We start from the raw sequence: 114,271 nt of genomic DNA on the forward strand, positions 1-114,271 counted from the left end.
TTTGTTCTCACCCTAGTCGTCCAACGTTTAGGGTTAAAATGTGATAATTTGTCACATCTGACTTAATGTTGCTGCTGTTGATGCTGCTGCTGCCATGCTTCTGACGTCCCTGTTCGACGATGTTAATAAAGCATTAGAGGGACTTATGTGACAGATACTCGTGTTAATACTCCAGGACTTGTTTTCTTGTTCCTGTGGCGTTGTGACAATTGTTGTTGTGAAAATTGTGAAATTATAGACTCCTTGAATGGCGTGCTTATCATAGTTGTCATCATTATCAATGTCATGGTGTGGACAGTGGGTTAGAGGAGAAGAATAGGTAGTATTTTTTTCTATCAACTAAGAAGATATGTTCATATAGAAGAACACAAGATATTTCTTGCAGAAAACCAGAATGTCACGTGTTATAGAAAAAAGAAGGATTGTACTCATAGAATAGAATAATGCATCTTCCCATATGAGTGCAGTTCTTACAGAAGCTCATGGCAGAAGGTGTAATTCGTATGCACTATCATATATCAGAGATACTCTTCTCGTAGCAGAGACAAGTAATACTCTGGTATCATTAGTGAAAATATTGTTTAAATAAATAACAAAATTCTTTAGAAAACTTATAGCTCGAATAGGCCTTAAGTGTTTCTTGTCAGAATATGCCTTAAGAAGTAGTCTTTAGAAATTCAGACTTATAGCCGAATAAGTCATAAGTTTTTATATTCAGAATAGGCCGTCTAAAACCCTAATAGGCCTAAGGAATATTCTATGAAAACCGCCGTCTAAACCTCTGATTGACTTTATAAAAATTCGTTAAAAAACTTGATGGATCCTGAAAAAAAATCTATAAAAACTGCCGCATTTTAAAAAAAGTTCCTAAAATTTTTCTAAAAACCCCTCATTAGAAAATCTTTAAAAATCCCAAAATTCCGCAAAAAACACATACCTATTTTCCTGATGGACCCCGAGAAAATTCTATAAAAACTGACGACTAGAGCTCTGATAAGTTTAAAAAAAGTCCCTACAATTTTTCTAAAAACCCCGCATTAGAAAATCCTCTAAAAATCCCACGTCTAAGATCAGATCTTAGGAAATCATCTAAAAATCCCACGTCTAAGACCTGATATGCCTTAGGAAATCATCTAAAAACCCAGGACTAAATCCCAGATAAATCCTGAGAAAAGTCTACAAAAACTGACGCTTAGGGCCCGCCTTACAAAATTCTCTAAAAACCCCTCATCTAACATCCTGATATCCCTTAGGAAAATTCTTTAAAAACCCCTCATCTAACATCCTGATATGCCTTAGGAAAATTCTCTAAAAACCCATGCCTAATTCACTGATAGGCCTTTGGAAAATTCTCTTCACCCATTCCTGATATACATTGAGAAAATTCTGTAGATCCCTGATAGGCCTTTAGAAAAAAAAATCTGTACTCCTGATGTTCTGACTGGCCTTAGAGGTTTTTGTTTAAAATATATATTGCAAAATCCCTGACAGACCATGGGAAAATTCCTACAAAGTTTGAATAGGCTTTGGGAAAAAGTACTTAGAATTCTATAAAAACTCACGCATAGATTCCTGATAGGCCTCTAAAAGAAAATCGTACACCTTTTGTTCTGACAGGCCTTGGAGATATTGTTTAACATATTTACTCCAAAATTCCTGATAGACCATGAACAATTCTTTACAAAATCTGCTCCTAACGCCCAAATAGGCCTTGGGAAATATTCCTTAAAAATCCCATTAAAAAACTGAGCCTCAATTAGTTTTTTTTTTTAACCGCAACTAAAGCTTCAATTAGTTATCGTTTATTGTTAACAAGATTCCTACCACGCTAATAGCCTGAATAGATCTATGGACCTGAAAAGGTCTAAGAGAATAGTGAATATAACTTCGAATATTCTTCAAAATTGCACACTTAAATTGGATTAGGTATTGGTAAATATTTTTATAAGCAGTTAAATCCATTGTTCAAATATATCGTTTCGAAAAAATTTTTTTTTGAATTGGTGGTCATTGGGAAAATATCCTTAGAAAATCCACGCTTTTGGACCGTTGGTAATTGGAAAAATATTTATTAAAAGAACACGCTTGTAGATCTGGTGGCTCTTGAGAAAATATCCATCAAAACCCCACGCTTATAGGAATGGTCCTTGAGAAATTATTCATTGAAAAATCAAGGCTTGTAGAACTTAGCTGTGATAGTCCCTAGGAAAAAATAACAAGATTGTTCTAAAAAATCAGTAAAAAATGCACGCTTCTAAATGCAGACTTAATCTTGTGATAGTCCTTGCAATAATCCCCTTGAAAAATATTCACTTTTACCCACTGTGCATCCACGTAATTAATCATCATCAAAATTACTACGAAACTTCATCACTCTACCTCTAGTCAAGAGGAACGAGAAACAGCACACGAAAAAAAACATCCCGTGAATAACAACAAAAGCGAATCAGATTATCAATGTAATTGATCTAATTTAAATGCAACAACGGTGGTTGGCCGGCTTGATTACCGGCAATACTTACCCACTCCATCATGCGTAGTGTCTCAGGACATATCCATATCCCTTGTTTCATATTGTTTTCACTTTCAAAATGAATGACATATACGTATAAATAAACATACACGAACATACCCAAAGGATATATAAACAAAAATATATATCTCATCAGTTGAATCTCTCTTGCATTCAAGAGGAAGAGAGCATTTTTAGAAATCCATGCAATCACATAAACGCTGAACTTTTGTAGTTGTATGTGTGTAGGTTAAGGCAAATGCGAGTAATTGTCGGTGAAATAGTTTGTAATCCCTAATAATTTATGCGAACGAATTATGTTCGATGATGTTTGAAGACATAAATACGCAATTCAATATTCCGATCAAGTATTTTTTTGGGACGAATAATAATTTAGGATGATTGTTTTTAAAATTATTGCGGTGTATATTTGTAAGTATCCTGTAAGGGAACTCTGTAACCGGGGATTTTCAAAAAATTCACAATTATAGGTCTATTGGTCCCAAAAAATATTCCTTAAAACCCACACTTTTAAAAATGTTGGTCTTCTGGTAATCTTTAAAGAAATATTCATTAAAAGTCTCGCTAGCGCACATATGCTTTAAATACCCATGATATTTAATCTTGTGGTTTTTGAGATAATATTTAATAAAATCAACGGTCATAGATCTGGTGGTCCTTGAGAAATTATTCCTTAAAAATCCACCATTTTAGGTGTGGTGGTCCTTGAGATAATATTTATTATAAAATCCTCCTTATAGATCTAGTGGTCTAAGGATATTTCTTCCCTTAGAAAATCCACTCTTGTGAATTCGTGATCATTAAGAAAATATTCATTAAAGGAATATGCTTGCAGCTATGGTGGTCTTTGAGAAAGTATTAAACATAAACCACGCTTATGGATCTGATGGTCCTTGAGAAATTATTAATTGAAAAATCCAGGCTTGTAGAACTTGGAAAAGTCTTGCGAAAATATTCATTAAAATAACCACGCTTGTAAATCTGGTGATCCTTGAGAAAATATTAATTAAAAAATCCGAACTTGTAGATCTGGTCGTCCTTGGGAAAATATCCTTATAAAATCGACGCTTGAGGACCTATGAGGAAATATCACTAGAAAATCCATGTTTTTGAATTGATGGTCCTTAGAAAAATATTAATTAAAAAATCATACTTGCAGATCTGGTGGTCCTTGAGAAGATGTTAACAAAAAAACCTACGCTTGTAGATCTGGTGATCCTTGAAAAAATTCATTAAAATAAATTAAAAAATATTAATTAAAAAACACACTTGTACATCTGGTGGTCCTTGAGAAACAATTAATTAAAAATCTACGTATATAGATCTGCTGTCTTAGAAAATATATTCAATTCAAAATCCACGTCAGTGCACATGTTACAAAATATGCTTAGGAAATCCGGTCATTGAGAAAATATTGATTAAAAATCTAGGCTTGTATATCTGGTGGTCCTTGGGATAATATCCTTAGAGAATCTACGCTTGTAGACTGGTGATCTTTGGAAAAATATTCATTAAAAAACACGCTTGTAAATCTGATGTTCCTTAAGAAAATATTAATTAAAAAATCCAGTCTTGTAGATATGACGGTCATTGGGCAAACATCTTTAGAAAATCGACGCATGTGGACTGTTGAGAAAATATCTCTAGAAAATTTATTCATTAAAAAATCCAGGCTTGTAGATCTGGTGGTCCTTGAAATAATATTCATTAAAAATGCAGTCTTGTATATCTGGTGTTGGGCTAAGTGTCCTTGGGAAAATATCCCTAGAAAATCCATGCTTGTAGACTGGTGATCCTTGGAAAACTATTTGTGAAAAACACGCTTGCAGTTATGGTGTCCTGGGAAAATATCCTTAGATATTTTGGAAAAAATATTTATTAAAAAAACACGCCTTTGGATCTGGTAGTCCTTGTAAAAATATTCATTAAATCCAAGCATATTGATTTGGTAGTCCTTAAGAAAATATCACTTAAAAAATGCTCGCTTGTAAATCAGTAGGCCTATTCTGTAACTTTTTAACAACATTCGACATTGTTTATTTTACAACAATTTCATTTGTTTGTTTTGTTGTTTTTACAATAACAAAAGAAAATTAAACAATATCGAATGTTGTTAAAAGTTATAGAATAGGCCTACAGGTAGTCCTTGTGAAAACATTAATAAAAAGTCTAGCTTTTATTTATTAAAAAATCCCTTCGAAAACCTTTTATATACATCCTATAAACATTAAAGTCAATCCATACGAATAAGTTTCATCCGGTCAAAAATATTTCTCAAGTACCCATATAAATTTCAACTGACCATTGCCAAGAACTATGAATTAAAACAAAAAGTTCATATATCCAAATACGTCTCAATTAAAATTTCTTAATAGTCATAAAAATGCAGTTATTGTCTAAAATTCTTCATTCGTGTAGTAAAATAACAACCACAATAGTTGTCCTCATATTCGGTCCTGTGATAAGTTGACCAAATCCTCTTAACAAAAAACGAAACTACATATGAAAAACTAAAATTTCCATTAGAATGGTCAACAGCATACTGTCGTCCATGGACATAGCAATCACCTGAAGATATTCATGTTATATTCTTATGGCACCACACACACACACGCTCATACGAGAAAAACACTTGAGGCAATTTAACCCTCAACAAGCAAACAGGAACACACAAGCATTCAGTCCACCAACCAAGCAATCATTGTGGCTCCCCAAACACACATCTTGCATATGTATGGGATCGCATCATCACTTCCATGCTCTTGATGCTGCTGATGATGGACTACATCTTGAATTTGTAGCCTGTGAGTGGAGTGGGTGGGTGGAAGAATACTGCGCCTGTGCCAGCCAACATTCAAATGCAAACAATAGAGAAAGGAGGAGCTAGCCAGCTGGCATTATAACAATGGTACAAATCATTTAAGACATTGGAAAGCTTTTTAATAAGCTTTTATCTTTTTGCAAAAGTTTAATTAAAAGCCAGAAAGCTTTAATTGGGCATCTGCAAGCTTTGAAAGATTAGAAGTTCCTGCAGTATGTAAAGATAAGGCAAATTTGCATTGAAATTTATCTGACTTTGGTGTTTGTGTTATAAATCTTTTGAAATAGCTTCAGAGGATATTTTTTAGGAATTACACTTTATTATTATGTGTATTAGTTTTTTATTGCAAGACTTAATAAAAAAATAAATATTGTCATAATCCTCTCATCCTTCACATGTGTTTCGTTTTTTTTTTTGTTATTTGAATTCTTCTTTATGGAAAAAATAACCCATCTGCCTATATGTAAGGTCAACAAGTGCAGTGTGCCTCGAAAGAAACTGCATTGGCCATAAATGTCGATTACAAGTAAGCGCGTGCTTTAAATACCCGTATCATATTTCCCATATACTACAGTGCACAGTGGGGAAAAATAACAACAAATTAGAAAATTTATTGTAAACATGAAATAGATATTTTAGAGATCTAGTTGTCCTTGAGAAAATATTCTTTAAAAATCCACGATTAGAGATCTAGTGGTCCTTGAGAAAATATTCTTTGAAAATCCACGCCTAGAGATCTAGTGGTCCTTGAGAATATATTCATTAAAAATCTACTCTTATATATCAGGTTGAAGAGATATTAATTTAAACTCCATGCTAGTGGCCCCTGAGAAAATATGCATTAAACATCCTCGCCTAGAGGATGTTTAAATCAGGTGATTTTTGAGAAAATATTCATTTTAGAAACCGCGCTAAGAGGTCTAGTGGTTGTTGAGAAAATATTCATATGAAATCCACGCTTAGAGATCTAGTGGTCTTTAAGAAAAAAAAAATCATTAAGAATTATACTCTTAAAGAAATATTGAATAAAAATCGACGCTTAACAATCTAGTGGTCCTTAAAGAGATATTTATTAAAAAATACGCTTGAGAAATATTCTTATAATAATCCACGGCTATAAATCCTCTAATGCTTGTTGAAATATTTATTAAAAATTCCACTCGTATGGTTCTCTAGATCCTTAAAAATATTTATAAAAAAGTCTCTTAATTTTATGGTTCTGTTAGTCCATCAAGATATTTAAATTTGCTATGCTTGTTCTGAAAAGAAAAAAATATTTTTGACTAAAGGCAACGTTGCCTGAGGAGCTCTTTAACATCGTCAACTATGATGGAAGCGTCTAGAAGGCCGAAAATCACGCCAACATTGGTCAAATTTCATGATTCGAGCTTTATAGGTTCACCCAAAACCTTATTTTACCAAGTTTAGTAACATTTAGTACACATTCATAAAAATCATATTTCCCAATTTCATGATTGCAAACTGATTGCTTCACCCAATATAATTGTACCAAATTTATAACCATTTAGAACACATTTGTACGAATTTTCAAAACTTCCTATATACCCCAACACTGACTTTCCATACACAAAATGATCCTAACTCAAAATTTCTGGATTCCAGCTCTATCGGTTCACTCAAAATTAAAATTGTACCAATTTGTTTAGTACACATAAGTGCTTAATTCTACAAAGCAGTTGTAATCTTATTTCCTAATTTCAGTGTTCCAGCTCTCCAGATTCAAATTGTATCAAATGTAGTACAATTTATGACCCACAAGTACGTATTTCCAATCCTACTCTTCAACAGTAATTTTAATTCCAAATTTTAGGATTCCAGCACTATCGGATCACATAGATCCAAATTGTATCACATTTAGTACCACTTATTACACATAAGTACAAATTTCATTACTACCTACATCAACAATCCAATAGAAATCTTGTTTCCCAATTTCAGGATTCCAAACTTATCGGTTTAACCTAAATTCAAATTGTACCAAATTTGGTACAATTTGGTACACATACGTACGAATTTCCAAAAATATTTACATACCTCAGTTCTGCACTCCAACAGCAATATTAATTTCAAATATTTATTATTCCAGCTCTATTGGTTCATCTAAATCCAAATTGTGTCAAATTTAGTACGTTTCGTACACATTTCTACCGATAGTGTTCCAGCTCTACCGGATCACTCAAATCCAAATTGTATCATATATAATAGGATTTAGTACTTTTAGTACACACAGGTAATTTTTTTTAGTACATCCAACTAAATTGTTCCAAATTTAGTACTTTTCGGAAACTTATAGTTCGAATTTCCAAAAAAAAAAATCTTTAGTACATCTATCCTACACTCCATCAGTGATCCTAATTCCAAATTTAAGAGTCCTAGCGCCACCGGTTCGCCAACTACAAATGTTATCACGTTTAGTACTTTTCGTGCCGGTTTTGTACGACTTTCCAAAAACCCAGCCTTATCAGACATCTTCGGACTATGAGTGACTCTCACCTAATATTTCAAGATTCTATCTTCCGTTAAGTTAAGTCAGTCAATCACTTTACCCTTTTATTAGTATATATCCGTGAAATTTTTGACATGGCATAAACCCCATAAAAATATCAGACTTAAAAAGATCAGACTTTGATTGAAATGAAAATCGTTCAATATGATTCCTCTTGTCACTTCTTCGGATCCATTTTTAGATTTTCAATAATTCAAATAATGTTTATTTTTTTATAAAGTTGAGAGCATACCCCCACTGTATTCGTATATGTTGATTTTTTTGTTTGCTTTACTCCTTTTGCATGAAAAAGACATTTCCATATGGAGAAATACACAAATTGAGGCTACACGCTGTGTCTACGGCGTTCTACGCATGCGCGTGAGATTTTATCCAAAAACCAAAGAAAGGATTCAAATGGAATGATTTTATTAAACGTTTACATAATTCATTGACTTTAGCTGGACGTTGGGGGTCAACTGCAACAAAAACACACAGTCGTCCTGCACATGCCTACATATGTTCGATGCTATGTCTCTATAGGGACGGACAAAATATTATGGATTGATGGTCACTTCATTTAAGACCTTCATTTGGGACGTAATGAAAAACCCTTTGGTCATAATTTATGTGAATTATCGTCTGTGGTCATCGTCGTTGTTGTTGTTTTAGTTGCTGATATTTTAATGTTGTCGTTATGTTATTGGCGTTGTTGTTATTGTTTGTGGTCGGTCCACAATGATGATGGTGTTGTTGTTGGTGGTGTTGTCTGTAATAAAATTAGGTGCAGACAATGCGAACAATGATGCTATAATAACCCGTATTTAAAGAACTTAATGTGATGTTAAATGTCTTTAAGACTATAAATAGAAATGATATAGCGATCAAATTCGTTTGCAAAGGGATTTATATTACGTTTTAATTTTTTTTTGTATGAGAAATGAAACTTCTATATTGGTGAATGGAGGTGGCAATACGAAAAAGGTTTTCCCTTTCAGTCGCACTAATTGGTACTTTATTATGGATGTAAAATATTACAATATTTTAATTTATTAGTTGGCAACTCTGTCTCTCTCGCTCATAATGATTTACAAAAGAAAATCGAAAAATTGCGATATATTAATTGTTTCTAACACACAATAGAAATCATTCATTTGTGCCAAGTTTAATTTTTCCATTGATTTACTGCTGATGGAACTGTTGATGCTGCAGATGATGTGGATTTAAACAAATGATGTTGTTTTTGTTGTCCGCACTTGAAATTCCGCCTAACACTCTGACCATCCAGAGTCTGTTGGTCAGTGTGGATTGATGCTCAGCAGGGGTTTCCACGTTTTTTGATGTACGATCTGTTTTGATTTGAAAACACAAAAAAAAAACGGGCAAATGGTTTCTTACTGAAAATACCCTACATCAATATGCGCGAAAAATTAAAAAGCTTTCATTATGTGCATATATTTTTAAAGCGATCTTAAATAAAAACATAATTTGAAATTTGGCATTGCTCCATGGTTATTTCCCTGACAAAATGTCCTTTCATGATAGGAAGATTTCGTTGAAGAAAATTCAGGTTTTCGATTATTAACTTTTTAATTGTAATTTCTAGATTTCATAGGGGACAAAGTGAACCAACATAATTTTTTTTTTGCTGTAAGGTATTGTATCTTCAGAAAACTGAAATGTAAAATTAAAGCCACTTTGTTTGGAGATGCTGGCTTCCATATACTTAAAATTGGCGGGGCTGTTGTATGGGGCTAATTCCAAATAAAGACCTAGATAAAGGTCTACAAGACCTGTATAGCTAAATTAAAACCACATATGCTGGATAATGAGCTTAGATCTTTTAAAATGCCTAAAACCTGGCCGATATCAGTATATAACTTATATGATAAGACAAAAACGATATGTTCTGTGTGGAACATTATTGAAACGAGGAATGTTATTTTGCTCCCACTAAATCGGTCAATAGATATTTATACTCTGAAAATCGTAAACGCCTTTTTGCAGCTACCAGTAGATCACACGTATTAGGATGAGATTCTTGCATGGGACGGAGTCCATATAAAAGTCCTGTCTGAACCCCCATTCTATATCCCAGGACCTAGGGGCCCCTGACATCAAATTAATACGCATGCTTCAGATCTCCATAAGACCAGCCTAAGTACTGCTAGAGAAACACTCTCAATGAAAATTCTCAAAATTCTAATGCCATAGATAGAGATTACATGAGAATCTAACCTTCAAAGCCTGAAAAAATGCGTGTATTAGACCCCTTTCTTTAGTGTTATGCTATTTTCGACATTACCTCTTACTACTTATCTGGCTCAAGATAGAACATTTGTTGCATAAGCCGAGCATAAAAAGGTTTCCAAGCTCGTGCGTGAAAAATCAGTTGGCCCGCCTTTATATGGTTTTTGAGCTGCAGCATCCTCATCTATGCTCACAATATGATCTAGCCAACGAATTCTTTGGCGAGGGGTGGCCCTTTTTCTTGAGTTCCTTCCTCAGGCCAAATACCATCAACTTTTGATCTCCTCGCCATTTACTGACAGTTCTTTCCGATTTTAACTGATGATCTTACGCCAGTTAAATTTAATTTTGCAGGAATGACGAACGTGGTTTTAATAACCTCTGAGCGGATTGGGCTTTGGAATGCGTCTTCTCATGGGTCTTTTCGGGATTTGGCGAGGTGTGAATATCTGGTGTATAGTGGATTTGCCAGGTCTAAACCCACATTGGCGATTGGAAGGAGACTTATTCCTCTATAGTTGGTACATATCGTCTTTTACATATCTCCTTTTTTGTGCACGGGACACAGGATGCCGTGGTTCCAATCATTGGGAATCTAGCCAAATTGTACTAATCAGGTGGTGCATGCTCCCTTCCAGCATCTGACCACTAGTATTCGGCATATAATTCATCGGTACTTGCTGCTTTATTATTCTTCAACCGATTGATTGCAATTCTGACCTCATCTTGGCTAGGTGGTATTAGTGTGTATACCACCTAGCCAAGATGAGGTCAGAATAGCAATCACACTATACCGTCATATGGTTCTGGGGTACTTCTTCAACGCCACTATTTGATACTAGAAGCTTTGCAAAATGCTCCTTCCAGATACTCAACCAGGTTCCCTTCTTCATCTCTACAGGACGATGTGCCTGCACCAATGCCTTCGGTTTGGTGTTTTACTCGTTGGTAAAATTTTCGGACTTCATTCTAACTCCTGTACATCTCGATTTGCTCACGTTTTCCTTCTTTTTTCTCTTTGTTTCTGAAAATATGTTTCTTCTTTTCTTCTATTCTCCCGATAATTCCCGAACGTATTACGTGTTGCTACTGTCTGCAGGGAGTGAGCAATTCTCTGCCATTGTTCTTCAATATTATTATCGGGACAAGGAGTGCATTCGGCGATCATATGCTGTTTCTAGGCGCTCGTAAAATATGTCTTTGGTCTTTTCATCTATATCTTCGGTCGGAGCATAGGCGAAAATGAGAGTGAAGTATAAGAACTGCTCTTTATACATATTATAGCAACTCATCTGCTGTAGTGAATCTGGAGACGAACTCTTTTATTCTCCTGTTAACCATAAATCCGCAGCCAAATTCATGTCTCGTTTCATGGCAGCTATAATACAGGGCGTAATCGTCTGATTTACTGACGTACATATACATGGAAAATAATCCCAAAGATCATTGTTTAGACATAGCCCCCACATAACGGTTCTGCCCCCTTGCCAATAATTTGAAGAAGTTTGGCCGTAGTTTCAATTGAAGGGTCTATATTTTGGCATTCTGAGATATCAGAGGGTAAAACACATATTTTGATATAGCACCCATATAAAATGTTTAATGCAAAGAACGTGGAGGAGGACATAAAAATGTTTCACACATAAAACACTTGGTGAACATTGTTATACTTGTACTACGATATTATTTTAATAAAACATAGTGGGATCGAGTCTGATTATTTTGAAATGACAACAATAATTTACTATAAATAAAATTCATCAGACTATAATCGATTTTATATCATGTAGGGTATCGGCCTCACCAACTCAAACCTTCCACTATTTCCCCTTTATGTGTATTCCTGAACCTTTTTGAATTTCAACATACGACTTAGGGTGTTATTCGAACACATCATATTGTAATAAACGTCAACACCTTTTGACGAACACTTCAGCCTATACAAATTCGGACAAGAGCAAGCGTAACATTAAGAAATCAAACAAACAGACAACAACAACAAAAAACGTAAATATCTACAAAACCATGGAATCAAATGGAAATCCAACCAATAAAGGCTATTTAGAATCAAACAACAACAGCAACAATTTAATAACGAAACAAAAAATCAACACCACGATGGCAGTCGACAACATTCTTTGTTGCAAACAAATCAAATCAAAGCAAAACTGTTGCAAATCAAATCTGCAGTTTTTGTTTTTTTTTCTCCTGCTATGGCCCTACATTTATGATATGCCACCTCGATTGGTGCACAGATGAAGTCCAAGCTGAGGGGAAAAAGGAAAAAAAATGAAAATAAAATGAAGGTGTCCATAATAAAGATATGTCGGTTGGTGGTAGTGTTTGTTATTATGAACAGGATACCACACACGTTGTGTTGGGATTTAACCCATTGGAAACAAGGTTTTATACTCCGTATGGAAAATGGAAATTTATTTGATTATACCAAATTTCATAAGTAGTATAGGAACAAATAAGATCGCTGAAATTGAAATAAGTTTGGAAATCCTTGATATACCTTCGAAAAATACGGAATTCCAAACTACAGGCGATTATGTTCTGAGATGTGGTTAAAATCTCTAAAGTTCTTGACAAATTGGCTACAATATATGAAAGAAATCTATCATAATGGGTTAATTTTGCCCGAAAAGAAATTATACATCATATAAATGAAGAAAACCAAAAACGAAAAAATCGAAATGTTTCAAAATCTTCCCTGCAGCCACCACCACCACCAGCATGGCATCTCAAGATATGCAATAACATTCCGCAACATTTATTGGATAAACCTTTCGAAGCATCTCGTGAAATTATAAAGGAATGAATTTATGATCAAAGGTTAAGCCATTAGAACGCTTTTAAAGATTAAGTTATTAATTTTAGTGCGGCTGTCCATTTCAACACAGCGGGTGTTGGAGCTTAACTGAAAATTTCACCATTATTCTTTCCCAATGAAGTTGAAACCAAAATAAAAGAATTAACTGTATTCGAAAGATATTTCGCGAGAGATATTTAATTTGGTTTTAAGGCTTAATGCCTTAGGTGGCTATAAGGCACCTGGATAAATGTGAATGTTTCCGTGTATAGTTTTTGCTTCTTTTGGAGGGGTCAATGTATTTCAAATTCGTGTTTTTATTTTTCATATAAATGAAATTTTGCCACCTTGAAGAAATGTAATACAGTTCGTATGTTCTACATAAAAATGTTGTGAGGTTCTAGGCAATAGGACTAACAACTTTATTTTTGTTTCTGTAGACGCCCTGGAGGACATTTTTGTGACTCGAACGCCGAGAGATTTTGCACTAAAAAGGGTATATGACCGAAGAATACATATGGCTGGTTTGATGATGACTTAATCAGGTAAATGGAGCACCAAAGTCTCTGAAAATCATTCGATTTGCACGATATTTGGCATAGCGTACTAAATTAAGTTTAGAATGATGTGTGTTAAGTTTCGCGAAAATCGGTTCAGACTTAGATATAGCTCCCATATATTTCTTCCTCCGATTTTAGGTAAATAGAGGATCAATGTCCCTTTATATCCTTCGATTTGGAATAGCGTACTGCATTGAGTCTAAAATGATGAGTAGCAAGTTTCGGGAAATTCGATCCAAATTTAGATATAGCTCTCATATATATTTTCGTCCGATTTTATGTAAATGGTGCACCAAAGTCCCTTTATATCCTTCGATTTTCACGAAATTTGGCATATCGTATGGAATTGAGTCTAGAATGATGTGTGGTAAGTCTCGGAAAAATCGGTTCAGATTTCGATGTAGCTCCCACATATACATATATATTTGTCCGATTTTACCTAAATGGTTCACCAAACTTCTAAAGTTTGTTCGATCAACACGAAATTTTGCACAACGTATTCAATTGAGACTTGAATGTTTTTTTTTTGCATTTTTGTAATAAATCGTTTTCCACAATTTTGACCCATGGTACGCAGACGACTCTAAATCTTCCCGAATGAAATTAAATTTATCATAGGTTGCAGAAAGACATGAGTATGTTCCTTCGAGGGAACATTGACATACATTGTAAGGATACATATATGTACAATATACCCAAAGAGCTGAAGGGTATCTTATAGTCGGCCCAGTCCGACTTTACTACTTTCCTTAGTGGTTCTTAAATATTTTAGGCTCGAAATGTTTTTTTAAAGAGCCTTTTTAAGGCTACTTATGTATCTTTATAAACTCTTGAATATAGGATTTTCTAGGTTGTAAAAGTTCAACATAATGGTACCAGTATACGTTCCATATTTTTAACGTCTTAACAGCATTTTTTTGGGAGAGAGACATTTATGTAGAAAAATATTTTTTCAAGACTTCCATAGGCCTGGATTTAACAAAGTGTCTAGTCTTCAGTGGGCGTGAATTCTTTAAAAATATTTTTTAGTCAACTATGTTGACTAACGCCGCGAAATATTGGTCCTAGACCCATCTTTAAGTGTACCGATCGTCATATCTTGACTAGCTGAGTCGATCTAGACATGTGTATCCGTACGTCTGTCAGCCTGTCCATTATAATTTGTAAACACGATACAGGCCACAGTTATGGACCAATCTTCAATTGGGTTATGGACCAATCTTCAATTGGGTTATGGACCAATCTTCAATTGGGTTATGGACCAATCTTCAATTGGGTTCTGGCCAATTGTTTTTGGTAAAGATCGGTTAATATTTAGGGGATGAAATGGACCAAGAACATAGACCCGTGAAGTTGATATTATATCCAAGAGGGGTGACTGGCCTTTAAATTTATACCAATTCTATTGTTGTATGTACTCGGATGCGGGAGTTACACTTAAACATTTACAGGTGCTAACGTATTCATATATTATCCACTACCACACTCGAGAGCGAAAATATAGCGCTGATCGCTTTGAAATTTTCCATGAGGATCTAGGTATAATCAATGATAATAATAATTTTGGGATGTGGTACACCGAAAATTTATATTTTTGTGAAGGGAATGACCTCTAGTCGGTCAAGAGGGTGCAACTATCGCGAAATATTGCCCAGGCTCGGAATAAAAATCGGCAGAAAGTTCGAGTTCCGTGGTAGTTGTGTAGGGTATCGTATGGTCGGCCCCGTTCGACTGCATTACTCCGCTCACTGGATTAAAAAAATATTTTTTTCCAAGTTCCATTTAAGGCGTGGAGTTTGTAAAAAAATATTTTCTTCCAAGGTCCATTTAAGGCGTGGATTTTTTAAAGTCGATGTATGTACTAGGCCAATATTCAATTTCATCAAAGTGTATATATTCCATAATAAGAAATATTCATTTATAGAAAATTTTGAAATTATTTTATCTTCCAGACATTTAATCCAGAGAAGAGAACAGACGTAATTTCTGTGAGGAATATAATCGATAAGTCTGTTATTTATCTTAAAAAAATTACCAACAACAAAAAATTTCCCTGATGCATAGTCAGTTTTCATCAGGTTCTCTAAGAGATTGCTGGCTCTTGGCTGGCTTGGCAATCTTCCAGTGTAATCTTTTAATGATTTAAGCCAATTCAACACAGCACCGTTAAAAATATGAAAAAAATTAACGTCAGCAAAAGTATTAGCCACAGTAATAATACCTGATGAATGTATGGCACAGTGTTGCGAAAAGGTGCTCATAAATTATTAAATAAAAAGATACGAAATCTTATGAAAGGTATTTCCATTTTCTTACACTGTGCTAAATAAATCACAAGGAAAAAAATCGAAACACCATGACCAACAATTATTACCAAAAAAAGAAATACCAAACGAAAGGATCAAATGAACTCACAGGCAGATACATGCTCCCTCGGCCTTTCTTCCATCCGCTCTCAACCTCAGATCATGCCAGCTCAGGTCATACCAGCCAAGGGTGAGTAGAAGGCGTTACCACTTTAGTCGCTGATATCCATCTAAAATCTCACCTCAACGAAAGAAATGATTTTCATCCAAGCATATAAACATTTGCCAAAGATATGAACCTGACTTGACTGCTGGCATTTCGCCAGGCAGGCAGTCAGTCTTTGTGCGTGTGTCTGTGCCTGTTTGTGTAGCAGTTTTGGTGAAAAAAGGAATTATGTTGAGTTGTGTTAATATTTGTTCAGGCTCTGGGAATTCATTTTTTCGGACATCTTCAATGGCCTTTTGCATTTCGCCGCAAAAAAAATATTTCGTTTGCAAGAATACTGGACCGGTCGGTCGGCCGACAGATCGTTGGATACCATGCAGTCAAATGGTGCTAATTCTAAAAGTCCCTAATTACAGCATTAAAGTGTCAAAAATGATGACTTCCATAGATACAAACACACACAAAAGAAAGGAGAGGATGTGGAGAAAATGATGAAGATATTCATAACTTTTACCATCATACCCTTATTCCCAACCCAACCATTCCCATAATGAAACTATTAGTCGGAACCAACGTCTTATGAACTCCTTCCATTTCTGCCACGTCATGTTGATGTTTTGTGGCTCATTGTTGATAAGATAGACTTTTATTTTCGGGTTTCATATTTGGTATCGAAATTATTAAAGATTTGAGAGGATAACACACACAGAAATGGAATTTAAATTGTAGAGCAATTATTTGCAGAGGATTGAAACTTGTAAAAATGAAAATGTTGTGATAAGTAAATGGTTTATTTGTTTTTTGTCCTGATGCGACAGTTGTTTGTTAAAGATAAGGGTAATAATATAATGGAGGACTTGTTCTGTATGTGGTTAAATGTGGCAATTTTAATTTTCAATTTCTCAAGGACCGTCGGAGCAATAAGGGTCGTTAGGCGTAGGCGTGCAGTTTGTTAAAAATGAGTTTTTTTAAAGAGTATTTTTAAGCAAGGACTGTAGTGTGGATTTGTTGTAACAGGGAGGATTTTTTCAGGATCAATAAAATTGTGTGGATACTTGGACTTTTAAGGGAACTGGATTTCTGTAAATGGGTAGCGTAGGGGATAATAGATACCAAGCAACGGCTCCGATTGGCTTTAACATGGCGAAGACCAGGCTTATCTGGACCTCCCCTCGGTGCCACATGGGGAGCTATCACCCGATGAAATGAACCCACGCTACCATGAAAAAGCAAAGAAAAAGAAAACCAAACCCTCCCTAATGTTGACGACCCCCGCAAACCACAATTGCGAATCTGTACTTGGAAGGTGCGCACGTGGTACAGAACAGGCTCAGTTTTCGCGTTAGGGGATGTACTCAAAAAGTACAAAGCCGATATTATTGCCTTACAGGAAATCAAACGATTAAGCACTGTATTATAGCTGCCATGGAACGAGAATAAAAGACCTATTCTCCAGATTCACTACAGTTGATGAGCGAATTGCTATAATCCGTATAAAAGAGAAGTCCTTCTACATCAGTCTCATTTGCGCCCATGCTTCCACCGAAGGCAAAGATGAACAAGTACATATTTTACGAGCGCCTAGAAAAAGTATATGACAGTTACCCTGGCCATGACATTAAAATTCTGCTGGGATATTTTTATGCAAAAATCGGAAGGGAATATATCTTTGGCACCACCATCGGAAAATTCAGCCTTCATGAAGAAACATCCGACAACGGCATGAGGTTGATTGACTTCGCGTCAGCAAAAAACATGGTAGTTAGCAGCACCAGATTCAAGCATCTCGATATACACAAGGCCACCTGGATCTCTCCTGATTTGTCTCGATAATAGTATAGAAGCACAATGGCAAAGAATTGCTCACTCCCTACAAACTGCAGCAAAAGCAACACTTAGGTACAAAAAACCGCCACCAAGAAACCCATGGTACGATCAGGAGTGTCGTAATGCTACTGATGTGAAAAACGCAGTCTATAGGGCAACCCTGTAGACAGTAGCAACACGTAACGTGATGGAGAGTTATCGGGAGAAAAGGAGAGAGGAAAAACGTGTTTTCAGAAAAAAGAACAAGAAAAACGTGAGCGTGAGCAAATCGAGGATCTGGAAGGAGCATTTTGAAAAGATGAAGAATATACCCCAGATGACGGTATAGAGTGTATACCACCTAGCCAAGATAAGGTCAGAATAGCAATCAATCGGCTAAAGAATAATAAAGCAGCAGGTGCCGATGGCTTACAAGCCGAACTATTCAAGTCTGGTTGTCAGATGCTGGTAAGGAGCATGCACCAGCTGATCAGTACAATTTGCCTAGGGGAATGCATGCCCAATGATTGGAACCTCAGCATCCTGTGTCCCGTGCACAAAAAAAGATATAAGATGAAATGTGCCAACTATAGAGGAATAAAACTCCTACCCATCGCATATAAAGTGGTATCCTGTGTGCTGTGTGAACCATTGAAGTCAATGGTCGATGACATTATTGGACCATACCAATGTAGCTTCAGACCTGGCAAATCCACCATGAACCAGATTTTCACTCTGCGCCAAATCCTGGAAAAGACTTACGAAAAAAACATCGACACATACCACTTATTCGTCGACTATAAAGCCGCATTCGACAGCCCTATCCGTTCAGAGGTGTTTAAAGCCATGTTCGGGATTCCTGCAAAATTAATATAATAACTTTAAGTGGCACAAGGTCAGCAGTTAAAGTCGGAAAGGACCTATTGGAGCACTTCAATACCGAACGAGGATTCAGACAAGGTGACAGTTTGTCGTGTGATTTTTTTAACATCCTGCTGGAAAAGGTGTACAGAAATGACGCTCTGTACTCCAAACAACACATATTACTCGCCTACGCCGATGACATCGATATAAAGAGTCGAACATTGCGAGAGAAGGAGTCTGCCAAAGTAGGTAAACGGCGAGTGAGCCTACTGGTGGTTCCCGCAGAAGGGTAAGGCCATGAATTAGACCAAGTAGAAGACAGCATCTTGAAACGTGGTCTTTCAAATTGGAGGAGATGCACACAAGACCGACGCGCTTGGAAATCTTTTTAAAGCTCCGCTTATGGAACAACCGTTCTGTAACAAGCCAGCTAAGTAAGTTTTTATGAACCATCTAAGCGTGCATTTATTAAAAACCAGTTTTTATGAATATTGAAGCAGCAGAAATTTTCAATGAAAAATTCAGGGATTTAGAAACCAGGAAACCAGAGCATTTTGAAACAATATTTAATTTTCTTTAATTCATTCACCTGTTACCAATCTGTCACACTGCATCTATTCACAACGAAATCATTTGTTCCCACACCTTTTTTTTAATACAACATATGACAAAGTGCAAATCATTTTATTTGTAATCTTAATTTTGCATTTTTCAATCAATACAGCAACTAATTAACAACCAACCCTCGTATCAGAGGTACCACCACTTCGGACATTGTCCAGATAATAAAAAGTGTCATGATTTCATGTCCGCTAATCATGTGTTTAAGATCGAAAATAACGACAAAAATAACTGACTTAATTCACCGTCTAGAAATTTATGACCAAATAAAAAGTTAAATTAAAAACAGAGAAAAAAAGCAGATTCGAATCTAATACTCAAATTCAATACAAATGTCAAATTGTAAATTATTTGCAACGGCAATAAGTAATCGAAAACAAGTCTTGAACGTCAACGATAACAAAACGCACCGTAATGAGCTATGAGTGAATGTAGGAAATGTAGGAGAAATATAGGACTCAATTGTAGTGACCGATTCTTGGACGGAATATATCTCTATTTTATTGTAAAAGAGCAAAGCTCCATTCTTCAGATTTGGGAAAAGAGAAAAAGGTGTGCCATTTTGTTTGTCTCCAATACCATATTAGTAGAAGCTCCTCCTAGTTGTAATGTAGGGTATAACAATTTATACTTACAAGCAATGGATAGCTGGGGGAAACATAAAAATCCAATGACAACCATTGACAACGTTATAAAATATAAAATTAACCAATAAAATTAATTAAAATTCTCAGGCTGTGTGTGTATGCATGCGTGTAAGCAGGGCATGTTGTCAGGTGGCAAAGGGGAAAACTTAATTTAATTTTATTAACAAATCATTGACAATTTCATTTGCTAGATAAACATATTTGGAGAGCAAGATGATGATGAAGATGATCACCATCCCCTTTGTTATTGAAATATAAACAGTTTTTAATGTTTTAATTTATTTTCTTTATAGTAAAAATTAACAACTGATTATCAGCTGCTGCTACTCTCAATTCCCATCATTAAACAGATTTGTAGCATATACAAATTTACAATTTTGTCGTTGAAGTTGACTGTATCGTCTATTCATAGTTTTTGATTCATTCATTAATTTCTTTGGAAAATTCAATATTCAACGACGGTTAGACATTCAGACATGTAGTTTGTTTGTTAACCGCCATTCAACGGTTCGTTAGTTCATTCAACTGGTTTCATTTTCAATTTATTAATGAATTGATACAACAAATTATCATTAATGTTGTTGTTGTGTTGAGTAATCACAAACTACGGCCACCGGTAGACATATTTCATGTGTTCATTTTACTCATTAAAATTGCATAAATGTTTTTTAATTTGTATAAATATTAGATTAGGTTATGATCTTTGAGTCACAGAGTGAATAAGTCGGAAGCGTCATTTGTATATATTGTACAAAAAAACTGATGATTCCGGAAAAAATAAAATAAGAAATTCTTTTCGTAACGGCCTCAGGTCGTATTTTGTTTACCCTTCACCATGTGAATGGCAATCAAAATATCTAAAATTAATGGGCAGTCCTAGAAGAAAACTCATTTATGTTAGGACTTTGAACATATCGAAAAAAGATGATTGAAATTCTCAAAATATCTAATAGTGAGGCTACCGTTATATGGGGCTATAATAAAACGGATATCAATTTTAACATTTTTTGGTAATGAGATTTAGCAGTCAATGAGAATACAAAATACTAAATTAAAGCCAATTCGGTTTAAAAACGTGTCCAAAATCCCTAGAACTTCGCATACTGGGTTGTACCGTTATATGGGGGATACCCTGAAACTTGGATCAACATTATATGGGGGCTAACCTGAAACTTGGGTCAATAATATATATATATATATATATTTTTTTTTTTTTTGGTACGGAAATGTGTTATAAAATCAGAACCCAAAATACCAAATTACAGGCAATTCGGTTGGAAAATGAGTCCAAAATCCACAACGCACCGAATATTGGGATGTACCGTTATATGGGGGCTACCCTGAATCTTGGGTCAATAATAATAATTTCTGGTACGGATATGTGTTATTCAATGAGAACCCAAAATTCAAAATTACAGGCAACTCAGTTGGAAAACGTGTCCAAAATCCCCAAAATTGGGAATATTGTGGGGTACCATTTCCAGTTCCAAACATCCTAGGATTACTACCAAAGTCTGTGCAAAATTTCACAGACGGACATGCAATTAACGGACATGAGGAAATCAACATTGAATTTTATTCTGGTCAAGAATATACATAATTTAGGGTCTCCGATGAATATTTCGAGTTCTTGCAAGCGGAATGACAAATTTAATATACACCCCATCTTTTGGTGGAGGATATGAATATATTTGTTAAAAAATACAGGTGTTGATGGTCTTGAAAAATATATTCTTTAGAATATCATAAAAAATATATATTCTTTAAAATATCCTCGCCTTGATGGTCTCTAAGAAATATATTCTTAAAAAAAATACTTGCCATGATGGGCCATGAAAAATATAATCTTTAAGAGTTCTTGCCTTTAACAATCCTCGCCGTGATTGTCCCTGAACAATATATTTCTTAAATCCTCGCATTTTTGGTCGTTTGAAAATTTTTCCTCAAAATACCCTCGCTGACGGTCCCCGAAAAATATATTCCTGAAGAAATCCGCGCCTTAATAGTTTCTTTAAAATATGTACCCTTTAAAAGTCCTTGCCTTTATGATCCCTTAAAAACATATTCTTTAACAAATCTTCGCCCTAAAAATATATTGTGTAGAAATTTTCACCCTGAGAGATCCTAAAAAATCCTCACCTTGAGGGAATATTAAAAAATTTCTTTTTAAAAAATCTTTACGTTGATGGCCCCTGAAAGATATAATTTTAAAATTTATCCATATTATGATCCTTGAAAAATATTATATTCAAAATACCCCTGCCTTGTTGGTCCTTAATAAATATATATAATCACATTGATAGTCCCCTAAAAATATATTCTTTAAAAGTCTGTATGGTCCTTTCACAATATATCCTCACCTTTAGGGACGCTGGAAAAAAATATATTTCAAAAAATCCACCTCTTGATGGTCCCCGAAAAATTAATTCGTCAATAAATTCTCGCCTGAAGGGTCCTGAAAAATATATTCTTTAACTTTGGTGAAAAATAAACGTAACCTTGATGTGCCATATTTAAAAAATATTCATTAAAAAGTTGCTTTTGTACTTGAAATTGGAAAGCGGACCCTTAAAAATTACTTCTTTAAAATGCATTGTCTTTATAGTCCATTAAAAATATATTCTTAAAAAAAATCTCTGAAAATTATTCTTTAAAAAATCTTCGCCTAAACGGTCCCCCAAAAATATACTCTTAAAAAATCTTCCCGTTAATGGCCCTGAAAAATATAGTCTTTAAAAAATCCTCACCATGGACCCTAAAAAATGTATACTTTAAAAAATCTTCTCCTTTATGGTCCTTCAAAAATATATTATTTAAAAAATCCTCGCCTTGATGGGCCCGGAAAAAATCCTTCCTTGATGCCTCTAAGAAATAAATTCGTCAAAAAATTCTCGCCTTGGTGGACCTTGAAAATATATTATTTAAGAGTCCTTGGCTTTATATTCCCTTAGAATTATATTCTTGAAACAAACCTCGGCTTGGTGATTCTTGAAAAAGATATACTCTTAAAGATTCTCACCTTTAGGGACCCTGAAAATATATTCGATAAAAAAAATCTCGCCTTGATGTGGCATGAGAAATATATTGCTTAAGAGTCCTTGCATTTATGGTACCTTAGAAATATATTATTTAAACCCTCCCTGAAAAATATATTTTTTGAAAAGTATCACCTTAAAGGCCACTGAAAAATATATTCTTCAAGAAATCCTCTCTTGGTGGTCTTTGATGGTCCGTGAACCTTAAACAAATTCTAACCTTAAGGTCCCTGAAAAACATATTCTTAAAAAAATCCTCACCTTGTTACATTAAAAAATACTCATCTTAATGATCTGGGAAAAATATTCAAAAAACTTTTTAGTGGTCCATGTAAATAATGTTCCTTAGAAAATCCGCTCTTTGATAGTCCTTGACAAATATTCTTTAACAAATTGTAATTCTTACAGAAATAACGTTAATCAAATGCATGCTGAGACATTCTAAAAAAATCTGTACAAAATCCTTAGAAAAATAATATATAAAAAAAAATATTATCTATAAAATTCGATATCTGGCGGCCCCTGAAAAATATTCTTAAAAAATCCGCAAATTGATTGTCCATAAAAATATTCTTTTTTTTAAATATATATGCTTTGATCCCCCTAAAAATGTATTTACAGAATCTGGTCCTTAGAAGACACATATAAAATACACGAATATTTTTAATACTCTCAAAAATCCCCGATTTGACCCTGAAAATGTTTCTTTAAAAACCTTGGAAAATTAATTCATTAAAAAGGTTTAAAAACCCAAGATTTGATGATGATTAAAAAAACATTGCATTGATAGTCACCGGAAAAATTTTTTTGAAAAAATACGATTTGCTGCCTTTAAAAAATATAAATTAAAAAAATCCTCCCGTTGATCATTCCTGAAAAATTATGTTTACAAAATACTCGCTTTGAAAATCTCTAGTATTTTATTTTATATAAACTTAAACCTGTATAGATATAAATTTAAATAATTTCATTTCCCACCTTCTCATGGCGCTCATCTCTGCTCCTCATCCAAATAATAAAAAACTCCATTACCCCTTTTGCCCCCCAAAAACCAACAACGTTCTGCTTTTATCAAAAAATAAAAATCAAATGTCCAAAACAAATGTCACAACAAATTTTTATCTCTTTACTTTTAATGAGATTTGCTTGTATCTGAAGTCATTGGAAAGATTCGTATCATTTACTTTCAATTAATGGTGTGGAGTTCAGATATTAGTCATCAATCTACAACAACAGCGGCCGACGAACGGTTGACCGGTTAACCAAAAACAGAAAAATACTTAGCCTTGCCTTGACCATTTCCACAATTATTTTTTTGTTTCATTGATATGCTGATGAAGAAGATGATGATGTTGGAACATTCGGCAGTCCAATCTCAGAGACGGAGGGGGGGTAGGGAGCGCTGATGAAGAAGCCGTTGACCCAACAATACCTTAATCAACCTTGATGTTGAAAATTGATACGATTTTTGAATTAATTTTGGTGGCATAGCGCCACAATGCTCCCAAAAAACGAAACCAAAATAAAAAAAAAATATTATCGAAATGACAAAAGTGATGCTATGCGCCCAGCGAATTGCTTGGGATAACCTAAAATGCACTCGAGCATGCTTTCTCAACGGCAAGCTAAATAAATGAATTGGATTTGTTTTATGCACCAGCAATTTGGAGGAGAGGTGGACAGTGTTTCCTTTTTCAATAATAAATGTTTGGATCCGATTTTTTATGCCCTTTAATTTTTTGAATGTATATTCTGTGTGCGGAATATTTTGAAAATATTTTCCAAGGGCTATTAATGCTCTAAGTGTGAAGTATATAATATTACAAAAACTTATTAATACCCTACTTGTTGATATTTTGTAAAAATTTTGTCAATTTTAAGGGCGAATTTTTTGGGATCGTAGATAAAAAGATCTAATATAGGCGTGAATTTTTAAAAAATATATTTTTTCGGTTCTTAAATAGGCGTGGATTTTTTTAAAAAAAAAAAATATTTTTTCGGGATTTAAAATAGGCGTGGATTTAAAAAATATATATTTTTTCGGGATTTAAAAAAGGGGCGGATTTTTTAAAAAAATATTTTTGTCAAAAAGCCACAGCCGAATTCTTGGTTTTACAAGTATATTTTTTCAAGAAGCCACAGCCGAAGGCGTGGATTTTTTAAAAAAATATATTTTTTCGGGATTTAAAATAGGCGTGAATTTTTTAAAAAATATATTTTTTCGGGATTTAAAATAATTAATATAAAAATATTTTTAATTTAAACATTCCCCAAAATAGCTTTGCACCACTGTTCCACCAAAAAAATTACCCTGCACAATCCAACAGTCATCCATTTCATTGGTGATAAAATTCCGATTTTTATGGTTCATTTCATTGAGAGAATTTTAGATTTGGCGCTAAAAATGGCGCCTATAAGATTATCCGAAAATTTAATGCAGGCCAGAGATAAATGTTACAGATTTGTAACATGATTTTACAATTTTCCTTTTCAGAATCAACAGTTATTTAATTAAGCATTAAAAAGAAGGGGGCAGGTGATATGTGGGGACACACGGCGGCGAACACACATTCAATTTTTGAACCAATAAAACCAAAGCGGTAGAATATCAAAGATAATGACTTTATTGTGTGGATCAATTTTCCCATTCTATCAACAATGCCATAACTTACATATATTATTTACATTGTGATAAGATTTTTCTTTTGGTAGAGAAGTTTTACTTTGGGGCCCCCATAATAAAAGTAAAGCGTTCTTTGTTGCATTAGCCAAAGGTGATGATCGCCATATCCATTATGGCTTAATACTCACTAATGATCATTATCAAATAATGTGATGGTCCAAAATGATAACTTATTGAAAACTCACACACACCACCATCCACAACATACATACATTTGTGTACTCACATGTGTGTGTTTGTTTGTTGGGGTCAATAATAAACAGCATCATTACCACCATCAGGAAAAAAACAACAACATCATATTTTTTGTTATTTCAAACCAAATTGCATGTTTTAAACATCCAACAACGATCTGTCCAGTCTTCCTTTTTTTCTTTAGTCCTCTGACCACCATCCGTCCGTCCGTCCGTCCGTCCATCTATCCTTCCATTCACCATTCTATCATTTATCCATGTTTGGCATTTGAGTTAATGGAATGAACGAGGAACAATTTCATAGTTGATTTTTTTGTCTGCTGTGTTGGTTCAATATTTATTCTTTATTTCTTCTCTCCATTTTATTTTTTTTTGTGTTTTGACCAACTTCATCTCATCTTGGCCATCATCATCTGTGCCTCTTTTTTTGCTTTTTTTTTTTTGAGGGTCTAAAAGAACATGAAGAAAACATGAAATTCCTTAGTAATTTGTATGGAAAGGCGTGAAGAACACCAACGAAGGCAACACCTTAATTAATGTTATAAAAAAAATGGAATGGAAAGGCACCAACAAAAAACGTTATGCTGCGGTGTAGGTCCACCACATAACACCAAATGAACGTACGTACAGATGAACCAAGGAACAATGAATGAAGTTGCTGCACCAGCCCCTTATAAAACAAAAAAGGTACTACAATAACAACAGCAACAATATGGCGAGAATTGGAATTATTTTATTATTTTTTTTATTATTATTATTCTATTTTTATTATTATTAGCTGCTTGTGTCTGCCGTATATACTAACATCTGAAAACGGATATTTTTTTAAAAACAATGTCTTATTCAATTCTGAATCGCCATCGTCATCTTCAAATTAGTCTATTTAGAATATCTGCAAACACTTAGATTGCGTTATAATTTCACATTCACACTTCAATAGGAGAATTATTTCTTTTTGTGTGGCATCATTTTGCCATTATAGAAAATTCCTTGAGGAGAAACTAAAAAGAAATATTTATTACTAATAAAGAAAAAATGCTTTGTTTATTGGACTTATAGATTTTGGGACACAAACCATTCTGAGCTATTAGCTTGCATTTTTCAAAAATGTTTTGAAAGTTAATCTGAGCTATGATCTCGGATGTGGGAGTTATACATAAACATTTAAATGTGTATATGTTGTTACCCCATTAGAGGGCGTATCGCTTTGAAATTTTACATGAAGTTTCGGTTATATTCAAGGAAGACGTCTATAATTTTTTCGTGATGTTCAGAGGCCACTATTACAAGCCAAATAATTAGAATGACTGTTTTGATTTAAATATCAAAATGTAAATGGGGTCAAAATGTATTATGGGTTTAGTGGGTTGTTTATACAAATGCTGATCAATATATTTGTTTAAAAATATTTTCACTTATTTCTGATTAATAACATAAAAAGCCGTCTGAAGGGTCAGTGCACACTTGTAAAATATTTTCCGTGATCAAGGGTACATTGCTTAAGAATATTTTTACAGGCTTATTGAAGATCCTTTTATCAGTGTACATATTCCCTCAAGGACGTTGGGTCTGTTAAGAAGTCTAAATTCAGACAATTTTACATCCTTTGAGTTGCCGCCAAAAGCAACAACTACAACAAATTTAGGTGCAAAGAAATAATGTTTAAAATTAATTTTTAAAGAAGCTGTCAGGCGACAGATATGTTTATTATTTTGGGGTTTAGTGGGTTATTTATACAAATGTCGATCAAGAAGTTCGTTTTAGTTCACTTGTCTTTGCGGACAAGCCGTCTGGAGGGTCATGTCGGAATATATCGGGTTCATTTTCTCCAGCTGGTTTCACCATGGGTACTTACCGCGTATTGTATTACTTAAGTCGCCTGATCGGTTGAGAAGTGATCCTCGTTCGTATTGGGCATAAGTCTTCTGTAGGTTCTTGGAAAAGTGCTGGAGAGGATTATGTAGTGGCACGGTCTGTAGGGATGTTCAGAGAAGGAAGACGTGTTGCATTTGACTTCCTTTTATGGGATAGGTTGGCTCATAAGGTCGTCAGAGGTCGTTCTTTGGGCAAGTGATTTCCGAGATAGGAAGGCTTGTGTTGTGGGAGCACGTGCTTCGGTCTTTATGCATGTGCAGCGCAAAGAAGGTGCAAATTCTGCTGAAAGGCAGGTTGGCACACAGCCGTACTCACTTCATTCGAGAAGGTGACAATGGTTGTTGGGACCATAAATTTGCGGATCGATTGGGGCTTGACCAGGCGTTCTGTGTGTGTATATGGTACAGAACTGCCTTATCTGACTTAGGACAGAAGAAGCTACTTTTGTGTCAGCGGGTCGTCGATAGCATGATTGCCAGAGTGTCGCTCTGTTTCCACAGAGGCGTTGCAAGAGCTGCGCAGTTGGATGAGGATGATTGGCACAGGCCTTCTGATCTGCTAGATGGGGATAGTAGGTGGTACAGCACTATCCTTCGGGAGTGTGTTCTACTTGGTACTTCGCTTCCGCTTAAGTACTGATTCTTACTGACGGAGCATGGTTATCTCAATGCGCTTCCGCATAAAAGAGGCCAGTCCCAAACAGATTTATATGGGTGCGGGATGACTGAGGTCTGGAAGCATATACTGACGGTAAGCTGTTACTATGAATTAGAGATTTAGTAAATATGGGTACAGTAGATATCGGATATAAGCACATCTCATATAAGAAAAAATCGCATATAAGAAAGATTATCAAAAATTAGAGATACTTTCTTATATCCTATAATTCCATATAAAAAGAAATCTCCGGTTTGTTTTGAGTTTCTTATATCCGATATCTACTGTATATCGAATGGAGGGGCCGGATTTCAGTAGGTTTCTTGAAGACGAGCGGACCCTTAGCTGTTTAAGTAGTTTTCCTCGTGAAGCATTTAGAAGAAAGACAGTATTTAGAGCAGCTCGGTCGGCTGCTTGTGGGTGGGCTCGGTCGGCTGCGGTGGGTGGCGGTGGGTATTGGTGCCTTGGTTGACGAGGAGCTGGCTGTCTGCCTCATGTGGATGTCATAAAGGCTGTCCGTGAGGGCGGTTTCGTGGCCCGCGGTCTTTTGACCGCATGGTACAGTCCGTGAGGACAGCATGTTAATTGTTTGTGTTCTGTGTTCTTGTACATCGTCGTTGCTACCAATGACAGTGTTCTGCTTGCCACTAGCGGTGTTGCTGCTGCGGAAACGTGGTAAGTGTATTGAGTCGTCCGTTTTTGTATTGGGATACCAGCCCGGACTTGTGTCAAACTGGAAGAAACTTATGTCTCTAGCCTGATTGGAGGTTATCTGTCGTTTCAGCCTGACAGTTGGTGTGGCCCCCTGGTGAGCTTCGCGGGGGTTGTGGTTTCGCCCCTCACCAAGAGGTAGAGTGTGCCTTCTGCATGCTCACAACTGGTACAGCACTTAGACGCTGGTGCACTGTTGAGCGTAATTCTAAGAGTAGATTTTAAAGCTCTAATTATTTTTTACGGGACTATAAGACCCCTAGGTATAGATTTGTATGATTTAATTTTTTCCGAACTTTAAGATTCTTTATAAATTTTTTTAAGAATCTATGATTATGATGGTTGTAAGCATTGATATTTTAGGAAATATTTCTATTAATTACGGCTTTTGTTACCAGGAAAAACAGAGCTCGTAAATGTATTTTTTATAATATTCTGATTAGCTGACAACATAAAAACTAATATGAGCCTTGCTTGTCAGAAAGTTCGGTCAAGTAATAACTTCAAAAATCACAAAATTATTATTTACGATTCCTTCTTTAATATTTTTAGGCTTCTATATCCCCCTCTAGAAATATTCGTCATATAATTAATTCATGTTGAACAAAGTAATACCCTACGTTCATTTAGCTACGCCCGTCGGTCTCTTGATTTTAAATTGGGATATATCGATCCCATATAAGCTAAACCTCCCATATTTTGTAATCTCGGGCTGTAATCTGACATTTCTAGTTTTTAACAAACTCTCCAATTAAGACCTCGTCCCATTTTTGGCTTTCTCAGAATATAAATAACCAAATAACAGTTACAATGTATGTCCATGTTTCGTCTTAGCCCCCAAATAAGCGTCCTGAGCGATTTTAGGTAGTTTTGTGGAGAGTATATAAACGTTCGGGCTTGCCGAAAATATCCCTGTATTGGCATTTTTATAATCATTAATTTTTCATTTTCGTTCCAGGTACACCAATCCTTGGTAAATATGGAACTACTGCCACAATCAATGTAAGTACTTACCTCCACACATTATTTCAAATGAGTGTAACATATACTTCTATTTTTTAAAGTGGTTATTTTAGTTATCTTTTTTTTGTTTTGTTAAATATTTATAAAATTATTTACATTTCAAGTGATGATGACTAAAATACAGCTAAACACATATAGAGAAATTATTCGTAAATTATATTATGTTTAAGTCTAAAAATACATTAAGTGTTATGAATTAAGTCAAAAACTTAAAAACTAGCATTGAAATTCGTCTATAGTTATTATCACGTTAATACATTCACAAATTGTTGTTGATACAATTATTTTATCTAATGTTAGGCCCCTACTTAAACTAGATTTTTATGAATCCATCCTAATGGGAATTTTTCAAAACGAATCAATTCTTGCGGCCAAAATTAAGTGTATATTTAAAAATATGTAAATTTAAATTCGAATTTTACAATGTAAAGATTTTTACCGCTAACGGAAAAAAGGAAAAAAGTTACAATGGTTCACTTTTGAGGTTATACGAATTTATATATTTTGAATTTCCCCCTTAACACTTACTTAAAAACTAAATACTAGATCTGCAATTTGTCCTTACCGAAAAAAAATGTTAAAATCTATTTTTAATTAATAATAAATTAAATTCACAATTATCACACGCAATGGAAAGCTTTGCGTTTTATCATCTCGAATAAAAAAAGAATACTACTAACATATAGAGGTGTACTTATGTGGGAGGAGGGTGGATTTTCATGTTGAGTACTGTGTTTTAAGATATTAAGTCATGGATGGAAAAGTTTTCGAAGCTAAACCCTACAGACACGTATTAATTTCCCGTTTTTCAAGACATTTTTCACACGTCACCTCGCAGCACCATTTGAAGACACACTTACAATTAACCCATTCGGAGACAATGTGATGTCGATGTCCACGATTACAGCATAACAGATCACAGCTATCAGGTCCCAGTGATGTGGCATTACATTCACGATTTTGTGTACCCAATGAACCGGTTCGAATATTCGGTGCACAAAAGTCGGCCGAGTCATCGGAATAGACCAAATCATATTTCGAGGGTGGTTTGACGTATTCACTTTCTGGCATAAAACTGTTGCCATCATTTCGCAGCACCACCTTATAGGCTGAATCGAATTTTTCCCGCAGCCGATTGCCTACCTCACGAAATGAGGGCATTTTCAGCCAACAGGTTTTTACGGTACATGATCCGGACAGGCCGTGACATTTGCACTCTAGTCGAACTGAATCGCGTATGGCCTGGAATATAGAATAAATATTAGTTAAATAATGTTGTACAAAATATGTATTTGTTAATTTTATAGAACAAATCAGGAAGCATCAGTCCTTAGCCTTTAATATTTATATATACTGACAAAAATGATGAAAAAAATGCCGTAATGTTCAACCGAGCCACGAAGTAGAATTTGAGGGGTATATTAAAACCTCTTTAAATCTATCGGGTCATGGATGACATGGATTTTAAATTATTTATCAGGAGATATTTGAACCTCTAATAAAAGAAAGATATCAGGCTAGATGGATATGGGGGACACTGTAAAAGCATGGAACTCTATTGAATATTTTTTACGAAGTCGTATTTTATTCATTGGGACCCGGAATCCTAATTTGGAACAACAAATGCGGCTAAATATTTTGGCTCCACCGTCAGAAAATTCAGCCTCCATGAAGACACATCCGACAACGGCATGAGGTTGATTGACTTCGCGGCAGCACCAGATTCAAGCATCTCGATATACACAAGGCCACCTGGATTTCTCCTGATCAAGCAACGAGAAATCAAATTGAACATGTTGTGATAGACGGAAGGCATTCATTCAGTGTATTAGACTTTCGGTCGATTGGAGAAGCGAATATCGATTCGGACCCGTCCTCATGTAGATTAAATGTAACACGGAATCTTGACGTCGAAAAGCTGCAAACACAACAGATAGCAGACGCCTACGCCGCTCAACGTATCCACTCCTTGTCAAGATATGAATATAGAAGCACAAAAGCAGAAAGAACAAGAAAAGCGTGAGCTAATCGAGATGCACAAGAGTCAGAACGAAGTCCGGAAATTTTACCAGCTAGTAAAACACCGAACCGAAGGTGGTGTAGACATCCTGTAGATATGAAGGAGGAAACCTGGTGGCAGATACAGACAGAGTGTTGAGGATCTGGAAAGAGCATTCAGCAAAGCTTCTGGTATCAAATAGTGGCGGTGAAGAAGATATCCCAGAACCAATAAGAGATGACGTATATAGAGTATACCACCTAACCAAGATGAGATCAGAAAAGCAATCAAACGGCGGAAGAGTAATAAAGCAGCAGGAGCCGATGGATTACCAGCCGAAATATTCAATAATGGTGGTCAGATGCTGGTCAGGAGCATGCATCAGCAGTTTAGTACACGTTGGCTAGAGGAATGCGTGTCCAATGATTGGAACATCAGCATCCTGTATCCCCTGAACAAAAAACTGTAGAGGAATTAGTCTCCTTTCAATCGCATATAAAGTGCTATCCGGCGTGCTGTGTGAACGATTGATGCCAATGGTCAATGATATTATTGGACCAAACCAATGCGGCTTCAGGCCTGGCAAATCCACCATTGACCAGATTTTCAATCTGCGCCAGATCTAAAACCACCAAACAAACAGCATATGTTACTAGCCGACCAAATCGACATAAGCGGTAACATCCACCTTTGAACTCTCAATTCGTTCGAGTCTGGCAAAGTGGGTCAATAAATGGCGTGTAGACCAAGCTGATGGTATCAACGCGCAAGACGTCCAGTAGTCTCGTACCAACTGTGAAACTTGAAAACTACAGCTTCGAGGTAGTGAACGATTTTATATATCTCCGGAAGGTCTACCGAGCCAGATATACAAAACTGGAAAGCTTTGAAATCATGCGCACAGGTCCGACGCGCTTGGCTTATGAAAGAACCGTGCTGTCACAAGCCAGCTAAGTAAGTAAATGCGGCTAATATATTTTAAATCTCGAACATTTAGTTTTGAGGCTCTCTCATGTATTCATATCGAAAATTTACAGCAAAGTTATATTTCTCACCCCAAGAACCCTGGGAAGGATTTATTACAGACAAGGTAATAATGCTCCTAAATACTTCAAGATACCGAAAATGCGACGGATATTCAGATAATAAAACCGGTTCAATTATTTTCATTATCTGAATATCCGGTTCAAAAATTTAGAAAACCGGTTCTTGACATGCCACATCCGGTTCAACAATCAGAAAACCGGTTCTTCACATGAAGTTAGTACAAATCGAGATATGAAGCTATATCTTCAAGTATAATATGACCGCCAGCAAAGAAATGATCATGCCGTATCTCCCAACTTTGACCTATGGCGAATTCTTCAAGCCGAATAGGTCTTTGGAAACCCCCAAAATCTTGTTGCATTGTGAAAAAAAGTATTGTGTTTTTATTTAAAAACTTCTACTCACCAATCGTCCTGCCATATTATTGTGCAGCTTGACCAGAGTACGAAAATCACTTCTCCGACGATATTTCGAATCCAAGAATACTCTCGAATGACGAAATCCGAAATTCACGTTATCACTGCAACCACCCCATTCCCATTCACCTTCGGGAAATTTTAAATTTTTCAACAGCCTCCGTCGTCGATTACCATTCCCCTTTCGCAGAGGATTTCGTGTGGAATTTCTTTCAAAAACGGCCTGTTGTTTTTCCAATGCGGCTACAGCTGTCGCAGCATTAACCATCTGAGGTTGACCACCATTTCGACGTGAATGACTCTTATCGCAGGAACATTCCACCAGATTGCCCAAGGTACAGGCTTTCGTTACAGCATAGGTGACACCGGCCGCTGTAATGGCATTAACAAAGCCCGTTTCGCGGGTATCTGTAATGAGAAAGAAGAAGGAACGAATATAGAATGAGTTTCGAGTTTTTAGAAATATATATCGCTGTCTTAACGTAAAAAGACAATAAGTACACTTTTTCTATTAATTGAGATTTTGATACAGACATGTTCAATAAGTAAAAATATATCGATAAAGTTATCTCAGATCTTGTTTTGTGGTGATGAATATCGGCGCTAAGTCTATCTTTTTAGTATGTGGACTTATTGCCTTTACATGCTAAACCAGAGATATCCTTCTCCATGAAATTTTAGGAATACAATTTGCTATACCCCATCAGGAAGAATAAATCAGTATTGTGAATGCACCTCAACATCGATGCACCATAATTATGGTCTAACTGTCCACTCGTATCCCCTCTTTAGGGAATAGAACGAGATTCCTATCATGCTAACATGATATACCTAGACACATAGTTCGCCAGGCGTAAAAAAGAAGAGAATAAGCGCCTCGACGATCTTCAGTGTTACCATATTACGATTTATTTTTCCTACGACCTTCTCAAGGTAACCGATCAATCAATCATGGTTATTTGTTATTATGATTCCTTTGGCAATATTAATTCAAGACAATGGGCCACCTGTCAGTGTCATTTAACATTGTGCCTTGTTATGTGTCTTGTTTTATTTCTTCAGCTTTGTGTTGTCTTCGATAAGTGTGGGGGCTTATTTGTGTTAATAAACACTATTAAGTGACAGTTGTTTGACATTTGTCACGTTCTCACTCTCATTTGCATATCTACTGTGAATGTTGTTTCAGGCAAGAAAAAACAATTCATTTAAAATGGCAATAGTTTCTAACATAATAACAACAACAGCAGCAATAACAATAATGCCAGCCAACACTAATGGCCATGTTAACAACAATGTTTGATTTTGTTCACAAAACCCCCTCCTCCTCCTCCTTTCCACACATTCGGAAAGTGGAGATTGCTGGAAGGGAAAAAATCTACAGTATGAATGCTAAACAAAAAGATAATCGTGAGAATTTGTAATTATATATGTTACCAATACTAGTTAAACAATAACAACGATAACTGCACCAGCAACAACAACAATAACCAAGTCAAGACAAGTGAGACAAGTCATCGATCTTGATAACTGTCATTCATTCACTTTTACCAGTAGATGACACATTGACTTAAATACTGACACTTTTGACAATTCTCTATTGTTTTGTTCGTTTGTTTGTGTACTTTTGTTGTTGTTGTTTCTAGTTAATATCCCCACACAAATAATGGAGTAAATTTAATACAGGTACTTTGTGGTAACCCAACAAACAATGGGCCCATCAAGACCTATTTGTGGCAGATGAAGAACCTCCTCGGTCTACAGAAGACCAATAGGAAGTCATATTTCTGTAGATAATCATAGAAAAATATTTATACAAAAATTCAAGGCCTTAAAAATGTTAAAAACAATGAGAGGAGCAGAATAGTCGGACGGGGTCGACCATATAAAACCCCACACAACTACGACGAAAATCTAACATCCTGCGGTTCAAAAAAATCAGGCTTATGGCTCTATTGGTTCTTGGAAATCATATTTATGGCTCTATTAGTCCTTCGAAAAACTTTCTGTGGTTCTATTCTAAGCCTGGGCAATATTTCGCGATATTTGTATCCTCTTGGCATATTTTCCAAATCTTGTTTTCCCATGGTGAATATTTACGCCTCACTTTAGGTTCTCACAGCCGTTCTGAGTATTTGGTCGAATCGCCTTCACTATGTAAAATATGTGATAATATAATAATGGCCTCTAGAGCGACTAGAAAATTTGACAAAAATAAAGTTTTCGGTAAATTGCACGCCCTAATTACCATCTCAACATCGCCGAAAATTATAGGTGTCGTCCTTTACCATAACCGGAACTTGTGCCCTCTATTGAGGTAGTAATAATACTAAACAATATCATGAATATTTACTTATAACTCCCACATCCGAGTACGTGCAACAAAATAATTGGTATCAATTTAAAGGTAAACCACTACTTTTGGATATACCATCAATTTCTCGGATCTATGTCTTTCAGGAGTAAATATATGTATTTGTAATTTTTTACATAACAGTCTGGGTCCATTAGATCAGCTAAATATTGGCCGATCTTCATCTTTTGGCCATATTCCCTTCCTGGTGTGAAATTTCGTGGTGTTCGGCTAATAATTGTGACCTTTAGAGCGACCTGAAAAACAGACAAAACCAGTGAGCGGAGCAGTATAGTCGGACGGGGCCGACCATACGATACCCTACACAACTACCACGGAACTCAAATTTTCTGCGGATGTTTATTCCGAGCCTAGGCAATATTTCGTGATATTTGCGCCTTCTTGCCAGATTAGAGGTAAACAGCTCCTCTTCCTCACACTGATATATTTTCCGAATATATACATAGTATGTTTCAGTATAAAAGTCTATTGTCCTAAATAGATTCCCTCCATACCGTGGGTTGTGTTGTCATGTTCGGCTTTCATTTGTGGTCTATAGATCGACTCGAAAATAACACAAAAAAAAGTTTTCGGCCCACTTCATTCCAAAATTATTATCTGATCATCACCGAAAATTATAAGTGTTGTCCTTGACCATAACTGGAACCTCATGGAACATTTCAAAGCGATCATAACTATGGTTGTCTCTAGACATAATTTAATAAATAATGCTACACAAAGACATAATACCTGTGACAAATATTTAGGTGTAACTCCCACATCCATTGTTGACAACAATATAATTGGTATCAATTTAAAGGTCAACCACTCATCTTGGATATAATATATAAAATTATATTTAAAAATCCAAGCTTATGGCTCTGTTAAAACCTTGGAAAATTATATTTGAAAAATCCAGGCTTATGACTCTGTTAGTCCTTGGAAAAATTATATTTAAAAAATTCACGTTTGTGGATCTGCTAGGCTTTAGAAAGCTATTTGGTCCTTCAAAAACTACATACTAAAAAATTCACTGCTATGGATTATTGATCCTTAACAAATATTTGTAACAAATTCCTGCTTTTGTATGTTCTGATCTTCAATTTTTTTTAATGATTCTTAAAGTCCATCCTGGAAGTCCTTTCATCTTTAGAGAACTTTTGCAAGGTCATATGTCCATAAAATCCCTTTAAACCATTTTTTCTTCAAAAGATCCCTTGAAGATCTCCTCTCCCTTAATGACTTTTAAAATGCCTCCAATATTGTTTGCTGATGTTCAATTTTTTTAATGACTCCTCTTAAAGTCCATCCTGGAAGTCCTTTCATCTTTAAAGAACTTTTGCAGGGTCATATGTCCATAAAATCCCTTGAAGATTTCCTTTCCCTTAATGACTTTTAAAATGCCTGCAATATTGTTTGCTGGACATCACTAAGTAAATACAAACAACTACACTAAACATTTGCAGCATAATTGACTTATTGTTTCGGATTCCCTGTTTAAAGATATTTTTAACGGTTGGAGTAATACCTGCACGTTGAAACGGCTCTTAAAGTCAGCAATGGCGTCACTGTCGTTGTTGTTGCTATTGTTCCAGTAAATACAAATACAACATCTAAACGACATCTATTCAATGGGTAATTAGCAGTATTTAACAACTAAATAGTAGTTGTCGTCGAAGTGGTCGTTATTACGTGGACATGGAACACATAAATGCGTAGAGGAGTAGCGAGGAACGGGATGGGTAATAGCCAATATTTGACTATTTTACTATCTCTGTTTAAAAATGTGTGTGTGTGTGAGTGTTTACGTGTGTCAGTATTTGCAAACACCTGTGACATGTTTAGCTTAACTCTATTTGTTGTTGTTATTTTTACAATTTGACACTTAACCTGTCAGCTCTTCAAAATGCGACAATTTTTTTCACACACACTTCGAGAGTTTTTGCTGATGTTGTTGCTGTTTGCTAATGGCGTTAAGTTGTTATCGGTAGTTTGTTAGGTTTTTTGTAGTTGACAATGGCAAATGTTTACTCGTGTGAATAAGTAATGAATTTTTTTGGGAGCGGGGGAAACTCCATTTGCAGAATGAGTCGGTCTTAGTAATTTTCAGGGGGATTCCTTAAATTTTGGTGATTAATACCATTATGAAACATTTTTGGAAATAAAAGAATGTGTGAAAGGGGGTTTTTTGGTTTTAGGTGTGTGATAGCTCTTATCAAAAAGTAAAAAAAATACTCGTCAATATAACTTTTTATAAATAATCCCTGTCAAAATATTTAAATAAAAAATCCATGCATATGATTCTTATAGACCTTGTGCAATTTTTAAAATATTTTTCTATGGACAAATATTTTAAAAATCCATGATAATGACTATGGTATTAAAAAATTAAATTTGAGTACCATTTAGTACCAAATTTCATGATTCGAGCTCTAAAGGTTCATCCAAATCCAAATTTGTCCAAATTTAGTTCCATTTATCACACATGATTTTCACAAGTACCATCCTTTACCAGCCAACAAAACCCGATCCTACATCCCCACAATGATTCCAAATTCAAATTTCAGGAATCTAACTCTATTGGTTAACTCACAATTTAAATTGTTCCAAATTTAGTACGCAGTAGTACGAATTTCCAAAACTTGCTACTTAAACCAAACCCACACCCCACCAATGCTCCTAAATCTTAGTTTCAGGACTCCAACTCTCCACATCTTAAATTGTACCAAATTTGGTACACAGTAGTACAAATTTCAAAAACTTCCAACTTAACCAACAAAACCAATACCCCCAACAGTGATCCCCACAATGATCAAATTCAAATTTCAGGAATTTATTGGTTAAACTCAAATTTATCGTAGTACGAATTTCCAAAACTTTCACACACAATTCAAATTGTACCAAATTTATTACGCAGTCGTAGCAATTTCCAAAACTTCCTACATACCCCAATTCTTATTTCAACTCTATCGCTTCATCCGCAACTTAATTGTACCAAATTTGGTACACATTAGTACAAACTTCTAAAACTTCCTACATGACTCAATCTTAAACCTCAACAATGATCCTGACTCCAAATTTCATGATTCTAGCTTTATTGGTTCACTTAAAATTCAAATTGTACCAAATTTAGTACGATTTAGTACTTTTCGTTTACATAAGTAAAAAATGTCAAAAACTACGTACATATCCTATTCCTACAATCCGACGGTAATGTTAATTTCAAATTCCAGCTCGATTTGTATCTCCAAATTACATTTGCACCAAATATAGTACCATATAGTACTTTTCGTACACAGGACTACACGCTTTCAAAACCATCTCCATAAATAAACTCTACATCTCAACCCTAATTCGCATTCCAAATTTCAAGTTTTTAACTCTATCCATTCACATGCTACGAAATTGTACCAAATGAAGTATATTTTAGTACTTTTCGGATAGTTATAGTTCGAATTCCCAAAAACCCTTTGGTACATCTATCCTACACCCCATCAGCGACCATCGTACCGTTCTATTACGAATTTCCAAAAACCCAGACTTATCTGTCACATATGGACCAAGAGTGACCCTCACCCAAAATTTTAAGATTCTAGCTTCAGCCGTTTCGTCTGGGCGTCAGTCAGTCAATCACTTTACTCTTTTATTAGTATCGATGATAAAAAAGTGGTATCTGGGGAGGATTGTGAAAATCGACTACAAGAGTTTTTTCCAAATAAAGAGCTGGACTTCTACGAGAGGGGCATTATGAAGTTTCCTTTAAAATGGCAACAAATTATACAAAAACGGTGCATATCGGTCATTCCAAAGCATTTTAAATAAAGTCCTATAATGCATATAAAAATAATGGATTTTTCCCCCAACCTAATATTATTTATAGTTAATTTTTCCCACCTCGCTTTACCACTTCGTATGTATAAAAAAAATAATCACGAAAAAGCCAGCTTTTATACATTTCATTAATATCACAACTGTTTTCCTAATTCGCTCTACTTATTTATTTTTACACTCATTTTTTGACAAAAACAAATGCATACCCCCAAGGAAAAAACACTACAATTCTACCCTTATTTGGTGGTTGTTGTTTTTGCAATCGTTTATTGAGTACTGTTCTTGTTGTCAACAACAGTGAACCTTTCACTCACTCCATTGAGACTGGTTTTGCATTCCATTGATTCTTTATTTCGGACTCTCTTACCGACCTCTGCATTGCTGTTTAAAAATTCACATATGAGTTTTCCAAATTATTTCGATATAAATGCTCAATATATATTACTGTTCCAATGACACACAACACCAACGTGCAAGTAATTAATGTTATTTTTTCACAAACTCTGACAAGAAATATGTATTTAAAGTTTTATGAATTGTATTCTTAAAAAACAGAAATCCCGACATTGACAACACTTTCGGAATTGTTTGATTCTTCTGATTGTTTGATTTATCTATAAAATATATTCTTTCTTCTCTAGAGATTTCCTTTTTGCAGTAATTAAGCTACTCGTACATAATTTAAGCTGACCTAATTAGGATCAGTATTTTTTATACAGACCAATAGATAATTTCGAAATCATTGAATACCACCATCATTCTACCAGTTGTAATTATGACGGAACATCTCTCAAGTGGGCAATTAAATTTACGTTATATTAATTAATTCCTAATATCCAGACTATATCAACCATGTGTCTGCTTTGATGAGCGAACAGACACTCAAATATGTCATCATGAATGGTGGATGGATGGGCAGGCAGTACCGTCTGCAGCAGCAGTAAACAGCAAAGGAGGAAACCATCATAATGGAGGATTTTTCTATTTGTTTGACGTACATCCTCATTGAATGCCAGATGCAATCCCAAGCAGGCATTCATCCAGCTATACATAATGTGGGGACGTTTGTAGTTTTAACTAATTATTGCAACAATTTGCAATATATTTATACTATTGGCGTGGCAGGGAGGTAGTAGAGCTTTGCCACTGTACCGTTCGCCTCTCCCATAATCGCCGATAGTCATTTGAGCAAAACCACATCATCCATCAAGTTGCATAATAAAACCTGATGAATAGCGCTTAAAATGAGCATCCATGCTGTCAATTTAAATAAATTATGGCCAGGTTTACAATGAAACGTTGACGGGAAGCCAGGCTGACGACATACCTCAGAAGCCGATCATTGAACAACGGCGAACGAAGAAGTTGTTGAATTCCAAATGGCCCACAAAAGAAAAAAAAAACAGAAACACACACAACGATTAGAGGATCGTAACAAAGTTGATGATTTTTTGGAGCGAAAAAGTTGAAATAAAGAAGCCGCTGGCGTGGCTTTGACACACTCACCCATTGTTGGCGGAATGTTCGATGTAAAGTTTAACGACACCCTTTAGCCAATAATAAAAATTGCATTTGTTTTTTGTTGCGGGAGTCCAGATGGCAAGGTGACGAATGCCATCGGGTAGTGAGTGTGACAGTGTTCAGTTGTGAAGGTAAAGTGTCAACAGTTTCCTACAAAAGCCTTCGTGATGACTCTCACACACACGTATATGGATAAGATGGAACTGAAACAAATCAAGCTAAGAATGCGACAACTATAATTGCTTACACATGACACATATGAAAACCATCCTGAACAAATCCCAAAAACGTCCAAACCACCAAAATGTTTTAGCGGTCATAAATTACCATGTTTAACCATGGATTACATAGGTGATACAAGGGACTAGGGTTGCCATATGATATGATTTTTATATCCAAATGAGTAAAATGTTTAATTTTAAGGACTAATTTATAGGATTAATTTATATATGTGACTTGATGGAGGAGGTGGTCTCGTGCTCCATGATTATGGATCTTCTTTCCTTGGAAAAAAAAACTAAGCTTTTGGCTCGTCAGGTTCTTGAAAAATAAGTTCACGTAATATTTCAGCCAACTTTGCTCGAAAATTTGTTCCACGGATCAGCTTTTCTTGAAACATTTTAATGAGAAAGTCCACAAGTCAGATATGTGAAGTGAAGATACATTTTAAATTGTCTTAGCGCAGACATAACTAAGTGTATTTCAATGTGGCCTCCAAAGGGTTAATTGTGGAAATGAAATTTTAAAACTAAACAATATATAATATATTTAAAAAAGTAAACACGATGTTAAGTTCCAACCGACCGTTTTTACCCTTCACCATGAGGATGACAATCAAAAGATCTAAAATTAATGGGGCCTCCTAGGACTCATGTTATGATAGGACCTTGAATAGCGACATGGGTCAATAATATTTTTTACTGCGAAGATTGGGAGATACCGGTATGAGAACCCACAATACCAAACTACAACCAACGTATTGGGGTGGTCTTCGACAGCCTCCTTCCTTTCTCCTCGCATTCCAACTACATCAACCAGAAGTTGGAAGCTAGGAATAAGGATCTGAAAGCTTTGGCTGGCACCTCATGGGGCAAGGATAAAGAAACGTTGGTAACGTTCCATCCTGAATTATGCTGCCTCTATATACATTGTCTAGACTTCTTTCCTTAGCGACACACAATGGAGATCCTTGCAAACAATCCAAAATAATGCACTCCGAATTGCAACCGGCTTTGTCCAGATAACGAGCGTCGATCACCTCCATGAGGAGACCAGGATGCTGTCAGTCAAGCAGCATAATGTATTATTGACTAGACAGTTCCTGCTGAAATGCTATCTGTCGTTTAATCCTAACCATCACACAGTGATGGCAGATCCACCTCCGCGACACATCCGCCAGGACTTCAGGCGCTATTGTGATGGCATCCAAGACGTCATTCCATCAGACGTCAACAGATCGAGCGCGCATTGTCCCCGGGACCCTAAACAGGTGTCCCTCCTGCCAGCAAAGCCCTCACGACATACGCCATTTATTCTATTGTCCGTCCGAACCTACGAGTCTATTGCCCATAGACTTATGGCTGAAGCCAATAGAGATGGCAAAATTTCTCCGGCTACCCTCTTCAAATCCGAATTCCTAATAATTAATTAATATATTTTCCTTTTCCTTCTTCCGCTTTCTTTTTCTATCAACATTTTCAGGAAAGAACTTTCATCAACAGCCAACCTGTTACAACAACAACCAACGTGTCAAAAATCCCCATATTGGGGGCACCATATTATGGGGGCTACCATTTATTTTCTATCCATCCTATTTTTTCTGTTAATTGGTGTGACACCCAAACATCGAGCTTCTTTTTGAATCCAGCTTTGTGTTAATGGTTTAAAACCGTTTTATGGTCGATTTTTAGCTCCTGGGCTATGTTAAGACTGCTAACATGCCGGTACTTCTGAATGCTTGGTTTATTTATGAAAAAGGGGTCCCAAACGCGTACTTTGGTCGTAAAAATTCCTACACAATAATGGTAACAGTGCTCCTTATAAATTCCCCCTCTCCCTTTTCCTCCATAAAGCCCAATCCTCGTCACTTCAACTTCATTATTGCAGTGAAGCATTTTACATTTTAGTGCAACGCTGTGTTGTCACGTCAATCTGTCAGCTTGCTTTCTGTTTGCAATTCTCGGTAATGTTTGGATGGCTCAGCCGGCAAGTAGTGGTGGTGGTGGTGGTTCAATTGCACTCATTACTGCCGTTTGCCGCTATGGCGGTGACTTCAACTCAACAGAGTCCACTGCACATCTTGATCACTAGCACCAACCACCACCATCATCATCATTCCAGGCCAATGGAATACCACAGTTGTCATTGGGTAACAATTTAAATGTCCAACTTAGTTAACTAATGCGAAATTTATTACGAATATCAATAGCCGCAAATCCACTCTCTTTCTCACACACACACAGCCACTCACAGATATCCTCGAAATGGCCAGTTGGTCTTTTGTTTCACTGCACACAGCTTTGGTTCTGTGAAATTGATTGCCAGGCAATGTTTTTTCTTCTTCGTATTATTTTTTTATTGTGGCCAAAGTTGTTGGTCTTGTTTATTTTGTTTTTTGGTCATTGTTCTTCCCTCTGGAAGTGGCAAAATTAGAGTTGTCTTTACATTTCGGGTTCAAGTATTTGCTTAAATTGTCACAGCGCTTCATGTCGTCCGGCGTGTTCGTACTGCTGTCCAATTGCTTAACTTTTGAAAGTGTATCAATGTCATCCGTTATTAAGGTGATTAATTTAAGAGCTTTAAATTGTCATTGGCTGTGTGGAAATCTTTTATTTTAATTTTTTCAATTTAAATTGTATGTATGGATCATATATATTATACGGATGTGTTAATGGAATTTTTACAAAAATTCTAAACTATTATTATTCAGCATTTTCTACTATCGGTAGCAGGGATTGTCCGTATGACAAATTTTTAGGTTTTCGACTGTTACAAAATTGTTGGACATGTTAACAAATTCTAATATTTGCTTTTGTCCAAAAATACTCGAAAAGATAGAATGCGTAAGCAGGACCAATATTAGAAAACAGAAGCCAACAACAAATTGTCCTTTTAAACATTTTAATTTGCTTCACCCTATAATACTGCAAGTAAAGCCTTCATATTGAATGAAATGTCTAGATCTAGACTATGAGCCGAAACCCCCATGTGAATGGTTGAGTTTTTATTTTGCTTACCATACCTTCGAGATCACCTTCAATATAAAACCTATACGCAATTTTGCTAAATGACTTGCATGTATTTTTGCATAAATAAATATTTCTATGTTTTCCGATCTGTAGATTTTCAGACATTTCACGAAGGACAGAAGGCCTTTTGTCAACAGAAGGTCTACTACAGACATAAGACCTACTGCATGTTGTCTATAGACTGGTTTTCTTTAAACATACAAGGTTCGGGAAAAATAAATCTATTATTATTTCGAAAGATGACTGTATTGATAGACTTATCGTAAAGTATCGATCAAAAATAGCAAAGAGTGATATTTTGAAAGAGTGATATTTCGCAGTTAAAAAAATATTTTGCTGTTTTTTGTTTGGTGAATTCAGTTGTAAGTTACCGGGTGTTAAAAATGGAAGTGAACAAAGATGCGAAAATACAAGCCAAGCAGTTAAAATTGTGAATGGTGTTTATGGTTCCGATACTGTAACAGTCAATTATGTGCAATTTTGGTTTCGTAGATTCCGTTCAGGAATTTTTGATGTTAAGATGCACCTCGCACAGGTAGGTCGGTCGTCGAAAATGTCAATAAAATCGGAGAAATGATCGAAGTTTACCGGCATGTTGGCAGTCGTAACATTTCCCAAAAGATACCTTGAAAATGGCAACAAATCATACAACAAAACGGTGCATATTTTATTTTTCCTTAATCTAATATTTTGTTCCAAAGATTCTTAATAGAGCAAATAAGCATTTCTGGTCAATAACTGAACACCTTACACACTTACTCTATATAACAGCCCTTTTATGGATTTTTCTGGCTGAAAGCCCTCTATAGAAAAAACCTTCTAGGAGGTCTCATGTATGCAAAAAACTCAACCTCGAAATTGTTGTATACAGAAGATCTTCTGCTGGTCTTCTGTACATGGAAGAATATTTACTGAGACTTTCGGAGGGATCCTTATATTCTATGGATTTTATATAACCAAAAGAAATATCGCAGTTCTAAGAAAACTCTTCAGAGCTCCTTTGTAGATAGACCAAAGGGAACTTTTTTGATATTTATATGATAGATGGAAAAACTTATTTATACAATCCCTGTACAAAGTATTTTCTTCATAGAAGATCCCTCGAAGACCAACAGCAGGACTTCTTGGTTGGGCGTATTGATCATATTAACACTTGTTTTATATACTGTATTTGGCATCGAAATAATTTGGAAAATACATATGCGAATTTTATAACACAATGCAGAAGTCAGTAACAGTATCAATGTTTTTCTATGTAGAAAGTCCTTTTTCTATAGAAAGTCTGAAGAAGGTTTCTGATTGTAGTAGAAGTTCTGTATATAGAAGACCTACTGAACTTATATTGTTTATATAAGATATGTACAATGCATTCTGCATAAGGTTTACAAATATATTTTGGAGATATGTGGACGGTTTCCTCTCTTTAGGGAACTTGTAGAAGGAATTTTGTGCACAAAGGTCTGTGGAAGTTCTTCATTCTATGGGAGACCTATAGAGGGAGGGTTGAGTGTATATTGAACACGTAATTAAATTCTTTCTTACCTGGGACGATAACTGATATCGCTCCCATTTATAAAAAATGTGCTGCTTCGATCAGTTATGGACACTTAATTTTTTTCCTGTTAATCCTCTTGGGAACATAGGGTTTCTACAAATCACCGCCATTTTACTCGGTTAGTTGCCATTGTTTTTGCTCTTTTTTTCTTAAGGTGTGGCCAATCCATCGCCATTTCTTACGTTTGATCTGCTTTTGTATGGGTTCCTGGTTCGTTACGTTCCACAGCTCTACGTTATTTATGGTGTTGAGCCAGAATATTCTGTAAATGATCCTGTTTATACAGGTATTCGTAGCTCTTGCGCGATAGTATTTGACACAAACCGAATCGACTTTATACATACTTCGAAAATTTTAAGCTTAGTTTTTTCTGGATACACCTTGGAAGGGAAACTTGATATGTATTTGGAAATATCTTTCTAGAAAACTGCCTTTTAGAAGAAATTCCATATCAAGAAGTCTTTGTTTTCTATGGATATAAGTCGATTATAGGGGTCTTCGTTAGTTAATAATTCTTCTAGAGTTATTTTGCCTCTACAAGGAGATATGCTACAGTAAAGATGCCTTCATATTGTAGTTTTTCTTTAATGAACCTTGCGTTAGATTTATAATATGACCTTTTCTTAGTTTTTTCCGTATTCAGACCTTATGTAGATCTTCTATACTACACATGATATAAGTTTTACATTTTATAGAGATTTGGCGATCTCTTGACCTTCTACACATTAAAGGTCTTCTTTTAATTTTTGAAAATTTTCTATCAGGAACTTTTATGCCTAAAAGGTATTCTAATTTGGGTCTTTTGTATATAAACTCATTTATATCGATATAAAAATAATTTCTATGTTATAAAAGCTAACATCAGTCTTCTATGTATCAACGAGAAACCACGCATTGGCCTACGGATCGGTTCAAAGTGCCTGTAATACCTTGTAAGCCTTTTCTATTGCAGATCTTCGACAACATGGTAAAACGTAATCGCAAAACGTGAAAATATTTGCTTTAATTTTAGAATTTCCCTCAACTTCAGGGTTACATTCCAACAAATGTTGGCTGTCTTTATCTTGTTAATCAATTCCACCATGGAAACTGTTAGGATGTCAGGCCGAATGGAAAATTTGTCATTTGAAAGGTGAAACATAAAACTAAAAACAAAAAAAATAAGTCTCACATTTTTGCATTTCCATCTCCTCTAGAAATCTGCAAGTGACTTCAAATTACCACTGCAAAAAAGTAATTTTCGTTGGACTACATTTTAAATTGTTAAATCATTGTTGTTACTACTACACTGGACTATTTGATGGGATGTTATTATTGTTGTTGCTCTTGCCGTTGATATACAAATGTTACAAATTAACTTCATTATTATTCAGTGTTGACAACACAGTTCCATATGAAAAAAAAACGAACAGTGCAAAATAAATGAAACCAAATCAAGATCAAGCAATTCCACTACACCATTCGTTCGTTCATTCATCTATCCAGCCATCCATCAGTCCCCAACTATTCAGTAACATGCTATAATCATGATCATCATCATAAACAACAACAACGAACCAAAAACCTGGAGACATCATCATCCATTCCATTGCACTTGTTGTTTATATGCATCGCACACACTCTCTCTCTGTTGATTTTTTCTGAAAAAAGACGGAAAGACTTGTAATCGGACAGCACACACTGTACTGTCACTCCATTTTCATTTTCAGTCAAAGTGAAATACATAGGTACAAATGTATGTATAAATTGCAGCTATTTTTGGGGTCTATAACGTGAATGCACGGGAAAAAATGTTGGTGTGGCAACGAACTTCACAAAAGGCCCGAAGAAGCACATTCGGCTATCAAAGACCACTAGAAGGTTTTCCATCGATCGTAAACTTGAAAAATATCTATTATGCCTAGAAGACCTGTTAAATGTCTCCTTTCTATCTTTACAGAAGGTCTATTCATAGAACATCTGCACAAGCATCACTATCTATATAGACGACCTCTCCAGCAATATAACTTTTAACTTTATAATATTTTCCGAAATAACAAATATTTTTCGAATGACTTCCATCTATATTAGACTTACTGAAGTTCTTACTATAGATGACCGTTGGAAGTTCTTATGTCTATTAAAGATTTTCAGTAGGTCTGTTATCTACCCTATAAAAAGTATTTTCTTCGTAGAAGGACCCTCGAAGATCTTCAGAACAGCTTCTCTCCATAGAAGGCCTGTCTACAGACGCATGTAGAAGGTATTCTGTCCGTCGAAAACGAGTGTAAGATTTTCTGTCAATGGAATCTATGTGGAAAGTTCTTCATCTATAGAAGCCCTGTAGAAGGTCTGACTCCCGAAAAGCAGATTGCTGAGCATTGTATTGGGAGAGGAGAAAGAACCAGTTATTGGTTGTCTACCATGAAACCCTACGAGTGAGAAAAGAACTGAATTTGAAGCAAAGATGGATGGTCTTCTCTACTTAGGTAACCTGTAGAAGACATTTGGTCTATAGAATATCTCTGGTAGTTGTTTTGTCCATAGGATTTCTATAGACGATTTCTATCTATATTACTATAATTTTCTTAACCAGCTTATGAAAGAACGGTTGTTGCATAAGCCGAGCTTAAATTTCCAAGCCCATCGGTCTTGTGCGCATCTCATCCAATTTGTAAGACTATTTTCCGAGATATTGTATTCTTTCCATCAGATTCGTGGCCTTCTCCTTCTGCATGAACCATCACTTGGCTCGCTTTTATATGTTTTTTGAGTTGGGGGCATCTTCATCCATTCTCACAACATGGCCTAGCCATCGTAGTCGCTGCAGCTCGATACGTCTGATTATGTCGTTGTCGAAGAATAGATGGTATAGCTCATGGTTCATTTGACTGCGATATTCACCGACGACGCAGATCGGCCCATAGATCTTCCGGAGAATTTTTCTCTCAAAAACTCCAAGAGATACTTCATCTGCTTGCGCAAGTACCCAAGCTTCAGATTCATACAACAGCATGGGTAGTATCAGCGTATTGTAGAGTGGAGTTTGGTCTAGCGAGAGGTGGACTTGCCATTAAGTTGCTTACTCAGACCATAGTAGCATCTGTTGGCCAACACTATTCTTCTCCGGATTTCAAAGCTAATTTTATTAGTTTTGTTTATGGCGGTACCGAGGTATATAAAATCGTCCACTACCTCGAAGCTGTAGTTTTCAAGTTCCATAGTTGGTCCGAGTCTACCTTTTCCAGCAGGATGTTAAAGAGGTCATACAAAAAACTGTCACCTTGTCTGAATCCTCGTTCGGTATGGAAAGGCTCCGAGAGTTCCTTTCCGATTTTAACTGCTGACATTGTACCAGTTAAAGTTATCCTGCATAGCCGTATTAATTTTGCAGGAATGCCAAACGCAGACATGGCTTTAAACACAAATGCGGCTTTTTAGTCCACAAATAGGTAAAATGAATCCTTCCAGATCCTCGATACGCTATTTGTATCTGTCACCGGTTTCCATCTTCATCTCTACAGGAGGATGTGCATGCACCAAAACCTTCGGTTTTGTGTTTTACTCATTGGCGGGGAGGTCAGTGTCCACAATTGAGATGAAAGAGGGATCAAGATAAGCCTGGACTTCGCCATGTTACAGCCAATCAGAGCCGTTGCTTGGTATCTATTATCCCTCACGCCACCCAAATTTCGAGAATAATATCTATAGTAGACCCATAAAGAGCCTTCTGTCTACAGAAGATCTGTAGAAGGTATTCTGTGTGTAGGAAGGCTGTAGGAGGTTTTTTGGGTAGTAAAACCTCTAAGATTTTTTTTTGCTAGAAGATCTGTATAGGGTATTATGTCTTTAGGAGGCCTGTTGAAAGTTCTATGTCTATAAAAAGTGATATCTTATGTCTAGAGAAAACCTATAGAATGTCATCTGTCTATAAAACACCTGTAGAAGTTCTTCTGTCTATAGGAGGTATGCAGAAGCCTTCCGTCAATAGAAAACCTGTATTGGGTCTGCTGTTTATGGTAGATCCCTAAAAGATCTTGTGCATAAAGAACATCTCTAAAAGGTCTTTTTTATAAGGTATTCTATATATATAGACGATATACTGTCTATAGAAGAAAGGTAAACTGACCTCGTTTTGAGAAGTATTATATATGGTTTTCTATCGTCTATCTATACGGGGATCTGTAGAGGGTCGTATGTCTGTTGAAGACCTGCTTCAGTCTACAGAAGACCTGTAAAAATATGCTTTGTCTATAGAAGTCCCACAGAAGATCTTTTACCAACGGAAGGCCTCTAAAAGGAAATTTCTTCATAGCAGGCCTGTAGAGGATCTTCGGCCTTTAGGGGAGCAGTATTTGGTCTACATAAGACCTATTGAAGGTATGCTCCTTATAGAAGGATATTCGGCTGTCTGTATTCGGGTGTCTTTTACCTAGGGAATATCCTTATCTTCCATTTAAAATCTACCTTTAATTTTTCTCCGTGTAATGAGTGTAATTGCAATTGCCAGACTATGAAGAGATACCTTAAACGCTGCATTTATTTTTCTTGGCTTGTCCGTCTGCGCGATGATTATGGTAGTATGGTGATGTTGATGTTGTGTTGATCGCTGGGTTTTGATCTTTTAAATAAATGTGTGGTGTTGTGCGGTTGTTGTTGCTGCTGCTGTTGTCTATTAGCGGCGCTTTGTATTTTAACAGGAACGAGAGAGCCATTGTCATGTTATGCGCTATGTAAAGCAAGTGTTGACATGTTTAGTTAAACAAACTGAATTAAGTTTTTTTAAATATTACATACACTTACACACACACACGTCTAGAGACAGACAGACAGGCCTACACGACACGTACGCCAAAGACGAAGTACGTACGTTCCGTACAACAACAACAAATTTGCAAAACATATTGGCGATGATGACTGTGTTCTCTCAACCGTCTCAGCCAACTCTCGCTTTGCATAAATAAAATGGGGAGCAATAACTAACATTAACACTGCATAAATTAATATACGAACAGTAACAGCAACAACGCCAGCAACGATGAAAAACTACAGAATACTTAACGATCCAATTTATTATCAGATATGTCAAAACGGACGAAGGTAGAGACAGCCAACGGTTTGATGTCTGATGTGTGTGTGTGTGTGGATGTCAACAAAATAAAGCCACAGCTCAATGTAAATTAAATGCTTGTAACTGTCGTTAATAAATTCAGACAACAGCTACAGCAACAACAACAACATCAACGAGAAAAAACACCCATTTGATATTGCAAATTTGTAAGATACGACTTGACAAAATTGGTAACAATTAATGCTTCTTTGCAAATGGTGTAGAGGTATGATGATGGATCGGGTTGTAACAAGTGCGATTCCATTAAATTGATTTTTTCAGTGGGAAAATGTTTTGATAAATTGATAATTAGGAAGGGCATGAAAATCAAAATTTGGACAATGAAGTTGAAATTTTATTTTTGTAGAAGGACTCGTTCCTATTAGGGGAAGTTTATATATAATTATTCTACATAACGTTGCTCAAATTAGTAAATAGGTCTTAAAATAAAATCTCAAATCTCTCACATTTAATGTGGAGTGAGATATTAAATTTCTCCCAAAATGAGTCAGCCTTTTAAATACTTGTTATTTGTGGTTATTCTGACAAAATGTTTTAATTATTTATAAATCTTTGAAATTGTTGCCATTTTTTGAAAATTATTTATTGGTAATAATTATGCAAGAAATTTGTTTCTGGGCTGTGGTTAAATAGCTTAATTAATTGTTGTTTATTCATAAATTAGCTGGAATTTGAAAGAAATATTTCAATAATTCATAGTTGTTGGGTGGTCTTCTAATTTAAACTAATTTCCATCGTTTCTGATTTACCACATTTTTGTGGTTTTTGCATGAAATTATTGGCGGAAGTTTGAATAGTTGAAATATTAGAAAGGTAGCCAGAGTTGGTTGATGAACGAAATATGAAATGGTTATATAAATTCATAAAGATTAAAAAAATGTTTGTGAGGGGTTTATAACCAAAAAGGGTCAAAGGTCAATATTTCGAAAAAAAGTTCGGATATAAAGCGAATACATACCTGAATTTCAATATTTAATTTACTTATGGGCCAGAGATTTTTTGGGCATAATTAGGGCTTATGAAATAGATAAATATCACATATAAGGGTGTCGAGAACGCGGTAAAAAATGTTCTTCATTGCAGGCCTGTAGAGAATATTCATTTTTAGATGACTTGTATCTTGTGTACATAATGCCTATTGACGGTATGTTCATTGTAGAAGGAACTTCTGTACAGACTGTCTCCCATCCAGGGAATATTATTTTCTTCCATCAAAAATAAACACCTATTTTTTCCATGCAATGAGGGTAATTGTAATTGCCAGACAAAGAGAGATATCTTAAACTGCATTTATTTTTCTTGGATTGTCCCTTTTCGTCTACGAGATTTGAAAAAAAAAAATAAATAAAATAAACAAATAAAAAAATAGGGCCTGCAATATATTACTCTGAATTCGCAGTTAAGAAAATATTTACCGACAGAGAAATGTAAATATGTTTAACGTTAGTGGAGTACACTGAAAGCCTCAAGATCTGTCAAAATATCATCGGTCTATAATAGTCCCATTAAAGATATTCTACCAATAGAAGACCTGTAAAAGGAATTTTCTTCATTTGCAGGCCTGTAGAGCATCATCGATTTTTAGAGGGCCAATATTTGATAAACATAATACCTATAGAAGGTATTCTTTGTGTGTTCTTTGTTGGATATTCACGGAGAAAATATCCTTGGCTTTCATCAAAATGAACCCTTTCAAATTCCCTCAGAGTAATGATAGCAATTGTAATTGGCTTTTCCGTTGTCTTCTGCGCGATGATTATTTCAGTATATTGAAAGCCATAATTTGGCATTAGGTGAAATTGTCAATATAAGTTCGAGGTTTTTACATAGCTATGAAATAGCAGTTCGAATTCCAAGAGGGTAAATATCCTCCTTTCAAATTAAAAAAGGAGCAAATCGTGATGAACAGAATGAATCCCGTAACTAGAAAACCACCAAGCCGATGGCTTTTGTGCAGGCAGTTCCTCCTGTAGGGATACAGAAGGAAACCTAGTGACAGATACAGACAACGTGTTGAGGATCTGGAAGGAGCTTTTTGCAAAGCTTCTGGTATCAAATAGTAACGGTGAAGATGATACGCCAGAAACAATAGGTGATGACGATATATATTGTATACCACCTAACCAAGCAATTAATCGGCTGAAGGACAATAAAGCAGCTGGTCAGGAGCATACACCACCTGATGTGCAATTTGGCCAGAGGAATACATACCTACTGATTGGAATCTCAGCATCCTGTGCCCCGTGCAATAAAGGATACAAGAAGTGCCCACTATACTGGAATTCGGTTTCAACCCATCGCATCAAGCGTGCTGTGTGAACGACTGAAGTCAATGGTCAATAATATAATTGGATCTTAGCGGCTTGGATCAATGCGGCTCCAGACCTGGGAAATCCAATATAGACCAAAAGTTCACACTGCGCCAAATCCTGGAAAAGCCACAAAAATACATCGACATATTCATATACCTGTTCGTCGACTATAAAGCCGCATTCGACAGACCTATCCGTTCGGAGTTGTTTAAAACCATGCCTGCGTTCGGCATTAATGCAAAATTAATATGCAGGTTATATTTAGCTGCCGCAAGGTCAGCAGTTAAAGTCGGTAAGGACCTCTAGGAGTCTTTCAATACCGAAGGAGGATTCAGACATGGTGACAGTTTGTCGTGTTACCTTGTTAACACCCTGCTGGAAAAGGTCATACGAGAGGCAAAGGTGAACAGAATTCCTTCTCTGTACACCAAACGGCATTTGTTACTCTCCTACGCCGACGACATCGACATAATGGGTCGAAAATTGCGAGCGACTACGTTGGCTAGGTCATGTTGTAAGAATGAATGAGAATTCCCCAGCTCAAAGGTCATAGAAAAGCGAGCCAATTGATGGATAACGCAAAAGGGGAAAGCCACGAATCCTAGGAAAAAAAATCAAGTAGAAAAAACATTTCGGAAAATAGTCTTCCAAATTAGATGAGATGCGCACAAGACCGACTCGCTTATAGATCTATTTTAAACTAGGCTTATGGAGTAACCGTTCTGTCATAAGCCATCTAAGTAAGTATGAGTTAAGCACTATTTTATTTTTCTTGGCTTGTACGTTGTCGTCTACGCGATGATTAGTTCAATATATTAAATTCCGTAGGTTGGCATTAGTCTTTCTATAATAATATATCTCAATTTTCAATATATGTTCGTGTTTTTGCATAGATATAAAGTAGCAGTTCGGATTCCAAGAGGGTAAAATTCCTCTGTCGATGGTAGAATGTTTTATTATATACACGTTGAAAATTTATAAATCATAAATAAATGAAGTGAATAGAAAGGTCTCCAGTGCAACCTTTCATCTTACCACGAAATCGAATGAAGAATCATGTGGGGTCCAAACCATTGGGGTAGAGTGCAAATATCGGTTATAGAGGTCAATTTTCTTTGATGCCTCCTACACAAAATATCACAATTTTAAAATCAATTTAATAAAAATATTGGTTCCTCCAACACAAGGCCACAATTGTACACAAACGACAGGATATGTCTAAATATGTCTCAGGCTAAAAATATTTATTTGGCGGCAACATCGACTGACACTTTTCTACTTGCTTTTTTGTGTTTGTTTTGTCCTTTACGACCCAAGGCTCAATCATCTTCGGACACATTGCCTTATTTATGATATAGTATCCCTGATAGAACTTAATTTTAACTCCATACCTTATACAGTTTTTGCAATAGCAACAAAACTCTTTTAACTTTTAAACAATGACATGAAAAAAAGGAACAATGCTTTGCCTCATCACACTTACCTCTCATTAAGATTTTTCTCATGCTTTTGCGTAACGTTGAACAATTCCAGCGACGATTTCGAAATTGAAATTCACATTCTCGGAAGCCTAGATTAATGCCGTTGATGATCTCTTTCAGGAGGGCAGAATCGCGTCGGCAAATTTCAGCCATTTTACCACGTAGACGACGTGTCTTTTTGCACATTAAATCTGGATCAAGTAGAATATTCGAGCCCTCAGCCCTGTGTTGTCAAAGGAATGTCAAATTGTTGTAGATGACATAGGCACGACGATGTCGGTACGTCATCAGTGTTGTGGGTGGATGAGCAAGAAATAGTTGTAGTTCATGAAAAGAAAAAAGAAGGAGATAGGGAATGTAATGATTAGTAAGGTAGTTACATGTTTATTGTTTAGTATTTAAAAATATGGAGTTTTTAAAAATTGCATGCTATTAAAAATGAAAAATATCGAATGTAACTAAATCGCCTGCCGAACTTATCCCTGAAATTCTTTCAAAATCTAAAATATAATTCTTTGATCATCGATATCAATTTCCTTCCCTTAATATGCAACTAAAAAAGTTTTCTCAATTGATAATATCATGTTTGAAAATTGTTCTCTAACACTTCATCTATTTTTGGGCTCCAGCTGTTTTATTTAAAATTATGAACAGCAAACAACTTCTAAAACAAGCTACAAAAGAACAATAAATACCGACATCATCAACAATTGATAACAAAACCAATAACAACAAATTAATTGATTAACGAGATGTCTGGCAACAATAAAAAAGCTTCATAAAAATCATTTCATTTCCTGTTTTCATTATCCCCACACGCCTCTCTTTGTCGATCGATGTCGATCAAAATAATTCACACGCCCAAGAAGAAATTCTACTTTTTTTGTCGTCCAAAAGGTGTCACTGAATATCAAATTAATTTCGAAATTTTTATGACTGCTGTGCTACTGATAAGAATCACAATTTAATCAATAAATATTTTTTTATGACTTGAAATTTTTAATTAATTGGCAGCCAAATTAATTATCAATTAATTAGGCGACAACAAATATACAAGATCGTAAAACACATTGGGTTTATTGTACATATGTGTGTATGTATGTACATATGACAATGTTCCCTCGAAGGAAGATACTCATGCCTTGATACACGCTATTCGGTATGTCACACTGTTAAATATTTAATATCAATGAGACACCCCTTCGAAATACATATGGAAGCTAGCCACATCTGCACCAATTTCAACAAAACGCAATAATGTCATTCAAGTCTCATTCGAAATCTGAATTGATTTTATAGACTCAATTCAGTACGCTATGCCAAATTTCGTGCAAATCGAAAGACATATAGGGACTTTGGTGCACCATTTACATCAAATCGGACGATTTTCACAAAACTTAGCGCACATCATTCTAGGCTTAATACAGTACGATGTGACAAATTTCGTGCAAATCGAAAGTTATATAGGGACTTTGGTGCACCATTTACCTTAAATCCGACGAATATATGGGAGCTATGTCTAAATCTGAACCGATTTTTCCAAATTTCAATACCGAATACCGTTATATGGGGGCTACCAGAAAAAGTGGACCGATATTTATAATTTTTAGTGGAGATAGCCAAATAAATGTACAAAATTTGAATTTGCCAAATTGCATTCAAAATTCGAATATTTGGGGTACCCTTATATGGGTGCTACCAAAAAAGTAGACCGATATCACAGTGACACATTTTTCAACTTTAAAATTTAACATGGACCCCCAAAATCTTGAAGCTTGTGACGGATGAAAATAGCTGGGTTTTGCATTATGCTAAGGATTTCTTTTAAATTAAATTTTAAAATAAACCAAGGACCGAATAATAGTACTTATTATTGAGTCTATATCTCGTGAACTTTCGAAATATTGCTTTTCTATTACAATACATAGGTCTACAAATTTTCTCTTGAGATAAAATCAATAAAACAACAACATCATTGAAAATAGCACAACTGCAAAAAAAATTAAAATTTAGACAATGTTTTTCACACTTATTTCAGAAACTACACCTAAAGGGACAAAAAATATATGACAAAAAGATAGCCAATAGCAAATCAAACAATATTTTGATTTCATTGGTTGACTCCTTACCAGTTATAGCCTCACAAATTATCAAAATACCAAAGAAATTCACTCCCAATTTATGTTTATAGAAATAAAAATTACTATGCTTTTTTCAATAAATAGGTACAAAATTGAAGTAAAAATTAAACATGGAAAAAGGAAATTTTAATTTTCTTGCAGTTGTGCTATTTTCAGCATGATGGTGTTGTTTTATTGATTTTATCTCAAAAGAAAATTTTTAGATCTAATTAAGAGGAAAAATATTGCTTAAGAGAGAAAAGCAATATTTCGAATAGTTTACGAGATATAAATATAGTATTATTCGAAAATTGTACAAAATTTCAGCGAATATTTTAAAAATTAATTTAAAAAAAAACTTAGCTAATAATGCAAAACCCAGCTAGGGATTTTCTTCCACCATCACAAGCTTCAAGATTTTGGGGGTCTCGATTGGTTCAAGATTTTAGTGCTGCACAGTGTATTTATAATTTTTAGTGGAGATTTTAATACCGAATAGAAAGCCCGCTCAAGAACCCCAAAATATCGAAAATTGGGGGTACCCTTATATGGGGGCCTAAACGTGGACCGTTATGGTGACAAAATAAGACACTGCAAAATTTTGGCGATCTATCTCAATTCGTTTTGACGCTAGAGTTATTACAACTGACGGACATGCTTAAATCGTCATAGAATTTTGTGCTGGTCAAGAATATATACACTTTATAGGGTCGGAAATGATTATTTCGATGAGTTACAAACGGAAAAAACAAAACTAATATACCCTCCATACTATAGGGGAGGGTATAAAAAGTCATAAATTAGGGAAATTAAGGCAGGCTTTACAGACCTTAAATCCTTAATATTGAGGTGTACACACAACACCCCATTTCTCTTTATATACAACTTACAAAATATCTCTACAGTGTATTTCAAAACTTGGACTAAATGTGTTAACAATTATGTATGTTACCAATTGACACCTCTCAAGTGTTCAAAGTTTTTGACTGAAACATACAAAAAATATTTGGCCCAAAAAAAAAAAAAAATCGAATATGTATTTTGAAATGCTCTCCACAGATCACGGATTTCGATGGTATGCGGACATGGTGTTTATTTAATGGGGGGTCATTCTGGCAGCAACAGGAACACAACCACAACAATTCAACAACATTCGGGGCATGATGCTGTTGAGTTGTTAAAGCTGTTAAGTGGTACTGCTGCGGTAGCACTTGAAAATATCAGGAGTCAATGCTTGTTTATTTGTTTGTTTGTGCATTGTCTTGTGGATGCTTAAGAAGCTTATTGAAATTAAATGACATTTTCAAGTTGCTCTCTCTCTGATTTTTGGACTCTGTGTGTGTCTAAACATCTCGAAAAATAACAACGCGAACAAAAGAAACATCAATGAATCCAAAGTATAACAAATCGAATTGAATCAATTCAAATTGTTATTTTTGTAATTTTTTGTTATCCACTTATCCCAATAAACTAAATAGTTTTCCTTACAAAAACAACAGATTATGTTAATGAGAAGATTTCGTAAAGTGATTGATTCTGTCCAAATATACAAGAATGAAAAATATATATATTATCTTAATTCACAGATTGGTCCATTTTCTTCTAAAGCTCCATGGGATATCTATCGATTCAAATGAATAAAGATTACTTGCAAAATGTTTGCTGGGTTATGAATGAAAAAAAGGTGATTGAATAAGAAAAAACATTGATAACAAGTGCGATTATAAGTATCCAATGGATTTGAAGTGTTATAATCGATTATTTCATATTAAATTGTTATTAATTTATCTATAAATACATTGATAATATTAAACATGAGTATAATGGATATACTCAGGGTGAAACATATTTTTGAAGTATTTGATTTTATTAAAAATAATTTAAATCACTTTGGGTATCATGTTTTATTTGTTGAAGAGTTTGTTCTGTGTTAATTATTCGTGGTATATTTTCACATTATGGTATAGAATTTTTGTACATGTGTTTGTAACATGCGTAAGTACTTTTCAGTAAAAACTTAGAATCGTTAGTCCGACTATCTGTCCATGAATTGTTTTGAAACTCAGCCTTGTGACTAATAAGGATTATGTGATTCCTCATCAAAAGATTGGTTTCAGACACCAATCCTACTAACGCAAAATCCGTTGCAGACAATTTGGGGTCGATTTTTAAATTTCGAAGGTAATAACATGTTTTATCAAAATTTTGGATACCGTAATATTTCTCCAAAACACTATTCACAACGTTGCAAAACCTTATATTTTAACTATGTATTTATAATGATTAAAGATGGAGGATATCGGTCCACTTCTTCTAGGTCAAAATGTGTGCAATCGATACACCTTTTTGTCAAAGTGTCAACATTTTGAAAAATAATAAAGCCATTATCAATGTATTTTTACGTCGTAATACTTTTACCAAACCTAAATCACATTCGCAGATATGATCCATTGTTTTACTGTTTTTAGTCCTTTCCCCACATAGAGTCAACATTTTGAAAATTTATAAATCTAATATTAATTGAATAGATTTTATTAAACTTAGCTGACGTAAGCGATGATAGACACCATGCAACGGCTCTGATTGGGTTTAACATGACAAAGCCCAGGCTTATCTTGATCTCTCTTTCATCTCAATTGTGGACACTGACCACCCACGGTGTCACCTGGGGTAGCTATTTTTAACACCCGATGAATATGTATGTGCCACGACTTCACCCATAACAACTATAAGAATGTGTTGAGGCGCCGGGATATTTGTCCGCACTCGGAAACCCCAACTACCATGAAAAAGCAACGAAAAAGAAAACCGAACCCCCTAATGTTGAAGAGCCCCGCATGCGCATAAAGGACCAGTATCAGCGTTTGGAATGTGCTTTGTTTTCCGCTTTCGCGGATATACATAAGAAGTACAAATCCGATGTTATTGCCTTCCAGGAAATGAAAGGGAAAGCGAAAGTAAATCTGACAATTACACACTGCATTATAGTTGCCATGAAACGAGACATTAATTTGGATGCGGATTTATGGCTGACAGCAGAATAAAGGACATCATCTCTTGATTCACTCCAGTGGATGAGTGAATTGTTATAATCCGTATAAAAGCCATCTTCCAACAGAAGACAAAATTGAGCAGACTACGTAGAGCATGTGATCGTTGCCCTGGCCCTGAAATTATAAATTCTGCCAAAACGTGAGACAGGAATCAATAAGATGATATTCAGCCACATCATCCTGTGGAGATGACAGATACAGACAGCGTGTTGAGGATCTGGAAGGAGCATTTTGCAAAGCTTCTGGTAGCAAATAATATAGGTGAATAAGATACCCACTAAGATACACTGCGTCCAATCCTGGAAAAGACCCATGAAAATCACATCGTGACGTTCCACCTATTCGTCGACTATAAAGCCACGTTCGACAGCCCAATCCGCGCAAGACGTCCAGTAGACCAACTGTGGAACTTGAACTATAGCTTTGACCAAGTCAATGATTTTATATACCTCGGTACCGTCATAAATAAAACTAACGAAATTAGTTTTGCAATGCGGAGAAGGATAGTGTTGACAAACATATGCTAATATGATCTAAGTAAGTAATTCAAAAACAAGGCCACCTCTCGCAAGACCAAACTTACACTCTACAAGACGCTGAAACTACCTGTGCTGGTTTATAGCGACTACGTTGGCTGGGTCATGTTTTGAGAATGTATGAGGATGACCCAGCACTAAACGCATATAAAATCGAGCCAACTGATGGTTCACGCAGAAGGGGAAGGTCACAAATCAGTTTGAAAAGTCAAGTGGAAGACAACATTTCCGAACATGGTCTTTCAATTTGGAAGAGCTGCGCGCAAGATTGACGCGCCTGGAAATCTTTTTTCAGCTCGGCTTATGGGTCAAATGTTCTTGATAGAAATACAACACAGTACATCTGACATTAAAATTTTTACCAATGCCTGGATTCACTCCTTCTGTTATCTATCCCACAAAGTGTCAATATTTTGGAAATTTGTTATTAAGTAAATGGAGTATCCGATTTGATGTATGTACAAACCATAGATTTGGTGCAACCATTATCCTCTGGTACTTTCCCCACAAAAGACGGTCTCTGTGGGCAAGACTGACTGACACCATTTTACTTTTTTAACTAATTTTTGTACTGAGGCTTACAAGGTATAAAATGTTTAAATCTTTTCTTGGGAAACGCTTTATATAGAACGAGTATGGACGATCTGAAGGGATCATTTATATACGACCTGAAAGGAGTCTCCATATGGAGTCTCCGAATGGAGTATTTTATAGAGCAAAATGGAGTCTCTCCAGAAGAAATGTAGATGGAATCTATTAATGAGCTGAGGATAGTCCGTTCAGACATATGTACTAAGAAGAGTCCATACAGATGAAAATAACAACTGTTGTTGGAAACTCTTTACATAGAAAACCTTCCGTGGGTATTCCATGGATAGAATGCCAGACAGACTTTGCATAGATAGGAAGCCTTTTGCCTGTATGAATACTTTCTACAGATGATATATGTATAAACACGCACTCTACTATTAATATTCATAGAAGTCCTTCCAACTTGTTTAGACAGAAGATTAGACGAAATGTTGTCTTATACAAAACAAATGACTTTTGACAGTTTTCCTATGTATAGAGGATCCTTACGATCTTCTTTGGACTTTAATAGTCTTCTATGGATAGAAAACATTCGACAAGACTCCTATAGCTAGGTTTTCCATTGAAGAAAGATCTTCCAAAGATATTTTATGAATATAATACCTTTCACCGGTTTCCATAAATAAAAACCATATACAGTTACAGATAGAAGATTTTCCAAATGTGTCCTAAAAATCTGATATTATATTAGGCAGATCTTCCTTATTCTAAAGATACTATTTTTTGATCTTTTAGATATAACACATATTTGTTTAAAATGCAGAATATGTATGTGTTCATTTTTATCTATTCTGATTTCTATGTAATTTTTCATAATTTTCAAATAATTATCTCATATTAACCTTCATAAATCATATTTTGGACTCCAACAGTGTTACAACTTGTTTGGTTTTGTATTTTTTTGGAATACCCACTGGGTAAATGTGATCCTATTACCAAAAATTGTTAGAGAAAACAAATTGATGTTTCGCACTTCTAAAAAAATTAAACCGTGCAACTTTTCATTCACTCACCATAAGAGCCAATTAGAAAATATCCAAATTGTTTGTTGTATGCTTGTGTATTCATTTTACCCATATTTATTTATTTAACATGGAAAAAAGTTTATTTTTTCAAGAAAAGACGTATCGACACAGCGGCTTGCTCTGCGCCACCCACTATCATCGTCCAAATACCAATGGCATGCAAATCGACATTTTCGAAAAAAAAACAGTATAGAAAAATTAACAACACTTAGCGCTGCATGACACTCCAAAAAAGTCCCGCTGACTGACACTTGGATGTTTTCCATCGACTGGTCATTTTCTGTTGTGTTTGTTTTTTTGGACTTGGAATTGATGATGTTTATTTGTTTTATATGAGATTAGCTCTAATTATGAAATGCTAACACATCATTTGTGCTAATATTCACACTTATTTTGTTTTGATGTTGATTTCGGATATTTTCTGGTGACCACCTCTTGTTAGGCGTGAAATGATTTGTGGGTGTAATGAGGACGATGAATTTGATTTCAATGATTGCACCTTGGTGCAATCGAAAAAGATTAAAATTTTGGAACACTATACCACACGCTGGTGGAAAATTATGTGTATGGTGGTGGAACTTGGGTAGTCTACAGGAGATTTCAGTTGAAAAAATTATGCATTGGAAGAAAAAAAATCAAAATTCAAATTGAATTCAATAAAGTTCAGGATACATTATATATATATTATAGCATCATATCCTCTCATTAGGGCCACAATTTAAACATATTGACCCTAATAAATGAGCCCTACAAATAAAACAAATAATCTGAGATTGAAATATTCTGTGTTTTAAAGGTACACACATCTCTACCCCCTTTATTTTGTTGTTTATGCCACAATGTTGTCATCCCTACTTTCTGATAATTCCATTTAGCTTTTAGCCACAGTTATCTGGTACACTGGATCTACAGCAATGAAAATTAATGAAGATTTTAATATATTTTCATTTTCGATTTCAATAGAATTTTGCCTTCACTTCTCTATCTCTACGCTATTTTCATCGGTCATGATTCATAATTTTGTTTATTTTTCTTTTGAATGAATGAACAGACGGAAAATCCATTGACATCTTCATAAAAGTGGATTTGTGCACACACACGCACACATCTAGAGATTGCATCAGTATTGAATCATTCATTCATCATTTACACTCCACACCACACATTGTAAGCACTAGGGTCCACTTCTTATGAATGGTCGAGATGACCAAGAGAGGACAACAGGTTCTTTCACATGCATTCGAACCTACTGAGTATAAGTTGAAAATTATAAGTACTAATCTTATAAATTTCTTATGCAAACACTTGAGATTCTGCGTTGGACATGGACACTCTATTGTGGTCATCATAATAAAGAAAGATCACACACATGGCAGTGGTGAAGGTCTTAACTGCTCCGACTTGGTCAAGAGATGCATAGAGGCGATAAATTGATATTTTGTCATGTCATTGATTGTTTGTTTGTGTGAAGTCTTCTTCGCCGGCCTTGCAGGGTGGCAAGTGCTTAAACTTGCACTTGTCGGTATTTTTTTTTTTAATAGGAGGGGGATATCTTAATGAATGGGAATTTCAAGGGGAGTCTTTCATAGGTGAGCTGAAGAGAGGATCTATAGACAACCTAAAGGGTGTTTCTGTAGATCAGCTGAAGTTAATTTTTATAGACGAGCTGAATTGAGTTCTATAGTTGACCTGAAGAGAGTATCTATAGACGAGCTGAAGGGTGTCTCTATAGACGAGCAGAATGTAGTCTTTATGAACGAGCTGAGTGCTTGTAGACAAGCTGAAGGTAGTCTTTATGGACTAGTTTTTAATGTTATGGATACGTTTTTATGGATAAGCTGAAGGGAGTCTCTATACACGAACTAAAGTGGGTCTCTTCAGACGAGCTGAAGGGAGTTTCTAAAGACGAGCTGAAGGGAGTCACTATGGACGAACTGAAGGGATTCTCTCTAGATGAGCTCAATGGATTATTTACAGTCGATTTGAAAAGAGCCTTATTGGATGAGCTGAAGGGAGTCTTTATAGACGAGCTGAAGGGAGTCTCTGTAGATGACCTGAAGGGAGTATCTGTAGATGACCTGAAGGGAGTCTCTATAGTTGACCTGTGTTAAAAGGAGTTTTTAGACGAGCTGCAGAGAGTCTCTATAGATGACCCGAAGGGAGGCTCTATAGTTGACCTGAGTTAAAAGGAGTTTTTAGACGAGCTGAAGGGAGTCTTTAAAGATAACCTGAAGGCAGTATTTCATAGAGGTGCTGATGGGAGTTTGTATAGACGAGCTGAAGGGAGTGTCAATATATGACTTCAAGGCAGTCTCTCATAGACGTGTTGATGGGAGTTTCTTTAGACGAGCTGAAGAGAGTAAATTTAGACGAGCTGAAGGGAATCTCTATAGACGAGCTGAAGGGAGTCTCTACTTCTTCAACTTTTAACACTATGACATTTTTCGCAAGTCCATTAAATAGACCACCTACCACACTCATTCATATTTTTTATAATCAACAACAACAAAAGGCACTATTTGAAGCCTTCACATCTCCGACTCTCTGAGGTCTTCGATCTCGTCATTCGAGTGAAGACATTCATTTTAAGCCTGGCTGGCTGTTTTTTTTCTGTTTGTATTTCCACTTTCCGGGAATGACACATCTTCATGGCACTGCGATTGCGCACTGCTCTCATGACGCGGCGTGTGTTCCATTCACAACAACAATAATGAATTTACCTTTAGGTGTCATCGTTGACAACAGCAAAAGCAACAAAAATACTCCAGGTTAGCAATACATTTGTGTTGATGGCATCGAAAGTATTGGTCAACTGAAAGTGTATTGAGGCTGGTCAGTATCGTTGTTCGTTTTTGTTGGACTTGCTGCGTTTGCGCGTTTCCTTTGTATTTGCCCATGACCAATATTTACTTTATCATCTCGTACACTTGTTAGACGCTACATGGCATATTTGGAGAGTGTTTGTTAAATAATGTTTTCTTGCTTTGAGTGGACAATATAGGTATTCGCAGAGATGGAAAATAACTTCAATTTTTCTAACATGATACAGAGATGGGATTTTGATTTCATTGGACATGGATAGAAGTGAAGATTAAATATACATTTTGAGAGAAAATTAGATTTGCTTATAAATTAATGATGTTGAGAGTAAAGGGATCGCAGATCGCAACCTTTACCTATTCCACTTAAATTTCCCTTAGCTTAGGTACTAGATATTTTTCGGGAATATAAAGTATATATTTATATTCCATAGGTTTAGACTGTGACACTTACTTTTTCAAAATTCTAAAGAATTTATGATTTTTTCTCTTTAAAAATGACTTCCGATTAACAACATCAGTGGATGTTGGGAACGAAAATAAAAATCTCAATTTCTCTAATATTGTAGGCTAGTGTGGTTTTTTCGAATTAATATCAGAAAATTATTTAGTCTTGTTTGCTAACAGCATTCGTGGGTGTTCCTGGCGTTAGCTTTATTTTCCTAATTTATTAACGGCTTCGGTGGAAGTAGCAGCACAAAATTCGCACCACTTTGTTGACAGATGACTTGTGCCTTGGTTGAGTGATGCTTTTGTGCTAATCGCTACCACGACAACGTACACATTCTGTATTAATTTACATTTATTTATGAATATTTACCTTTCTTGTCGTTCATTCGTTTTTTTCTGGTCATGTTTTTGCATACCTAATATGCGGAGTGGCGCTAATGGCAGTGGCAATGAGTAGCAGCTTATTATTGACTGGTTTCTTCTATAGTCACATGTGATCGATTTTTGGAAGAAAATACCTGATCAGGTGTCTCTGTTGGCGATGTGATGACATTTCACGTGTCACGTAAAATGGAGGAAATGACTAAGCAAAATCTATTAATATGCTATGATCGGAAGGGAAGTTTCAGGGAGGTGCTGAACAAGGGGCGGTACGAGATGAAGTGAGTCTTTATAGAAGAGCTGAAGGGAGAATTTATAGACGAGCTGAAGGGACTCTTTATAGACGAACTGAAGGGAGACTTTATAGACAAGCTGAAGAAGGTCTTCATAGACGAGCAGGAGGAAGTCTTTATAAACGAGCTGAAGGAAGTCTCTATAGAGGAGCTGAAGGGATGGTTTATAGATGAGCTGAAGGGATGGAGTCTTTAAAGACGAGCTGAGAAGCTAATTGTAGTATATTATAGACGGGATGATGGGACTCGTTATAGAATCGGAGAGGATTTTATTGACAGTTAATACTGAATAATGAGGTAAATGTATGCATATCTCATATTACAGCTTAAGCCAGCTTTTTATACAAATGCAAAGGAATATTTCTGGAAGAGCGGAAGGGATATTTATATCCTGGACCGGATAATGGAATATTTATGTACATTCTGAAAAGACTCTGAAGAGTTTCTCTATAGACAAGCTGAAAGTGGACCTTAAATAGGGCTTAAGAGGATCTGAAATGATAAATTGGATGTATATATGAGAACTGTGTCAAAGACAATCTGAAACAAGGAGTCGGGAGCCGTATTTATACACAAAGTGAATGGTTTGTATAATTAAATCATAACAACTATACCCTACACAAGAATGTAGCCCCAAGAGTTTGTAAAGCCGCGAAAATATTGGCCATAGACCCACCTTTAAGTATACCGATCGTCATATCTCGACTAGCTGAGTTGATCTAGACACGTGTGTCTGTCCGTCTGTCCATTATAATTTTTAAACACGATACAGGCCACAGTTATAGACCATTTAGTATGCATATAGTATGTGTTCTGGCCTATTAAGACTCCTATTGTTTTTTGTAAAGATCGGTTAATATTTGGTTGACGGAATGGACCAAAAACTTTTTTTTGTCTGATTTTCTGGTCGCTCTGGAGGCCGCAATTATGGCCCAAATATCGCAATTTTTACATGGAGAAGGGGATCGGGCCAAGGAATAAACATACCTGCTTTGATAAAGATCGGTCAATATTTAGCGGTTCAAATGGACACTGACTTTTGTGTGAAAAATGAGAAAATTCGTATTCTATAGCGTATATATTTACATCTGAAGGACATAGACTCGAGAGGTTAAGCTTTAAATTGTATCAATTGTCGTACGTTCTTGTATGTGGGAGTTACACTTAAATATTTACAGGTGCTTACGCATTCATATATTATTTAGTAACCCATTACCATAATAGAGAGCCAATATATAGCGCTGATCGCTTCGAAATTTTTCATGAGGATCCGGGTATGGTCAAGGACAACACCTATAATATTCGGTGATGATCAGATAATAATGGGACAATTTTTTGTGTCTTTTAATTATTGAAGGAACATCACAACACAACCCACGGTGAAGGGAATTTGAACTAGTAATTAGGGCTGTACCTAATATTAGTAATATTTGTTGACCTCAAGTCGGTCAAGAGGTCGCGAAGTACTGCCCAAGCTCAGAATATAGAACCAAAAAAAGTCGGCCCTTATACTACTACGCTCACTGGTTATTTCTTAAATAAATCTGATTATATAGCAAAATTTAATTAACAACAATCACGTGACGATGAGCCTTTTATTTTAGCAAGCGATGTTCTAGCCGATTTGGGTGTGTGTCTATATGCTTTTTAATTTGTATATTATGATTATGATCACCATCTATCTGCAGATCACGTTGACTATCATGAACGATCACAGAGAACACGATCACAGAGATGGTTATCTTTTTGGCGTGGCTCGCCATCTCGATGTTAATCAACAACAACAAAAAAACGTCATTGGCATTGCAACAAGAGAGATCTGGTGGTGGTAATGCAACAGAATTGACCATTGGTTGCAACGACAATGATCAACGTGTCATTTTGAGTGATCGTGCCAAAGTGTGGACATTATAATTAACGCAAAATGCAGACAAGCGGAAATGTTCACATTCTCATGGGTTTTCATCATAAGCATCATCTGGCGGCTGGTGTTGGGGCGATGGTGGGATCCTCTGGCTTGTTTATCTATTTTTTTTATTTGTGTAAAATACGCTATACTGCTAATGCCGTGCTGCTTTGTGCTAAGAATTGTTCACTTTATCTCTCGGTCGTGGGTTGGCCTGCATTAGTTACACTTGTTAATCGAATGGCGCTTTCGAAGGCAAACTACAATTTGTTTGCATGCTCAAGTCCTTGTTTGCCTTCCCGTCTCCAAGGATGGTTATAGAATTAGAGTTGCCCTTGTGCTTGTTTACCTTCAGTCGTTGCTACAATGTTGTCATTTTACGCTTAATTTTCTTTGACGCTATTATCCCTGCATGAAGGGAGAATCGCTTTTGGCTTGTAAGGCCTTAAACGAATGGTAATGACATGGATCGGAGCTGTACGGCATGGTAACAACTAAAACATACCCTAATGTTGATTAATGGTGACGTGTTTCCATTATCACAAAAATACAAATAATGCACAGTGGAACAATTGAAAAGTCTATTCTGGTTGTACATAGTGGTCTATTAAAAAAAACTTTTATCCCATCTTGGAGCTATGTAAAGACAGTATCGATAGGTCAAATCGAGGCTTCTTGTTGGTCCATATATCCTACATATATGCTGATATTATCTCCCAACACCTAGAGAGATCTCTTTGGGATCCATAGAATAAAAGGAGTTCCAGCTTTTTTCCTCTCATAATACAAAAAACATTCCTTGTTGTTGTTGTTGTTTTTCCGTCAACACTTGTTGAACTTTTTTTCGCATATCGTCCTCCAGATCATCGTCATCATCCATGTAAAGTTAGTTACATAGTGAGCTGGCATGATCTATTCGTTACACCTTATTTTTTATTCTAAACTAAAACGTGACTATACTCGAAAATCGCCAAACTTCTCAAGATCAGCTAAAAAAACCCTAGTCAAAGTAAATAAATAGCAATAACAACAACAACAAAAACTAAATGTTTTCGACATTGTTAATGAAAAAATTCCCAATTAGACTCAGTTATTAAAGTTGGAAGTATGGTTTTTCTTCTTCTTCTTCTTTTTGTATTTTTGTTGAAAAAACAAGGCGTGAGAAAAGTAAACAACTAGGAATGACAAATGTCAGCTATTTGCTGCTGGCCGCCTGGACAACCAGCCAGCTAGTCAGTCAGTCATACGTACGTACATAAATAAAAAGTTTATTGACATTCTTTTAGTAAGCGAAATTGGCGGCAAGTTCTTAGAGGATCTGAAAAATGCGCGAAAGCTAATATTTCTAGCTATGATAGAATTCAAATGTTTGCATTTGTTCACTTTTTGTTGGCGAATTGTTTATTTGTTCTTTTTATATTACTCATACGCTCAAGCGTACAAGCTTCTGAAAATACTTTATCGATATTTAACAAATTTAAATAATAATATTAGGTTGGGGAAAAAGAAATCCATTAGGCCAATCGTAAAAAATGTCGATAAAATCGGAGAAATGTTTGAAGTTGACCGGCATTTTAGCAGTCATAACATCGCCCAGGAGCTAAAAATCTACCATAAAACTGTTTTAAACCATTTACACAAAGCTGGATTCAAAAAGAAGCTCGATGTTTGGGTGCCAACACCAATTAAGAGAAACCAGTGATCGGAGCAGTATAGTCGGACGGGCCGACCATATAATACCCTACACAACTTCCACGAAAATCTAACTTTGCGTTATTTGAACCCTCTTGAAACCCGACTAAAGCTCAACATATATTACAAATATTCAGTAGACGAGGGCTGTACTTGTCCAGATTCTCTTTACCGTGAGTTATGTTATAATGTTGGGCTTTCAATTGTGGCCTATAGATCGACTCAAAAACAAACAAGAAAAAATATAATAATATTAATAAATATGTAACGCAAAAAGTTATGTTTTCGGTCCACTTCATCCCAAAATTATTATCTGATCATCACCGAAAATTATAGGCGTTGTCGTTGACCATACCTGGAATCTCATGGAAATTTTCAAAGCTATCAGCGCTATATCTCCGCCCTCTAGTGTAGTTTTGGGTGTACATACGACCATGTAATTGGTATCAATTTAAAGGTCAACCATTCCTCTTGAACATACTATCAACTTTGTGGGTCTAGGTCCTTTAGGGGCAAATATATACGCCATAGAATATGAGATCGGTATACTTAAAGGTGGGTCTAGGACCAATATTTCGCGGCGTTACAAACTTTTGGGGCTGCACAAAGCTATAATACCCTGACAACATAGTTGTGTAGGGTATAAAAATAGAATGGATTGAATTTCCATCTGCGAAGCCTTGGCCAAACGGAATGAGACAGACCCATTTCATAAACAGATGGCGACTGGAGATGAGAAATGGATCACATACGATAACTCTGTGCGAAAACGGTCGTGGTCAAAGATCGGCGAAGCACCTCAAATGGTGGCCAAACCAAGACCAACGGCCAGGAAGATTCTGCTATGCATTTGGTGGGACTGGAAGGGGATTATTTATTATGAATTGCCTCCATATGTCCAAACGCTAAATTCTGATCTCTACTGTCACTAACTGGACAATTGACCAAACACGACCAGATTAGGCCAACAGGAGAGGTGTCATGTTCTACCCGGACATCGCTAGACCCCACACATCTACAGTGACTCGCCAGAAACTTCGACAGCTTGGTTGGGAAAATTTATCATCTTTTTCTTTTATTGTAAAATTTCTTTAATGATAAAAAAATTGTATCTTAGGAGGATTGTGAAAATCGACTACTAGAGTTTTTTTTTGCAAATAGAGAGCAGCACTTATATGAGAGAGACATCATGGCATCAAAGCGGTGCATATTTCGCCCAAATCGGAAACTCCGAAGCATGTTAGGTCCTACAGTTCATATAAAAATAATGGATTTCTTTTTCCCCAACCTAATATATTTATACCAACTTCTACCCGCTAATTTAAATTGCTTTCATTGTCTGTGTTCGTGACCCACAATTCAGCTATTTACATTTCATGTAGTCACTCGCTGCTAGACATTTCCTTCAGGTCGTCTATAGAAATTTCTTATATTTATAAAGATTTATATTAGATTCTATATAGAGATTCCCTTTGAGATCATCTATAGAGACTCTCTCCCTTCAGTTTGCTTGAAAGACTTTTAATTCTTATATAGAGACTACGTTCAGCTTGTCTATAGAGACCCCCTTCAGCTCGTCTATAGAGATTCCCATTAGCTCTTCTGTAGAGACTCCCTTCAGTTCTTCTATAGAGACTCCTTTCAGCTCGTCTATAGAGACTCCCTTCAGCTCGTCTATAGAGACTCCCTTCAGCTCGTCAATAGAGACTCCCTTCAGCTCGTCTATAGAGACTCCATTCAGCTCGTCAATAGAGACTCCCTTCAGCTAGACTATAGAGACTCCATTCAGCTCGTCAATAGAGACTCCCTTCAGCTCGTCTATAGAGACTCCCTTCAGCACGTCTATAGAGACTCCCTTCAGTTCTTCTATAGAGACTCCCTTTAGGTCATCTATAAAGACCTTCAGTTCGTCTGAAGGACCTTTAATTCGTCTGTAGAGACTTATTTCTCCCTTCAGATCGTCTATATTTACAAACTTCAACTATTCTATGTCAACTATGCATCTCCCTTCAACACGTCTATAGGCACCACATGCCTATATACGCTTCCATCATCTCGTCTACAACATCTGCAGTCAGCTCGTCCATATTTTTTATATTTTCATGGTAACCACAGTCGTGATTTCTCAGTGTAATCTTGACCATTACACCCTGGCCTTGACATTGAAATTATTACGCACTCTCAGAATCTATTCTACTTGTCGTTTTTCTGTGCCCTAGAAATAAGATAAGTGTGATATTCAGAGTCGTCCTCTGATGCCTTTAATTTTTTTGCATTTTGTAAATCTTCAAACGTAACAACTAATTTTTTCTATTTCTGTTTATTTTTTATTTGTTTTAGGTGACTACTACCACTGCCGTGACTTCGTCTGTTGGTGGTCTTCTTGGGGATGCTGTTTGGCTGAGTGGCTGGCATTGGGCCCATTGTGTCTGTGGCAATTATGTCGGATGTCGTTGCAGGTATGTTTTTTTTTTTTTTTTGGCGACATTTAGCTTTCGAATGTCTGACGCCATAGTTGTCTAGTGATTTGGTTTTTTTGTTGTTATTTTGCGAGTGAGATCATTTGGTTCTTTTGTAAAAAACAAGGGTTAGCTTAAAATTGAGTCAGATACTCAATTGTGCGAAGAAAATAAATTTTAGTCAATTAGAGTACAAAATAATTTACACCAGTTTTAAATCTTTATTCTTAGAAAATGAGATACTATTCCAATATTAATATAGACAATCGTTTTTAAATTCAATAATTTCAATTGACTTATAAACCACTATTTTCTTTAAATATGAAACCGGATTTAGGTACCAGAACCACCAATATATATTTTGTAGTAGAATTTTTCCAAGAATTCATAGTAATTCTAATTAACCCATATTAATGACAATAAAATAGTTATTTTCTATTACAATAACAAGAACATAGTTGCAACAAGTCAATTAAAATAACGGTCACCATTCCATGACAATGTCAATTTCCATGAGTAGCAACATTGCTCTCGAAGTGATTTGTAATTGATATTCATCAAACGTTTTTTTCTGATAGCTGCTATTGTTGTTTGTCTGCTGACTCCATTGAAATCATGCTGATGAATTTCAATTGTAATTTTCATTAGACATTAATCTGTTAATTTATACGTTTCAAGCTTCAAATGTTATAGTTTTTGTGGTACGAAGGTCGTTCCGATATTTAACATATACATACAAACAATACAGAAGCGAAAAATGTTTGCAGGAAGATAATTTGTTATCCTTTCGGATGAAAAATATCAAAACCAATCTAAGAATATTCGAAAATATTTCAAAACGCTTCTTTTTGGGCAGTCGAATGGCCTATGGCCTTTCGGAGCTTTAAAAAATTATTTTTAAAAAATCCTCGCCATGGCCATTCTGAGCACATAGGAAATTATTTTTAAAAAATCCTGGCCCATGGCCATTCTGAGCACCTAGGAAATTATTTTTAAAAAATCCTGGCCCATGGCCATTCTGAGCACCTAGGAAATTATTTTAAAAAAATCGTCGCCTATGGTCCTTCTGAGTACCTAGGAAATTATTTAAAAAAAATCCTCGCTTATGGCCCTTTGGAGCCTTAAAAAATTATTTAAAAAAAAATCCACGCCTATGGCCCTTTGGAGCCTTAAAATTATTAAAAAACCACGCATATGGCCCTTTGGAGCCTTAAAATTATTAAAAAAACACGCCTATGGCCCTTTGGAGCCTTAAAATTATTAAAAAAACCACGCCTATGGCCCTTTGGAGCCTTAAAATTATTAAAAAAAAACACGCCTATGGCCCTTTGGAGCCTTAAAAAATTATTTTTAAAAAAATCCACGCCTATGGCTTTTTGGAGCCATAAAAAATTATTAAAAAAAAATCCACGCCTATGGCCCTTTGGAGCCTTAAAATTATTAAAAAACCACGCCTATGGCCCTTTGGAGCCTTAAAATTATTAAAAAAACACGCCTATGGCCCTTTGGAGCCTTAAAATTATTTAAAAAAAACCACGCCTATGGCCCTTTGGAGCCTTAAAAAATTATTTTTAAAAAAATCCACGCCTATGGCTTTTTGGAGCCATAAAAAAATTATTTTTAAAAAAAAATCCACGCCTATGGCCCTTTGGAGCCTTAAAAAATTATTTTTTAAAAAATCCACGCCTATGGCCCTTTGGAGCCTTAAAAAATTATTTTAAAAAATCCACGCCTATAGCCCTTTGGAGCCTTAACAAATTATTTTAAAAAATCCACGCCTATGGCCTTTTGGAGCCTTAAAAAATTATTTTTAAAAAATCCACTTCTATGGGCATTCTGAGCCCTAAGAAATTACTTTTAAAAAATTCCCTTCTACTGCCATTTTGAGCCCTAAGAAATTACTTTTAAAAAATTCCCTTCTACTGTCATTTTGAGCCCTAAGAAATTATTTGTAAAAAAATCCAATTCTTTGGTCATTCTGAGCCCTAAGAAATTACTTTTAAAAAATCCACTTCTATGGCCATTCTGAGGGCTAAAAAATTATTTTTAAAAAATCCGCGTCTATGGCCATTCTAGAGCCCTAAAAAATTATTTTTAAAAAATCCACGCCCCTTGGCAATTCTGAGCGCTTAAAATCTATTTTTAAAAAATACAAGCCTATGGCCATTCTTATCGCCAAAAAATAATTTTTAAGAAATCCACGCTAAGGCCATTCTGAGCGCCAAAATTTTTTTTTGATTATTTTCGCGTGGCCATAGGGAAAGTGGATGTGTCAAACTTGCAATGACCAATTTTAACATAATTTCATAACATCCCTCGTAGTCCTGTCCTCATTTGCACTGTTGGTTGGGCTGCCTAGATGTATGACGTACTATTTGGTTCATTATCTTGATATTTTCGCCATTAGATATTTTGCGACTGTGGAGAGACCTAATTTTTATGCGAAAAAAAATGTACGCAAAAAACCCCCAACAGCAACAACAACAACATATGGATTGCTTACAGATCTCCAACTGATCTCAGAGTCTAGAGCGTTTTGAGCATTGCACACAAAACATCTTAATTGCATTTTTTCATGCTGATTTATGTCATCACCATAGATGTGGGCAAATGTTGATTTTTTTTGTTCCTAGCCAATGCAGTGCAAAGAATTGGTCTAATTCCAATGCAGAGACTGTACAGTACACCAAACCAAAGACAAAATGTTATTTGGCAACATTTTGTGAAATGACACCATTTGTTAAAAGACGAAAACAAGGCAGGCAGTCGAAGAACCCGAGGCGGCAAACAACACTTTTTAACAAATTATAAAAGGAATGAAAAGAATCACTACAAATTAGCATTTATTTGCAAACTGTCTGTCCATGTTTCCGTTACGTTCCGATCAGATCGGTTTTAAGGGAGGCGATTTGAAAATTCAAATTTTCTTGAATGAATTTTTATTCAGTTCTATTGTAGTTGTCGTTGTGAATGGATTTTACATCAATGAAATTATTGTGGGCCGATGAATAGTTTTTTTCCTCCTCTTCTTCTTCTTCGTTTAATTCTTATTGTTTATTGGTCAGGCGGCATAGATGAGTTAGACTGGCAAATAATACCTGTGGTGTGTGTTGGAACACACGAGCAAAGTGTGGCACTGTTGCCATTGGCATTGACCGGACCGATCTCTGTTTTTTTTTTTGGCTCTAGCGATGGGATGCTGCCATCTTTCAGCCATGGCCAAAAGTACGAACAAACCAGTAGAAAAGGGGGTTTAAGGTTGATTTGCAATAATGACCAACGTTGTGTGGCCAGTTTGGCTGGCACAAGTCCCAACCGAACAAATCGATCAAAACAAGTCCCATCGTCGAATGACGTCGACGATCATAATGATATTGGCTGGCAAAACATTGCTAGACCGGAAATGTGCGCATTTAATTAAAAATCTAATTGTAGATAATAAATTTAAATATCGTTGTGATTTTCCTGTATTTTGGTCGTCGCCGTCCTCCTCTTCTTCTTCGTGATTTCTATTATACTCGTTGTGGCTTTTGACATTTTGAAAGGTTTCTATGACCAATCAATCGTTTTATTGCAAAAAAATGGACCACCACGAAGAAAATGAGTATGCAGTGATAAAAGATCATTTCAATTATCTAATGTCAGGATGTGGATGATGGAATACAGGGGTGACAGAAAGGAGGAGAGGGATGAATTATTGTTGTTTAATTGAAAGGAATCAAGTCTGGGCAGGTCTGACGATAATTTTCAGACATGAAAAAAGAGGACCATTGGCAAAGTTTTTTTAATTAAATTTGTTGTAATTTGGCATTTTGGGGTTTCTGCTTAAACTATCAGTGTGCATTTAAGCGCGGATTTTCAAAGAAGATATTTTAAAGAATTACTGAAGGTATATAGGAACCATAGGAAGGGAACTTTAAAAATATATCTTCCAAGGCCAAAAATTACCCATAAAGTATATCTATTCTAAGAATTGAATTCTTAGCCGATTTAGCACTCTCTGTCCGTCTGTTAAAATCACGATATAGCTTACAACATTTAAGATATACCTTTGAAACGTTGCAAATACTTTGCTACTACCCCTGGGGTGTTTGGAATATTTCGGTTCCAATGTTAATATAGTCCCCCCAAATATGTTTTTCAAACGAAATGGCTGTTGTTTGGTATCTTGGTTATTTGGGTTCTGACTAAATAGACTTCTTCCTTCTTACTATCAGTATTGTTGTTACGTTTTTGGAAGGTCAAATATAACAACTGAGATCGAATTTGGGTCATTGGACTGCAGGAGAACTAACGCAGCCATAAAGGTTAACATTTATTTGACGGTAGAAACCGAAAAAGGTCAATTCGGTTTAGATTTTTTAAACGTATTTTTGGACAGTCCAACCGATGGAACGGTTTAGATTTTTTATGAATGTTTTTTGGAGGAGAGTCCTACCGAGGATTAGGCGTATATTTTGTAAGAATATTTTAAAAGGTTCTACCCAAGAAAAGGCTTACATTTTTTAAGGATATTTTTGGAAGGTCCAACCGAAGAATAGGCATGGATAGGCGTAGATTTTTTAAGAATATTTTTGGAAGGTCTTATCGAGGAATAGGCGTAGAATCAGTAGTTCCCAAGTTCCACATATTTTTGGAAGGTCCTATCGAAGAATAGGCGTAATTTTTTTAAGACTATTTTTGGAAGGTCCTATCGAGGAATATGCGTAGATTTTTTATGAATATTTTTGGAAGGTCCTATCGAGGAACAGGCGTAGATTTTTTTAAATATTTTTGGAAGGACCTATCGAGGAATAGGCGTAGATTTTTTATGATTATTTTTGGAAGGTCCTATAGCAAAGAGTAGATTTGTTAAGGTTGTTTGAGGGACTTTATCAACATAAAGCGTCCTTAAAAATAAGGATTGTTTTGAGAGACTTTCACATAATAAGGGATTGTTTTTTCCATTAGCGATATAATTGGACGATTCATTTTATTGACCCAAGGACTAGTGATATTTTATATGTCATCCTCCACTTGATCTTTCCATCGAATTGATGGCCTTACCATTCTGCGTGAACCATCAGTAGGCTCACTGTTCAAACTCCAAAAGCTGCCTCATCAGTTTGCGTAAGTACCCATGATTCTGATCCATACCAGGGTAGTATCAGCATCTTGTAGAGTGTGAGTTTGGTCTGGCGACATGTGGCCTTGTTTCTAAACTGCTTACTTAGACCATAGTAGCATATGTTGGCCAACACTATCCTTCTCCGAATTTCAAAACTGATGTAATTATTTTTATTTATGGTATTACGGTACCGTGGTATATAAAATCGACAACTACCTCGAAGCTAAATGTCTTGCGCGTTGATACCATCAGCTTGGTCTTTACTGCCAGACCTACTTTGCCAGACTTCTTCTCAATATGTCCAATAGTGGCTGTTATCGGTCACAGTGTTACGCCCATTATATCGATGTCATGGGCTTGGGCGAATAACATGTGTTGTTTGGTTTAGAGAATATCATTTCTGTTCAACTTTGCCTCTCGTATGACCTTTTCCAGCAGGTTGTTAAAAAGATCACACGACAAATTGACACCTTGTCTGAATTCTCGTTCGGTATCGATGCGCTCCGATAGGTCCTTTCCGACTTTAACTGCTGACCTTGTACCAGTTAAAATTATCCTGCATAGCCTTATTAATTTTGCAGGATTGCCGAATGCAGACATCGCTTTAAACACCTCTGAACGGATAGGGCTGTCAAATGCGGCTTTATAGCCGAGGAATATGTGGAAAGTTTCGATGTGTTTTTCGTGGGTCTTTTCCAGTTAAATAATATATTTCGAAGCAAAATAGACTTATAGGCCTATATTTTAAGAAATATTTTGGAACCATTTTTACCGATTAAGTTTAGTCGAAAAAAAATCTTCATCATGTCGGGAATTGTTATCTCTTTTTAAAACGTAAAATTTAATTTTTTTCAAAGGTCCATATTTTTATTATTATAAAAATAATTACTAACGAAAAATAAATCGATTTTAAACAACAACAATCAACAAAAATTCATTATCAACATTGTTTTATTTTTAAGTTTTTTAAGCCTTTTTATTTTGCAATAGATTTGGGTCAAACCTAAATGAAATAATAGAAAAAAAAAACAAAAACAAAATTATTGCCTTTGAGGTTAAAATTTAATGGACCATCTATCTATCCATTTGGCCATTTATCCAAGTGGTATTCAATTGATTGAATTCGATCGAACAACCGAACATTTTGCTAATGTTACGCACAGAACAAATAGCCTCTTCCCCCTCACAACAAACAGTGGTAATGCAAAAAACGAAATACGTAAAGAAAAATGTGATTACGTTGTGTTGTTGTTGTTGCTTATTTTGTGGTTTATTGTTTTGTTTTTAATTGTAGTACGAGTTTATATGTTTTTTATTTATTTAATTTTTTTTTTGGCAGAGTCTTGGATGATTTGAGATTTCAGGTATTATTATATACGATGGGCAATATATAGAATTTAGGCTATAAAGTGAAATGATTTATAGCCAAGATTTTTGGAAGCTGTAGTTCTGAAGTTCCACATATTTTTGGAAGGTCCTATCGAGGAATAGGCGTGGTTTTGTTATAAATATTTTTGGGAGGTCCTATCGAGGAATAGGCGTAGATTTTTTAAGAATATCGGAGCTTGAATTTTTTAAGAATATGTTTGAATGTCATTCGCTACTACAAATTTGATTACATTGAAGGTTGGCCGGATCCGTAAGCGTAGATTTTTTAAGGTTGTCTAAGATACTTTGTCAACATAAAGCGTCCTTAAAAATAAGGATTGCTTTGAGAGACTTTCACATAATAATGCGTTGTTTTTTTCAATAGCGATATAATTGGACGATTCATTTTATTGACCCAAGGACTAGTGATATTTTATATGTCATCCTCCACTTGATCTTTCCATCGAATTCGTTGCCTTACCATTCTGCGTGAACCATCAGCAGACTTGCTTTTAAAACTCCAAGAGCTGCCTCATCTGTTTGGGCAAGTACCCATGCTTCTGATCTATACCAGGGAAGTATCAGTGTCTTGTAGAGTAGGAATTTGGTGTAGCGAAATTTCTTATGTTGTCGTGAAGAAAATATTCTATTTGAAGAAATAATGAACCTGTTAGAAGGAAACAATTGTATCCTTCTAAAACGTATTTTTAAAATTCCGGCCTTAATGGACCTATGTATGCTTGTCTTGAAACTTTGTACAGAACACCTTTATACTTTACCTATTTATGGAATTATATTTAAAAAAGAAATGCAAAATTTATTGAACTATAAATTTTAGAACGACCCTCGTTTTAAACTAATTTTCTTTAATTTCGCATCCAAATGACTCACAACTGTGAAAACTGTCTAGACTCGGAGACCTTACAGGTTGATGAATTTGTCTGTGGGAATCTGGCTGTGGGGAAAACCTTTTTTTCTGTTTGATATCTCACAGCACATTTACAACCACAAAGAATGTTGTAATCTTTGGCACACGAAATCAACAACAAATTGTGGCAAGCGAGCCAGAAAAGGATTTTCGTCATTGATATCCAAGCCAAAAAAAAAAAAAACGAAAAAAAAAATCCACGTCAATTTTTATTTGTTTTTAAAGGCAAAACAACGTCATTGAATTCAATTAACTGAACTCATTATTGTCGTTTCACACTTTTGTTTCTAATTTTTGGATGAACTCATAAAAACGGCAGCACAAACAGACTAATGGGCCAAATGACGATCAGTGCAGGCAGGCCATGATGATGTCATTTTGTTTTGGTGAATTTCCATTAATTTTAGATATTAATCATCGATCGATATAGTTCAGGCTCTCGATCGTTCTCCTGTCACCAAGTCTATAAATTATTGTAATGCTTATTTTTTCTGTTGCAATTTTGTTGTTTTGCCCCTCAAACAACAATAAATGAACAACAATAATAAGTTAATTAGAAAAACGTATTTCCACACTTAATTGAAAACTAATTAAATTAGTTCAATGTTTTCACAACACAATTCGCAAGCGACAAAGAAAATAAGGCCCCCAATCAACATCTATACATCATCACCGTAAACCAGAGCACCACCAACACAAAAAAAAATAGCAACAAAAACAAATACACTACGAGTAAATGAATGAATGAACTGTGTAATGAATAAAAAAAAAAATACGCTGAACAATAAATGAGGAGCAATACAATATCGCCAAACTAAATAGGCATAACACAGAAAGCCACGCCTTCTTTTTTTCTGGTTTTGAATTTCGCCCGTCAAGGTTCTCTTCTCAAAGATGTGAAACGAAGCGTATCAACGTTTCGCTAAAATTAAGTTTTCATCATTCATTTTTTGTTTTTATAAAACTATTCCAGATGTTGTGCATTTGACGTATGAAAATAATGACATCTGCAACCCTTGTTAGCAATATGAAGCTTTTTTATTGTATATATTTATATGGAATCGATGCTATTGGCAGTGACATTGGGTGATGGTGATCTTGAAAAATATAATGATGGACTTTTTTGCAGATCATGGTGATATACACATAAATACTCAAGTCATCAAATACAAATATTTTAAAAATAAATCTAGTTATCCTCACATATTTACTTCAAAAAATATTTTTAAAAATCGTATGCCTTGTCCAGCCTTGGTGGAGCTTCAAAATAAGTTGCAAAATTACTCTTTGTGAAAGAACTTTAACATATGTTTCAAAATTTATCTCCTTGATGGAGCTCAAAAGTAGTTTTTAAAAAAGTCTACGCCTTGATGGAACTTCAAAATTCCTCTCCTTGACGGAGCTTCAAAATATGTTTCAAAATTCCTCTCCTTGGTGGAGCTGAAATATATTTATATATATATATATATATTAAAATCGACGCCTTGATGGAACTTCAAAAATATATTTTTTTAAAAAAAAAATCGACGTCTTGATGGAACATATAAAACATTTGTATTTAAAAATCCCCGCTTTCATGGATCTTCCTAGACTTGATGGAGCTTCAAAAAATATGTTTAAAAAAATCCGGGACTTGATGGAGTCCTAAAATTTTTTTAAATCCGTTACTTGGTGGATTATCATAAATATATATTTTTATATTCATGCCTTGACGGATCTTCAAAAAATATATTTTTTAAATTCAGGCCTTGGTGGATCTTCAAAAAATATATTTTTAAATAATCCAGGCCTTGAAGGACATTCAAAACATATATTTTTAAATTATCCAGGCCTTGATAGATCCTCAACAAATATGTTTTTAAACATCCACATCTCGATGGACTTTCAAAACATCTGTTTAGAAAAAAATCAATGCCTTGATGGGTTTTCAAAAAATGAATTTTTATAGAAATCAATGCCTTGATGGGTTTTCAAAAAATGAATTTTTATAGAAATCAATGCCTTGATGGGCTTTCAAAAAATTTTTTTTTAAAAAATCCACGCCTTGGTTTAACTTTAAAAAATCCACGCCTTGGTGTAACTTTAAAAAATCCACGCCTTGGTGTAACTTTAAAAAATCCACGCCTTGGTGTAACTTTAAAAAATCCACGCCTTGGTGTAACTTTAAAAAATCCACGCCTTGGTGTAACTTTAAAAAATCCACGCCTTGGTGTAACTTTAAAAAATCCACGCCTTGGTGTAACTTTAAAAAATCCACGCCTTGGTGTAACTTTAAAAAATCCACGCCTTGGTGTAACTTTAAAAAATCCACGCCTTGGTGTAACTTTAAAAAATCCACGCCTTGGTGTAACTTTAAAAAATCCACGCCTTGGTGTAACTTTAAAAAATCCACGCCTTGGTGTAACTTTAAAAAATCCACGCCTTGGTGTAACTTTAAAAAATCCACGTCTTGGTGTAACTTTAAAAAATCCACGCCTTGGTGTAACTTTAAAAAATCCACGCCTTGGTGTAACTTTAAAAAATCCACGTCTTGGTGTAACTTTAAAAAATCCACGCCTTGGTGTAACTTTAAAAAATCCACGCCTTGGTGTAACTTTAAAAAATCCACGCCTTGGTGTAACTTTAAAAAATCCACGCCTTGGTGTAACTTTAAAAAATCCACGCCTTGGTGTAACTTTAAAAAATCCACGCCTTGGTGTAACTTTAAAAAATCCACGCCTTGGTGTAACTTTAAAAAATCCACGCCTTGGTCTAACTTTAAAAAATCCACGTCTTGGTGTAACTTTAAAAAATCCACGCCTTGGTCTAACTTTAAAAAATCCACGCCTTGGTGTAACTTTAAAAAATCCACGCCTTGGTGTAACTTTAAAAAATCCACGCCTTGGTGTAACTTTAAAAAATCCACGCCTTGGTGTAACTTTAAAAAATCCACGCCTTGGTGTAACTTTAAAAAATCCACGCCTTGGTGTAACTTTAAAAAATCCACGTCTTGGTGTAACTTTAAAAAATCCACGCCTTGGTGTAACTTTAAAAAATCCACGCCTTGGTGTAACTTTAAAAAATCCACGCCTTGGTATATCTTTACAAAATCCACGCCTTGGTGTAACTTTAAAAAATCCACGCCTTGGTGTAACTTTAAAAAATCCACGTCTTGGTGTAACTTTAAAAAATCCACGCCTTGGTGTAACTTTAAAAAATCCACGCCTTGGTCTAACTTTAAAAAATCCACGTCTTGGTGTAACTTTAAAAAATCCACGCCTTGGTGTAACTTTAAAAAATCCACGCCTTGGTCTAACTTTAAAAAATCCACGCCTTGGTGTAACTTTAAAAAATCCACGCCTTGGTGTAACTTTAAAAAATCCACGCCTTGGTATATCTTTACAAAATCCACGCCTTGGTGTAACTTTAAAAAATCCACGCCTTGGTATATCTTTAAAAAATCCACGCCTTGGTATATCTTTAAAAAATCCGCACCTTGATGGAGCAAAAAATATAATGTTTTAAATCCACTCGTTGATGAACTTCAAAAAATATTTTTTTTTCGTAACCAAGCCTTGATGGAACTTCAAAAAAAAAAAAAAATTAAAAAAAAATCCACAATATTTTTCAAAAATCAATAACTTGATAGAGTATGGCTTAAAGCTTTTTCTTAAAAAATCCTCGTTCACATAAAGTCCCCAAAATAATTATCGAAAAATCCATGCTTTATTTGAACTCATAAAGTATAATTCTAAAAATTCACTTTCTGCTTGATGTCCCCCCAATTTATCTGTCTACCTCCACCTTGTACCGTATCTAGAAATTTTCATTCATTTCATCTGATTCTTGTTAGCATTTAAAATAGCCACTCCTCAAAGCAATTCATTTGTGCAGTTCATTGAATAAATTTTCATATTCATGTGATTTGGAACGTGTATGATTTACAACTGCACTGCAAATCTACACATACACACGTATGGTAACAAACATGCACACTATTGTATGTATATAAATGCTGGTTTGTCTATAATTATTTTTAATATTTTTCATCTGCTGTTAACACTGCTACTGGTTCATAAAATAAAATGAAATAATTTGATTTTATTTTTCTTGGCTTTCATAAATATGAAAAATCGCACACACACCCCAACATATGGTTGATATTTTTGTACATAAATAAATAAGTACACCGTGTAAGTCATGTGGGTGTCAGTCGATCGTCATGCAGTCTATCCGTTAGCCGTTGTAATTACCAGAAGAAACAACAACAAATAAAATAAAGAAGAGGCACAAGCCGCCAAATCCATTTTTAATTTTATGATTCTTCTCTTTTTTGTTTTGTTGTTTTTTCTGTTTCATATAATTTTTATTGCAACAAATGGTCGGTCACACGCTTGCATAAGTTTAACCAACCATAAGTTGTGTGTTGGACCACCATCATACACAGACTTTATGTTTGAACTGAATGGTCGAAAAGGAAACAAGAAAAAGATATACAAATAAACAAACTAGCCAAGTTCTTTGTCAATTGATGTTCTGTTGACATTTCAGTTCATTTTTCACAATTATTTTTTTTTATTTTTAATTTTACATTCATAAATAAAATTTTGTAAATAAAAATGGAGGGGCTACAGTCGGCATGAGAGATAATTATAATCTTAACATAAGGTTAATAAGTGATATTTAGTCCTTCTAAAACGATACAATCACTTGGCCGATCCAAAAAGTTCTTACAAGTACACTCAGCGTCCTAAAGTTAATCTAAAAAGTACAATAATTATCACAATATGACCCTTCGAAAAATATTCTTAAAAATTCAACCAATTAAAAAATTGTAAAATCTTGGCCTCACAAAAATATTCAAGAAATGTCCTGGAACAACAAATGTACTGGACCATCAAAAACTTTTCCTAATATCCACGTCTTGTACTTATGAATAATTAGGGGGTTTAATCCTCTGGACTGACAGGGGGTTTAATCTTATGGGGTTTAATCTTATGGACTGAAAACATTCATCCTTGGTCTTTAAAAAGAAAATGGTCTCTGAAATTTTTTGAAAAATCTACGGCTGACCCTTTAATAAAAAATATTATTTGATGGAGCATACAAAATATATTTAAAAAAATGCACGCCTTGGTGGAACTTCAAAACTAGTTTTAAAAAATCCTCTCCAAAAAATTCTGAAGGAACTAAAAAGACATTAAAACATTTTTAAAACCAGGATGAAAAGTAGTAAAGTCGGACAGGGCCCACTATATGATACCCTTCACCACTTTCGGTATATTCTACATATGTATCCTAACAGACGTCGCCTTTTTCGAAGCAACATTGACATGAAGTTGAATGAACTTAAATCTAAATCTAATCCGATTTTCCTGAAACTTAACACACGAGCTATGGTAGGAATAGATTTTCATCTCAAAGTCACGAAAATTCCCATGAATATTCATAACAACTATTGTGTGCCGGTTGGCCAAACTTTGGGTCTTTAGTGCACAATTTACATTAAATCGACTAAAATATATATATCTATGTCTGAACCTACTTCCACAATTCTAATTCAGTGCTCTATGCCAAATTTCGTGCAAATCTAGAGATATGTAGGGACTTTAGAGCCCCATTTATCTTAAATCGGAGGAAAATATATATGGGAGCTATATCTAAATCTGACCCGATTTTCTCGAAACCTAACACACATCATTCAAGACCCAATTGAGTACACCGTGTCAAATTTCATGCAAATCGAAAGATACATAGGGTCTTTGGTGCCCATTTATCTTAAATCGGACGAAAATATATATAGGAGCTATATCTAAATCTAAACCGATTTTTTCGAAACTTGACACACATCATTCTAGACCCAATTCAGTATACTACGCAAAATTTCGTGCAAATCGAAAGATATATAAGGGCTTTAGTGTTCCACTTACATAAAATCGGATAAAACTATATATGGGAGCTATATCCAAATCTGAACCGATTTTCACGAAACTTAGAACATATCATTCTTGACCAAATTCAGAACTCTATGCCAAATTTCATGCAAATCGAAAGATATATATGGACTTTTGAACACCATTTACCTGAAATCGGACGAAACTATATACGGGAGCTATATCTGAACCGATTTTCTTCAATTTCAATAGGGTTCGTCCTTGGGCCAAATAAGTGACTTGTGCCAAATTTTATCCAAATCGGATCATAAATGCGACCTGTACTTTGTTTACAATTTAACATCTACAGACGGACGGACGGACATGCATAAATCGACTCAGAAAGTGATTCTGTGCATATTCTCAAATGGAACCATATGTCTATCTCGTTTCCTTTTACCTGTTACAAACATATGTACAAAGACATATAATACCCTCTACCACAGTGTGGTGAAGGGTATAAATATCCACACCTTGAAAAGTATTCAAAAAAATATTTTTTTTAAATATCCACGCCTTGATAAGACGTCAAAAATCCACGCATTGGTGGTTTTTCAAAAAAAAAAAAAAAAAAAAAAAAAACTTAAAAAACCCACGCCTTGATGGAGTTTCAAAGAAAATATTTTTAAAAAATCCACGTCACGAAATAAGTTCAAAGTTTATAAAAATCCGCATTTGCGTCTTCGTAAATATATTTATTGTCCCTTAAAAATAGTCTTAAAACTCCACCCGTATAGCTCGGAAGATTCTTAAAAAATATTCTTGAAGATCACGTTTACAGTTCAAAGAAAAGTAATGCTTGATCTTTGAAAAAAGTCCCGACAGGTCCTTATGCAAATATTGTTATGAAAACGCCGGGAGTATAAAGAAATACTCTGAAGAAAATCCACCCTTGTTGCTATGCAGGTCCTTCCAAAAATATTCAGATGAATATCCGTCCTTGTTGCTAAGCAGGTCTTGTGCCACGCTTGTGGCTCTTCCTTCACAATTCCTTCCTTCCAAAAATATTCGTAAAAACTCCACGCTTATTGCTCGACAAGTTCTCCATGAAATATTCTTAAAACTACAAACTTATAACTGGTCACAATTTTCAAAAATTTTTATAGAAATAGCTCGAAGAATATTTACGAGCTATTCGTAAAAAAACATCACAGGGCCGTTAGGAATATTCTTAAAAAAATCATACTTCGTTCTTCAGAAACATATTCCCGCTGCGGGTCCTCCAAGAAATAATCCCACCTGCATTTGATCCCAACCCTCGTATTTTTCAACAATTTGACACTATTTCATAAATTTGCTATCGTCGGACCGATCACAAAAAAATAGTAATGACAATAATTCACCTCTCTTCGCCCATGTGATGAGAAGCTGAAGAACCATATGGACCGCATGATGGACGTGAGCGTTCTTTCGTCTTGCATGGTCAATGTGATTTTGATTTTGACACTTTTTTGAGATTTTGAAAAATCTAGCTTTTGATGTTTTAATAAGGACATCTCTTTGCCTTACCCTTACCTGACGACGTGTCCACCATTAGGTGGCTATTTTTAAATGCCGTGTGTGTGCATCCTCAATTTGACTATTTTCGTTTCGTTTAATTTTGTTCACTTGTTTTTTTTTTTTTTTTTAGACTATCTGCTTGTTGGTCTAATCTTGATTTTGATATTTTTGGTTGCTCTTCTTCTTTTTTACGTTTTCTTGTCGCTAGTGACAATTTCCTGTGTGTGTTGTCATGTTTGATGCCGTGAAATTTTCTATTAATTTTCTACATTTTAATGTGTCAAGTTTATGAGAGCAGTGTACAAATGTGTGAGTGTGTCTATATGCGTAAATGTGTTTGTGTAGTGGTAGTTGTAGAGTGTGTGCCAACTGCCAATAATTATGCTTGTGAATGAAATAAACTGCTTGGTGCATCCATCCACATTTTTGTTTTCTTCTTTTTTATTTTTTCGTGAGCCATATCCGTTCGTTCACTGATCTGTTATGGCCAAGACAAAGGTCCATCAGTTTGTTTGATTTTTATAAATCAAGCGTATGATTTTTGAAGGTTGTCAACAGATGACGTCTTGTGACCATAACAATATATATTATATATGTATGTAGTTTTTTTGGTATTATGTATTTATATAAGAAAAGAGACATACATATGAGTGTAGATTTTAATTGGTATGAGTTTAACAGGAAGTGCAACATTGTCAGCGATGTGATTAGGAACTGCACTCATCACAATTACATTTGATGAATGATTGAAACACATGGCAATGATTCATATGTGGTAATATGGACAAATTTGTTAATGGAAGTCATGGGGGTAATGTAAAATGTAACGATAAGTAATGTGAATATTTTCCAAATAAAAATCGCTTTTATCATTTACAAAATTCATATTTTGTAATTTAAAGATGTTAAAAAAATTATCCGTAACGCCAAGTTCCTCAAAATACCGAGAAATATTCTTAAAATTCTGGCTATAGCTCGCAGGCCCTTCAAAGAATATTCTCTAAATGTCCACGCTTATTATCGACGGATCCTTTCAGAAAGACCTGTTCTTCTAGAAATATTCTTCAAAAAAAGCATACTCGATGGGTTCAAAAAATCCTACGTTGTTCTCTTTAAAATGAGAGACATACTTACACTAAAATTTGATGAAGAATATTTTTGTCATTTATACCATCCTTCTAAAACCACTTCTAGTAGGAAAATTGGTACAAACACAGTAAAAGTTCGGATTAAATCCTAAAGTGTATTTTCATATTTTTAATGATGTCGATGTTTTGGTCTATAAAGACGTAAAGTAAAACTTTGTGTCGAACATTTTGGTAGAATATTCTGATTTGCTATTACCACGTTTTAACCGAGTTTTCAATAATTTGTGGAAAAAGGGATCGAGAAGACCCCTTCAGAGAGTCGACTGAGGTTTAACGCATTAGACAAAAATATTCCTCACATTTATATCCCTAGTATTGCCAATGACACCATATACCTAAAATGCAAGGATAGCCGATATTTTAGCACCCTCATAATAATTGGAATCAGCCTATAATTATTTTTTGTGTTTTGAGGACTATCAGCATATTTTTTAAGTTAAATATCTGAGCTATAAGAATGGATTTTAAAATAATATTTTTGGGAGACTATCAGACGTATTATATTTGGATTTTTTAAGCATATTTTTGGCATGACGATTTTTATCATAGCATATTTTCGGGATTACCGTGAATTAAGGAATATTTTTGGAGGTCAGTAGGCTAATTCTATTAGAATTTTTATACCCTATACAACTATGTTGTCAGGGTATTATAGCTTTGTGCAGCCCCAAGAGTTTGTAACGCCGCGAAATATTGGTCCTAGACCCACCTTTAAGTATACCGATCGTCATATCTCGACCAGCTGAGTCGATCTAGACATGTGTGTCCGTCCGTCCATTATAATTTGTAAATGCGATACAGGCGAATATATTTGCCCCTGAAGCACCTACGAGAAGTTGATAGTATATCCAAGAGTAGTTGTTGACCTTCAAATTGATACCAATTATTTGGCTGTATGTACTCTGATGTGGGAGTTACACTTAAATATTTACAGGTGCTAACGTCCTGAGATATTATTTAGTAACCCATTACTACACTAGAGATCGGAAATATAGCGCTAATCGCTTTGAAATGTTTCATGAGATTCCAGTTATGGCCAAGAACTACGATGAAGTGGGATGAAGTGGACCGAAAACTTAATTTTTTGTGTTATGCTTTTTCGAGTCGATCTATAGTACAGAATTGAAAGGCAACATCACAACATAAGCCACGGTAAAGAGAATTCAGACAAGTACAGCCCTAGTCTACTGAATATTACAAATATTCATCTAGTCGGTCAAGAGGGTGCAAATATGGAGAAATATTGCTCAAGCTCAGAATATAGAACCACAGAAAGTTAGATTTTCCTGGAAGTTGTGTAGGGCATCATATGGTCGGTCCCGTCCGAATATACTGCTCCGCTCACTGGTTAAAGCATATTTTTGGGCTAACGAACTGACATACAGTAGCGTGGTTTTGGTTTCTTATTTTATAAACAAAAGAATTTTAAATTTATTTTCACTTATTTATTAGTTGCTTTGCTCTATTCAAATTTAATTATAAACCACTTTGGTCTCGTCAGACCAAACAGAGGCCAATCTAGGCCCTCTTTTGCAAATTTTAATATTTTGAAGGTATGTATTTTTTTAAGTAGAGATACTTTTCTGAGAGATCTGCCATACAAATTGTGATGCAGCAAGAATGTCCTGATTGTACATTCATGAACTCAAAGTTCTGGGAGACCATTTTATGGCGTTAGAGATCATTTTCGCAGAACAGCCAACTACATCTTGTGTGAATTTGTAAGTTTTTCCTTCAGAAATCAATGAATGGCCTATAAGCGTGGATTTTTTGAAATCATATCTTTGGGATGACATTATGATCCCATTACCGTCAATTTTTAAGGAATATTTTTTACAATTAGAATTTTTAAAGCATATTTTTGGGTTAACAAACTGAGATATAGTCATTGATGTTTAAGGAATGTTTTTGGCTGAATTTTTAGCATGACGATCTGGCCTGTAAGCGTGTATTTTTGAAAGCATATTTTTTATAGAAACCAGAATCTAATTGTGGATTTTTAAAGCGTGGTTTCTCCGAAGCATATTTTTGGGATGGCCATCTGAACTATAATCGTTGATTTTAAAGCATATTTTTGGCATGAATATCAAACACATAATCTTGAATTTTTAAGGCATATTTTTGGGATGAAATTAAGATATATAAGCGTGTTCATTTAAAGCATAGTTTTAGGATGACCTTCTGGCTCTTATGCGTGGATTTGAAAAGAATATTTTTGGGATGATATCTATGCTATAAGTGTGCATTTTTAAAAGAATGTTTTCGGGATGTATTTACACCATAAGCGTGGATTTTTTCGATGGCAATTTGAACTGTAAGTTTGGAGTTTTAAAATAATATTTTTTGGATGAGGATCTTTCTTATAAGCGTGGATTTTCAAAGCATAGTTTTAGGATGGAGAACTGACTTTTATGCTTACATTTTCAAAGCATAGCTTTGGATGCAGAGCTGATATATATTTGCAGATTTGCAAAGTGTATATTGAAGTTGAACTATGTCGATTCAAGTTTAGGTATAACGTCATTTAATTGCATGTTAAACTAACTAATAGTAATTAAGTCGATAAAGTAAAAAACGGTACAGAAATCGATTTCATTATCTCTGATTAAATCTATTTCGAGTTGTCACTCATGATATAATTTATAATAAATTTTAGTTTCTTTTACAGATTTTGTTTTGCATAAATTTCAAAATGTGTTAATTTAATGCATATTGTATATTTAAACGAATATAAAAAATGTCTACTTACCAACCAAATCCGGTTATTGGCATTGCAAATATGACAATTGCAAATACCATAAATAACCGCATATCCGTAACGCTGCCTTTATGAAACCCGGTGCAGCTTCACAAAATGATTCCAAACAAATGATGACAATTGTCAATTGATTTCAAATCAAGTAATTTAATATCACGATGCGATAACATTAACACACAGCATAACAAAAATATCACTTTTTTAATACGAAGTGTTATCCACTAAAGTGATCCGATAAAATAGTCGTATCAAGTTAATGAGAATTATTTAAACCCGTTTGTTTTCTTTTTGTCACTGAGAATATTTTGAAATATTTTTCTTGTTGTTGTTAGTTTCTCAAACATTTTGAGTGAGTCACTGATGCTGCTAGATACATGTTCACACACACACACTCACTCACAGAAATGATGATTGATGATTCACTGGATAATTATTATATCGATCATATTGATCAGTTTTAGATCAAATGGAATTAAAACTTTTTTTCACTTTTGCGTTTTTTTATTTTCGAATTCTCTCTCACTGGTTCGATGAAGCCCCTACTGGAAAAAAACGCGTCAATTTTCTTGTAAAGACTCACGCGTACTGATTCGTTCTTTGGAAAGTTAATATTAAATACGTTTTAATGTGTGTCTGCCCTTGGTTTTGTTGTTTCTTTGTTTTTTATTTTCTTTTATCGGAACTTTGTTTTGGTTTTAGCTTTTCGGTTGTTTTTTGTTTTGTTTTTAATATAAAGAAAAAGGAGTTAAAAGATTGACCAAGGAGTTGCTTAGCGCTCTGCCCTTTCGGACCTCAACTTTGTTCCCGTACCCGTTCTTCCAATGACAGGGAAATACACCACCAAAGAGTCTCACGGAGAAGTAGGAGGTTATGGTGAGGTAAGGTAGGTGATCGAAACAGAAAAAAAAACAAAAAAAAAAAAATATTCACATAAAAAATAGTTTTAAAAGCCGCTTTGAAAATGATGGGAACTTCTTATGATTCCTTTCTGCACTTCCACTACTGGTGATGTTGTTGCTGCTTCTTCTTCTCCGACACTGGCACTTTGTACATTGACCGACTATTGGACTGACGATTATTTGCTGCTTGTCCAGCTGTTGTTGCGGCGTGAATGAAGTTTAAAGGATTTGCAAGTTTACTTTTTGTTGTTGTTTACTCTTGTGGTGCGTTTAAGCTTTAGTTGGTTTTGTTGTTGTTGTTGCTGTTGATTTACTTAATTTGTATGAGAGTTTGTCTGGTCTTTAGTTTTTTTTTTATTTTGTTGTTGTTTTTGGCAAATGTATTGATTTAGCCTTTTCAACTACAACAAAATGTTTGTTGGAATTTTCATAAAACTGGACTTTTAAATTATCATCACAATATTCCATACACTGAGAAAAAAAATAAGTTAAATATTATTAAAATGAAAATTTGGGGCGATTGAGATCGAATACTTTTGAATAAAAAAAGGTGTTTAATTAACACGTATTTTGTCCCAAATTGACGTCTATATATACGCTATCTATATTATATATACAGATTTCTCTTGTTCAGTAACTTATATTAAAATTTGATGGAGATTATTATTGCCCTCTATACCATTCTTCTAAAACGACATTTAGTGGGAAAAATAGCCATAAACTCGGAATGAGATCGGTTTTAATCCTAAAATGAGTTTTCATACGTTTGACGTTTGACGTTTAGACTGATTTGCAAGTAAAACTTTATGGCGAACATTTTTGTGGACTATTCTGACCTGCTATAACCCCGTTTTAAATGAGTTTTCAATAATTCTGGAAATGGAGACCGAAAATATCACTCCAGAGAGTACAAAGACACAATATATCTAAAATGCAAGGAATTCGAACATTTTCAAATATCTTAGAAATGGGAAATGTTGCTACGCCTTTTTGGGTTACATCCCGATGTAAATTTTCAAAATGCCCATACATGTGTCATCTATTTTTAAACCCTCTATCATCATTATTTGTTTGGAATTTTCCCAAAATTATTTTTATACCCTTCACCACACTGTGGTACAGGTTATTATGTCTTTGTGCATATGTTTGTAACAGGCAAAAGGAAACGAGATAGACACATGGTTCCTTTTAAGAATACGCATAGAATCACTTTCTGAGTCGATTTACGCATGTCCGTCCGTCTGTCTGTCCGTCCGTCCGTCTGTAGATGTTAAATTGTAAACAAAGCACAGGTCGAATTTATGATTCGATTTGGATGAAATTTGGCACAAGCCACTTATTCGGCCCAAGGACGAACCCTATTGAAATTGGGAAAAATCGGTTCAGATTTAGATATAGCTCCCATATATATATTTAACCGATTTAATGTAAACGGTCAAATCTTTTTAATTTGGACGAAATTTGGTACAGCCTAATTATTTAGGTCTAGAATGATGTCTGCCAAATTTCGAGAAAATCGGTCCTGATTTAGATATATCTCCCATATATAGTTTCGTCCGATTTTATGTAAATGGTGCACCAAAGTCCCTATATATCCTTCGATTTGCACGAAATTTGGCATAACGTACTGAATTGAGCCTAGAGTGATGTCTGTCAAGTTTCGAGAAAATCTGTCCGGATTTCGATATAGCTCCCTTTTATTATAGATTGATTTTAAGTAATTGACGCACAAAGGAACCAATAGGCTGATAGGAACAAAACGTTCTGAAATTAGTATAATCTAACCTGTGACAAGTTTGTTTGAAATCGCTTAATATTTGGATGGAGCTTCCATATATATTTCCGCCCGATTTCAAGTAAATTGGGCATCGAACTCCTCATGTTAGTCAGATTGACATCAAATTTTGCACAACGTACAAAATTGAGCATAGAATTACGTAGTTGCGTTTTCTAGAAGTACACACATAGCCCAACGGATGACCTATTTATATTTGTTTGAAGTCGATTTACATACCTTTGTCCCATTGTAACTAAAGAATGACATGTTTATGGATAGATCTAGGTAGATTCACATTTAGATAAATATCACATATTTTATTTCATCCAATTTCATGTTAATAGTCCTGTTTAATATACCCATAGTGGTGAAGGGTATCATATAGTCGGCCCCGTCCGACTTTATTACTTTCCTTACAGGTTTGTGTTGCACAGTGTAATAGGAACCAGTACAAAATGGAACAGATGAGACTATATTAAAATTGTAATAAGTATAAATGTCGTTTTTATACTTACATACGACATTTTATGGGCGCTATATCACAATATGGACTTACATAATTTATCTTCTGAAACCCCAAAATGCCGATTTTTAGTCATCTCTGGTTTTTTGCCTTTATATAGGGACTATGAACCCATACAATACTAAATTATAGCCACTTCGGCCAGAAAATACGTCTAGGACAATCAAAATAACTAAAATCGGGCGGGGCTTTATATGTAGGCTATGACATCGACAAATCTATATTGAAAATTTTCTGAGTCAGGACAATGACTTTTTAATTGGTATGCTAAACCAAATTTGAAATACGTCATTCTCGACTCGAGGGCCAGGTGGCGTCTTTTATGCTCTATTATTTTCCTGTGCGTATGCAGGTTTGTTTCCACATGTTGGGAATATGTTAAGCATTCTATCGATTCGGCACATATTGATGGTTAAAATGTACTTCCTTGTCGACCTATTTTATAGTCCTATTGATCTAAAGGTTCATATTAATACTTGCGGAACTTTCTAAATCAAGATTCCAAAAATATTTGGATAATCCTGCTGGGAGGATTTTCTGTGGTGAGGGTTATAAGTTGGAAATTTGTTCCCTAGCCGTCAGAAAATTCTTCTTACAATTGAAATACAAACTGTATAATTTACCTCAAATCTGTCGATTGCTTCATTGTCAGCTACTCAGCATCATGAGGATTTTATTGAAACTATGCAACACGATTCTGGAGTTAGAAATTCCTTATGGGGATGAAAATCCTTGTTGAATATATTAAAAACCCAGAAGAACAAATTGGATGTTTTCGATTTTTTGACCTCTTAATATTCTAATATTCGCTCATAAGATTTCAGATAGGGTCTTCAAAGAAAAGGAATCGATAATCGCATGTTTGCATCGTCCTTTTTCTCTATATTTCTTGCTCAGAAAACCTTATATGTATGAACACTAATAAAATTCGAATAAATTGAACATTAAGAAAAATTGTCAAATTAGTCTGAAATATTGAAATAATCCCCAGGACTTTTATCCCCATAAGGAATTTTCCCAATCCAGACCATGAGTTCAATTTTGCGTCACAGTGTAAACAATGGAAAGTAATACACAATACTAAAATATATAATATTGGTCCTTCGAATTTCGGCTTCTCCTCGCGGAAAATGTTCAGCAAATGTCCCAAAGATCCTCAAATATATGTTTGAAATGTTTAGCATACTTCGATATTACTCATTTTAAGTACATTAAATGCCAATGCAGTGGATTTTTGATGAAGCTCTTATTAATGGCCAAAATGTTTCATATCGATACCCCAATATGTATTCGGATCCTTATCGAGTAAGAAACTTCCTGGCAACAATTTCATAATTTTAGTCCATCTGTTGGAATATCTTAACAAAATGTAACATCCCAAAATTCTAAAAAATGATAATCTGCAAAACATCTAAAAAACTTTTAACGATACTTGTTTGGAAAATTCGACTTTATTTTTATTGACTACTCATTGAAATGCCCTAGAGAGATGTCCTTTCGGAATTTCCACAATTTTCAAATTTTAGTAATGTTCGTGATGTAGACCAACACACTATAATCACACATATTTCAATTGGGAAAGTGTCCTAAGCATGCCCTTTCCCCATAACATTTAATTTATATCATCCAAATGATACCACCTGGTGTAGGGTGTAACATATTCGAATTTGTCCGACTTTTTATCCTTTCTTATATTTTACACTATTCCTTGGTAAGCTGATTGTTTAGTTTTCATGTACAAGGATGTCTGGGAAAAGGCTGGATGTTGAAGTCAACTCGATGCACTGAACACACCAATACAGCCTCTGGTATTGGAGGATTGGCTAGCTGGCTGACTGTGACTGCGTTGGGTGTTGTTATTGTTCCAGCTATGATTCTTTGTTTTTTAGTTTATTTAATTTTTGAGCGTGAATAATTCAATTTAATGTGGTTTAAATGAAACTTTGGCTTTTGGCCATTAATTGAAACCAACAATGAAAACACACAAAAAAGCAGTCACTTGTTTATGTTGATGTTGTTGCTGCTGCTATTTTATTTTTTTGCGCGTACGAATAACCGAAAAACGAAATATTCAAAAACACTTTTAGTTTTATTTTTCACTGTGACGAACGCCAACGGACATGCACTTGACCACGAGCATCAGCCACGATGAACTGAACTTTGTTAGAGCTATACACTTGGCCCGATGTGGCCGATGTTGTTGGCTGATGCACAAACCGAACTATAAAATATATATGAACGGACGGACGAGCAAACGTACGAACGGAACGAACCACTTTCAATGCTATCAGAAAAATCTTACAGGTAATTCACACAACAACAACGGCGACGCCAACAGCAACAACATAAACAGATCGAAAATCAAATCCCAAATAATAAAACAAACGGAAAAATCAACAACACAAACAGTCGGACGGACACACAATCAATATTCGGTCACACTCAGCCAGCTAGCGATATGATGAGACGGACGAACAACAAAAAAGCAAGCCGCCACAGAATCGGCGTTGGCGACCGCCCCTTAACGTCACCATTAAATTTGTTGTTTGCACTCATTGATAATACCGATCGATATCGTCGATGATCAGCTCAACAATCAACCAACAGCAACAACAACAACACTACCACCACCAACCAGCGTCATCATCATCTCTATAATCACTTGATTATTATTGATTTAACGATGATTATGAAAACGAAACAACAATCAAAAAAACATAATGATGTTGTATTGAAAAAACAAACAAACACTTGCACACACTCACACACACCTTAGCACTACACTTCAAATCCGTAACAAACACGCCGATTTCCGATTTTATCAATAAACTCAATTTCATCGAATACTAGATCAACAAATAATTCGAGCATTTTGCTCCGTCGAAGCTAACGAACACCGCCACCACCGAACCGAAAGCAAATCCACTCAATTGATAGGTAATTCCAATGAAAATCAATCCCATTCATTAGTTTGAATGATCGATTTGGCTGTTTGTTATTATTGTTGCAACGGCGCGAGGTGGGCGCGTTGTTGCTGCCACCAAAAAATGTACGCGTTGACTATTTGCAATGTTCGACTTTCCCATGGGCCGCCACCCCACATGCAGCAATGACTATTACACGCGAACACACAACTGGCAAATGTTGCTCTCATTTGGTTCGATTCAAACTAGCAACTGCATCATAATGATGATGATCATTGCAATAATCAATTGCACTATAAGGGTTATCATCATTATGCCGACGATCATCCTCATAGTGATCATTATTATCTTACAATTCATTCTAATGATGATGCTCATCATCATCATAGTGATAATCGCGATGTATTTGTATTTTTATGAATTGTATCTCTCGCGTATCTTTTCACTTTGCTGCTGTTTGTTAATTAATCCCAAATGAGGCGTTTTTTCAGCACACACAAAAATTTCAGACGTTGCTGTTGTTGTTGGTGTTGTTCGCGCCAAGTTTAACGCCGCTTTGATTACACAGTCCAACAAATGTTGCAGCTTATTTGTTATTTTCATTTGATGTTGATGTCTGCCTGTATGGTTTGTTTCACTCAATTACATTTTGAACTAAAGTAACAAAAATCGCAAAGAAACACCCACCTGTTTGTAAGGATTCGATAATGTGAGAATGGTGTAAAAAATAAACACAATAAATTCATCAAAATATTGAATTGATTGTTGCTAAATAGGCACATTACCACCGAGGCTATTTTAAATGTTTCTATTTTATTTGATATCTCCGTGCGACAAAACTCCAATTGGGGAGAGTATAAGGAAAAATTCACAATAGATCAAAGTTCGTAGATATGTCGTGATAATTTTTTGCTGGCGAGCATAGAAGGTATTGCTAGACATCTTGATTTGTAGCTATTGTCTGTATTTTCTGAGTGTACATTTCTGCAGTAAACATTGGAACATCTCGTCCTTCTATCTTGATTCCTTGGGTGTCATTTTCGTCCTTAATTTATTGAACCAGACTCCAATTGTCACAAGATGGGATTTTTCATCCTCTCAATATTCTACATTTTTTTGCGTTTTAATGGTCTATTCTAAATTTTAGCCGTTTCTTGTGACTAAAGCCCTATATGTATAAACAGTGAACTCTCGATAATGTGAACAGTCGGGGTAGTTCATTTGAATTTCTTCACATTTTCGATTCGACCAGTTTATTTACCAGTTTGAGTGTTTCCATTATCGAGAGCTCACTGTACTTCAAGCTGTATTTCTTAAAAATTCTTCTACAAAAGGTGGAGTGAGTGTATATTCAACTGAGACCCCATTTATTCTTTATCTGAATATATAAATTCTATGTCGATTTGGCCATGTCCGTCTGTTTGATTAAATAACGATACAGCTCCCAATAGTTTACACATTGCTACTCATCCTAGTTTTTTTTTTTTTTTTTTTTTTGGTATTGGAAATGGGACATATCTCTCCTTTTTAGGGTGGCCCCATACAAAATTAACCCCAATATGTGGTATTTTTGGGCAAGTTTTTGAACCAATCTCCCCACTAAAAATTGTCAAAAATGTTTCCGAATAACTTCCATAGAGCGGTATCTCCATTATTCGGTGTTTTGGCAACAGAAGTGGCTTTGAATTCTCATTGGACAGAGAATAGATCTATCACTAGTTTTTATTATTGGGTTTTGTTCGGTGTAGCTTCCAAAGGGCGGAACCCCACATTTTTCGACATTTTGGGACCGTCCGAATTGAATATGATTTGATACTTTTGATTTTAATGGATTAATGCCGGAAGCTACATTATAACAATTTTGAAGGTTATGACCACATTTTCCACCAAAGTGGAGTTTTGGAGGCTGTCATATATGCAGATAATTATCAAACTTGGTCAAGGTTTGCATATAAAAGTACCGTCAAATTTTCGGTATTTTGAAGATTTTAGCAACATTCTCTAGGTTATTTGAGGGTAGGAGCTATTTATGCAGACAATTTCCTACGTAGGTTATGTTTGGACATACGTCACATATAAAATTTAATCCTATTTGTATACTTTTGAGGTTTGGTGCACACCACAATGTGCAGGGTATAAAATGTTTGACCGGTCGGGCATTTTTACTTGTTCAGATTTACTGACACTTTTCTAACATTAGAAAATCCAACTTACATCGTGAAACATTTAGAAATTTGGGATGAAACCAAATATACCAACATTATTAAAAAATTCCCGAAAAATGCTAAAAAATATGCTAGGTGCTAGATCAATTTTTTTTGTGCTAAACGAGTTTAAAAAGTGCTAAATCTAGCACTAAAAGTGCTAAATAACAGGATAGTTTCGTAGGGTATAATTAGAAAAGCAAAAGCAAATAATATCGGCAAAATATCTCAAGTTCTTGTAAATAAATAAAAAATATTATTCATAATATCGAACAAATTTTTTTTATTTATTATTTAAGGAGAAGGAATACTTCCTTTCAGAAAATCCGCTTCTAAAGTTAAGAAATTAGGATCGTTTGCCCGTGAATAAAGCCGACAGTTCTTCACAATCTACAAATTTATTCGAAATTTATTAGTGTGCAATGATATAAGGTTTTCTGAGCAAGGATTGTTACCCTTAAATGTAAGGGCAGATTTGATATTTCTGATACTAAAGCAAAGCCAATTTAGTTGAAAAACATGATCCAATCTGGTGCACATACGGTCCATTAATTCCCATAGGTATAGACAGAATTTGTGTAAAATTCCAACAACATATCTCAAATGGTTTAGAAGTTATCAGTTTAACGCTGCTAGATCAGTGATTACGACCACTTTGCGACAAAAGCCCGCAAAACAATCAAATGTTGAGGAAGAGAGTCAAATCTCTGTTCTCATCAGAAGTAAATACCAAAAACGCGTCACGCTTCCCCAACCAATAATTGGACTGTATTTTTTAATACCGATGCGCTTATATATTATAGGACGTATGATCAAAAATTAACCTTGTTATTCATCAATAACTATCTTGTCTACTTTAAAGCAATTCCTCAGACATAAAATAAACTTATGCCATGTGTTTTTCCAATTCACAAACCACTTCTGAAATATGCTGCTCCTGTTACGATTCTTCTTTAATCTCCAAAATCTTTGCAAAACGTTTTCCTTTCAACGGTGCCTTTAATTTTGGAATGATGAAAAAGTTCGTTCGTTATTAGCATTGTAACGATCTTATGGGAAGAGCTAATGATGCACCCCACCATTGCAATCTAAGAAAAGTGTGAGCAAAACTTTGACATTAGGATTTCATTTCAATGTCGTAGCCATAAACCTACGATTCGTCACAAGTTATGATATTTTTGAGGTGATCTGGATCGTCGTTGATGATGTTCAACAAATCCTGAGCGATGATGTTTTTGCTCAATTAAAAAAACTGTTATAATAACGGGGTTTTTATCATACGTAATCAGAGGTACGGCAAGCAAAGTGATTTGATTTGACTATAATTTATCACTCGAGTTCTCATAGAGTGCTAAAAATTAAACTTCGTGTTGTTGGCAAATTTTTCAAAAAGTATAGATTGTTTAGGGAAATATTTGGGTTATTGGGTTCCGACAAAAATACATAGACACTTTGTAGTCCTGATGTAAATAAAGCGTCCTTCTATCCATTTTTTGAAAAAAATCTTCTTTAAAATTCTTTTTTTTTACATAAATAAAGGTTTGGCAGTAATTTGTTCCAATTGGTTCGATTCGAATTTTACAAAATCAGGCTTTAAGCCACTTGAGAATATTTTTTCTCTAATCGTAATTAACATTAAAGTCTGACATATTTTATTCTGTAGCTATTTAATCTGAAACAACAAAAACAAATAAATGAAAAAAACATTTTCTAGAAATCCCTATCATTAAATTTGTATGCTCGAATGTTTGGCATTGCCACTCTCCATTTCAAATTTATTTTCTTATAAATTTGTTCGCTTTTAAAACTTATATTTTGCACATATTCTAGAATATAAATAATTTCGCAATCCTTCATAAAAGTGTACACTTAGCGAGTGTATTTTATATTTTATTTCGAATAAATTTGAAGTAGACATACAGACTTATTGTAATGATATATCTCTGTCGCACGTTGACAAAACACATATATTTTTTTAAAGCCACTATTTATTTATATAAATTACATCTTTTTGTTATTTTATTATTAACCTTTTGGGCATTCGTAGACACTGATAACTCGCGAGTAATCTTTTCGTAACCGACTTTCACATTACTATTTACATTTCATCCGATAGATGTATTTGCACACAGAAATTTTGATCTGAACAAACTGCAGTTAGGCGTTAATATTGCACTGCTACTTCATATTTTCACATCCGTTCGCACATTCCGTGTGGTAGGTGTTTATCGGTGCTTTCCGTTTAACGTTTCAAATCTCACTAATTCCTCATGGCCCAAAAATATAAACTTTTACCCATCAGTCAGTCCAATAGCAGCGCATCATACATCCATCTATCCACATCCATCTGATCGCGTATATCTGTGGACTATCTGTTTGTCTGTCCGTCTGTTAGTTCGTCAGCCAGTCAGTCAGTCCAGCTACTACTGCTTAAATAGGTTTCCACTCTATTTATCTGTTAATTCTACGAGAAGAATATCAACAAAAAATTGAGTACTTTTTCTTTGCCCAGATCCCCGATGTTGATAACGAAAAATACAAAACTGGGGAATACGAATTGTTTATTTTCTCCTCCAACGCCGCCATGGTAGTTGTGTTGTGTAGCTATTGTCGCTGATTTGGATGTTAATGTTGATTTAATTTGTATTTGTTCCATTTCAATTTTTCATTTCCATTCTCATTTTTTTTTTATTTTATATCTTGTTTGCACGTGAGTTGTGTGAAATCTGTGAAATGTTAACGCTTTACCCAAAAACAAAAACTCTGTCAAGAGAAATGCCAGTTATCTTGATTTGATCTCATGTTCCACTCTACCACCGAGACTATATAAATATTCTATATGGTGTATGTCACTCACCTAGATGTATTTGAATAAAATTTTGAATTTTTTTCTAGATATTTGTACGGTTTACCTTTTCATGACATTTTGACGTAATTTTCTGAAATTTTTTATCACTGCTATATTAAACCTTTTTTCTAGCCCACTGTTTTACCCATGTTTGGATGCAATAACAACTTCTATTTTGACCTACCCCAACATATGTTACTTGTACAAGTATTTTGAATGTTGTTTGAGTTAGTTGCTTGTGGAAAGATCTAATATATAATATGTAGAATTGTTGAAATCTTTTTTCTTTGACATCTGACAAACAGCAACATCGCTGTATGGTGGTTCAGCAATGGATTCAATTGGTCCAAATCCTAAATTTTGTAAAGTATGGTAATTTTTTTTCAAACCAAAATGACTGTAATTTTATATTTTGGTTTGTCATTGGGTAAAAAATATCACTTGAGAATAACGTGAATGATAACGCCGACAGCCCAACAGTATTTCAAGGCCCCTAAGAACAAAATCGTGACGCTATCGAGGACTTAAGGTACAAATATTTTCATGAAAATAATATGGTCCTGTAAGCGTACTTTTGGTTCCCATTTCATTGCTCTTGTTTTTCGTTTTAATCGGCACACCTTCCTCTTTATTATTAACTAGCATATACCCACTACTTCGTTACCGGATGTGAGAATTATTTTAATAAATAAATATTTTATTTTTCACAGAGAACTGCATATGCCAGAAGAGCTAATCAACATTCACACCAATATCATTTCTTTGTTATCATATAGTACATATTTCCAAACCTACCATACTCAACACACCGATTCTGACCGCAACAGAATCTAGCTCGACTAATTTTGGTACCATGTAGTACTTATTTCTAAAGCTAATTCAAAAATGCATGATTCGAACTATATAGGATCACCCATGTAGTACTTATTTCTAAAGCTAATTCAAAAATTCATGATTCGAACTATATAGGATCACCCAAATCTTAATTTTAACATTTTATAAATCCAATAAAAAATCATATTTCCTAATTTCAGGATTTCAGTCCGGTCGCTTCATCCAACTAAAACTATACCAAATTTGGTACCATTTTAACAGATTAGTATGAATTTCCAAAATACATAGCCTAATCCTATATCTCAACAGTGATCCTAACTTCAAATTTGAAGATTCCAGCACTATCGGTTCACCTAAATCCAAATGTGGCACCATTTAGTACACATTTCCAAAACTTCCTACTTACCCACACCACAACAATAATCCTAATTCTAAATTTCAGAATCTCAGCTATATCAGTTCACCCAAAATTTAAATTGTACCAAATTGTATACAATATAGAACCCATAAGTATGAATTTCTAATAACACATCCACACCCCAATCGTACACTCCAACAATAACCCTATTTCAAAATTTTGGTGTTTCAACTCTATATCTTCACCCAAATCCACATTTGGTACCATTTAGTACATAAAATTTAAATTGTAATAAATTAAGTACATATTAGTTTGAATTTCCTACATAGCTCAGTCACTGTTGGGCTTAGCGGTGTCAATATTCCAGCTCTACTTGTTCACGCAAATCCATGTATGGTAACATTTAGTACATATTAGTACGAATTTCCAATACGTCCTACATACCTTACCTCTTGTTTCACCATATTTGGTACCATTTAATACACATTAGAACAAATTTCCAAAACATGCATACCCCAATCCTACATCCCAACAATTATCCTAACTTCAAATTTTAGTGTTCCAGATACCGATATCTATCGGTTCACCCAAATCTAAGTTGTACCAAATAGTACTTTGTACCATATAGTACATTTCGTATACAGAAGTATATATTTCCAAAACTACATACATATCGCTATCCTACACTCCGACTATAATGTTAATTTCAAACTTAAGGATTCCAAGCTCCATCCGTTTCTCCAAATTCAAATAGTACCAAATTTAGTACAGTTTAGTATTTTCGTATACATGAGTATACGCTTTCAAAACCACCTCCTTATATAGACTCTACTTCTCAACCTTAATTCGCATTAGAAATTTCAAGTTTTCAGCTCTATCCATTCACATGCTACGAAATTGTACCATATTAAGTACTTGTTAGTACTTTTCGGATATTTATAGTTCGAATCGAAAAACAATTTGCTACGCCTATTCTACTCTCCATCGGCGACTCTCATTTCAATTTTAAGAGTTCTATCTCTACAGGATCGCCATATACAAATGGTACCATATTTAGTACTTTTCATGCCATTCTAATAAGAATCAGGGTGCGGAGAATGATTAAAATACGACCTTTCTCACGTATTCTCACGGCGGCAATTCGAATGTTTTCAATTTATCCCAAATGATAAAGTTACAATGATGAACAAGCATTTGGAATCTCTCGCGAATGTTCGCATTGTACGAAAAATTCACAAACGATAAAATTTCGCTGTGAGCGCCGTCGATTCCTTCCATTGCAAGCATTTGTTGCTGAAGAGCATTCTGTTGAAATACTCCAAAAAACAACACACAAGCATTCGCGACTGTTTGTTTTCATTCGTGAGCGAATGTCAGACTGAATTTCAACCACCAAAAGAAACGAACGATCGTTGTCGTCAAATGAGCCCAAAACGAAAAGGACGTATTTTTGAATCATTCGCGAGCGAATTTTTCCGCACCCAGATAAGGATTTTCAAAAACCCTGCCTTATCTGACACATTTCGATCAATGGTGACCCTCATCCCGTTTCGTCTGGGCGTTGATGAATCATTAGTCAATAACTTTACTCTTTGATTAGTATAGATAAACATGCGATCATTTATCTCAAAAATTGGAGAACCCTGTACGTTTCCTTTGTATATGTCTGCTATAATATTTTATAGATCTTCCATGAATAGGAGACCTTGTGTAGGTTTCTATATATTAGGTTGGAGAAAAAGAAATCCATTATTTTTTCGGCAGATGGCTGTACTGATAGGTTTCTCATAAAGTATCGATCAAACAGTTTCAGATTTATGCTCGTTGGAAGGGTGAAATATGGCCCAAATCGTACATTCCGAAGCATGTTAAATAAGGTCTTCTCTTTTCTCCAAAATAATATTATTCTCTATATAGGTCCTATATAAAGGTCCGTCTGAAAGATCTTTTGATCTTCTGTATACCTCCTGCAGAATATTCTCTCAGTGCAAGAAAACAACGATGTGTTTTCTTTGGCAAAACTGATGTATATTTTCGCACAATCGATTATCCACTTAACAATTTGCAATAATTCTTGTTCTACTTCGGCAACAATAACAATCTAATTGTAATAAAAATCAATAAATTTCATTACGAGTGGATATTTCAGTAGATATTTAAGTATATCCAGCAAATAGTGTATGGGGAATATTATTATCATTTTGTTGGCACTTCAAAACTGTTTTCGCAATATTCATAATCATATTTTAATGATGTTTATTCTCATGAAATACAAAGTCATAAAAATTTATTAATTTTTAATGCGTAAATTGAAGTTGGCGTAGTGGATTCTACAGCAAAATATTCAAATTTGCTTCATCGACTTCTGTGCGACCATAAATTAACTGTGGCGGTGGCTGAAGAGTTGAAATATGAGAAAAAAATATCAAACGAAAAAAAAACAAAAGAAGAAGCATAACTAAATATATGACTTCTTAAATTTTAATTATCTCCCAGCCTCATGAACTAGCTAACTGACTGACTGCCCAGCTATCCGACTATTTGCCATCATTGCGCATTTGGGTATTGTTTCAATCAAAGTTCCCTCGCTTCGCTCTCTTATGATTAGGTGGTGTTTCACAACCTTGTTGTTTTCCATAAAATTGATTTATATTTTATTGGATTCTTGTGTTCTCCTCTTTCGAAAACCCACAAGAGAAGAAACCAACGAATTTGAAAAACTCTTTCCCATAACCCAGCAACAGGGTCGGTCAGCAGCAACAACAATCGACACAGAAAACAGAAACCACCCGACCTATCATAATATTTTCGGCCCCCTCATTCCCATTCGGCTCAGTGACCATGATCATTGTGAGTGAGTTTTCAAGTGTGCGTGTGTGTGTGATTGTGTGGTGGGGAGTGCTTCTTTAGCACACGACCTCCCATTGTTTTATAAACAATTAAAACAACTAATACCTGCCGTTTTTTAATGTTTTGCTCTACATATTTCGTTGATTTACGACCCTTTCCAATCAAAGTAGCAACGCTTCTTCGTCATCATCATCATCGATTTATGCTTTTTTGTCAGTGTTGACAGCTTGTCTTGAAATCATCCACTGCTGCTGATGCTGTTTCTTCTATGAAGTCCACAATGCCGGTGGTAACCACAAAAATAAGATTTATCACTTGTTTACTGTTTTAAATTCTCCAAATGTTGGCCCCCTCCATCTGTTGTTGGGAGTCCCAAAACTACACCAACAACAAATCGTTTACATATTGTTTTTGTTGTTAATTTTATTAAATTGCTAAACCATGAAACGGAAAACTGAAGAAGCCACCGCTAACAACAATTGCTCATAACTTCTTTATTCCATCCATCCTCATTCAAAATTAGTGATTAGTTGTGAATGATGTGATTTGAGAGACTGGCTGGCTGGCCACTTGAAACACCATTTGCCGACTATATAAAATTATCATAATTCATAGGTAGACAAAGTAAACAGATTTTAGCTATAAATCGATTGTTGTAATTTCCTCCGATTTTTTAGCTTTGGCCATACCCAATATAAAATAGTTCCTTCGGATAATTTGTATTATTTTCTATATTAAAAGTAGAACATTTACATTTCTATCTCTATACAGAATTTGTTATCCAGTGTAGATAAGAAATGATTTGACAGGTTTCTGCCCACAGTAGGTACCATTTGAATGTCTTTGGAAAGTACGCATGTTCTATATCTAGGAACAACTCTGTGAAGTGTTTATAATAGAATAGATTTGTATGACAGCCCCATCCGCCCAAAGGTGTTAAAAGCTATGTCTGCTATCGGAATTCCTGCAAAATTAATAAGGCTAAGCAGGATAACTTTAACTGTCACAAGGTCAGCTATTAAAGTCGGATAGGACCTTTCTTAGCCCTTCAATACCAAACGAGGATTCAGACATGGTGACAGTTTGACGTGTGACCTTTTTAATATCCAGCTGGAAAAGTTCATATGAGAGGCAAAGGTGAATAGAAATAACACTCTATACAACAACAGAAGATGTTACTCGCATACGCCGATAACATCGAAATAATGGGTCGATATTGCGAGTGGTAACTGCCACCGCTAATTGAGAAGCAGTCTGCCAAAGTGGAACTGGTAGTAAATGGCTAGAAGACAGCTGATGATATCAACGCACAAGACATCCAGAAGAAATCTATACTCGGACCAACTGTGGATCTTGAAAACTATAGCTTCGAGGTAGTCAACAACTTTATGCACCTCGTTACCGCCATAAACAAAACTTATAACATCAGTTCTCTACAATATGCTGATACTACTCGTGCTGTTGTATGCATCTGAAGCATGGGTACTAGCGCAAGCATATGAGGCAGCTCTTGGAGTGTTTAAGAGAAAAATTATCCAAAAGATCTACGGGCCGATCTACGTCGGCGGTGAATATCGCCTTCGAATAAACCATGAGTGGTTCCATATATTCTGTGACATCGACGTCATGCTGTGATAATGGATGATGATCTTCCAACTCAACGCGCATATAAAAGCGAGCTAACTGATAATTCACGAAGAAGGGAAAAGCTACTAATTTGATGGGAAGATCAAGTAAAAAACAACTTATCGAAACATGGTCTTTCAAATTAGAAAAGCTGCGCACAAGACCGCCGCGCTTTGAAATCTGTTTTTAAGCTCGGCTTATGGAACAGGTGTTCTCTTTTGAGCCAGCTTTGGAGAGGTTAATGGTGGCATGACTTTTGGAGAGATAATGCTGGCACAGTCGTCCGCCACTCATTCGTTCTGCTGGTGTTAGTATTGGTTTCGTTTCCAAGGTCAAATATCCTCGGATCATGTTTGCTGAACGCATGCATTTTACTGCTCACTTTTACTATATTATATAGATGATGCTGGCATTGGCGGGAAAGTTTCGCGTATCCTTCGGAGCGATTGGGGCTTAGGCTCCCCCCGTGTTGTCCGTGCCAGTGGACTTTTTGTTTTTAAGATCACGTAGAGACTACCGGTCTCTGAGATTGATTGGATTTCCACAACTGACCGCGAACAAGGAACGGATACCCGAGTGGTTACGGCAGTGTCCTGTGTGGGTGTGTGATGTGTGGTCTGCTGGGGAGGCGTGTTGCGGTGGTGGAGCAATTTTTGGGAGGGGTGAGATCCAATGTCGTACAGTGTTGGTGGTCACTTTTGCTTTGTATCGCCTTTCAGCGATTGTTTCATTGTAGACAGCCTGCAAATATTAGTTCTAATGGTAGTAGGTTCGGTTATGAAGCTGGACACAGGTAATATTCTGTGGATGAAACTACTTTCACCAATTTCTATAGGGTTAATTTTTGGGTCTAATAAATGATACGGATATAAGAACATCTGATATAAGAAAAACACATTTTTTATGTTCTTATATCCATGGTCTACTGTATTGCATCCAATTCGGATCATAAACGGGACCTGCAATTTGCATAAATCGAATCAGAAAGTAACTATGGGTCAATCCTCAAGGCCTAAGTTCCTCTTAATATTCATTTTTCTCAGTGTATATTAAAAAAAATCATTTGCATTTTCAGCGAACATTAGAAACCAAAAACATCAAAACAACAATATTTAATATGATGTTTACATATAGGCAACAATTTGTATCTGCTTTCATTTAATCAACTATAAAAACAACAATTGCAGAAGAAAATGATTTTTATTCATTTATCTAGAAGACTTCTAAAGATTTCCACAACCACAAGGCAAAACATGTAAAACGAAATCATAAAACATTCAGTCATTCATTCATTGTACTAGTCCATCACACTGCCTATCATATTCTGGCAGCCTGTCTGATCGTATCCATCCATTGGCAGTGTACTTCATCAGATTGGTGTTGTGGGTGCTTTATAAAAAAGACTTTTTCTGATCAACCAAACACTTTTTAAACGTTTTTTGCTTTTGTTGTCTTGTGTTTCAAAACAAACTATTTAATCAAGCAGTGAGGCAGGCAGTCAGCCAGCCAGCCAGACAATCATACCATCCAGTCCGCCAGCCGCAATCCTCATTATTATTATTAGCCCAATGAAATCAAATAAAGAAGCAGTTTCATTTACTGCTCTCACAATTTCAGTTTGCCCTCCATAAAAACTTTTATGAGCCATTGATAGTGTGAACAAACGTTCTCCTTGCATAATTTCATTTTGAGTGGCATTGTGCTGCGCACTTGCCGCCGCGTCCCCAACACTTGACCGATGCAAAAGAGTATTGCGCCAAGTGGTAGGCAATCAATTCCCTATTTATGAGCATTGAATTTATTACTTATTAGTCGAAGAACATTTTATTTTTCACTTCACTTTCGTGGTCTGTGTCGGCATTGTTTTGGAAGTTTTCTTTGGAAATATTCGAATGCAAATGAAAGCGAAAATTAATTAATCACATTATTTTTCAGGTAATCGATAATGAAATACTTTGGGGGCCCATTACAGAAATATACTCTTAATAGGGCACCCTGAATTTTTTATATAGAGGCCTGATTTTTTTTCTATAGAAAAAAAATGCCTCAATAACTGAGGCCTGATTTTTTTCTATAGAAAAAAATGCCTCAATAACTGAGGCCTGATTTTTTTCTATAGAAAAAAATGCCTCAATAACTGAGGCCTGATTTTTTTCTATAGAAAAAAATGCCTCAATAACTGAGGCCTGATTTTTTCTATAGAAAAAAATGCCCCAATAACTGAGGCCTGATTTTTTCTATAGAAAAAAATGCCTCAATAACTGGGGCCTGATTTTTTTCTATAGAAAAAAATGCCTCAATAACTGGGGCCTGATTTTTTTCTATAGAAAAAATGCCTCAATAACTGGGGCCTGATTTTTTTCTATAGAAAAAAATGCCTCAATAACTGAGGCCTGATTTTTTTCTATAGAAAAGAAAAAATGTCTCATTGATTGCCTCAGGTGTACTGCCTTACTACAGAAAGATATTGAGATATTTACTGAGACTGATTTTTTCCTATAGAAAAAAATGCCTCTATAACTGAGGCCTGATTTATTTCTATAGAAAAAATGCCTCAATAACTGAGGCCTGATTTATTTCTATAGAAAAAATGCCTCAATAAATGAGGCCTGATTTTTTTCTATAGAAAAAATACCTCAATAAATGAGGCCTGATTTTTTTCTATAGAAAAGAAATCCTCCGACTGAACACACATTTTTTTACGGAAAATATGTCTCATGGACTGCCTCAGGTGTACTGCCTCACTAAGAAAGATATTGAGATATTTACTGAGACTGATTTTTTCCTATAGAAAAAATGGCTCATTAACTGAGATCTGATTTTTTTCTATAGAAAAAAATGCCTCAATAGAAAAAAATTCTTCAGACTGAGGACAAATTTTTTACGGAAAAAATGTCTCATTGGAGAGGAGGCCATAGCAGAATGCCTCTTTAACTGAGGACAAATATTTTTCCTATAGAAACAAATACCTTAGGTGTAATGAGGGCAGGTTTTTTCTATAAGAAAATAGAGTTCATGCTGATACCAGATTTTTACCTTTAAAAATTCGTTTCATTCAATGATATTCATATTTTTTCCTTTTTGTCTATAGAAGCAATTTTGCATCATTGGTTCAAGTTTGATTTCTTCTCTAGGAAAAAAATTCTTTTTCAAAATGTCTCAATTTTCACATGTCATCTAACAAGTGTTACGACTAATGTTGAATCTAATAAATTAAAATGTCTTAGACAATGCAATCACTACTGACGAGATAAGAGAAAGAAAAAAATTCCCATTTTATTTCACATCGTCATCATCATCTCACCTTAAATGTCATTAGATCACAAACACTTGGAGGTATTAATGGATGGACGGACTAATATCTTGACAAATTGTTAAAGATTTCATGTTTGTTGTGAGTGAAAGAGATTTGACTTTCTGTTATCATTAAATAAATATTTAAATTTCGAGATCATAATGAAGATGATGATCCAAACAACGTCATCATCGGTATTAGATTCAAAATAATGATAATGAAGTTCTTGTTATTATTTATCATCATCTTCATCATTATGATTTTGATATGATGGGTGGATAAAGAAGGGGGACGGGAGAGCACGCACAACCAGTGCAGCCACTGCATAGCTGGCTGACTACTTGGCTAAATGATTTGTTTTCTGGACTATGGTGGTCTTTGTCGATTTTTTCTTTTTCTTAATTTTGTGGAATTGTAAAATAGATTTCATCCCATCATAAAGTGAAGTGCGGCGTTTTGTTTATCTCACATGAAAAGTCAATTAAATGCGATGATGTATTACTACAAAACATCTTAAACAAATAAACAAAATAAGAGCACTGAGAATTAACTATGAGAGAATTGCGAGTAAGAGATGCGGAATTTGAAATACCACACTCAAAACAAATGGGAAGTGAGATTGATTTCTCCTTCGTGTGTTGTGACTCGGAATAGTTTTGAGTGGAAAAATATAAAAGATAAATTCAATGCAATTTTGTATACAACTTATCTAGTACTGTGAGATTAAATTGAAAATATTTGTTTATGTATTATTAAGACCAATATTAATTTCTAAGTTTTGCTTTCCTTTTACCATTCCTGTTGCTTTTGAGTTAAATTTGTACAATTTAATTAATTTAATTACCTTATAATTTCCGGCTTATTTAAAATAAAACAACCCAGGTATTTTACCACTTGAGTGAATATTGATACGAGGTGGTGTAGCCGACAATTTCAATAAAATGTGTCCCAACTAATTTAATCAAGATCATATTTTTACAGATTAAATCCGGCTTAATCCTCTTTGTATGCTGGTGGTATTTTCAGGTTTATATTTCCTGTTGCAATTTGACATGGTCAGTGACTAAGCCAATTTTTGAACACCCTTTATTTTTAAAAATCATAACAGTGTTGTATATAGATAATAACAATTTCACATTTAATGAACAAGAATTAAGTAATATTGATTTTTAATACAGAGGAGGAATTTTTTTAAAGTAGTTCAAATTTTTATTGGTGTTAATAAAAAATTACATATAAAAAATGTGTCAATTAATAAAATTACAATCTTATAGATTTTTTTTGCCCCATTTTATGGCATTATATTTATTTTTGTTGGAAATTGTAGCATTTAGTATTTAGTAATATTGGTTTGCGGATATATTAAGAGGACACCCCCAGCCCTGCATTCTCGATTTCAAATTTCGATTTGAAATTTATGTTAAAGACATCTTACTATGAAAATGAATAGTCAAAGTCGATCTATACATGTGCGTCCATTGTAATTTTTAAATTCAATACAGGCCACAGTTATGGACCAATCGCCACAAAATTTTGCATGTAGAATGTAGAATATGTTCTGGTCAAAGAAGACCCCTTATTGTTATTGGTAATGATCCGATAATATTTACAGGATGAAATGGACCAACTACTTTAGTTTTGTCTGTTTTTCTGGTCAGTCTAGTTACACAGAGAAAGGTATCTGATCATGAGTGCTTTAATGAAGATCAGTCAATATTTAGCGAGTCAAATGGACCCTGACTTTTGTGTAAAAAATTACAAAACTTTTATTCTAGAGCCTACAATTTTACTCCTGAATGACATAGTCCCGAGAAATGTGTAGTATATCCAAGCGGAGTGTATGTCCTCCAATGTGGGAGTTATACGCAAATATTTAGTATTACTACCACTAGAGGCCTGAAAAGTCGCGTTGACTGCTTCGAATTTCTAGATGTAGTTCCGGTTATGGTCAAGGACGACGCCAATAATTTTCTGTGATTTTGAAATGATATATCCCGTATATATCATTTCAAAATCACCAAATGAACCAAAAACATTTTTTTTAATTTTCTATTCTCTCTAGAAGCCATTATTATATGCAGAACATCACATATTTTACACTAAATTGACCACATTCTTATTTTATGGCGTAAATATGCATCACGGGAAAACGAGATTTGGAAAATATGTCAGGGTTAGAAAATGGAGCCAAGCTCAGAATATAGAACCGCAGAAAGTTAGGTTTTCGTGATTGTTGTGTGGGGTATCATACGGTCGGCCCGTCCGATCCACAATTTTGAATTCATATTTTTTGATTTACAATATCAAATTACAAATGTGCAATCAGTGACTATAGCTCTACAAAACTATAGCTAGACTATAGCTCTATAACTCTACAAACCCCGAAATATTCACCTGTCTGTCTTTTGAAATCAGGACAGAGATCGCAATATTTAAGATAGAGCACTGAAATTTTGCACAAGCATTGTTAGTACTCTTAGGATGTTTGCTATTGAAAATGTATATCGGTCCACGTTTCTGCGTAGCCCCATATAAAGCTACTCCCAATATTCGGTATTTTAATTCCAATCGAATTGGCTGTAATTTGGTATTTTGGGTTCTCATTGAATTTCACATATCCGTAACAAGAATTATTAATATTGACCCAAGATTCAGGGTATCTTCCCCCAATAATTTTGGTTCTCATTGTCAAATCTCACTACCAAAAAACGCATGTTATCACTACCAAAAAAATGATAACATGCGTTTTCTTCTAGGAACCCCCATTAATTTCAGATATTTTGATTGTCATCCTCGTGGTGGAGGGTATAAAAAGTTAGGCCGGGTGAACTTAACATTGTTTTTTCCTGTTTTTTTAATTTGACAGCCTTTTTCGATCCACTCTATTTGAATTTTACTTTTTTCTAGCAGAATCATAATCAGCGTCCCTGAAATCTTTATATGTGATATTTATTTATTTCATATACCCACAGTTCTAATTATGGCCAAAAAATGGGACAGAGATTCCATAGTGTACTACTAGGCATTTTTTCAGGCTTCACGGGCTCTAGCAGAAAACAAATATCTTCTGCCAGGAAATTTACAATATCCACGATTTGATATGTCGCCCTAGCAGTATTTTCTGGGTATAAATTGTCATTTCTG

General features: G+C 35.2%; 1 protein-coding gene across 1 annotated transcript; it reads right to left on the minus strand.

Moving 5' to 3' along the window:
- Positions 1-30,853: 30,853 nt before the first annotated feature.
- Positions 30,854-91,087, minus strand: LOC133335087 (protein Wnt-6). Its single transcript, XM_061543391.1, has 4 exons — positions 90,981-91,087; positions 54,946-55,166; positions 33,525-33,943; positions 30,854-31,315 (listed from the first exon to the last, which is right to left on the minus strand). Exons 1-4 carry the CDS (start codon positions 91,040-91,042, stop codon positions 30,854-30,856), a joined length of 1,164 nt encoding a protein of 387 aa, XP_061399375.1. The 5' UTR covers positions 91,043-91,087.
- Between the last annotated feature and the right edge of the window lie 23,184 nt (positions 91,088-114,271).

This window comes from Musca vetustissima, unplaced genomic scaffold (genome assembly GCF_032173495.1).
Source record: "Musca vetustissima isolate MV318-11 ecotype Yass unplaced genomic scaffold, APGP_CSIRO_Mvet_v1 utg14086, whole genome shotgun sequence".
NCBI lineage: Eukaryota > Metazoa > Arthropoda > Insecta > Diptera > Muscidae > Musca > Musca vetustissima.

Coding starts and splice junctions, on each gene's coding strand:
- LOC133335087 (XM_061543391.1), bottom strand. CDS start 91,042: ATGCGGTTATTTATGGTATTTGCAATTGTCATATTTGCAATGCCAATA. Junction 55,167..90,980: donor CCAATAACCGGATTTGGTTG/GTAAGTAGACAT, acceptor TTGACAACACAG/GGCTGAGGGCTCGAATATTC. Junction 33,944..54,945: donor GAGAAAAATCTTAATGAGAG/GTAAGTGTGATG, acceptor TTCTCATTACAG/ATACCCGCGAAACGGGCTTT.